Source organism: Toxotes jaculatrix, chromosome 3 (assembly GCF_017976425.1).
Source record: "Toxotes jaculatrix isolate fToxJac2 chromosome 3, fToxJac2.pri, whole genome shotgun sequence".
In the NCBI taxonomy this organism is placed as follows: Eukaryota; Metazoa; Chordata; class Actinopteri; family Toxotidae; genus Toxotes; species Toxotes jaculatrix.
In genome coordinates this window covers 2619063-2763241 of record NC_054396.1, presented here as the reverse complement: position 1 = coordinate 2763241, position 144179 = coordinate 2619063, and the positions used below count along the sequence as shown (strand labels likewise).

Genomic DNA, 144179 nt, shown 5'->3' with positions numbered 1-144179 from the left:
GGATAACTTACTTATCATATACTTGATATATGATTATAGTTTAGCAACCACTCAATTATGTTTCCATTTGTACTTGAGTTAATTTCATGCCCAATTTTGTCACACTTAATAAAAATAAACAGTAAGTACACGCATTTGCTCAGTTACTCATTACACTGTAAGCCCTGGCATTAATCTAGAGATACATTAGATCAAAATCAATACACTGTAGTTTCCAGTCACCATGACATACAGATTTATGACATGTTTTATAACATTGTGTCTCAAATGTTTTCAGTGTGTGTAAAACACTGAGCATCTACTTACAAAAATGACTTATCACAGTGAAGCCATTAATTCTCCCCCACTTGCCCTCAAAAGTGAAAACAAATGTCCTCATGCCAACTGCGCTCTGAAATATGAAGGAAGCTTCAGCACAGGGTTCCCTGTGATGTGGATGTAAACTCACAAACCACGTCCACACGCTGTTATAACATGAGCTGACATTAAAGGAGTCAGTGTCAGGATACAGACACAGCTCAGACAGACATGCACTGAGAGCTATGAAGGCTTTCATTTCATATTCCCAAATGCTAAAACTGTCTATAAGGCACTGAGTCATAATAATAGGAATACAAAATAAAAGTCACTTTTTGATAAATGGAGCAGTCATTAATTAAGTCATTAACACAATATAAACAAATCAGTTCACAGGGTTTAGAGCAATAGTTTTTCAGAAAGCCTTAGAAAGTTCTTCAGCCAAGCAGTGTTTGTTTTTACTTCATTTACTTAGTTAAAAGCAGCACTACCACAGCGTAGAAACTGTTAAAAGTCCTGCATCCAAAATTTAACAAAGTAAAAGTACAATACCATTAGCATTAATTATATACATAAAATATGCCAAAAGTGAAAACAGGTATTATTTATAATTACTGATAAATGAATGTGCACGTCTTCAGTGTTTCAGCTGGTAATGTTACATAGTTCATTTTATCTTATCTCTTTGAAAATTGAATCGAAGGCAACTGGACATATGTTTGTCTGGGAAGACGTTTCGCCTCTTATCCAAGGGGCTTCATCAGTTCATACGCATCGGTCTATCTAGTCCGCACTAGTCTGACGGTGCGGACTAGATAGACCGATGCATATGTCTTCCCAGACAAACATATGTCCAGTTGCCTTCGATTCAATTTTCAAAGAGAGAACTATGACCTGGATGAATGAGAACATTCACAGACATTTTATCTTATCTATCCTATAAAAATATATATTGATTTATAATAATCTTAAACTATAATAATACACCTTCATTTATTAGTTGATTGTATTTCTTGATAATCTGAATCTGCACCATAGCTAAAGTTATCAAATAAATGTCGTGGAGTACAAAGTACAAACTTACAAATACTAAAGTGCAACATACAGTACAGTGCGAGTGCAGCACTGTAGCAGTGATGTACTATTCTATCCACCACTACAGTCAAATATAGAGCACAGTATAGTAAAAAGTACTAAAGCTGTTCATGTCCAAACTGAATGTGACAGTAATAATCTCTCTCCAGTTTCATTTTTAACTCCAAAAATCAAACTGAATCAAACAAGCCACCCACTTACACCCCCTACTGCAAACCAGTCCAGACAACAACAACACATGCTCCGTGTCGTAGCTTTCCAGAATGACACAGATGAGCATTGTTTGTAAGTGCCTTTCAAAACTGTAACAAATGGCTGTGGTTCTTATGGTTTCCATATCCGCCACTATAGACACTGTGCTCCCAAAACAAGTGACAGCATTTTACTAAACACCCAAAAACAACATTTGTTTATGTACAGGTAACCAAAGCCCTCTAGTGGCTACAGGAATTACGACTAATGTCTGCCGACAGCAAAGTCGTTATTATAGAGAGACAAAGTCCACGAGGAGAAGGTTGGCGTGGATGGAAGGGCCTAAAAAAACATTAGACTTTAACACAGGAGACAGCTGTTTGTCTCCTGTTTCCTGCTGGGACAGCACACAACATGCATGTGTTTTTTTTTTGTTTTTTTTGTGACAATGACCATTGGGATCATTCCCTAACTTTAACCATGTGGTTAGTCTTGGCTATTATTGTAACCATGTTGGCAAAGCTGCCCTAATCTTAACGAAGGGGCAATTGTAGCCCAAACCACAATGTTTCTCTAACCTTAACGATGTACTTATTTTAACCCAAACCATAAACCTAAGTCGTTTTTGTATCTAAACACAGCCAAACCTTAACAGCTTTAGAAGGCACAGAGAAATGATGTCGTTCCTGCCGATACGGACATCAGATCACAAAACGCGTATTTTTCTGAGGGTCATATACAAAAAAAAGTATTGGGACATTTAATTTGGTCGAATTATTGCAGTATTTAGTTAATAATCCAGCATGAGTGTGAATTCCTTTGCTAAAGCTGAAACATTTTCACCTCAGTTTGCACCAGTTTGTGTCTGTTTGTGCTAACCAGGTCCTTTCACTGACTTTTTGGACACCTCGCCATGAATTCACTTTGAGTAAGAGCCACAGGTCCTGGACAGTTAACACATAAAACATAGGTCATTTTAGGCATTTGAACGATGGCATATATTTTAACTTGAGGACAGACTTGACCAGTTGTTCCAAGGCAGGAAACATGGATGAGACAATGTGTCCAGCAGTGCGGCACAGACAGCATGAAGTCCATTTCCATTTCATGGGAAAGTTCAACCATTCATTTCTCAGTGCAGGATGGAAATCAGTCTATACATTCAGAGTTGTACACACGCACCTTTATGAACTACTGGCAGTTAAAAAGGTTTTCTTTCAGTTGGCGAGTTTTGCTTGCATGACTTCACCAGCTGTCATCTCACAATCACAAAATGAATGCTCCTGTTATCTTGATATGAAAATGTAACGTATTTGACTAGACCACAGCTTTAATCCCAATGCTGCTGGCTGTTTGAGAGACAAGCGCAACAAGCCTGAAAATGGAGCCGAAGGCTGAACCAACTCAGGCACTGCCCTCACTAATACAGATGTTTTTCAAAGTGGATATGTGATGGAAGAGATAATGACTGAAGACAAAGTCTGACATGGGAAAACGTCTCACAAAGAGGTACCTAACCAGGTTTTATGAAAAACATTATTAATGCCTCGAGATAACAGTAATAACACTGAATGTATTCACAGCTGCACAAGCTGCCAAACATGAAGTGCTCTTCTTTGAGATCTATTACACTGCATACATACAGGTTTTGGTATGTTAATATAATGATGTGATCCTGTCTATACTTATATATATGTATATTACACTGGTCTTACAACACATAACATGTATATGTATATGTATCTATGTCAATATCAGCAGGTAAAAGTCTCTGTGTATGTTAAGTGTGTGGACTAATAGCTTAAAAATGTATCTTCTTCTTAATGATGATGGGGATTTTCCTACAGGAACAAGCCAAAGAAGCCACAAAAGCTCCTAACTGCACCTCTTCAATCAGAGCGTGGAGAGCACACACTACAGAAACTCCAGTCACGCTAAATTAACTAGCCTGACAATCACACAGCTTCATGTCTGCCTTAAAGCATCCACACGATTTCCAGTCAACTTTGAATTCAATTTAAAGGCAGAAAGATTGACACTGATAAGTCAGCGCATGTCAGATGAGAAAGCGGCTTGTCTGAAATCGTACGTCCAATACCTGAATTCAATTGTGTCTGAGGGTTCAGTGAGTAAGGCTGGGTGGAGTTTGAGCCTGAGTCTACCACGTTGCCAAGGCCTGATGAGACATTTGTTTGACTCTACATATTTTCAAAGTGATAACATTGTCTCAGTTTTATGTTGATGCTCGGTTTTTTGTTCCAAAAGTTTGCCGCATTCATCAAGGTTAAATTATGTCAGGTTATGTGCGCTTTTTTTTATTCTGTTTTTGTTAAATCACCATAGATCTGCTGGGCTGCCGTGTGCAGCTTACAGACATCACTTTACAGGGTTACCAACACGGGCTTTCACATCAGGAAACACAACACACAGAAACCTGTGTGTTGTGTTTAAAAAACTTTTCTGACAGGTTTAAGACATCCTGTACATAGCTGCTTTTAGCTTACAGTAAACAGCTGATTTAAAGGATTTCATTAAATTACTGTAAATAGAGACCTTCTGTAAGTGTCCTTTTGTTCTAGCACATTATCTATTTAACTGGCTAGACTTTCAGCTCTCATCAGTGGTAGCAACATAAATATATTATCAGCCCTACAGGCTGATTGTCAGACGATCTATCTGCCATGTGGACATTGTTAGCATTAGATTATAATAGACAATAAACACTGCATCTCCATCTCAAAAAAGAAAGAGCTCGACCTGGTCAACAACACCTGACCACACACTGGCCAGTTTTAGCTGACTGTCTATGAGGAGAGTTCAGATATAGGTGCGAGACCTGAGGAATTCTGGGAAGTTGAGTTCAGTTTAAATCACACAATGAAAGAATTCATCTGTGGAGTCCCAGGAGGCCCTACACAGGGTATCATTTTGAAAGGGATTTGATCAGATCTTTAAGGGATTAAACCGGATCTCTGAGGAGTTGGAACTGTAGAGGACTGTTCATCTCCACTGAGGCAGAGAGCAAGGGAGAAATGATTAAATCAGACCTCAGCCGTGCTCTTTTTCATAAAATAGAAATGTAAGGTTTCTGCTGATATCCAAACACCCACCCCTGAAACATGACATTGCTCTGTTAGCTATGGCCCACTAAGTAATCAGGTCAAGGATGGTTTTACACCATAGGAGGGGAGCGCAGGGTGAGTCATCAAAAATAGTTAATGGAAAAAATAAATAATGAAAGGAGAAAAGAAAAAGACCTTTACAGAGAGAGTATACACTACATTTTGTTTTATTTATTTATTTTACATATCTTCATTAAGAGATTAAGAACTTTTATATTTTACTGGGTCTTTCAAATTAGCCACACACACAACACCACAGGTATGTTTGTGCTGCCATACCCTCCTGAGGCCTTAATGGCACATCGAGTTATAGATAATACTAGATGTTGTCATTACCTGCTGTGTAAGTTCAAGGAAGAGATTTTTCAGCAACTGACCTCAATGCCAAACACAATGAAGCATTTTAGTAGCGGATCTGTGATTGAAATGTGATTATATCATCATTCATCACTGACACGAAAGGTTTAACCAAGGGGAGGACACGCCTTTTGAAAAAGTCCTATTCACAGGATTTGATTCAAAGACAGATAATACTCTGTCAGCTCAGGAATGATGGTGCTTGTGTGAAGCAAATGGCCTGTGGCGAAGTTCAAACACTGACGCTGGAATTAAACTAGTTTGTAAATGTGTCATTAATCTCAAAGACACCGTACGTGGTGACACTATATCCACATTTCCCACTTAGGAGTTCACTGCTGCTAAATAGCTGGTTACCATTCATCCTGTAAAGCAATTAGCTCGTTATTGGCTGTGTTTACAGGAGCTCTGGTGTGAGGGAATTCCCCTGGAAATGGTGATTACTGCACGATGTGGAAATCATTTGAAAAGGAACCAACACTTCGCCCTCATTCCTCTTAAGCTGTCCTATAATGTGATTTTGATTTTTCTTGCCTAAGTTGCCTTTTTGTGATTGTGGTATATGAAAAAGAAAAGAAACATTTCATATGTGGCTTCAGACTACACAGCATCCCACATGGAGAGCAGTACAAACAGAGCAATTACAACTGTTCTAGAGAATCAACATTACTGAAAAGAGCAGACTGTAGTCCCCCACCATGTAAGCAGTGCCAGAGGTTATTATGTTCCCAGGCTTAATTATCCAAGCCACGGCTAACCTAGGCTTTACAACATTTTGTCACTAAGATTTAAACTTTAAAAGAACCAACTATTTCTTTTGTGAACTATAAATCTGATTGTTGCCTCTGGTGTGTGTGTTTTTTTTTCTTATTACAATAACTCCTGCAAAGCTGAGTGGTGTAATATGAAAACAATGCAGCCCTGGCTTTTCCCTGAGGGTGCTCTACGGTTACAAACAGACCCTCTTTTGTAATTTCCCTAAATCATCAAATCGTATAACCACAGTTGGAAACGGAAGCTTTGTGCTGAGCCTTCTGAAAAGCATCTAATCATGTGTAGCTGTGAATAACTGCATCCATGTTATACCTGCAGTGATTTTCAAACCAATATTCTGTGGAGTTCTCCTGGAAAGGACAAATCCAGTCTGTCAAACATGAAGCTGAGTGAAGCTGTCACTGCTGGCCACTTATTAACATGCATCCAGCGAGCATCTTGCAGCGTGTTATTTTCGTGGTGGGTGGTCCCCTCTGTGCTAGATGTGGAAACTGAATTAGCGCCTGACCAATTTTGCCTGCGATCTGGAAACATTCTTTACCTTCCAGAAATGACCTTAATATAGAGCTGTAATAAAACACCTCCTGCCTCTGGCGTGTTGTTTTACCAAATAACATCTAACTGCCCATTACTCCCCATTAAGGCTAATGGTCACACTAATTAGGATAATTCCATAAAAGGCTCTGTGTTTAGACCAAACTGTGGACGAGCATTAACTTAATGACGAGACTGACCACTCTCACACATTGCCAGCGTGCACTTTTTTTTTTAAGCAGGCTATTAGTCTGCAGCCTTTTGGATATTGCAGTGTTGAGAAGTGCACTCTCAGCGGTATAACCTGCAGTTTAGCTGGATATGAGGCCGTGTTACGCTTCATTTCTCTTCATAATGGAACGCTCAATTAAATTACTTTCAAACGGTTATGATGTTCGTATAAACAGTGGGAACAGTTAATGTCATGACAGGATTTTATTTAAATGATGGACACAGGAGAACTGTTACTTCACCGCACCAGACTTCTTTAAAGCTGCTGCAATCAATATTTTCTAAATTAACAATGGGTCAAGTCAGCGTATGTAATGTGAGAGGTGTCGATTGTAGTGAGGCACCCATAGACAAATATCACCCAGCGCTGCAGTTCCCTTCATCCCTACAGAGAGTTTTAGCATCTTTCAGCTCATGGTTTTCAATTACGACCCACAACTTTCCTGTTTTGGTTCAGTCTCACCAATGTTTCCACCCTCATCAACTTTGTTCCCAGCAGCAGAGGGCTCTGTCTTTCTTTCTTTCTTTTTATCAGAGCAAAAAAAGATCTAATAAACCCACTGTTCACTACCTGCCCAGCACCAAAATGAGCAACTAGCTAGCTAACATCGACCTCGGAGGAAATAAGGTGATGTTAACACAGATCAACAAAAGGACAACAAAACATCATACCACCATAAGTGTAACCACATGTTTATTACTGTAACCATGATGATGAAGCTCCACTTCCCCTAACTTTAGCACAATAGTAATTTCAACCAAGACCACAATGTTTCCCCAAACCTAACCAAGTTGTTTGTATGCCTAATGGAGTGTCTACACAGGAGGCATTTCAGCTCCATTTCTCAGTTGTGTGTTTCACACGCCTCTTGACAGAACAGATATGCTTCTATTTTTCATCAATCCAGCTGTCTTTGCAGACTGTGCAACAGTTTGTGTTTTACTCACAGTATACACTTAAACGTGGCCCCAACAAAAGCACATTTTGCATATTCTATATCTACTGTCTCGCCAAAACACAGGTGACCTACACTCAATATTGTGCCTGAATGCATCCTGTGTAGACACAGGTGGAGTGCTGAAGCTGCAGATGCTGCTTTGCTAACCTGCTGCTCAAATTTACGCCTCCCGTGTAGACACAGTGTAAACCTAACCACAGCAGTGTCATCATCATCATAAAACTGATTTATTTTCCAACAGTGATTTGACACACACACACACACACACACACACACACACACACTGTGCTGATAGGGACGTCCAGACAACCAATTTTTTTGTTGTTCTCATACTATTCAGAAGACTTATTGGACATGGGTTAGGTGAGTAGGCTTTTGGTTTTCACTTCCAAATAAAATACTCAAATAAAATAATGATTCCTTCTGTCAGACTACTTTCAAATTAATTAATTTATATAGCCAAAAACCACAAATTACGCTCAAAGGGCCTGCTTCGTGGCAAGGTTAGTGTTTTCCTGAATCTCAGCATTTCCTCTGGTGAGTATGTTGTCATGACTGAAAAACTATGAAAATAAGTCATAAGTTAATAAACCAGAATTGTCCTTTAACTTGCTGCTAACATCTTCCTTGGCTGCTCAAAGTGACATGACCAGTCTACTCCACTCATATCTGAGCCCTTCAGGGAGAGAGAGAGACTCTGAGAAGCTGTCATCTGTCTTATTACTGATGGTCATGACCAGTCAGGGATACCTCTGCTTGAAATCCTCTCCAGCAATGTCGGCTGACACTGAATGAATTCCAGAGGACATGTTTTGTCTGACTGAAACAGAAGAAAATAATTGACTGCAGGGGAGCAAAGAATGCTTTTAAAGCTGCCTCGTTTTTTTTTTTTCCCTCTTTCATCCAGATTCTATGTAAAGTCTTTGAAATCCTTTTAGCAATCAAGAGGTTTTTCTCTGAATGTACCACACAACCTCTCCCAAATGTTTAGAGCACATTAACGCTGTAATTTTTTGTTTTCATAAGTGAGGCGGCATGGCTGTATAGAGAGCCAGCATACCGTATTAATTGTATTCTTGTGGGTACCGCTGATTGCCAGTCTGCATTGCTGCTGATTAACACCGGCTCTGGAACGGCCGCTGTTGTCCCAGGTGCTCTGTGTTTGGAGAGAGAAAGCTTCCAACATTAAATACTTCACAGAGGAAGTCTCTCCCAGGGCCAAGGCTACGCAGCCAGACCACATTGAAACACTTTCTGTGTGCTTTTACTTCCTCCGCTTTGTGTAGTTAAATGTTAGGATTTATGTAACAGTGATCATAGCAAGCAGCGAGCGGGGCTGAAGTCACAAAATGAATTTGCAGGCTGACTGAGAGCTGAAATCAACAGGCAAGTCAGAACAATTAGCACTGTTTTCTTTATCAGAGCATCCAGGGGTAGGCAAGGCAAAGCCTTCTCCAGACGTTTGTTTGGATCACTGCTGCATAGCTTTCAACATACAAGATTAACCTGAATTGTTGTCATCTGACTGAATGGAAATTGGAGGATTAGTGCCATGTTGTTTAGACTGGAATTGTCATATACAATAGACACAACAGCTGCTGCAGAATAACAGATCCAGGAGAATAATGTGGCATTTCCTCCTCCTGCAGCATTATCGCATTTTGTTCAGTTTTATCTTCCCTCTTTCGCTCCAGAAAGGAGCGGATGATTTGTACGAATCTTTAACAGCTTCACCACTTCCATGCTTGCATTCATTCAACATGGTCAAGACTGTTAAATGTTGCTGGCACCATTCCCCGCAGGCCTAATAAAATAAGCGTTATTTCTGACTGGACTTTTGAATAGTGACCTGAGTTCACAGCACCCAGCTTGTATGTGTGTGTGTTCAGTAGGCAGCGTGGCTCAGCCCCGTGCTGGCCTAGGAACTGCTAAACGGAGTTGATTAGTGCAATTGGAGTATTCAAGAACAGAGCAGCTGCTTTGATTCGGCCTGATTGCTGTTTGAAGGAAATGGCCGAGCGAGGCACTGTTCTGTCAGGAACTGTTTGGCAGACTCCAGATGCCCCTCCCCTACTCACTCCCACACACACACACATACACAAGGACACACAGACTACTAACAGACCTCCCACTCGCATATTTTCACTTTGTATTCCTCGGCCTGCTCATTTTAACTCCTGCCATCTGAATATTAGCCGTGTGTCAAACTAAGCATGAAATAATGAGAGTAATGCTCCTGACATTAGCTATATGACTCATGCTGGCTCAGAGCACTCAGCAACCAAAATGGCACCCAGAAAGTCGAACACGCAAGCGAGGCTTCTGGAGCCGAGATGTACTGGACTGTTAGGACTAAACCAAATTGTTTCCGTTTCAGATGGGAAAGGGGATACAAACATTTGGATGCTTGGCTTGGGGGCCTGGCAGTGACCGCTCGGTTCTCAGTGTGTTAATGACAGGCTTTGCGTTCTCATAAGCTCTCCGAGAGCGATGAGACGTCCACGGCGAGCTGCAGCACAATCAGCTGCCTGCAGCCAGAGCAGCTGGAATGAATACAGCAATGGCCCTCTCAGGGCTGCGTTTTCCACCCAGGACCCGAGCGGGTTCCTTTGCCAGAGAGGTTGAGTGATATCAGTCAGGGACTCTGGATAATGATAATGATCACCCTTCAGGTCTGCAGGGTCTCCGCTCACTGGAAAGCTAGTTTTTCCGCTTTCTCCCTGGTGCTAATTCTGAAGTGATGAATGCTATGTCCCTGATAAGCCTGTTCAAAAGAAATGATCCAAGGAGAAATCGAAACGGAGGGTGAAATGAATTCGATTTTGCTGGATTCAGGTGTGGCTGCTTCAATTTCCCTACTAACTGTTTGCTCAGTCTTTTAAAAACATGCCATCAAAGACACACAAATTCATATCCTGTGGTGATTTTGTCACACAAAACTGCTGCTCAGATGTTACAGCAAACAGCCACAGGCCTCCAGGACCTGCAGTTTAGCTACGGAGCCCAAGTACTGTATGTACTTTGTTCTGGCAGTCACTCACTGAGCTGAAACACATTATTTCTCCTCCCATGCCAAGTCTGCAGTAATGAATGTACATACATGCTGCTGTTTCCTCTGCCTCCCCCGCTGCTGTTGAAACATGAATGACTCAAAAGCAGTTCAGCACATATTTCACAAAACTGTCTTCTCCCCTCAGAACCACTCCATCAAATGCCATTTACGTCGAAGGGTAACAGATGGTAAGGTAAAGGCAGTGTTATTGTGTAATTTTGCCCACTTTTTATTTGGAAATTACTTTCCCACCGTCCAGTAAAGAAAATGTCAGGGGAGGAAACAGATTTTATACGACAGAATTGACACTAATTTGCACTTAATAACAAAATATCTATTATTTTTCTGTTTTTTTTTTACAAGGTCAAGTAAGAAAAGCCTTCTTGTTCATATAAATTCTTTGTGAAAGGAAAAATACACAAAGAGAAGTTTAAAGCGAAATGAATTCTTGGACTACTACCATTGTACAAGTAATAGGTCTTTCTACTTATTCACTTCTGCCAGGACTTCTATAAATATGAGCCCATTTCCAGCCCATTGCCAGCGACAGGCAGTATTGTTAGGTTAAATATGTCTTCCTGTGCACTCATTACATACATGTCAAGCACACAGGACCTCCCTCCAATTTACATCACGGGCCTGAAATTATTGCTTCCTTCAGTCATGGCGAGAATGCAATCTAGCAGCAAAAATGCAATTATCATGGCCAGAATGATTCCTAGTGGGGAGAGCGTTAGGCTATTGTGTCCTTTCCTGGAGTGCTGACAGGATTATTATTTTTTTTAAAACTTCTTCGAGCAGTAAATATTTCTGGAGCTAGGTAAAATAAAAATTTCTGACTGAAAAGGTGTGCGCGAAGACGGACCAGTAAGCGTGTCAACAGGAGTGCAAGGAGACGGACGAGGGCCACGGCATTGGGGGTAGTGAAAAAGTTTGGGGTTGTTTGGTGGGTGGCTGGGGGGGGGGGGGGCAATCGCACTGTGTGACAAAATGCAGACATAACAGTCTGCTCTGACACTTGTTACCAGTGCATAAACACTTGCCTCAGTGAGATCGAGGGCTATACTGGTGGAGGGCTTGTGTCGATCTGACATTTATCAGCCGCTAATTAACTGTTAATTTGCCAACCTTTGGGTTCAAGCATGCAGCCAATTTATCATGGCCTACAAACAGCATGTCCTGCCACTCCCGGGGGGTGGTCCCGCTGCCTGCTCTCAACATCCATCTGACGCCCTCGCCGAGCCCCGCTCTGACTGCATGAATCATCTGCTCCCTTTGTTCCATCGTGATCTTTCCAAAGATGGAGGTGACCCCTGTAACAGTCAGTTGTAAAGCCTGTTATTCTCCTGTTTGTTGATTGTTACTACTCAACACATTTAGGACACTGACATTTTTCTTCAAAGTATGAAGCATAGACTCTAACATAAAGTATATACATGAAGTTAGAATAATGAATCACTTTGCTGATATATAGCATAAACCTTATACAGCTTATACAGAATGGATTATTCATGCCAAGGGTTTTCTTTACAGCTACACCATCAACTAGTGTCTCTTAATACCATCTGGGCGGTGCCCTTGCAGGCATACAACACTTCAATAAAAAATATTCATTCATTCATTGACATCAAAATAAAATCTGAGAGGTCTTGTGCTTTAGATTAAACAGATATTTCTAGAACTCAGCCATATTAACATTTTTTGAAACTGTGGGTGGAGATGTTAAAAGAACTGTTATCCATAAACAAGAAAACCTATGGCTTTGTTAGCAGCTGAAATGCTAGACAGTTAATTTGTGCACTGTTATTATGCTAACAGTAAGCATGTTACTGTACATGTTTAATTAGTCTGTTAGCAATACTCATGTGAAATTGTGTACAGTTAACATTGTGTACTAAAATTTAGTATGTTAGTGTAACATACTAGTGTTAATGTTTACACAAAAATTCTCATATATACTTGATTTAAACATACTCAGTTTTTGTCTTGATGCTTTTATGGTTTGTTTTGGACTCTGGTTCTGAAGAAACATTTCATTTTAACTGCACTTACTGTAGCTGATAAGACAAACAATCAAATAAACTCTAAACTGGGACGTTGAACTGTGTTCGCACACTAATGTTCAGCATGTTTGCTGGCTATCTTTGCATTAACCTCTTATTGTCCTCTTATAGGAATTCAGTCATATTTTTCAGGAACAATTTCACACATTTCTGTCCAAAATCCAATGATGATCCATTCAGCTGTGGAGATTGTTGTTTGGATATGTTGGAACAAAGTGGGTCAGATCCCAAACCAGCTGACAGACACACCTGAAGCCACATTGCTAACATGGCTGTTTTAGTCATTTCCACCTGGTGAAGAACAGAATTATCAATAAAAAACTATATAATCGAATTTTTAAGATCTAAATGCTCATCTATAAAGACACTGAGAAATCAGTGTAAGATTCAGTAATCAGCGTAAGTAATTTCAGTCCAATAACACCGTGGCCTTCAAATAACTCCTTTCAGTGAAAGCCAAATGTACTGTGCATGGCAGCAAAGACAACACGTACTTACCACTTAATAGTGATACGTGATGAAAAATGTCTCAGACTTCAGAGCCAAGTCATTAAGTCATTCTGATGAAAAGCTGTCAGTGACTGAAATATTTCTAATCCACTCCATCCTGACTGATTTCTTGGCAGGAAACAGGGGTGTGTGTTGGGGATATCTGATAGTGGGTGTTCTCCTGTGTGAATGTGTGTGTGTGTGTGTGTGTGCGTGCGCCCTTGCAAGAGACTAAAACAAACACGAGTATGCCTGTGTGCTAACAGCAGAGGCTGTTAGCAGGCAGATGGAAGTGTCTACCACACTGAGGTGACAGCACATGTCAGAGCAGCGGAGGAAATGCCCCCATAAAGCATCGCTGTTGACAGCTACGGCTCAGTCTGCCTGACACCTGAAGTGAAGCTCTGCGCCTGGCCGGGTCACGTCTGCTGGTACACACACACACACACACAGAGACACACCTTACAGATCAAACTACTCCACTGACATGAGACATACTAACCGGGGACAGCTCAACAGTTTGCCTCTTCACAAGCCCAGTACCAACACAAAGGTTTAGCCTTCAGTGCGTGGAGTGTGGTTGGTATTAGATGCAGCACATACATCATACTTGACAGCAGGCCAATGGTAACATCCTCATTTTCTCCACTGACAACAACAAGAGGGAGATTACACTCTTGCTTGTTGTGCAAATAGCAAATAATTCCAATAATGAAACCAATTTTCCAGGCCAATCTGTTTGCCGTGCACGCTCCACTTGAGCACAATTACTCTGAAACCAAATGCGTGGGGCTAATCCATTTAAAACGAATCACAAATTCAATGATAAATCTCGAGCTAACGTAAATAGTGCAGTCCAATTAGGGCTATTTGAAATCCTAACTTCTCTGGCTAATCACCTCTCGGAGCAAACACAGGCCGGGTTTGATTTCACTCGCACTTGTTATTAGGGGAAGGTATGCCCAGAGATAGCAACCCCTCCCCATCTCTCCACCAATTGCGCTCACTCAAGCATACCAGTTGAAGTCTAGTGCCAAATGAGGTCGTTTTGCAGCAATTTGACTTCCTTGAGGAAATCTCTGAGGCACTTTTGAGAAAGGACAGACTGTTTACAAACAGTCTCTGATTGCATGTGTTAGTCTATGAGGGAGAGGAGCGGCACACCTGTCCAGCCGCACTCAGCAGCAGAGACGGATCTGGAATGATGCAGATTTGAATAAATTCCCCTTTATCATATGAACAACAGTAAATCTACCTGTGCGGCAGCAGCTAGAGAACTTCCGAAAAACGTAGGAGCTCATAAAGAGGCAACTTTATCCGCCCTGTCAGCTCCTAGATGAAGGCGCTAGGTCTTTTCCGCACCTTATTTTCTTCTGCCTCTCATTGCAATTTGATGATTAACGTCTGCATAAGTAATTAATCCCCGTTACATAGAATATTTGTGAAATAGGTAAATGAGGCCTCTTTTTCCAATTTGGCTAACATATTTATATTAGGATTTAAGCGGCAGCATTTAGCGGCTGCTGAAATACTGCCTCAGTGTGCTCTCCCTGCAGCTGTGTGTGCCAGAGCCGGGGCCTGCTCAGTCTAATGTGCTCTGATAGTCCCACCAGAGGATTTCCTTACACCAACTCCCGGCCGCTGCTCGCTTGATCAGGCCCAGGCCTCAGTGCACTCATTCATCCCGCGGCCCCCCGAGCATGTGTGTGTGTCAGTGTGTGTGTGTGTGTGGGTCAGCGTGTGAGAGCTCACCTCGGCGGTAATGACAGCCCACTGAAAGGAGACCTGTGGTGAGCCCGAGCAAGCCAGATCTTTTCAAGATGCCTGCAATCAGGCGCTCAGGACCGTGTCATTGCTCTGCCCCTCGCGCTTGCACACACACACACACACACACACACACACACACACACACTGGTTTGAGCCCGCAGATGAGCGAGGTTTCTTTAGAGTCCAACTGTGGCGCGGTGAAAATACATGAGAGTGTGTGGCCTCAGTGATCGGGATTCAAAGTGAAAATGTCCTTATTCTACTCCTGGATGCATTCTGGCCTCTTTGCAGAACTCCCACTTTGCATACTGGTCACATTCAGCTTACTCATAACTGAGAGCTGCTGGATATTGCTTCTTTCGAGTGTTCAAAGCTTCAAATGCTAACAGTGGTAAACATCAAACCCATTAAATCTGCTTTACATAATCCGACTCAGGGCAACAGTGAGGCGTACCTCTCTGAAGTTTATTTCCTGTAGCACATCATTTAGGACCAAGTGTTCCCAACAGGTCATTAAAATCCCTATAAAAGGATAAAACTGCAAATGTTTGTGTTACAGGCTGGAAAAACAGCATTCAATCAAAGCACTTTAATTTTAATCATTCTTGTTTCCTTTGCAGTTTGGTGGCCACGCTTTGAAACCGAAGAAACAAAAAATAAACACAGCACTCCTGGTAAAGAAAACACGGACGAATTTACCCCGCTTTGTCTTTCTGTCTGGGTTTGTCCCACGATTTCCCCCCGCAGAAACACGCCACTCACCCACATACACACACATACACACAAACACACACACAGGTCAGCCCAGTATGTATATTACTTACATGTGTTTTACAAAATGGACTTGTGTAGAAAACGTTACATAAAATTTGAAAAACATGAACAAAAACCTTATTTATATTTGTTAATCCTGTAAAACATAATATGTGCACCTCCCTCATGGGATCAGTAAAGTCTATCTATCCATCTATCTATCTGTTTTCTCTCCATGTTCGGGTCTGCCATGTGAGGTGTTGCTGTGAGACTCTGGCCATGTGTGGACACTGTGCAGACCAGTCTGCAGCCCAGCCACTCTGCAACCCTCTCTGTATTATTACAGCTGTAAGTGTGCCAGCCAGGGGAAATTTGTCTGTAATTCACCTGAATTAGAAGCGCTAACCCAGCTCTCCTGCGGCAAGGCGTAATGGTTTGTTTATTTTTGAGGTTTTGCTTTTAGCAAATCATTCCTTATCTGTCATTTGCTTATTGTCCCATTGAGTAGCTTCAAAAAGAGGGTTGTAGGGAGGAGGTCACTGCCACAAGGCCCTGGAAAGTCCCACTTTTACACTCTTTAGTTAAACAGTCCAGCTTTGTGCAGGTAACACATCCATCCAAGTGCCTGCATGATGTGTTCCCTGCTCCACTCACTTTGGCCTTTTGTTTATCTGTCTTGTTTAAAATTTCCAACGCAGAGAGACTCGGAATAAATGCCCCAGTTATTCTAAATGAAAGATGCAAAATGCTTAAAATAGCTGTTGATTATAAAGAGTTTCCCTCTGCTCACGCTGACTGAGGGACACATTGTTTTAGCAGCACAACTCACTCTGTAATCAGCGAGGCGGGATCTGCAAGTCCTCCTCAGTAAGCCACATGAATGAGGCCATCAAGATGTAAATTATCACATGATTGTCTATAAATCATGTCATATGGTGCACAAATATGGTAATGTGGTGAACATCTTGAGTCACCCAAATAATAAATTTGCTTCAGACTTCTCAAATAAGCACGGGATAAAGTTATGCTCATCAATTTTCCATTACGCGTTTTATTTCTTTTCGCGTCAGTCAGAATTTGCTTGTTTCTGTAAACAACTTTTAGAACAACTTTCAGCTTTGAGAAAAATTCAGAGGGTCAGCAGAAATGAGGACAAAGAAAACAAAGGCTGAAGATGTCTTACACCGCCCAATGGGGGAGAGGTAATTAACAGGCAAACAAATAGTCATTTGGAAGAAGTTTAACAGGAGTGGCACAGCGGCCAAGTGTTCCTTGACGTGCGGCTAAGTGTGTGTAATGGCCCTACAGATGTCTTTGGTGTTCTTCCTCATTGAGATGTGGTCAGTGTGGGCTGTGGAGTGGGCTTTTTTGTTGCTCGAGCTGAGGGTTTACACAGAGCCAGGCAGCCTTACTGTTCTAAATCAGCCCGTCACACACCACTGCCTCCCCGTCAGAGGCCTATCTGCTACCACTTACTCAGAAATGCAACAAATTTACTTATAATTACTTAGAATTTTGTCGTGCTTGTAAATACTTGTGCTCTGACAGTTCATTTATTTTGTTTGATTGCTGCCGACTATTTATAGTGGAGGGCGGCCTGCATGCAGATTCCATGTGTCATCTAGATGCTGCAATAAAGACAAAAGTGGCTGTGATGATTATCGACTGGTTTCAGGGTGTTTATTTACTCACTGAGGTCAAGAAGAATGTGGCTGCAACTGACATACATTCAATCTTAGGATGGCATTCCTCTGGCTCTGCATGGGAGAGTCCAGCAGCAGCAGCAGCGACGGCCCATTATCTAAGTAATCCCTGTTCTGTGCAGAATAATTGCTTCAAATCATTTTCGGTTGTAGTTTGATGTACGTGCACAAATTTGTGGGTGCTGGTGCGTAAACTCACACCAGACAGAATATGTGTCAACTATATAGTCAGGTATTGTCAGTGATTCTAATCAAGCACACTTTTTGTTAAATTGAGTGAATACCGCCTGATGGTCTACTAGTTATGTTTGATGTGCATGCTTCAAATAAATAAATAAATAAAAATCTGATGTTCTTACACAGCCCTGCCTACATATATGGGAAACAAACAAAAGAGCCACACAACTCTATTCCAGCAAAATGGGTTTGTTTGTGCTCATGCACAGCACAAGGGAAAGAAGAAGAGGGGAGATGGGGAAAAGGGGACCATGGGAGTGAGAGAAGACAGTAAATTTGGCACATGCTAACAGATAATGTTTAAGGATTACTGGGGGAAGGGGAAGGAGCAGTCTACCCTTTGCTGCCAGAACACACAGAGTTTTAAATGGGACTGTAGACGAGAGACCGACAGCGACATTAAGGCAAGTGCATCTACATCTACAGGCGGAGGCGTCATGGCGGCGTATACTCCACAACATAATCGCAATGTCAGAAAGGAGAGACGGCTGAGGAACAGCCAAAGAAGAGAAGGTCAGAAGAACAAATCTGATGCATTCCAACTTCCTGGTTAGCTTAGCTACAAACCTACGGTACTCTCTTCTATCACTGTAGTTTTGTAAAAACAACCAAAACAACCACCTCTCACTAGTATTTACTCCAGTGTTTTGGATTCTCTGTTTGAGCATGTTGGGTGTTGACATTTTATAATATATGGTTTGTTTTGCTTCAGCTACGAGAAAGAGTATCCACTTCTAAACCATATAACACGCGCTGGATTCTGCCATTCTGTCACTGCCTTGGTAATCCATGTTCATCCACTGATTCTTCAAGATGTAGAAAACTTTCCTCTGAGACTCTGCTCCATGTTGACATGATTCATCACATCATTTCAGCAGATTTATCAGCTGCACGTTCAAGTTGTCAATCTCCTGTTCTACCACATCTCAAAGGGGTTCTACTGGATTCAGGTCTGCAGACTGGGGAGGCCACTGAAGTTCACTGAACTCTCTGTCATGTTCATGAAACCAGTTTGAGCATTATCCTGCTGGAAGTAGCCATTAGAAGATGGTGAACTGTGGCCATGAAGGGATGAACATGGTCAGCAACAATACTCAGACAGACTGTGACATTCAGACCATGACTGATTGGTATTCAGGCCCAAAGTGTGAAAACATCCCCCACACCATCACACCACAACCACCAAAAAAGAGAACAAACTCTTTTCTTTCTGTCTGCCCTCCGCCACTTCTCACCAACTACCCGTACACCGGTAATGATAAATTACATCCTCATCCCTCACACCTCTGCTCCTCCAGCACATGGACAATTAAGCACAAAGGGCTGCTGTCCATCTCCTGAGAGCTTCCAGCATCTTCACGCTCCATTTCAGATCCACAAACACGCAGTGATGTTTTCCTGACTAAAGGCCTGATAGCGTGGCTGTGGATGAACAGCTGCTTGGCAGTTAAACAGAGTCACTGATACTGCTGGAGTCATGAAGCAAGATGAGGCCAAGATTGTTTCAACTAGATAACTTCCAAAGTGATTGCCACAAGCAAAAATATTAAAAGGTGATTCACTTATTGATTTCAAAGTCACAATTTTCTTTTAAAAGGCAAAGAGTCAAAGAGATTCAGCGCCAGCTAGCTGAAAGTTGTCATGAGTGATTGTGGTGCGTGCCACAGTTCGGATAATTTCTGCTCATGTCTCACATGGGACCAATACACAAGTGCCAAAAAATGGGCAATACAATACACAAAGTCAAACAAATCTGAAGAGAGAAAAAGTCTCACACCACAATCTAATCCTTTCCAGTTTCAAGGCAGTGGGTTCACGCAAGCTTTCTTTAAAAATCATTTGAATATTTTATCACTGATGATTGGGATTACTATCATGTGCAGAGGTTGCATGGTAAATGCTTCTTTCACCATGGCCTTTAAACTCCTCTCTGTCTTGTATTAAAGCCCAATGTCTGTAAGATAACTGCACAACATTCATCTTCATAATAAAGCCTGCTTGGATTTGTCCACCATAAGGAGCCCAACTTAGCTGGGTTAAAGGAAAGCATTACAGCCAGCAGGCATGTGACCGCATAATTTCAGCCAGAGAGGCCTACGCTTCCTCTGTTAGCTGTCATTATACCCTCAGTAAGCCACATAAAGGCCCAGCCATCCTGTGGAGATCACTGCACTCCTCGCCGCTCCGCCTGATTGGCTATTATCTAAATGAACCAATGTTCTATATCAGGCCTTTTGACTACATAACTACCCTGTTAATATTGGGAGGAAGTGCTGGAGGTCAGGGAGCTCTCAGCCGCTTGACCTCAGGGTCGCAGGAACCTGAGCCACAGAGTGGCACATGGCAATGAATGAGCCCTAATGATTTAGATGGTATCTGTTACACAGCCTGGAGAAAGCCAATCTCTCTGGGCAATCTGGCCGTGGAGAAAAAGCAGAGGTTCGAAAATAAACCCCACTTGTTTCGAGAGGGGTAATGCTGCCTCACCAGCGCAGCACGTCACTGGAATTCCCATCTAGGATGATGAATAATTACACACAGATGACCACACAGCAGCTTTGGACGCAATGCCGGTAGATGCATTGTGCGTGTACTTGTTTAGAGAAGTGAGTCCAGGAAATGCAGCGAATGATTTGAATTGTTTGTTTGTTTACTCAGTGTTTAAGTGACTTCAGCACCTTGTTAAAGAGGCCTCACACAGTCTTTGATGGCGGGGCTTTTCACGGGGGCCTCTTCAGAGGATTAGGTGAGCATTTGCTTTAGTTGGGCTAAAAACAGGCCCTTTGTGCAGCCGTTTAAGATGCTTGTTGATGCGTGGCGTGGCTCTGAGTTTCCTTAAAATACTTTGGTAAACATTGGGCTTATGCACAGCAGCAAAACCATGACCTTAAAGAGCGCTTTCAAAAGCAATTTTCCTGCCCTCGTACTGCATGTAAACAGAGTAATTGTACTGGGGAGACTCCCAGTGCCAGCTGAGTGTAATTTATTTCCACGTCATCCACAATAAAATCAGACCCAACTATATGATGCAAGCAATGTAAAGACACTTATCAATAATAATGCTTCTTATCCCTGCTACGACTATCACTGCTAATACTATTCTTACTACAGCTGACCGATACTGCATGCTTAAATTGCCCCCCGAGGACAAATAAATAGTTCTCTGAATGTTTGAGCCTGATAATATTTGAAAGGCTATAAAAATGAGATAATGATATATTTGGATCGCTTTCTATTAAAAAAATGAAAATAAACATTTTGAGGAACCCCTTAAATTTAGTAATTAGAGTTGATATTTTACTGTTGAAAAAGAGTAATTAATTTTGAATTGAAGTTATTCACACTGGAAATGTAATTAACAAGCAAACTATAAATAACACAAATCAAAAATAAACTAAATTTACTTTTCTAAAAGTTTGTTTTTCATTTGTCAGATCAGTTTATAAGAATATTTTTTCTAGTTTCCTATATGTGGAATGCATGCTTTTTAATGGAAAATGAAAAATTAGTTTAAAATTTCTGTTCATGCCTTGGGTTCTGTGAACAGGTAGGATCTAAATGCCTGTGCTGTCACACCTCCTTTCAAGGTTTACATCCAGACAGTCGAGAAAATTCTCCCACTTCTTAAGATAAATAAACAAATTAGAAACCTCTTGAATTGGCTGGAAAATGCATCGTAACAAAGCTGGAAACAGGACAGTTTGTCTTAGCTAATGATAAGTTGCTGCATGGTTCTGACACGACAGCACTTCTACAAAACATGATGAGCAATATGATGCAAAGGTATAGCTTAAGCTATCCAACAGTGTATAAAGCAATTAAAATCAGCGTAACCTTAAATAACTATAGCAATTAAATGCAGCATAAACATAAAATAATATATAAATAGTAAAACACTGACACGTCATTGTTCTGCCTTATGATTACTTTTGAAATGTGAATACGTCCTCCATCACTGCTTGCTACTAACACTCACCAAGAAGACTTATGGTCCAAACTGAATACTTGTAGTTATAGTTTTGTTTTCAAAATACAGTATAACTATAATCTTGTTTTGATGTTCTGTGAAGTAGCTGATTAAACTGTGTAAGGTTTTAAGGATGTAATGGTCAAAAATCAACCGCAATATCAGCACGGAGAAACACGCGTCTCCTGGGTCGGCCAGACGTGAGCTTCAAGAAGAAAAAGAAGCTAGAAATGCAGCTTTGGTTCAACAAATACAACCGATTTCAACACTATTCACCAAAAAACAGGAGGAACGTTATGATAGTTTAAATATTAGTAGCGGTGCTTTAGCCTCGCCTAATACCTGCACTGCCTCCTGCAGAGCCAGAGGTAGATGTTAATGCTAGCACTACGAGCTCAGGCTCAGACAGGGGATGGCTAAGCTTGTTCACATCGTGAGGAACAGGTTGAAAACTGTTACTCTTCTGTCTGGATGAATGAAAAGGCAGAAGAGAGAAAGACTGGAGGCATAATTTCCCTCTCTGCTGAAACAAAGGCTGCTCTCTTCCTAATACTCTAGTTTCATCTGATTCAGTCTACACAGATCTAAAATTTGAACTGATCAAAGTAGTCCCACAGATGTTCTGGCAATTGTTTTCAATAACTGTCTCATAAAAAAAGTCTAATAAATGGACCAAGGATGGATCATCTTTGCAACTGTGTGTGACTACAACACACTGATTTCCTGTCAGTCTGTGACTGAGGATGATGAGGGAATGTCCTGAGTTCAGATAGGAGGATTTGCAGGGGACAGCTGCACAGTCAGGAAGCAGGATGACCAAAACATCTGGATTTGGAAGGAGCAACATGAGAGGCATGAGGGGGCAAAAACAGATCTGGATTGAAAAAGCAAAGACCATACATCAGCCACTGGACTTGTATGACAAAAACATTTTATTAGACATTTATAGCATGAACAGTTTGTGTCTAGCACATGCTTGTAAAGTAATAATGTCAATAATCTGGATTGGGGGTTCTTCCTATTTTATTCTGGTGTGAGTGGCAGAACCTGCAACTGCTGACAACACTAACTCTCTCAGTCAATATGTGGAATATATAGATATAGATATAGAATCAGAATCAGAATCAGAATCAGAAAAACGTTATTGCCAGGTATGTTACACATACAAGGAATTTGACGTGGTGTTGTTGGTGCAAGTTTGAACAAGAAAAGAAAGTTTTAATACTAAAATAAGAGAAAGAGGAAGTACTAAGTGGAAGTCTGTACAAATAATAACAATAACAATAATAACAATATAATGTGCAATATAGATAGATATATAGATATAATATAGATAGATATATAGATATATAGATATATAGATAGATAGATAGATAGATATATAGATAGATAGATAGATAGATATATAGATATAGCTATAGATAGCTATATAACATATATAACATTCCCTCATCATCCTCAGTCAGAGACTGACAGGAAATCAGTGTGTTGTAGTCGCACACAGTTGCAAAGATGATCCATCCTTGGTCCATTTGTCAAGCTATATTCTACATGTCTGTTTGTTTACACACACAGTCTTTGTTCTGAGTTGGTCCCTATGCCACTCAGCCACATTAATAGCCTATGTTAGTGTCTATGGCTGTCAGGACACTGGAGCTGCCCAGCTGGCCAATCAGACGTGAGCTGAGCTGGGCACTTAGATGCCACCCTCTCACTCAAACCAAGGCATGAGCAGAAATAAAGCACTCCTATTTTCTAATTTTCCATTTTTCTTTCCAACATTTGATAGATGGAAATTTTTAAAAAGGATACTGATTACCACTATCACCTTTGTTGTTAACTCTGCTAGTGCTACGAGTCAATCTACAACTAAGGACAATAATAATGCCAGTACCAGTCTACTGTATTCTGCTAGAGTGGGTTCTTCTAAACAAAAATCCTGCAGAAATAACTGCTCAGCTATGCTAACAGATGCTTGCATTTGTGTGTTGCAGGGCTAAATATGTTACATCTGTTGTTTGGCTTCTCTGTTTACAGAGATCTATCACAAAGTGCACATCATAGATGTTTATGTCAGGAGGCCTTTGTGCAATGACAGTGTTAAATACTTCACTCACTTATTTTCTCTTCCCCTGAGTAATACACGCTCTGTAAAAAACCGTGTTCAACTCTGAAATTATTGCATTTATTTTCCATGTGCAGCTACATGTGTCCTGAGTTTGAGCCAGCGGCTGGATACTAAACTACAATTGAATTGAAAATGATGCAGGAGGTTTGTTAATTAGAAAGGGAAAGGAAATGAAAGAGTCATTTCATTCAAGGTTCTGTGGAAAGATGTTAATAAGCTGCAGCTATAAAAATATGTATTACAAAACACACATGCTGAAGCAGGACAAACTGACTGTCTTATGCTACAATGTGCTCTGTCTGCCTTTCCTTTGCTTCTGAACAAGTCTGTTTCACAAAGTTCACACTGATTGTCTCTCTCACCATTTGTAATGTTAATTATAAATTATTCTTTAAGATTACAGATGTTAATTTGCATTTAAAATTTCATGAGTTAAAGCTAGCATGATTGAATTTATCCCCCACCTTTATATGGAATACCAGGCTGAATTATCAGAATGTTAATACACAGATATTAGAATTTTTTATATGACTGGAGCCACAAAAATACTATAAATAAATAAATAAATACATTAACCAGGACTGCCAACTTCTGGCTTCAGCTTGGAAGGAGGTATATTAAGCACCATTTAGCACATTACCACCACCTACAGTATACAATACATTCGATATAAGGGGTCTGGTTCTCTCTAACCTTGCTCCATTCATGCTCACTGGTTTTGTTGCTTGACCACAAATTCTTTGTGATTGGCTGCTCCACCAAAACGCACATCACAGACTTACTGTTAAAATCATTACTGTTCCTAAGCTTCAAAGCTATGTCCGTGATTGAGACACCCATCTGTCTGGGTATGTCAAAAACATAGATTTGAGCTGACAGTCTGAACAAAGCCTATGTCTCAGCCCTGTGATATACTGAGGACTTTTTTGTAACCTATGGACTTAAAGTAAGTCCAGCTTAATTTGTATTTTGCTTTAGTTCTGTCTCTATATCCCTGTTCGTCTCCTGAGATAAACTTAACAATAGTGTTGAAATGATTGCTTCTTTTCACCACTGAATCCGTGACTGCAGTTACATGGACACAACTGCTCCACAGGTAGGAAAACGCCTGTTTTTCATCAAACACAAAACAACTGAAAACAAGCTAAAACCAGCGAAATGTTGACCCAATCTCTTCTTCACCTGCTTTTGTCTCAACAAGATGCCTTGCTCATTTTTGATTTTGTCAACTGTTAAACGTACCATGGAAAAAATGGTGTTGATGCAGTAATTCATACACAAGATGCAGTTACCTGTGGTCCATTACTAAAATACTTGCACTTCCATGTACTCTACTAAATTCCACTGTAGCTCACATTCCACTTTCTCACCTGATCGTCTGTATCTCCAGATCATGTCCTTGTCTGACCAGAGCTTTCAGCAGGCCTCTTCCTCTTCCTGTCTCTCTGTGCTGCCTGCAATGTGACCAGATACCATTATTTTACCAGAGGAACAATGACTGACCTTGATTATCATTTTAATTGGATTGTTTTGCTTGTATTACTAGTTTTATTTACTCTGATGTCATTATGCTGTTTAACTAGACATACAGAAGATGTATAAACAACAGTGTACGATGTAGTCAGTATTAGTAGAAGTATTCAGATCCTGTACTTAAGTGAAAGTATGAATACAGCAAAGTAAAGCGAATACTCCATTACAGTAAAATTACTGCATGAAAACATCACAGAAGTATTAGCAACAAAATGTAGTTACAGTGTTAAAGTAAAAGCACTGATCCGGTCCTTCTAACTGATTTTATTACACATGACATGATTAGATGATTAACACTGAAGCTTCAGCGTGTCAGCAGCATGTTACTGTTGTAGCTGCTGCAGGTGGAGCTAGTTTGAACTACTTCATATACAGTTTTATAAACAGGGACAGAGGAAAGAAGAAAAAATAAAGTTTTAACTCACTGATCTGGTTTCAGTTTTTTCCACTTTTTCTCTAATCTTTGATTTGTGGTGAGATGTTGGATCCATTTGAACATTTACTGAAATGAAACCATGTGAGAAGTTTAGAGGGGGCAAAAAAATCACCATTTGGTGGAGCTGTTAACAACTCAAAGACATCTGAAATGTGACTCTGACTACACACTGCTGTTTGTAAGAAGACAAAAAGGTGGGAAATCTGGGAAACCACTGGTTTAATCTGGTTTAAAAACAAAATGTTGTATTTTAAAAGTTTGTTACATTATCCATTATGTAAAATCACCTTGTCTTAAAAGTAGCCAGTTACTAAAACTGTCAAATACATGTGGTGGAGTAGAAAGTACCAGATTTCCCCCTGAAATGTGGTGGAGCATAAGTATATAGCAACATAAAATGGAAATATTCAAGTACAAATACTTGAGTCCAGCCTTAAAAGAAATGTACTCAGTGAGCTTCCACCATTGACAGCAGAACAGTTAGCTACTGCCCTATATACTAAGCTAATATTAGCAATTCAGGTGTGTAGTTACTGACTGCTTACCTCCTGTCGGTCCTTCCTTCTCCTTTTAATAGCCGTTATTTTCTCCATTTGTTCAACTCCGCTGACTGGGCGAATTTAACGACTCGTCAAATTTACACCACGAAACAAAACGACGCGCTAAACCACAAAACCGAGTCGTGTGTGCTAGCTCACCATGCTTGCTAAACCATGGGCGAAACCAAGTGTACTATTGGGTCGGGGGGGAGTTACAAACGTCTGTTTTACTCATACGGTCTATGGTTTTTCTTAGAAAACGGAAATTAATTGAAGACAAATAGGAAATGAGCCCTTCAGAATAAAAGGAATAGCTATTAGGATTGATATAGCTAGTTAAGGCCATGTATGTGGTGTATGTTAAAGTCTAGCAGTGGGTGTAGCCATCAGTGAAAGTGGGAATTACTGGAGGTTTTACCATTCTGCCAACATCACATGAATACACCATTACAAATCCAGAAATCAGTAGTTTTATTTTTTATTGCAGTTCAGTTTTTCATGGAAATTATACACTCCTATGATATAATAATGTGTTTTATATGGTAAAACTTATGTCAAAAATATGAGCAAAAAATGTATTGTGTTTTTAGCATTTTAGGGCCCAGAAGTGTTTTTCATGGTCAACAGTTTTAGTAAATACAAAACATTTTGGTTTGCTATTGATAAATGGAGCATAAAATCAAATGAAAGGAAAGTGAACACTGTTATGACTGCCACTGATACTGCATCTGTTCCTGCGAGCAGGTAGTGAATGGCCTTGATCACACTCACATTAATATTACTCTCGTTTGGGTGGGCTCTCACTTCACTTGTGACAGTCGTTTCCTTGATGGGTGTCAAAAATTAACGATGAAGTGTTGTTTTCCAGTTCCAAAATTTTAAGCCTGTCAGAGGTTAAGGAAACACAGCACTGTAAAACAGAGCCTCTGTGTTTGTCTTGAAACCGGGCAGCGTTTTCTTACACTTCAACTCTAGAACTGTCAGACCTTCATTTTTATGCTGAGGTAACCTTTGTCTGACAACTGTTTTTAAGTTTGAGCTTCTTCTCACTTCATTGCTGAAAGATCTGTAAGCCCTCAAAGAGAGAACATTCAGAATATCAACACTTTATACACTTGCAGCAGCAGCATGGCCTGGAAGTTAAACAGATTGCAGCCAAAATGACTCAATGACTAAATCCTGTTAACTCAATTGCAAATATGCACCATGATAATAACACTAATAAAAATATTAAGAACAAAAAACGAAATCCTTTTAACAGTAATTACATTACTTTTTTTTTTTGGGAAGCAAACCAAAACACTCAGGAACATGTATGTATGCGTGTCTGTTTGTGTGTCGGCGGAGGCCAAATGTCTCTCTGCACTTCTGAGTTTCCGTGAAACACCAGCAGAGGAGTTCCTGTTGGCTGACAGAGCAGTTAATCCATGCAATGGGGAGCAACTCCAAACTGCAGAGAAACACAAGCTTCAAGTCTGCCACTTTTCATCACCGCCACAAAAACAGGCAACCTAAGACTCTTTGTGGAGAGATTGCTCCGGGGCTGGTACACAGTTGCAGCTCTCTATAGCTTTACCAATCTGTTGGCAGAGGAATCACTGCGTATGATTACTAATGACAGCCCTGAACTCGGTGGAATGGGAAGAATAAAAGGCAGAGTAATGGGGGGAGCAAAAAAAAAAAATCTTTTAGCAACTTGCATCATTGCACAGCCACACAAAGGCAAAGCTTAACCTGACATTCCTGTGTAATTAAGACATCTCTCACATGGCACGTTTCTCTTGACCACTTGGGACTCCCATACAGAACTGGAGGGTTTTCAAAGCAACCAAGGGCAGCCTCATTCACATCTGTGAACACTAAGTGTGCGCAGCATGGCCATGAATGCAGTTAGACTGTAACACTCTGCAGGCATTGTTTTTAATACACTGACATTTAAATTGTGATCCCACTTGCCCTTTTGCGGGGACCAACTGCACCGGTGAAACTGACAAAGAAATGAGGGATGAGGAGAGAAAGTGCTCAGGGAGTAAACCTGATAAGGAAAGAGGATTATGTAGTGCATTTTTCTACATTCTCAATTTTATATTTATTTTCTGTTTTAAGGCAGCTACACAGCAACCGTCTAATAAAGGGAAAAACAAGTGCAGTGTGAATATTTTAACCTGTTTCCAACTCCAAATCAACTTGTTTCAGGTATTTTTTGAAATCAGAATAACTTTTCTTAAGTCTACTGCAGCAGTGTGATTCATTTCTAGGAAATTCTTTGTACAGATTAATTTGCATTGAAAAGGAATTGCATATTCTTATTTACATAGGAAAAATCCTACACCACCCACACGGTTCACTTGTTTTAAGAAAATATTTTTTTGGAAGAGTTGGAGATTTTTTTTGCACTAAATTGACCTTGAGTTTACTTTTGTATGTCACGCTCACATTTTGTCCAAATAATCTTAACAACTGCCTGTATTAGGAAGAAAAATATACACAAAGCACAAGAGGTTAAAAACACTATTTTAAATGTCAATTAAATTGTATTTTTATTTTTTAAACTGTTTTTGCCTTTGATTTAGCTTCAACTTTTAACTTCCAGTTTTAAACTTTAATTCCACTGAGAACGGTCTCAGAGTAAATCCATCGAGCTCAGTGTTTTTTTCTCACTTTCATCCCACTGTGAACTTGCTTTCGTGTCAGTGTGTGAAAATGATCCTGAGTGGACAAATTATGTGATTGTTTTATTCGCTGATGTCGGCACACTTCACGTTCTTGTGTTAACAATTAGCTAACAATAACAACTCACTTTGATGCTCACCAGGGTGGAAACAGGGTCACGACCTTTAACAGCCACGCGGGTTCAACACACACACACACACACACACACACACACACCCTCCGGATCTCATTCACACACACAGACCTGATTGAGAAATGAAATAAAGCATCAGTGCAGGGAAATGCAGATTCCCATGAAGATCAGTGCACGTGTTTTAATTTTGTGAAATCACTTGTGTCCAGATGTGTTATTAGGCCAGGATTAAAACAATGGGAAACAAGCAGGATAATTTATGAAGGGATCACATGCTTTCTGTATTTATGTAATCCGTCTTTAATTGAACAAAGTAAGACTTATTTTTGTTGGAGACACTGATTTTAACCGAAACTAATTTTCGTACAATCTCCTCATTGAAGTTCAGATTCATTCTTCAAACTAGTTCTCTTTTCTTTTCTGTAATTATGCGAATAGAAAAACTCAGCATCAACATATAAATGAAAAGCTTACTGAGAAATAAAGAGGCTAAAAATGCAGCTCACGTTAGAACAGAACGGCTCCACAGCAGCTGAATCCTGGATTTGTGGTCTACTTGAACATTATTGCATTAAGTTGATTTAAAAACATTATCACCATTTGCCATTCATACATTTTTTGACTCCATCTAGTGGCATAGACTCGCTGTTGCTTAAAAGTGTGACTAACACTGGTTGTTTGAGCACAGATTTAAGAACACAATCAAATCTTTTAAGGGAGTAAACATAAACTTGGGGATTTTTTTTTTTTTTTTTTTTGACTGAGCAGATCCTGTATGAATTTCTGCGTCTGTTATATTGAAACTGGACGGTTAAAGAGGGCATCCTTGAATAAAAAGAGTCTGACTACTTGAGAGCACTTTTACGTTAATACAGTTTTAATGGTGTTGACTTTGGCTTGGTTTTAATTAATGACTTGGCTAAAGGAGCTGCTAAAGCTCTGGGAGTCCAGAGGCCGTAGCTCGGGCTGATTCTCTGTTAAAAAAGAAAAAAAAAAAAACTGAGCAATATCAGTCTGTGATCAGTGTGGTGCTGGATATGATGCAGTTTCAAAGTATGACAATGTGAAGCAGGAAAAAAAAACAATTTTTAGTCGTCACCACAGAAGCTGTCACATTGCAAGTGGGAGAGGAACACATTACAAAGTAGGTTTTCCACAGTAACTGTATTGCAAAAGTAAACAAGGCGGACAATCATATCATTCAACAACAATATGTTTGCTCCTCGGAATTTGCCATTTCTCTATGTCTTAAAAAAGTGAGCCATGATCTCAAACAGAATTGTCTAAATACAGAAAAATATAGATTCAGGTCAAAAAGGATTGTAAATACTTACTAGTACTGTAAATAACAGTAAGGGAAGACAGCTACAACAGGTATCATTCACTGTCCTGGCACAGTGGATGCATTTAATAGATTGGACATACAAAAATAAACCACAACAAAGCAACACACATATTGTACAAATAAAAACCTGAAAATATGTCACACCGGCAGAGTTTGATCGGAGCGTATCTCATTTCTGAGAAGTGGACGCATGGTTTACATCTGTGACTAAAACACTGCTGCTATAGAGTATAGCACATTAGACCATGTTCAGAATGTCCTGACCCAAAATAAAACAGCGTGAGGGAGGCATGGACACATCTGCTTATAACTATAATATTAACAATAATAACATGTCACATTGGAAATGTTTACCATCATGTCATGATAACATTGACACTGAGTGAAGACAGGATGGAGATGAGAAAAAAAAAATGTTTTGCTAATGTAGATTCTAGTGTGTAAAATGTTTATGATGCCCCCCCCCAAAACACACACACACGCACACACACACACACACACACACACACACACACACACACACACACACACACACACACACACACACACATCCAAAAAAATAAAAACTAAACCAAAAAATAAAAAACTAAAAAAGAAAAAGAAAAACAAAAATTGTCTGCTAAGGGAAATCTCACAAGTTGATGAAATATTCAAAACAAAAACTCTTAGGAATTGTACAAGTATAAAAAAGCTACAAACATTAATAAATTACATCACTGACACATAAACACTTCACAAGGTGCTAGTAAAATAATTCCGAAACCCTTCAGGATACTAGAACTCGAACAAGAGGCTGGTCATAGAAACTTTAAGTGTGGTTTTGTTTTTTTTTTCCTTTTTTCCTTTTTATATAATTTTTCCTCAAAGCTTCGTCTCTTGTTCAAACAGAATCACAATACAATTAGCTTTGTGTATGTAAGGCCATATGACAATAAAATGTATTATTTCTTCAATTGTTTTCCAGGCAACACCTTTACACCTAAGGGGGAAAAAAAAAAAGTTACAAATGAATCTCTGCTATTAAAAAAAGAAAAAACAAAATAAAAGTTCAAATATTAGGACTATACTGTATATCCATATATATATATTTTTTTATTCATTTATTCATAATTAGCAAAAACCGGTAAAAATGTAGAATTAAGCCTTAAGGAGAAAAGATACAAAAAGTAGTAATTTAAAAGGCTATGTACAAGCTACATTCTATATGTACTGTGTGATGCCGTAAAAACGCAGAGATGAGCCTAAGTTGTCGGTGCTGCCTGCAAAAGCAAAAGAAGAGAGAAAGTATCCCCATGCAACTGCAGACCTGACATGGATGAGGCTTATCATTAGCTACAGGTCCCACGTAGTGTAAGAAATCCTATGTCCAAACACACCAAATCCTGTTCAGCAGGCCTCCGTCACCATTTAGTCTCATGTTATCCTGTGTTGAATTGCAACAAATATCCGGACGCTGCTGCTGCTGCTGCTGTTTAACACACAGCATTACTCATGATTCACTTTGTGCTTTACAGTTGTTCCGTGAACTCTCGTTTCCTATCTATGACTCGACACGAATAAATAAATATCAGCGTTGATAGTGCTCTGCAAACGTTAAGTGTTAACATAAAGGGATAAATGCTCAAGTTGACTCCAATCAAAACTGTTGCTCTACAATACACAGAGAATCTTGGCTGGGAAGGCAGGAAGGACGTGATTTTTTCCATTTCAACTCGTCCATCATCAGTGTTGCAATGATAAGCTGCATCCATATAGTAGGAATTAACGTGTAAAATCCCCAAACCCTGACCAAAGCGCACATGCAACTGAATACATGCAAGGGATACTTTCAAAAATCTTGGAATGACTGCAATGTACTTCTACTTCATGTTTTAGCAACCCCTGATAAACTGACAGCTGTAGTAAAATGAGACATGTTCTCTTAAAAAATATTTATAGTAGGTTCTGTACACTTTAATATCTGAAAGTTATAAAGTATAAGTAGAGGCAAAAACCTATTTGAGTGATGTTCTTCTTAGAAATTGAAAAATGCATGATTTTCTTCTTCTCCCATCTTGTTTCAGTTTTTTTTTCTCTCATTGTTGGCTTTAATCAGTGAACAGAGGGTGAGGTTGGGATGGGACCCAGCTCATGAATTCCCAGTCCTACAACAGTCCGCTGCATACTACAGGAGGAGCTTTCCATTTCGATGGATCTTTAAAATCTTTCCAAGTCTTTGTTTGGCTGTTGCCATGCCTTTCTTTAGCCGCTTAGCTGGAAAAAGACCAAGAAAAGACAGGAGATAAGACAGGACATCCAGCCAGAAGAACGCAAAATAACACGACTGAAACAAGCTTTGTTTACATCCATGTTTGCTTGCTAGGAGTCTTCTTCCCCACCGTAATGATGGAGCATTGATGTTTTCCTTCTTATTAGCAGGGAGACCCATTCATAAAAACACTGTTCCATAGCACCTCTAGTGGTCACAACTCCAAAGGGTACCTTTAATCTAAAACACCATAACAGGAATTTGCTATGTATTTCCTCTCTGTTGCTGGCAGAGGACAAATCATTTTCATCGACTGATCAATAATCCTTAAAAGAGAATAGGAAGAATAATTTTAAAGCACTGCTTTTGTTTCTGACTGATAACAAATGAGCACACAAAATGTAAATGAATGCAGTTGTTCATATCAAGAGAAGCTGGACAAACATACCAGCGTATTAATTAGAATGAGCTTAACCTGGTCCCCCCCGAGAACCTTCAAATTAAGACGAGGGTGTAAGAGTGTTTCATTTATCTGAGGAGGTCAGTCATCTGTCATCACTATATTAATTCACTTTGCATGCTTAAAGAGCAGCAACTGCTAAATCAAACTCTTATTCGCTAATTGGTAATTATCACTAATTCTGCTGTAGCTTCACTTTAAGTGAAAAATTTATGAAAAAAAAGAAAAAATTAAAGAAGAGGTGGACTGAAAAGAACAATGTAATCTAATACAAACTGCAGAGAAAACATGAACTTCCTTAAAAACCTGCTCTAATTAATGAAATATTCATTATTTACCACATCATTACTGAAAACTTTATTCAACCTGTTTTGTCTGTGCACAGATTGTTCAGCTGATTTGCTGAAAACTGACTAAATGACTCTCTATGTAAAGCCAGGAAATGAAATTTGTCCATTTTTCCTATAATTATGATGATGATGAAAATTATGCTGTAAATGCTGTAATGCTGATGCTGCAACGCTGTGTAATGCATGATGAATCTGGACCTGATTTATCTTCTGCACAAAGAATCAGCCTCACGCTGCTTTCTTTACATCTCACCTTTGGCGTCTGCTGACCCCACACGATCCCCCTTTGCCACGCTGCTGCTGTTGGTGCTAGTGGAGTTGGTGCTGTTGTTGGGAGAAGACATGGATGGTCGCCTCTGGCTGAGGAAGACCCCCGGTGCCATGGGCTGCGGCCCTCCCAGCGACTTGACTGTTCCAGTGTTGAACTCGTGGTCTGTCAGGTTGCCATCTTGGGAGTCCAGATTGTGCTCTGGCGAGCTACTGTCCTGAGAGATTTTTGGGGGCTCCTCGATTACTATTGCCTTCTTTTTGGTGCTTTTCTTCTTCTTCTTGGTTTTCTGTTGCTCCTCCTAATGACACATTTTTTTTTTTTTTGGTTTGGAGATTTACAGACACACTTAAAGTTTTATGTAAAAATATTGTTAATTGTCGTACCTGATGAGAAAGCTTCGCTGCAGCTGCGGCCAGTCCCGTTTCTATAGAGGCCACTCGGGCTCCATCTCTCGCCGGCCGCTCTTGTCGAGGAACTGAGGGTCCTACTCGGGCTGTGATAAGGTGGATATTAAGGTTTAGAATGCATTTAATTTACAAAACTGTAAAGTGAACAACTTGAATGGGTAAAGTAAGTGTTTACCTGTCGGGCTGTATGGAGTGTCATCACTGCTTTTCCGTTTTTTCGATCTAGATTTGAAAACAGGATTATCCTCTTCGGACTCCAACGAGGGGTAAACTAAAATCAAAAGATTTTCAAAGAGAGGATGTACACAAACATTACAGGCCAATTACTGTCGTACATATAAAACATAGTATGTGATTTAATTGCACTTATTTCTGCTTTCTGTCCATCGAAAATGGTGGAAATTTCCAGTGACAGCATGCAGGACAGCTGCGAGACAGCTGTTGAACGTCTTCTTCCCTCTGCCTGCTCACAGCACATCCATTGCAATCTAGACGTTTTAATATCTGATAATTGGATGATCAAGGTAAAAAAATCGCCTGTTTACAAAAGAAGAAACGAGCGCCGGTGTGTGAGAAAAGCTTCACGCTGGCCTGAGGATTTCAGAGCGAGAATGTTCCGTGCTACGAACAACTAATTAGATCCTAATTAGAAGTTCAAAAAGCATGTAAAACAACAGTTCGGAACCCGTGTTAATGGCTTATTAACAAGCTGGGAGGGTCCAAAAAGCTGTGTTTGGACAGGATTCACAAAGAAAAAGTTTCAGAGGAAAAAAGATCCCAATTTGCAGCAACACGAAAAGGCGGATTTGGAAAGAATTCATGAAAAATAAACATAAACTCTATCATCCACTACTAAGGAAAAGTCACAGGCCAGATTGTAGAGTTAAAGACCCACATGTTGATCTAGTGGGCTCAATGTGTTTTTGACAGCACCTGTTAGCAACAGTGAGAATCACGGTAGATAATTATTTTATCATTCATTTGCTCAAAAAATAACCCCATGCCACTGGCCCCCGACCCCAATTCAAATAAAACAGGAGGAATAAGAGGGGGTGGGGAGGGGGGGGGTTAGCTTTGCACTCACCGTAATCTGAGTCCTTGAAACATGCATCCATGTGATCCTGGTCGTCATCGTAATCCAGACTCTCAATGCTGCTGCTTTTCCTGGGTTTCTTGGGAAGCCTCTTGGTGGGCCGCTTGCTGTTGTTGCCGCCACCGCCGGAGCTGGCTCTCCCGCTGCCCTTCTTGCCGGCCTGCGTGCCGTGCGAGTTGCTCTTCAGCTGGCTATTGTTCTTGGACTGGCTGTTGCTCCACGGCTGCTGCAAGCTGTCTGAAGACGACAGGTTGGCCATGGACAGCATGCCCTGAATGGCCTCCTGTGTGCTGGGAGATGCAGGTGGCTGACTGTAAGTACGTCAATAAGAAATACACAACAACACAGCCATTACACAGCAGTCAACATGCTGGCAGAGGAGAAGAGCGACTGAGAAAATTCATTGTCAAAGGCTTTGAAGTGGAGGTAAATGTCATCAGTTGTGCTATTAAGCGTCATTATCATTTGACATCTGCAAAATGTGGAAAAATTGCTCCGGATCTGGAAGAGCAAAGTAAAACTGTCAAATCTAAATACTCTCCACAGACCTGTGACTGCTTAAAGACGAAGAAATATCGCCACACGCCTATTAAGGTATGAGCTGCTGAGGTGCAGCAAAGAGCAAACGTAACTATCCAACTGCTGTAATGAACTGTGGTCGCTTCACTCCCTGCTTTCACAAAGTTCCCTCTTCAAAGCGCCCAAACAATTTGAGAAATTAACATATTTGGGCCAATGTTTTGCTCATTTGTAGCTTTCAGTGTGGTGGAAATAGACCATCAAGAGCTGAACAAAACAGCAAAAGGCAAACGGAAGAGCCTGGAGCCACGCAGCATTTGATAGATTATCACAGGATGAAACAAACATTGACTTAACACGTACTGCTGACAGAATATGCGTAAATTGTTGCTCCAGTCGCTAGTTGATTTTTCAGCTCGAAGCGAAGTCATAAAATTCAGCTTTTTCATGCGGTTATATCATTGCTGAGTGGGCCATTTGTTTGGCAGTGCGTCAGCCCATTAACGAGCGTAAGACCTAAATTTCATTTACTGGGAGGAAAAATGGTCCAGCGGGAGCCATTTTAGAGAGTAATGCTGTGCACGTCCCGCAACCCCAAGTGTGTTTAGATGTGAAAGTTCCATTGGTGTTGAAGGAAATGGAGTGAAGAGGGAGAAAGTAAAGACGTCGGTGGGGTGGGGGGGGTCAGTCTACCTGTTGGCGCTGTAGTCAATCCCACCCACTTGCTTGCTCGCCTGCAGCAGGTCAAGAATACCCGCAGCGCTGCCGCCCTTCTTCTTCACCTTAGAGTTGCGACTTTTGACCTCAGGCTTGGCCTCTGTGTCTATGTGCAGAGTCTCTTCATCTGAGGAGTCCACACTCTGATTTTGGAGGAAGTGGACAGAGTAGAAATAGACATGAGAGACACAGCAACAGAGGAATATGGTGTTGTTTCAAAGTTCAGACAGTCTGTAGCCCATTCTCTTGTTTTGAATATTTTGATTTATATGGATTGGAACTATTTATTTCCCTGTGTATGAACTTTTTATTTCTAATCACGGTTTCATTGCCGTTACATTGGCCAGAATAACACACTAGGGGACGCTGCACAATATGAGCTTTGGGCTCCTACTAACCCTTTTTTTCTGGGGTTATTTAGTTTCAAACTAATTTATTCCGATATATGCACCATAGTCTTTTTGACACAAGTAGAACAAATGGGTAATAACACAGAACCTGCCTCAGAGCCTTGGTCATTTCATTTCTGTTCGTGCTTTGGAGCATATTCCTAAAGTAATTTACGTTTACTAAAATTACCACAAACTAAGAAACACATAATAAATCTGGGGCTTCTCCGGCCCCTGAGGATCATGATCCCGGGGCCAGTTTCCTGATTTACCCATTTGGTAATAGAGCCTTGGATCTGGATGAAGTTAGTTCTAGGACTCCAGCTTGGTTGGAAGTGGAGCTGAAGCTCAGTGAGAATAGCCAGTGAAACAGCAGATCAAGGTTATGATATGGTTTCCAGTGACCTCTCATTAGTAAACATATGAGCATCTGGTATTAGTCTGTTTCTTCCTCTGTGGTGGTTCACAGCTTAAGGAGCTTCCTCCTCTGATTTACCCAAAATGCATTTTTTTTTAAAATATCTTTTTGAAGTCTGAGCTTTAAAGGAACATTGCAACATGTTCTGACGCGTGAATTTTCAGTGTACAATGTTTGAAGAACTAGGGATCAAAACAGGATGTAACTGTCTGGGTGAGTCCAGCATTTCATCACCCATCAGTCACTGAGCTCTGTGACTGTACAGAGCATAGAATGATGCGTTTGGTCAAATAATAGCCCCTTAGGAGACGTGTTGTCTGTGACATTACTCAACACTGATACCTACCTTGGTCACCATGGGCTGGAACTTTGGTTTTTTGGCTGGCTGGATGGGTTCTCTGATGTCTGACAGAACTGGGAAAAAAATGATTCATCACTGAGCAACAGTGCAAACACAGGTTGTTAATCTGAATACGTTGATGCTGTTGACAGAAGGGCTGGGTATCGATCACTGAACAAATGGGAGATGTGAGTTGAAGGACTGAACCAAGGCTACGTTCAGTCCTTCTTTATGTACCACCATGTGCCAAACTGCTTCATGCATCAGTACAAAAAAAAAAAACAAAAACCAAAAAAACTTTACCTAAATAAAAAAATATCCTAAAGCTAAATGGTTTCCCTGATTTAGACCAGGAAATATCCCATCAATGAAAAAGAAACCTACAACAATTTAATGCCAATTCTGGCACTTTGTGCTACTCAATGCTGCCATATTTAAGCTGATACTCTAGACGTGTTGAGGTCTGATACTCAGCCCTAGTTTAAATAAACTGAAACACTTTATGAAATAAGTCCAAAATACTCACAGGAAAGATCTCTCTTGACGGTGTTCTTTTTCCGTCTGATGGGGAATTCGTCAATCTTCAGCTCCCCCTCATCTGAGACATACTCATACTCGTCTCTCACTGGCTTGGTTTTGTCCTCTTTTAGGTTTTGTAATGAACCAAAAACACTTGAGTTGGTCTGAGGTTTCAGCGTCTTGGAGCTGGAGAGGAAACCACAGGACAATAAGGGAGTGATGCGAGGCTCAGTCAGGCACTCACACTGAGAAGTCCTTGAATTAGCTCTAATGGATATGGTGCTGATAGGCGCATAGCTCGATAAACGCTGTAATGCACCACATGAGAAGGTTAACTTTTTTTTTTTTATAGAGCTTAACTGACAATCACAGCCATTCCACACATACCCGAGCATTTTCTTGTGAGACACAGAGAAGCTGAATTTGTCTTTATTGCTTGACAGTGGTGTTCTGTCAAATTTGCACTCCTCCTCCATTTTGAGCAGAGAATCTGGTTTACTGTTCTGTAAAGATAAGAAGGAAATAAAGTCAAACAAGAGCAGAGCCCGACTCAATGAAATCACTATGATTTATAAAAAAAAAAAAAAAACAGATACAATAACCAGGCTGATAGTGTTTACTGTAGATTATCATTGATGTATTAGTGTCTGCATTTTAAGTGACAACAAAAAAAGGACCCAAGTATAAAAACTCATTTACAGCTAATCAATATCCTCCAAATTAAAAATGGTCCAAATGATTAAGTGTAATGTAAAAAGTAGTGAATGCAGTGATGAACCACAGAGAATTATGGTCCCACTCTGCAGGTCCCTGCAAAGCAGTTCAGCTTCTTTCATCGTTTTGTCTTTCCAGTCAGCTGATAAACCCACTGGACATCACCAGACCAGGAGCAAACAGCAGGCAGACAAAGCAGGCAACGAGCTGTTGCACACAGGGGAGCACTGAGAAGCTAAAGAGACAGACGTTTGTCTCAGGAACTGGTGGAGACCAAAACAGAGCTGGAAGCAGATTAAGCATTTAGCTTCTGTTTGTCAGGTGACTTCAGTTTGTCACATGACTTCAAATCAGGGCTAATGTTGCTCTGTGTCTACTGGATGTGCAAACAAATGGTGACATGTCAATTCAAAATCAGTTGTTATAATAATAATAATAATAATAATAATACAGATTACACATTAATTTGTGTTCATTATAACTCTATTAATTTTATTTAATTATTAGGTTTACAAAGTTTATAGAGTTACTAGTTTAGCTTTCTTTCCACTTTTCATGCATCTGTCATATATATTTTGTTGTGTTTGAGTTTAGAGTTGACTTAGAGTTTTCATAAATACTCAATTTCCAGTGAAGATAACCTTTTAAAATGTTCTGTTTCATGTTTGCTATTAGTGTTTTTGACAAGTCGATGTGTCTGTAAAACGTCTTGCTCAGCACGTGTCTGGGTCACAACAATTTACAACAACTAATTTAACCCATACTGGATCACATTTTTCAGTCTCTTGTAATAATACTGGTAATGACCTGATATGTCTGAAATCTTCTGGGCACTAATAAGACGAACACTTTTACAATGTGTTGTTTACTATCTTCTACATTGGAAAATGTTTTTTGTTCTAAATGTATAATCTCTTTCCTGTCATCACTGCATCTAAATTATTCACTTTTCACTTTTTCAATCCATGTAAACTTAACTAACAGCAGCTTTAGAGTCAGATTACATGACATATTAATAAATAATCAAGATAAGACAAGATAAAAATTGAGCATGTTTCCACTTGTTTGAGTATGTTGACTTTATCTTGTACTTTAATTAAACCAGTGTGTCACCTCTCCAACATTATCCTAATCCCTTTAACGTGTACAACTGCAGCAGGCCTAATTAAACCACATAAAAACCTCAACTCGGAATGAGGAAAAATACTGTTATCAAATGTCTATCAGTATTAAAATAAATGTGTGGACAGCGACATAAGTGAGTAAGTTAAGTGACTAAAAAATGAAATGGCCAAATATATATATATATATATGTTTAGCATTTGTTTTTAAAACAGGAAAAAAAATCTGACTTTAGTAGAATAAAAAAGGCAGAAGGTCATTTGGTGAAAAAACTACTGTTAAAAAGACTGAAATCATCATGATGTTAATCTCCACAGATCATATTCACTGATGACGTTTAGTGACCCAGTTTAAACTAAACTAAATCCACAGAGAGGAACGGCAAACGGCTGCCATGAAAATCACCACTGAGCAGACAGTGTAATTAGCTGAAATCCAAGAATATACATTTTCAAATATTCACTCCTCAACAATTCTGTCTCCTAAATTAAAGGCACGTGGCAACGCAGTGTAACCCAACACTGAAATCTCACAATGTCTCATTCATTTTTTAAAACTGACTCTAACATTACAGTGAAGGCAAAAAGTGCAAGAATCCACTGCGATGATGAGTAGAAGATGAGGTCTGCAGTGGCCTTGGTAAACATCTAACAGGGTCTCTGCTCCATCTGCAAATGTTTGGCCCCGATGTGACGGAGCCGCTGAATGGAGACCCTCGGAGGGGACTGCAAACGTTCAACATAAGTTTGACATGGAATTTTCCATGAAACTAAAACCCTTTTAATGTCTTCCGTTCAACCAAACTCCACTTTTGCTCTGAAAAATCCTTCCCCATGTTGTTCTGTGATAATAATAATAAAAAACTCTGAAAAGTTGGGGGCATGTGTAAATACTTGGATGTGGACATGGAGTCATTTCATTAGGTAAACTCTGGGACGGTGGATGTTTCTGGAGCAGCTCTGATGAGCTGCAGGCCTAAAATGTGTGACTTAGGCCACATCATTATTTTTGCTGATTGCTTTGAAGTGAAGTGTCCAAATCACTTCTGAACGATGCTGCATTTTTCTCTTTTCAGCTGCTCAGCTTGTAACTTTCAGAAGTGCCTGAGTCTTCTTTTCTAACACCAAACCTTCAGTTTGTTTTAACTTTTAACAGATTGTGATACTATTTACTTTGGCCTGTAACAAGAAGCCATTATTTTTACATAATGACAAAACCCGTCAGCTGAAACGATCTTACCTTATACTTCCATTTTGCTTCAGTCTTGTTTTTATTCTGCTCTCTGATTTCAAACTTCTCCACGTTGTTCTGCTTTGATATTTCCTTCTCTGACATGCTCAGAACGTTCTTAACCGCCTGAGAAATGGAAATATTTGAAGGTACACACGATTATTAACAGAAAAACTCATGCACAGTATTAAGACTTGCTGTGGGTTGCAGGCCTTCTGCAGGAAATGATTCAAAATAGCTCACATTAAGTGAAAACTAAGGACACAAATAATAATTTCACAACATTACAGCTACGTTCACTTTACGCTGATGTTACCATCTGCTCACCTTCATCTTTTTGGGCTGATCCATTTTACTCAAGATGTCCTTTGCGTGGGACTCGAGAGCTGCGAAGCTGGAGGGTTTAGGAGGTGGCGACGACTCTTTCGCCTTCTTCGCTTTCTTCTTTCCTCCTTCCTTGACCTTCGGCACCTTTGGAGGTTTGGGGGCCTTGGGCATCTTTGGGGGTTTGGGAGGCTTCGGGGGTTTGGGAGCTTTCTTTCTAGCTTTCTCTCTGCTGGGTGAGGGGACACGGGCTGGGGAAATAGGCTCTTCAGGGTCGGAGTGGGTGGATGGCGGTTCTTCCACTGGCACCTTAATGCTCGGCTCACTCTTAATGGCTTTAGTTGCGTTCTAGAGGTAAAGGCAGGAAACTGTGAAGCGTGCTGTCGTTTTGAAATCAGTAATTAATCGCCATCCTGACGAGTAGTAAAGCTGCACTGAACATGAACTGAAGAGATTCAACATTTTTAAAAATCAATGATAATAAATGATAAACGAGTAATTACACAGTTCATTTATGAAGTGCTCTTACAGACTGGTTATTCATATTATTTTCTAAACTTCAATCCAAAATACCTCTGACAGTCTGATCTCTTTGGCAAGATCCTTAATGAGCTGTGATGGTTTCATGTTCTCTGGAAGCTCATCTTCATGTTCCAAGAGGGCCTGTCAGGACGAAAACACACTGAGCCATCATTACCTTTGTAACCTTAGAGATGGACAGCTGACACTAAATCTATGTCCTCATGTGTCCATACCTGTTTTTTAGTCCAAGCTCTGAAGGCTCCGTTGATGATTTTGGCACCATGTATCAGGTACGGAGCTGGTTGCTTATTTGCTTTATGTAAACCTACAGAAGAAGAAACGCAAACGTTATCACTGAATGAATTGTGACCTTTAACTTTGGAGACATCAGGGCCATTAATCTAAAAAAAGGAAAAACTCCAACTACAGTGTACGTGTTCAGTACAGCTCAGATTTACAGGATGTAAGTGAATCAGCGTCTCACAAACAGAAGAGATGAGCTGACACTTCAGTCCGTCTTGTTATAGACACTATGTGAAGTTAGTGCACTCATCGGTGAACAGGAGGACTCTGTCAACAGTGTGACTGTGTGTTTAGATAAACTGTCCTGTTACCTAAATGTACCAGGGCTGAGTCCCAACACAGCCAAGTGACCAGTTTGAGTTCTCAAGGAACACAATCAACATTCTCCTGCCTGTTTCAGCTGCACAATGAAATAAAGTGTATTTAATAGACAGTACCATGTATGCTATATACAGCTACTAATCTTTAGCCTATTTACTACATTGACTGTTTACTTACAGTAAATCATTTGTAAACCATGCAAATGTGTGTCGTAAATGTTTTCTAATTCTTTCTGTTCCTTTTCAGATTTGGTCCAACTTAAAATATCTTTATGAGGTAAAGCAGTGCAGACATCTGCAGTCATCATCGCCCATACCTTACCACGCAATGAACATGTAACTGTTCACATTCGGTGTGATGTGTGGCAAAGTTTGAGCTGGTTTCAAGAGTCCACCATAAGACTTCTGTAAGACTGCTGTACAAAAATGAATGGAATCCAAGGGCTGCCTGAAAACGTAGCAAAAACTGAGACACTTTGTGTCTCTGACTGTTCTCTGTACTGATTTGGTCTCAGTGTTTGTGATATGTTGTATGTGTGATGCATTTGAACCTTAGAACCTGCAAAATGAACTGCATTTCCCATGTGTACTTGCAGTGTAAGAGGTTTGGTTTCAGTCTTTTAAGGCGTCTTTCAAAGAGAATATTACAGTGTAAAAATACACTGTATGAAAATGTGCTGTGGAGTAACTGAATTTTCAAACATAAAAAACTAAGCTGGTGCAACCATATGATAAAATAAATGAGCGTGACTCAGATGAGTGTATCAGGTTAGGTCACTACTGTCTGGCCTTATCGTGTTACCGTGATTCGTTTTTCTTTCATATTTCATATTTTGCGTATTTTACTATGTTCTTGTGCATATGACGATTTATTATTAGTCTTGTGTTGAATGTTGTCCTGTCTGACCTGCTGCAGTGTGAGCTCACAAAGGCAAATTTCTAATAATGTTTGTTGTAATAAAATCAAATGAACTCAGCTCAGCTTTGTGTCATGGGAGCAGAAATGTTGTCAAAAGATAAAATGCTGCTGGCATTTATCAAAAATACAAAGAAAACATCATTTATAGTTAAAAAGAGCCAACATTCACCTTTAACTGAACAAACTGTCAGTGCTCTCTGTTGGACAATCTATGTAACGGCTCCAACATTTCTCTGTGAGCTCAGACATTTCTGTCTGCACTGACACTTGTTAGCTGATGTGTGTGCAGATACCGATACTTCTCCACTAAGCCTGTATTGGCCCAGCTGTTTCACACACACACACACACACACACACACACACACACTGATATGTGTAAATAAACCAAAAACAAAGTGATTGATATGGTGTCAGTAATATTCGGGGGTTAAACCTTCATCTCTTGATGACTTCCTCCGCCCCAACTACTTTTGTTAAGTCAGACTCATAACTTGATTTATGTGAAATTATGCAAACTCCATTTTAATATGTTTTCCTCTTTGATTGAAGTTTAACGGCAGAAAACAACTGTCTAAATATCTCAGTAGCTCTTTGAAGTGAAGCGGATTTACAATCAAAAGGGGAAATTATTAATAAGATCAAGACAAAATAGCAGCAGCAGTGAACTGAGCCTCTTTCCTGCACTGAAATAGCTGACCTTGAAGTTAAAAAGAATAATGGTATATTAATGGCAAGGCCTTTTGGGTTAGAAGCAGTGCACACACAATAGCAACCTGGTTTTAGCACACACACACACACATTCAAAGAAAATGGTGGAAACATAAACAATTGGCCCAAGCCAGCTGAGGGGAGTTTAAACACAGGCTTGTAATGGAGCAAATGATTCTAGCTGGGCCAAATCTTTTGAAGCTAATCATCTGTGAACTCAGCGATTCACCGATTTAATGACTGAAATAATATTAGAGCATCCAGCTCCTCATCTGTGCAGCAGACACGCAGCCGTACGCCCGTGCGGCTTGGAAAAAGACATTTCTGACAGTGTTTGTGTTTTCTCTGCTTTCATGCATTCTTCTGGAGAGATGGCGAAATAAACGAGGATGTACGTTTACGTTAAAATACCACACATTAGAGCAAAAGTTCTATCTGTGAATACATGAAACTGATTTAAGGGTTCACCTTTGAATCGCTCGAGGAGATGTCGTCCCACATACCAGCACGCCGTCTCAAAGTTGGGGAAGGGGGTGAGAGTTTTGACCTTGAGCCGCTTCTCGATTTCATACGCTCTGAGGAGAATAAACCACGATCTCTCAGCTAAACACTGTCATGTATTACCAACAGGTTTATTGCAACAAACTATGCAATTCACAAGGTATTTCCAAATGTGGAGAATTCATAAACAGATCGGTGGAATTTGGAGCTAAAAACAAGTCCTGAATGAGAACCCAGTGGAAACTACTGAGGAAGATCAGCCAAGGCATTAAAAGTCAGACTAAATCCCCCCAAGTTAGGACATGACTGTCTGCAGGAGGCATGGTGGACCACAGCAGTGAAAACAACAACAACAACAACAACAAAACAGTTACTAAACACAACTACAACAGAGCAGCATAAAAGATGGATGTGTGTGTAGGAAGACATTCGTCCAAACCTCATCTGCATCTCCACACTCAAGTTGTGGACGAAGTGTCCGGAGAAGGCCAGGCAGTCGACTGGGGTCAGTATTGCATTGATCCAACCTGAGGAGACATCACATGGCACGTAAGGAAGAAAAGCCAGTGATTATAAATATCACAAGATATTCATTAATTCAAAATTTACAATGAGAAACAAAAGAAACTATTGTCCATATACATTATTTAATTTTTTCCCTTTTTTTTTTTTTTTTTTTTTTTGATTGATTGGTTTATTTATCCTGCAGCACACAGGACATTATCTTCACCAACTTCTTTTGTGAGACCATATAAATTTCTTTACCATCAAAGATTCTACACCATCTAAGCTGTGGTAGATTTCCCATTAATAGCTATGGGCGTATTAGGCCATTAATGTTAATCAATCCAGTATTTTGATATTATTTTGAATCAGTGTAATGAATTACTTTGGTTTCTAAAGTATTCAGTGTTAATTCTCGGTGGGAATAAGAAAAATACAGTATCAAACTACAAGATATAAAGTTAGGAAATAAACTTTTTTTTTTTTTTAATTAATCCATTAATCATTTAGTTTTGTCAAAAAAGTACATGTTCCTAGAGTCCATGGTGATGTCTTCAAATGAATTATTCTGTCCAAACAAAAGTCAAAAACCCACAGATATTTAATTTAACTCAAAAAGCTGGAACCACAAAATGTTTAAACTTTTTGTTGGGAAAAATCCCCACCTCATCCCATCCCCACACACACACACACACACACACACACGATTACATCATCTGCTACACTGATGGCCTGCCTGTAGCTCTGACCTGACGGGATGAACAGAGTCTGGCCTTGCTTCAGAGTGCATTTGTAACACTTGTCCACTTGGTCAGCGAAGAACATTTCGCTGTGATTGGATGATGATCTCCAGCGCTCGTACAGAGACAGGTTGGCGGACGTGGGCTTGATGAGGAAGAAGATCTTTTCTCCCTGCAAACACAAATGCAATCAGATTTTCTGGCATCATCATCATCATCATCATCATCATGTGAGAGATGCAGTGTATTCCACATTCCCTCTGGGAGGCCTCCTAACAATGAATTCAGAATACAGGAAAATCAGCGCAGTATAAACACGTATCGTATTAGCTGCAGATGACACTGACGGTCTGATAATTCTTTTTATTACAAGGTCATTTCTGGTTCAACACGCTGGTCTAACCAGAGGTGTGACAGACCTTCAGGACGTGGTACCAGACGGAGGCACCACCACATTCGATGTGAAAGTCTGTGTAACTGTCTTTGACACAGATGAGACAGTATTTGGTGACTTTTGGCTTCCCGAGCAGAGCATCATCAGGCCAGTAGTTCTCTACCCAAGACAACCGCCGCACAATTTGTGGACTCTCCACTATATTGTTCATCCTGTCCCAGAAAAAACAGAAAAAGAAATTAGAACCACGAGTTTTCCAGACTGGCATCTTTACCAAAAAAATAAATAAATAAAAAAAGGAAAGCCACATCTCATTTTAATAACCATCATTTCAAACTCCACCATCAGACACAGATACAGATGCACACAGTGTGTACCTCGTGTCAGAGAACTCCAGGTTGATGACGTTCAGCACTTTCTTTCTGTTTGTGCTGTAGTAATAATCCACAAACTCTTTGAGCTTCATCTTGCTGTCGGTCTGTTTGGTGACGTCGACGACATCCACACCGACATCAGGACCTGAGGCGGAGACGCGGGACACGGAAGACACAATAAAACAAGCTGGAGAAAAACGAACCACCTACAGGCAAAACATTTTCTCTAGGCTGGAAAGTGTTTAACAAAATATGTCTGTTGCAGTGCACTGGTGATATCTAACAGAAGAGCTCATCACAATAAAGAACAGGAGCGCCCCCTACTGAAAAGGAAATGGTGCATTTAGCTTGTGATTCTTGAGAGGGTGGAAATTAAGTGACTTGCAGGTTACCAACTCCAATACACATATTAAATACAGTATTATGTAACTGCATAGCCATTATCTTTAATAAAGACAGTCAGGATGTGTATACAAAGCATCAGCTTTTTTGCATTATCCCTAGTTGATTGTTCCCTCTTGCATTGCTTGAGCCCTTATTCTGAAAGCACAGTCAAATTTAGCTTTAATGAAGAATTGTGAGTTGTGTATTTATAGCAGCAATAGTTGCACTAGAGTCCTCTACGTGGGTGAAAGCAGCAATACCACACTGTAAAAATACTTTATAGGTAAACAAGTTAAAATAATATTACAGGGAAAAAAAACCCTGCATTGAAACGTACTCGTGTTGTAAATGTGTACTTTGATATACTGTGGATTATTTACCATTAGATTATTATTTCTTATTCCTTTATCTGTACCCAGCATGTTGCTGCTGGTCAGCGGCTCTAACTTTAACTGCTTTGCATCTTGTTAGGAAGTTCAGTACCTGTAACAATGCATCAGCTGTTTTGTGTATAAAATCTTAATTTGAACAGTAAATAGTGACGACAGCTGTTGTACAAATACGCGGTAAAAAGTATAATTTTTTTCTTCTGAGTTGCAGAGTGTGTAGAGGTGAAGTGTAAAGTGGCATTAAATGGAAATACTTAAGTAGTACTAAGTACTAAGGCAAATGTACTTGGTTACATTTCACCACTGCTGCAGAACCAGTAAAAGTAGAACACATTAATGCAGTAATACTATATTGCACCTAATACTATTGGTGCAATAACAGTAGCTATAGTCACAGAAACGGCAACAGTACTATTGTATAGTGGTAGTAGTAATTTCACAGTAAGAGTGATAGTTTTTAGCCAAAACTAATTCCACTAACATCCACAGCAGGTGCAGCATATATATAATATAAGAAAAATAAATACTACAGTTGGTCTGTAAAATTACTAATACAGTAACAGCAGTAATAGTAAGCACTGCAGTGATTACAGTAATAATAGTAACCGCAGGCAGTGGTGTAAGAGCAACAGTAGCAGTAATTGTACTAATAGTAACAGTAACAGCACTAGTAGCAGTCACAATCGTAGTAATAACAGTCGCAGTAGCAGCAGTGGCACTGGTTATACTGGTAAAACTAGTAGCAACAGTTGCAGTAGTAGTTAATTGTAGTACAAACAGCAGTAGTAAGTCAAATAACAGCAGTGGTGACATCACAGCTTTATACTGTAGCAGTACCAGTGGTAACAGTAGTTCTAGTACTAACGGGAGCATTTGGACCAGCAGCTCTAGAAGTAGCAGCATTAGCAGCAGCAGTAGTAGGAGAAGTAACAGTATCGCTTCCTTACCGACGTAGTTCTCCACATCACTGATGTAGAAGGTGGGGGCCGGCATGGACATGCCTAGACCGTCTTTCTTCTGAACCAGGATTGGTTCATTGAAGCCGTTCTCCTCCAGGTAATCCATGGACAGCTGACCTCCGCTCAGTTTCACCACCACATCATCAGCACTGCAGACCACACACACATACACACACACACACACAGCCACAGTGAACCAGGGAACAACGTGATCCATGTATCCTGAAGTACTCAACCAGTTTTCATGACATGAAGAAATTAAATGAGGATGATTACTATGGAAACATCATGTGAAACTATCTGAGAGCCGTTCTTGAAAAGTTATAAGACAGTGCCCCCTATTGGGATAATTAATGAAGTGACAGGAGGACAATATTTAAATTAATGACATTTCAAGAGGGCTGATCAGCATTAATCATTCATCATCATTTCATTGAATCATAACTGAATTTATTAAACGTGATCCCAGTTAGAGAGCGTTAAGTCTGACTGTTTCAGTGATGTAATGGGTTTGGTTGTCACCACATTACCTCACATTATTACCCAGTTTGTGGTGTTGACAGTTGTACAGTTGGACAATGAACGAATCTAAAATGTGTCTGCGTGTCTTCGACGTCTTTACCTCGGAAACGTCCTGCTGCGGAGCTCCTTAATGAAAACCTGACTGCCGTTCTGAACAGCTTTGATATCTGTGCTTTGCCCTGTGTCATGTTTGCTCCAGTTCTTTTTCTTTTTCACTGAAGAGCAGAAGAAAACACACACACAAAGGAATGACCAACGTTTCGAACAAAGTACCACACGGCATGAAATTAGTCAGTTTAACACAAAGCTGACAAGAAGTGAAACTGTCCCTTCAGAGAGGAGGCGGTTTCTCTTTTTCTCAACCCTTCAGTAAGCACCAGTTGATACAGCTCCCTCTGAAGGCTGCTACTTACACGTGGACTTCCCATGGGTCTTTTCGCAGTTTGGACAGTGATATATGTCAATATCTGGAGCGTCATCTTCGTCCACCCCAACACAGCTGAAACAAGAATAAAAGGCTTTTTAATGACCAGTTAATTTGACTTGAAAAGACCAATTTTCCAATGCATGTAGACGTTTATTAGGTTTTTAAATGTGTTTTTCTTAGTATCAGCACAGAACTCGTCCAAAAGAGAATTGAAACCTGGTTTGAGTTTCAGACAGTGACATCATGTCTGCTTTCACTTTTGTCATTTCCTTTAACAGCAGTGCTGCATGTAATGATTGTTTTAGTCATCAGTTAATGTGACATTTATTGTCTTGATTCATATATTAAATGCTTGGTGAATTTCAGAAAATAGCAGAAAGAAGAAAGATGTCCTTTAGGATGATTCCTGCTCACGGGGGGAGGCAGCTGAAGGGCATCATATACAGCACCGTGCAGGACAAAGAGGCAGGACAACATGTAGATCAGCTAACAGGCTGTAAACATCCATGAACACGCTACATATGCATCAGCATGCTATATTTTTAACAGCGTGGTTTGTAGCACTGCTGCTGTGAAAAAGGAAGTGAAGGCTGAATTAGCATGAGCCGCCTTGCCTCAGTTTGCCTTTCATGCTGTAATCATTTCTATATGTTACAGCTGACACATGAAATGAGAAACATTCTCAAAAAAAAAAAGTTTTACCGCTGTTTATTTCTCATAAAACTTTTTTTATGATGTGTGTGTAAGCCTCACTTATAAAAAATGCCTGAGAGATATAAACTAAGACCAGAGGACACAGAGTGAGGAGAAAGAATGAATTTATGACTGTAATATAACACAAACGGAGTTAGTTGGGAGGTAAAGTTGCAATAACATCCAAAGGCTTCAGCGGTGACACACACACACACACGCACAAAAGAAAACACAGCCTCATTGTAGACAAGCTGTAAGAACATGAAAAACATCCAGTTGATTGATTTTGATTGATTTGAAAACAATGCGTTGGTCCTGTTTGACATGAGGACAGTGAATGCCCACCATGTCTTCCCACTCTTTCCAGCAGCAGCTGTTTTTGGTCTCTTGCACAAGCAAATTCCTCCCATTTGGAGCCGCTGCTCCCAAACTCAGTGAACTGGGAGTTTCCCAGAATGTTTTTCATTTTTTTCCCCAGGGAACTCCACGGCTTTACTACACTGCATGCTCGCTTTCACTGAAGGCGAACACACGAGTGGGTGAGTGTGTGTGAGTGTGTGTGTGGACGTAGTGGAAATGCCTGTTCATGACATCCTTAGCTTGGTGGCTTGGAGGAAAACTCCTAAACTCTGTCCATAAGCATGAGATGTACAAGCAAACGCAGATGTTGAGACACTCTTACTGACAGCTTTTTTTGTTGTATCCAAGAGTTTATAAAGAATCCAGTCAGTGCAGCAGTGTGCTGCCTGCAGTGTGAGAGTTATAGAAATATGTCACCCTGACTACAGTGAAGCTGTGGCACAGGTTTCCGTCTGAGAAAACTTCATGCTCATCGTGGGATCAGATTAACTCAACTTCTCCACATTGTCGCCGTCTTGGTTTCAGAATTGATTTTTTTGAGAACAGGATTTAATTTTTGAACCTAGGCCAGGTCTAAACCACATCTGAGCTCTTTCATGGCTTAATATGCAGCAGTGCAGCGTTTTGTCTTTGAACAGTTCTGAAAACGCCTTTGACCTTTGACCTTCCTGTGGGGGCACAGGAGACATGACTGCTCCTCTACAAGGACAAAATATCATATGATCCCTGGAATGTTTTTGAACATCTGCTCTACTTGAACAAATTCAAACTAACACACAGTTCATTCAAACTGACTTGAGCGTGCCCATAGAGGCAGTGTCTTCAGAGCTATTCATTCAACCAGCCTGGTCACTCACATTCCTGCCTCAGCAACACAATGGATGTGTAACTAACTCTGCTGGTTATTAGCCATGATAGGCTAATAACCTAGTCTAGCTCAGAATGGACGTGGTGAACACTCAGTGTCTGCCAGTGATACTAACTGACCTATGAGACCTTCATTACCAGTTAGTCCATGTTACTATCTAATATCTGTCTACTATCAATTGTCTAATAAATCACAGATGCCAAATCCAACAAAAGATAAAGACAACATCACACACCTGAGCATCTCACTGAATTCTTGTCTTGGATGAAAACATTTAAGAAACAACACTAAAGCATGATGCCACTGATGAACACCTGAGAGGCAAAAACAGGAAGTGTTTTTGATCTGAGAGACTTGTTTTACTCAAAAGCTTCAACCACATATCAGTGGATTAATGAGGTCGCAAACACAAACTGTGCTCCACGTGTACACGACGTACTTGTTCTGTGTTTTGACTATGCAGTGTGTTTCTACTTTAAAAAACACCAGCAATCTAAAATAAAATGAAAAAGATGTTCCCAGCTGTTAGAACAGTGGTGTGAACGTATGAGCTTTGGTGTGTTTAGACCTTTGTTTAGGTTTACATGGGTGTGAATGTTCTACTGTATCTCAAAGTGAATGAGCCGCTGTTTTAAAATGTATAATCACTTAAGCCTCTTTAAAGAGGAGTCATTCAGTAGAGCTAACAATGGGGAAGTTAATTCATTAGCAAGCAAATGTCTTATATTAGAGTAATAAGCTGCCAGTTGAGACACAGCAGAGACACACACACATTGACTGTTTAACATGGAACAAGAAATAGTCTGAAGATAAAATCAATCAGGCCTGACTGGGAAATGATTTGCCACTCATCAAAACAACACACTGGACACACAGGGCTAGGATCAATGCTGTTAAGACAGCTGATATGTTCAATACTCAGCTGTTCGAAGTCCTTGTTGTCACGTCCTGTGAGGATTTCTACTGAAAGTCGTTACAAAGAACACACACACACATGAACACTTTCTGAAACACAGTGAGTGAAAACAGTGAGGTGTCAGTGTGGAGAAGGAGCAGAGCTGATCCACTGATGGTCAGACTGTGTCAACGTCAAATCAAGTCCAGACAGATTTATAAGCACTTTGGACAAATAGGGAAGTTACAGAAGGACAGGGTGCCCAGAGTGGAGACTGATTTCATCAACAAAAATTATAACTGAGGTGAAACTAAACTGTGTTTCAATTTATGGCACATTTTATAACTTTAGAAAATGACGCTCTGTGTCAAGTGACAATTCAACTCTAATAAAAAAATCTGACATCATCCTTAGCGAGAACAGTGTCTCCATTGACCGTTAGAAGTGAACGGTCAAGATCTTGGTTTCTCTCCTCACCTGAAGGCAGAATCTGTATCCATAGGAAGCCATGTTTGTATTTACACTTCTTCATGATGGCTTTTTGTGTTTCCATGCTAACTGAGGCTTAGTATTACAGTTGTGAAAACTCTTGTGTAACTCTGTCTTGTATAACATCAGGCAAGCTTTGTATACATAGGGACATCATCATCATCATTATTATTATTATTATTATTATTATTATTATTATTATTTTAATTGGTATCCACCAATGTGTCACTGGTCCTCTGTGAAGATTTATTTGGACTCAATGTTGATATGCTGATCTAATGTTGATATTAGAGTTATGTGTTACCATAGGTCAGGTAGGAAGTATTTTTGGTGGGGTCCCAAACAAAGCTGATGGCTTTACTTGAGCAGAAACCGAGCTATGCAGACATCATGGTGGACCAGCTGAGTCACTGTATGTTCAAGCAGTTAACCACAAAGATGGTGCAAAATGTGCTTTGTCACTTTTCAGTAGTTTTGTATAACCTATATCACTTTAACAGCTGTTCTTTGTCTTTCTACCCTGTCCCTGTATTCCGTCACTGTTTCTTCACCAGCTCCTCTGTCCTCTGCAGCCAGAGCTGCAACCTCTGCACACTTTTTTTCCAATGAACTACCAGAAGGCTTTTATTGTGAAGCAGCTGCAAGAAGTGTAAGGCTTATTTTATGCTGTAAATTCTGCTGTAAAGTCCTGCATTCAAAATATACTTCAGTAAAAGTAAAAGTAAAGTAAAAGTACTGAACTATTATCAGCTAAATGTAAGCAGTATGCAGATGTTACTGTTATATTATTATTATATTACTGAAACATTACTGCATGTCTTGTTGCATTAACTTTTAAGCAGTACTTAATGTAATGTAGTTGATTTGTTTTAAATGTTTAATATATGTTAAGGTAGCTTAATCTACAGACAGAAATGAATGTAAAAGGAGTATTCATCCATTAAAATGAAGAGTACTCATCAAACTTTGCAGTTGGACAGAGATGTTTAGCCTTTTTTAGCTCATTGTTTTTATTTTACTGTTCATCAGCCTTGACTTCAGCAGAAGGCAACTCTAAGCTCTGGTAAACCTGCTGCACTCAACCAGTCCTGCACCTCGTGTGGTCAGAGTGGGCTTCCCCCTGTGGCCAATGTGAGAAAAACACCTAACCCTAACTCTGCAGCTGTGGTTCCACAGCACAAGAGTGGCTGCAGTCAGTGTTTTTACTTGATCAGCCACAGGAGGCATTGACGAGTCCATTCTAATGAAGAAATGCCGCTCTACAAAACATACTTGGACAAGCATGGACAAGAGATTCATGCATTTCTAAACAGTATGTGTGACTTTTACAGGAGAAGAAGACTTCAGGTAAACTTCCACACCTCCAATCAAGAGCACAGCAGAGCTTTGGAAAACTTTACAATAGGATGCATCTGAGACAGTGTCCCACACCATGGACATTCCCCAGTGAGGTTACTGGAGACCATAACAGAGATAAAAAGATCATAAAGAAATATGAATATGGACGTCAGTGGGATGATAAACCTGCTTAATGTCTGCTGGGTGAGAAAGTAGGCAACTCATTTGCTAACACATAATGATAATAATATAATATAATATTACAATATACAGAGCTAAGTGCTGACATCACATTAGCTGCTGCGCCACTGCTACTGTTCTGTGAATATTAGGAGGCAGCTACATTGAGATAACAGTTGGTGGTAAACATCTTCCTGGTGTTTACTATCCATATTCTGAATGTCTACTGTAGCACGTTACTTGAATTTCAGCCCATCGTAATTTAACAAACTTAAACAATGATTGGTTAGCATTCAGAAAGCTACACTTTCCATGAAACATCCCCAACAAAGTACAACATCATATATCATCAGGACTATTTCATCCATTTGTAGCTTGTGCTCTCTGCTGGCAGGACAAACGCCTCTCATTTCTATAAGCCACAGTGAACGCTGTCTGACAGAGAGCAGACTGCTGCAGAGCAGGTAAGATATCTAAGTAAGACAAATCTGAAAGTCAGGGGTGAGATCTGCTTTCACTCCTGGGACGGTTCTCTCTCTGGCAAAACGCATTTAAAAAATAAGTCATTTAAAAGAATATGGCTTTGAAGGGAACTGGTGGTTTGTGAAACGTCAGGTGTGTCACGTAGTTGAATGCAGTTGATTTGTCAAATTTAAAATTGGATAATTATTTTGATATAAAGCTGCAAAATGCACAGACATCATTGAAGGTGCACTGTAATGAACACAGCATAGCAGTGCTCACTGAGTGGATATGTCTGAATTATAACATTCACAGACAGACTGAGCAGTAACTGACCTTGTTGCAGCGACTGACTTTGTTTTGCGGTAACAAAAAAAAAGACACGACTCAAACAGTCGTGAAGTTTAACAGCTATAAGCAAAAAAATAATGACATTAAGAAACGAAGACCGCAAAATCAAACAATGACACATTGTGGTTTCACTACAAAATGTGTTGAGGCCTGATGAGAAGAGACACTGCAGCACTGTGAATTTACCATTGTTATTTCCAATGTTGAGAGCTTCAGGTCACTGATGGTTACTAGAATGTGGAGTTATTGTAAAGCTGTAATGTGTTACTGTTATCACCCCACTGGAGTCATGTTTCTGACAAGTGCAGAACACATCGAGTTCAAAAGATACTGACCTTCTGAAGCAACAGTGAAATTGATATTTATGTAAACACACCTGATGACAATGCATCAGCCAGTGTTCATCTATTCATTTAAATGCTAACATAAATCCTCCATTCTGAAGAATTGCACAGAGTGGTACAATTTATAGTTGGGAAAAAAAAAACCCTTATAGCTACAAATTGTTTGATGCTAACTGCACTGTGGGTTTATCTGAGTGTTTACTGAAAACAGCTGATCGCTGCTTCTGATCGATGAGAGCCCAGAGACTGAACCTGGCAGTAAACCGGCAGCCACGAAGAAAAACAGAAAAAAAAAGGATAAAAAGCACAGTGAAGCTGCAGAGTTGGACAGTAAGTTGGACCCTATTACATTCGTTTAATACAATATGAATATTAAAAAATACAGCAGGTATTTTTAATATTCTAAAACTGCCTCGTGCATATTGAGCCACATTCACTCAACATGGGATAAACAGAGATGTACAGTCAAAACAAGACATTGTGGTTTTAGGAGCAGTTATTCAGTCAGTGTTTGAACTATTTCCTGATCAACAACAGCTGGACGCAATAACTGCAAGCAGCATCTAAAAAGCCCTCCGCTGAACACTGTCGTGACTCAACCGGACAAAACCAAGGTGACTGCTGGATATAAATAAGCTAAAAAGTTGTTTTTTTTTTTCAGGTTTGATGGAGCTGGGCTTACATGCTCCTCCTGCTGTGGGTCTTTGTGAAGTCCAACTAAACACAGCTCAAACCTGTGTCTGTGCTGGATGCACAGAGAAACTGACCCCAGTCCTCATATCTGACTCTATGACAGCAAATAAGCATATTTCCTTTGATATCTGATTTTTACAGTATCTGTAGTACTGAATTAACACGACATTCTCACTACTGAATACCTGAGCTCTTACTCTTGTTATTATACTTTGTTACAATTAGTGTCATCATATTTCCACACTACACCAGCTATCAGTGTTGTGGTTTTACAGCTTGACGATGTAATTATCAGTAATTACTTCCTGTTGCCACATGAACGTGAATTACATCCCAGATAACAGCGCACAATAAACTGCAACCTTTTGCCACCTCCGAGGTAAATACACTGTATCGGAAGCTCATCGCAAACAGACCCTTTAAACGGCCGAGCTGCGGTGCACCATACCACACGTGGGATTCCCCAGGGTTCAATTACTGGTTCACTGCTTTTCATTTTGCTCATGCTGCCAATACACTACACTATCCAGTGATAGCAGGCATCAAGATTATGGTAATAACGCACAGGACAAATAATACGATAACATACTCTAAGGCAAACACATCTCAGAAATGAGTACCAAACATCCACTTCTTCTAAGAACACAACGTAACGCAGGTACATTAAAACATAACTGCTGTTCCCTCTAAACACACACAGCTTTTATAATTCTGTTATCTATCAGCTCCATATTTAGCTTATTTTCACAAAGAGTTTCACAGCGAGTCACACGCCGAACTTGATCCTGTAATTAGGAAAAATTATGGTTTTGAGATTTGTAATTAGAGTTAAACAACACTGTTTATCCCTTAATTGAGGTCCAACTCAGCAGCCTGAGTGACTGGGTTTTGCTCTGGGATGAACAGTGTGGGCAGATCCACTTTATCACATGTTGTGTTTACAAAATACAGTTTCTTCCTCTTTAACAGAGGACATAAACCTATAAGATGTAAAGAGAATTCCCAAAGTAAAGGCAGCATCAATCTGATTATGTCAATATGAGAACATACAGAGTATAAATGTAATACTTTTCTGGAAAAACAAAAAAAAATAACATTTTTTTTTTTTTTTTGCATGTACTGGTGGTTGTTTGGCTTCTGCTGAAAAAGTGACAGGGGGTCATGGCTTATCCCCAGCATTTAATTCACTACCACATAATGTGATAAAGCTACATGCAGCCAGGGGGAGCATTAAAGGGTTAACGTTCAGGCGCGTAAATACTGTTCATTGCTCTGAAAGGCTTGTTCACCCAACGAAACACGATTAACAAACGATCTGTTCCCCAAAAAGACACCCGGGGAGCAGCCGAACAGCTTGAAACACGCCAAAAAGAAAGACGAGTGCAGGGGACGCACTCGTCTGACAACACGTACAACAACAGGAGGGAAATATAACATGATGATAACAGGGATTTGGCTCAGATCGTCTCAGCTCATGTACGGCGGCGGGGAAAGTGATGAGCCGCTGCGTACGCTACGTCTCCGTTTAATCACAGTCAAACAAAACAGCAGTTACCCTCAGCTCAGAGTACTGACTAACCAGCTCACTGAATGCTCCCGTGTTTTTCCATTTTCCCCCCGCTAAAGCTTTAAGGACATCAACACGGGCTATTGTCAGCCATAGCCGCCGCCTGGCAGGAAGGCTGAGCGGGGCTGAGCTCAGGCTCGGGTCGTGATTTTTTTTCCCCCTCTCTCTCTCTCGGTAAAATTAAAAAAACCACCCGGTCAAAGCGGGGAACACGGTGACAGTGAGACAACATTTACAGACGATATAAGCGAACTATCGGCCCGAAGGCGGCTACAAAGAGGGGAAATGGGAGACAAATGCGGAGCGAGTCAGCCGAGGCTTCCCCCCGCTGCCGTCCGCTCATTACAGCGGGGACGGCTCAAGCTCGGGGCTGAGCGCGGTGTGTTAAAATACCCGCTGAGTGTGACCAAACAGACGGATCCCACACCGAAACCACTCTATAAAGCACTGTATTATTTTAATAATTGGAATCTGCTTTGTGTTATTCACGAAAAAATGTCACAACCCTGCTCGGCTATATTTAACTCCGCCTTCTTCTTCTCCGAGCGGCCTCTCTTCAGATGTAGACGGGCGACTCAGAGCCACAAAGCTGTCAAACGCACCGAGACCTCGCCATTTTTGTTTGTTTTCCACAAATGCAAACCGCCTCAAAAAACACACCACGGTGAACAATCTGGCCTTACCTGCCGTGGAACCAGTCCTTGCAAGCATCGCACTCGATCATAAACTGGGTCACGTCGTAAGGTAATCTGCAGATGCAATATACTGGTACAGTCGCCATGTTCAATTCACAACTACGTCGGGATAGACTGGGGGGGCTGCAGGAGGAACAACGTCCTGCAAACAATATGATCCAATATGATCTTCCCCAGAAAAAAAAGCCAGGGGCAGTCCCGCCGGACACATGAACCTAAGCGCACATCTCCATCACACCACGGCCGCGTTTGCGTTCGCACGGAGCGGTGGAAACGATGGAGCCTCGTCGTAGCGAGCTTTCCTGAAATGCATTATTATTATTATTACTATGTGCATGCCCCCTGGTGACTGTACGGCACCGAGGCTGTCATGTAAGGAGCCGGGAGAAAACGTAGGCTCGATGTCGGTGGGAAATAAAGAAATAAATAAATAAATAAACGTGAAAAGTTACGTCAGGGAGCAGGTTAATGAGCAGAGCTCAAATCAGATGAATGAACGTCCGGATCAATCAACATTGCCAGCGATCTGGACTGAGGTTTTCTCTCAGCGGGTTTAAACGCGGCCGCCTGCGATGGAAGCGTTTAATAGATGAGGCTCAGACTGCTCACGGTGGGCCGAGGAGAGAAAAGTCACACACCACCGTCTTTACCAACACTAACTCAAGGTGCAACTCTTTGGCTGTTGCATAATTCTTTACAGGCGAGACGAGGAGTCACCTAAAAAAAAAAAAAAATTGAGATCATATTTAAAAAGAAATGTGTTTAATATTCACAATTAAATATTATGACCTGGTGAAATATTTGAACGTTTCGTATTTATTTATTTACATCTTATCTTATTTTATTTTATTTTATTTATTTATTTATTTAGTCCTATTTTTATAGGCCCAGGGTCTGAGGTACAAGTATGGCTCAGTGATATTAATCACACTTATACATGTGTTTACCAGCATGATTCTGAGGCTGATTTTACACAAAATTTAAAAAAAAAAAAAAAAAAGTACCTGCTTGTAGGGGAAAAAAACAAAACATTTTAATACATAAGATGTAGTATTCTCCACTTAAATGACAAACAGAAAAACAGCAAATTATACATATATACAGTACATATACAGAATATATAGCTTATATTGATATAGTTACACAGTTAAATTAATAACTAAAATGTAGTGTTGTTTAAATAAATAAATAATATGTACAAATATGATTTGGTCTTTAATAAGCACTATAATGTTTATTAAATCTATCGATTTTTTAAAAAAAAAATCCTTCAGAATGACTGCATTCATTTGTAGAAGAACTGATTTTTCAGTTTATTAATTGAAGAAATCAGAGAAAGCTTTTGACTAGTCCTGTCCTGTCCTGTTCTCTCCTCTCCTGTCCCAGAAATATTAAACTTCAGTGTGTGGAGAGTTAAAAAGCATCAGTCAGTGTCTGCATGAAAATGAAATAAGAGTTTAAACTGGTGATCAGTCTCAGTGATGCTGCAGGTCAAAGTCAGTCCATCAGTTGCATTATCATTATGATTATATTAGTCATATACATAGTTACCATGGTGTACGGTCGATTGTGTCATATTTGTCAAAAAGATTATTACCTTTACTTCTGATCACATTAACTCATAAGATGGTAAATTATTTTCCCTTTAATAACATGGAATTTAATTTGATGTTACATACACACCACTGCCGAATCTAAATGAAGTGTGTGACAGCTTTATATCGAACATCAAACTTCATTTTTGACCACTTCTGCTTACTGGCATTTTTCAGAGCTTTCAGTTGTATCGCATGGTCCTCATCAGCAGATTGACTTTAATCAGATGTCATGGAGATAGAGCTGTAAATAAGTAATCTAAGTAAACTTGTGTTATTATTGTTATTATTTTTTTAGAGATCAGAGGTTGCTAACATGGATCACTTTACTACCTTGATTGAAATATGCATAAAGTCAGTGAGCAGGAAAACGGTTAAACCAGTATGATGATTGATAAATAAACAAACAAATGTCAGCTTGTACTAAAAGAATATAGTTTTATTAAGCATTGTAGCTAAGTTTCCTTCAAATACACCATTCCACAATCCATCAACATTCAATCAAACCCAACAGCAGTTCATTCTTTTACAATCCATGAGTTAGGAACAAACTCTGATCAACTTACATAGAAGGTAACCTATTTAGCTTCTTGCGGGGGGACTGGGGGAATACAGTACACCATTTCTCTGATCACTAATGAAAGATGAAAAGCTTCAGGAGAATTAAGTGGAAATGTTAAATGACGATTCTGGTGTAGAAGTAAATATGAGTGTGAAAACAACACTAAAGTAAATCTCCAAACTGATTACTGGCTGATGGCTAAAGTCTTAATTAGAAAGAGCGTGTTTGCTTTGAGCTACAAAGGGGTGATTCTGATCAAAGCTTTTAATGTGACTTTTTTTTTTTCTTCAGATATTTGACTAATGCGAGAAAACAGCAACAGAGAACAATATAGTATGAATACACTATTTTAAAGTAGCTATATAACTCCCTTGTTTTTTTTTTTTTTTTTAATAAATGCAACAAAGGTCAATATCACAAAAAAATTCAAGGTCGGAACAAATCTGTTACTAACAATTAACATCGTTTATGGGCTATCGCTGATCTTAGCCTGTTCTTTAATTTGCAGATGGGCACAGTACTTGTAAAAGATGGAAGAAAAAGGACAACATGCATAATAACTACACACCTGTTAAACTGCCAACCATGCAGAAGGTTTTGTAACGCTACAGCTCTACGTCTGAGGAAACCAGGCTGAGTATCAAGACTTGGACGAGATCTTTTGCGTCTGAAGTTAGAGCCGTTTCTTGAAATGTTCCAGCTAAACGACTGAAAGTGCGTGGAGCTCTTCTGAACTAATGTACAGAGGTACTTAAACGTGAACCAAACCGAAAGGGGATGACCGAAGGTGGACATGTTGCATTTTGCTTTTTCTGTTTATACGTTTGGTTTTCATCAAGCAGCTACCATGACAACACAAAACTGATAACCGTACTATGGCGAGTACACGGTGCCAACGTACTGGAAGAGTATCAACCTAGAAGAACTAAAATATTCCCAAATCAAAGCTTCTTAAAGCTTTAATATTCTAACGGAAAGGAAAAAGCATCCTCCTCCTAAACATGTAGAAACCTCGGCGATGTGTGAGTGTCTCCAGGGACCCTTAACTAGCAAAGTGTCATAGATTTTGTGTTTACTGAGAGGGATCCGAATTTCATCTCTGTTCTCTGAGAGGAAAAATGTACATTGACTGTAGGCCTTCCAGATTTTCAAATATTCCTAACCCTGCTCCACCTTTCATCCTTCACCCTCTCTAGAAAAATAAGCTTACACTTCTTTTTTCAAGACAGCGGCGTCCAGACCTTCATCTCTATGGCAGCCGCTGTCTACATTTAGTGCATTTAAGTGAGGATTAGTATTGCACGTCTTGGAGTCACTGCTAAAGGCACTTTCAGGTTGGATGAGAGCCCTGCATTCCTCTTTATCGCCATTCAGCTGGTCTTGCTCTTTGTCCTCCACACCGTTCTCCGTGGCTGAGCCGTCGCACGGTGCAGGGGAGGTTATCTGCTCCTCTGGCTTGGGCTTCTTTTTCTCCTTCACTGCATCATGTCCAGATGTATGAGCAGGCTTATGAACAGGCTTACTCTGGTATAAAGAACAGACATAAAGGATGTTAAAGAGACACTGCAGCGCGTCTGTTACACTGCAACAGAGGCTGCGAGGATCATGGAATGGTTCATGACTGCATCTTGCACAGTTGTGATGCTATCGTGGTGAGAACATGTGTCCACAGACACACAGGCAGACAGATAGACACCTGCCAAAGTTCTCCAAACCACCTCTGAGGTAGCTCCCACCATAGTAGGTGTTTCCAGGACCACATTTTGCCATGACGACACACACACACACACACACACACACACAAGGTGAAAACAATACCAGCCACGCTGCTGCAGCTGGTAATTAACAGTAAAATAAAGGGGTTTTAAACAGGACAAAGACCTGCTGAAAGGCTGTTCAGTTCTCACACATCCCAATGCTTTAAGTTCACACAATGGTTGTGTACTCTGTTGTTGCACTGCAATTAAGCAGTGAAAAGAGCAACAGCTGTATTTTGATCTTTGTGAAGCACATGGTGCAGCCTGACAACAACTGATGGGATTATCCCACATTCCTATAAAAGGGAAACCACAGGTTGTTCTTCCCCTTTCTGAGGAATCCATATTTAACCTACAGCACCCTGACCTCTTACGTCTGTTGACTAGGTGCATTAAATTTTAACATAATGGACGTGTTGTCATTCATCCCTTCAGGGCAGCAGGGCCTGTCTGCCCTTCAAACTAATTTGCTCCAGTAGCTAGACTCCCATGAAATGTGCTGTGAATATTCCTGGTGTGTAACGCTGAATGATTTTTTTTTTTTTTGATCCTCCTAACCTTTCCTCTTGCACCACCGTCAGGACAGAATTTCCACTTTTACACTGGAAAATGTCAAAGTCTAATTGGCAGACTGTCTTTACAAAGGCTCACCACATCCATGAGCTTTTCATTCATAACACTGCAGCATCTATGGGCTGCTACAGTAGTGCTTCACAATGACCTAGATATTACAAATGCAACTGAGATGTCAAATTGTTTTATAAGCCCATTTCACACAGGGAATCTGGATCATTTCCACATTCATCTGTGGGTTAGAGTGATGGTGTTCATGTCATTCAGACACGGGACATGACAGGACGGTTACAGAGAGAGCCACTGCGCTCAACGGACATTCAGTCTACCAGCACAGAATGACATGACGTTAAGTTGGGACCTCCCCTGCTGTGCGGAGAGCACTGTGCCGGATAGTCAGATTTCATCGATGCAGCTGTCATGAATGGAAACTGAAATGTAAGGACGTGAAGTGCTAATCTGATGATTACTGTGGTTAAATCACCTCTATACACTGATCACACACGAGGAGAAACACTTTAAACTCAGCTCACTCAGAGTGTTTCCCGGTTTATTAAACAGATTAACTAATGCCAGTAATGTAATGGGATGCATGTCTTCATTTAGGACCTACTGGAAAATCTACAACAAGTGCTGCTGATTCACTGACACATACAGCTGACTCTGTCTGATTAGATGATGGCACTAAGAAAAGAGGCAACATTTTTTAACCATAAAAGAAAGAAAGAAAAAAAAAGCACTGAATGACAAGCTGCTACACAAAGTGCTATTTTGAACAGTGACACCAAAACAAAGGTCATTAAACAACCTGCACTCCAACTCTGACTTTTACTCTCAGACTGAAAGTCGTGATAATGACATTTACTCTCATATCAATATCAAAGGAGAGCTTACACTTTCAGTATAAGTAAGGGGGCATATTACTTATACTGTCATTTTAGTATTAAATTCTCTCTTTGTGTGTCCTTGTTGAGCTGCAGAGGAAGGACAGTCACAAAAAGAGGACATTTCATACTAAAGGAAGATGCGCACTTGACAGCCAGCAAACCTGTGCCAGTGGACAAATGGGAACCTGACTATCGTTTCAAGACAAATTGTGAAACTGTCCTTTAATAAAACTGAGGCAAACATGGGGACTTATCTGCTTCTGTAGTGTTTTAATGTGAGGCAGATTTCTTAACATGAAACCACAGGGAGAAGTTACCCTCCCAGGCTGTGTGTAGTCAACTGTAACTGCACGTACTGATAATTATAGGTGTGAATAATGATTCATCACTGACTTACCAGGTGCGCTCCCTGACTCTGGAAGGCTCGAGTGTAGTACCTGCCTCCTCGACCAAACGCCCTTATGACAGGTGTGGAAATCACTCCTCTCAGACGACTTCAGAGGAGAGACATGATCCACAAATAAATGACAACACATCCAACTGATGATAAAATACACAAGGCGTCTTATCTGCTGTCTGTTCTCACCCTCTGTTTGGTCCACCAACAGACACCACCTGCACAGGGAAGCCTCCTCGTCCTCTGCTGCGTCGAGTTCCAGCCCACTGACCCACCACAGTGCCAGCGATCTCCAGCTTCCCACCCTGTGATGAGATTGCTTGAAGTCCTGATGAGAAGAGGAAAGTAAATGGTGCTAAGCCGGACATGTGCATCCACAGCACATCTCAAATTCAAAATCTCTGACAACGATTTAGACCAAACACTGTTACCATTTGTGGCTGTACTCACCAGGCATCCCCCTCCCTCTCCCCTGAGGAGGCATCATGGGGGGTGGGGGGTAGAAGGAACTGGCAGGGGGGTAGAAAGGCATCCCGTGAGGAGGAGGTGGAGGTGGTGGTGGTGGGGGGAACGGAGGAAGATGAGGTGGACGAGTGAAGCTGAGACCTTCCAGGACACTCTGACGCATCCTCTCCACCTTGGCAGCCAGTTCAGACTGAAGACAGAAAAATAAATTCATCAACACCCGCTCACTGTTTCTACAGTTAGCACGTACACTATCACCAGAGTCCCAACCAAAAACCAAAATAACTAACAACAGGACAAACGGGTTCAGGCTGCAGGGTTTCACTTTAAGATTACTTTGGATTTATTCACACTATAACTGGTATGTAAGGGGGAGTACAGCAGCCCCACCCCCCTCTCCTGTACGTGACTCATGTTTAACCTAAAGACTCATGTTTCAATGTCTTTGTTCATCATTATGTGAACACATCAGATCTCCACACAGTAAAAGCTGAAGTATATTTACTAAAACCTTTTGCTTAGTGCTGCTTTAAACTATCATTTTTTTCCTCATCTTAGAAACAAATTGATGCACAACTGTCTGTGGTATTTTATTTCTGACTACCACTCACTCTTCTTTTGATAAAAGTGGAAAAATGAATTTAATTCACTTTATTAATATTGATTCAAATAAAAAAAAAAACTAACTCTTACCAGTGAAGTCAGTGCAGTTATCAGCCTCTCACATGTGTCTAATCAATATCAGATTCCTGTCAGAGTTGAACTGATATGTAACAGACTGCTGCATGAGCTCAAGCTGCTGTGCCGCAAGGAAATAAAAGGAAATGTTCCAGCACAATAATCAAAGCTCTTTGATGTACTTATTACTGAGTTACACCACTATTTACCTAGTGATAGTTAAACTACTGGTGAAAAGATGAGTTCTTAGCTCTGAGATACAGGACACGAACAAATGCAAATGAAGGCAAAATGTATTATCTTATGGTTTTATGTTCCACTGCTACTTTGATATTTGATAAATACCCCATTTCCACTTTGTATTAACATGTATATGAATGTTACTGCAGATGTGAACGCACAGGCAACACAACTGCATTCAGATCAGCCAGACCACATCTGGACGATCTCAGATCCTCATGTTAAATCAAACCGAGTGATTACTGATCGGTATCGTCCACACCGAGCGCTACACAGCTGTGACTGCTCACCATTGTAATGTAAATTAGGGATTAAACTAATGCATATTTTAACTGTTGATTCATTTATAGCTTCCAGCTAATTTTAATGAATTGAATGATTGTTTGTTTTGTCTTTCAGTAAAAAGCTCTCAGTCAAAGATATACACCTCTGAATGTCCTGGAACAGACCGACAATCTGAAACCCAAAGATATTTCACTAACAAAACAAAGAGGAGGAGAAAATCCAACAATCCAAGAAGCTAGAATCAACTGGTTTTTTTTTTTTTTTTTTAGCATTTTTACTTAACAGTTAATTATCAAAGTATCTGATGATTAAGTCAGTTAATCATCAGATCATGTCAGTGCTCATGTAAATCACTGACAGTTGCACGTTGGAGGGTTGGAAAGAATTAAAGATATGAATGAAATCAGGCTAAAAAGCCTCTTAACGCTCAGGTGTTAAACAGCTTTCTGTGGAAACTAAATCTGATCTGATCTAATCTGATCACTGCCTGTGTGTGCCTCAAACAGTCAGCCACTGAAACCCTGTGTGTTTGATCATTTTTATAACAGCTGGCCAGATGTGCAGAGGGGTTTGAATCTCTCTTCACTTCTCCACAGAACTTCTTCCATTGCTTCTGCGCAACACCACGAGGAGCAACAGTCTGAAAGTGTACACTATCACCTCCACCTGTGAGATTCATCTAGTCTACAAAGACACGCAAAGGAGGCACATAGGCAGGAAGAGGTTTAACATCCCCGCCTTCAACGCCATTCAGAGCAAGTATAAACACTTTTAGGTTTAGATGTGGTTGGATGGTGTGTCGCACAAACTAGTTTGTATCACACCGTGGCCTTTAGTTGGAGCGAGTTTTGCTGGTTTTGTGGGTGGTGTGGATCAAGCTACCTGACCATCACAGAGGTCAATGAGCTGGGCCTTCTCCCTGTTGGCCTTGATGAGTTTACTCTGAAGCAGTTTGCCGTCAAAGTACATCCACGGACAGCAGTGCTCCCAGGGAACAGGCTGTCCGCACGCATCGTTGGCAAACAGAGCCATGTCCACTCCGCTCATGAACAGAGCGGCCAGCTGTACTCCTCGAGGGTCCAGGTTGTCGATCTGTGGAAGAGAAACATCAACACTTTTATATGTGTCCAAATGAAACGGAAAGACTGCATGTCTGCCCCCCCCCCCACCCCACCCCTCCTCCCACCCCCGAGCATTCAGATTTTCAAAGCAAAGCACAGCACAGCAAGCGTAAGCAGCCCCACTCACTCCCAGCTGCCAGAATACAGCAGTGGACCACCTAATCCAGCCACCAACAACAAAAAGCCAGCAGACACAACCTACATGTTCTGACACAGCAGAGAACTGACAGAGCTAACACACAGACAGACCACAAGGACCAAAGTGCACAGCTCGTGTGGATGGCTTACGTTCACAAAGGCCAAATGAGAGCAGAGCTCCAGCTTCTTCACGGCTCGGCGTGAGACACGGAGTTGATAAACCATCCACACATGACACGAGAACGCTTCAAAGCTCTACAAATACATCTTTTAGTGCAAAGCTAAGGCTTTCAGGAACAACATGCTTGTACGAAACGGGGTTTCACACAAGCATGTTGCTTTGTCTGCAAGAATATGAGGAGTACCTCGAGAAACAAAACAGCAGAGTGTCTAACAGAAGTCAGCCAATTCTCTCAGCACTCTGTGGCTTCCAGAGCGGTTAGGTGCGTAGAAAGCATGTGAGTGATTGACAGTCGGTCAATTCGTGACTTGCGTGTGTTTCTCGGACACTCCTCATATAATAAACACTACAAAGTCACCTTCAGTTCCTGCAGCTGGTCAGGCTCATAAAGTTTAGGAGAAAGTGCTTGGGCTAGGAAAGCGTCAAGTTCGTTACGACGCAAAATTCTTACTCCTGGCCAATGTAACATAAACCTGAAGCAAAACACAGAAGGTTAACAGTGTTACAAACACCGGGAACTGATCAGCACTGTCTTAATAAATCCTCTCCCCCTTTCCGTTCACGTCACACTGGACTCTCTTCTGACAGAGACAGTGAAATTGACATACTGTATGTGTGTGTAAAGCCACAGTCTGCGCTGGACTTTAGCCGCCGTCGACTCACCGCAACACACAGCAGAGCACCAAGAGGGGCGTGGGGATGTTGGCAGGGTTCAGCATAGCGGGAGTGTCGGAGCGCAAGCAGGCCAGGAAGGCCCTCATCCTGCGGTTCTTGTCCTCCACGGCCTTCCCCAGCCACAGCTTCTTCAGGTTGGGACAGGTCCACTCCCTGAAGGGCAGAGCCTCCACCAGCTCTGGAGTGTGGGGAGACTTGCCTTTGTAGGCGGCCCACTCTTTGACCATGACATGTGTATCTGGGGGAAGGAAAACAGGTTTTAAAGAGAGTTTGTCCTGCTCAAGTGTCTTAGAATCACGTTTAAAATTAACCAACAACTTACTGCAGGTAAATCTGTGTCTGTGATCCGTGGCTTCATAAAGTATTGAGATCCCTTCACTTTTATTGGATTGTAGATTTAATTTTAAATGGATGAAATTTGGGTCCATCACACTACACTCAATAACCCATCATGACAACATGCTCAGTCATTTTTGTCTAATTCAGTTTATTAAAAATCTAATTAATTTCAAAAGTATTCAGACTCTTTGCTGTGTCATCCTGTTTGCTTTAATTATCCATGAGATGTGTGACTGGAGTTCACCTGTGGCAAACTGACTGGACATAATGTCCCACAGTTCACACGTGCACGTCAGGACAAAAACAAAGCCATTAAGTCCGAGGAACTCTCTGTGGACCTCTGCAATAAAAATGTGGTGAGGCACAGATCGGGGCATAAAACTATTTGTAAAGCTTTAAGCGTACCCAGGAGAACAATGACAATTGTGAAATAGAAATTTGGAACCACATGTTCTTAGAGTTGGTCAAGAGGGAGGTGACCAAGAGCTCAAGCCATCCCTACAGTGAAGCATGGTGGAGGCAGCATCAGCTTCACCTTTCAGAACAACAGGGACAGCCAAGACACACTGGAGTGGCTTCAGGACGAGTCTCTGACTGTCCAGACATAAACCCCACAGAACATCTGTGCAGAGACCTGAAGATAGAAGTTCACAGACTCTTCCCATCCAGTCTGATGGAGCTTGAGATAAACTGCCCAAATCCAGGTGAGCGAAGCTTTAGAGACTGACCAAGAAGAATCTGAGGTTTTTTCAAAGGTTGTGATTTTTAGTAAATTTGCAAAAATGTTTAAAAACATGTTTTCACTTTGTCATTTTGGCTTACTGAGTGTAGACTGATGGACAAAAATTTACAATTACATTTACAACACCAAGGGGACTGAAGTGTGTGAGGTCACTGTCAGGACTCACATTCGGGGAGGCAGTTCTTCCTCATGGCGAGTCTCTCAGCCTTCTTCCTGGCCTCTGCCAGGCTGAAGAGCACTCCGTAAACATACTGACGGATCGGCCGAAACAGCTGCACTGCTGTGGGCAGGTCTTTGTTAGCTTCATCTTCAATGGTGACAGATAGTTTGATCTCTCCCTGCAAAGACACACTGTTACCTAAAAGCTACACAATGACACAAACAACTCAAAACAGGTACTTCAGATTCCTCCCACAGTTATGGTGTGTGCGTGTGCCTCAGTTTCTTTGGATGAACAAATGTTGGATGAACATTTCTTTGGATTAACATTTTCTTTTGTTTTAGCCTACACAACCCAGACCTCCTGACCTTGGTGAGAACATGGTAGATGTAAGGGTACATAAGGCCCTTCTTGTGTCTGTGCTCGGCCACCCGCAGGACCTCGGGGGCCACCGTAGGGAGAGGTGGGATGGTTATGTCCATGTGGTTCCTGGTGGGCATGGAGAGCAGGGAGGGGATCTGGGCATTCAGGCTGTGGAGACCTGCAGCCTGCAACGCCGGGCTCACAGCAGAGGTCACGCAGAGGTCCACCTGAGGACAGATGGGACGCGAGTTTGACTTTAGTTACCTGGTGAGATTTCCCCCTCAGGTCCAATGTGTTGTATTCCTCATGCTGAACTCACTTTTGTTTGGTCTCCCAGCTCTCCATCCGCTGTGTTTTCAGAGTGAGGAGTATGTCCATTTTTCTCCCATCCTCCCTTATGGTCATTAACATGACTAAACAAAACAAAAGACAGCGTATGTCGTGTATGAATCATGTAGCAGTGAAAAGATAAACATCTGAACATTTGGCTGACAGTGTGCCATAACTGAAACATGCAACAGCCCTTTGACGGTCTGAGAACATGTCATTTTCTGCTTCATTTGAAAGTACTGAGTGTGCTGCTGGACTTTGGCAGCTGTCCTCTCTGTAGCTGTCCTCGGCAGGTTTTTGACCATTTGGTCCCAAATCTCCAAACAGAGGAAGCAAGGAAATTAAAAATGAAGAGAGAAGTTTCCTAAAAAGAAGTGAGCGAGCACTCGTCCAAGAAAAAGTTGGACTCACCACTGCATCACACTGTAAACGGTAGATGTGGGGCAGCAACGATTATCTTTGATTAATCTGCCAGTTATTTTCTTGACTGATCATTTGGTTGACAAAATCTCAGGACAGTCGTCAGTGCCACCTCTATTTTCCAGAGCCAAGGATGAAGTCATCTAATTGCTTGTTTTCCCTGAATAATGGTTTAACTTTGTAGAAGCAGGAGTGTGTTCGGCTGCTGGATGAGTCAAAAATTTACATTCAATTTAGTTTAACAAGAGGATTCCATGATTCCTTGTTTTTAAAATCTCTAATTGTTTATTTGTTCTGTGCTTTAACTTCAGAAAGAGGGAGAGCAGACTGTGGGACAATATACAAGACAGACTGATGATCTCTAACAGCGTGAGAACAGAAACTACCTTCTCTATGAATGGAGACAGTAGCAGAGAGAACTGGCTGTGTTGGACTCACTTGGCAGTTGAGCCTGAGCTCTCATCATTCTCCGAGGAGGAGGAAGTGGAGGAGGCATTGAAGAAAGCAGCCTCTGTGTGGTTGGGGCTCCCGGCCTGGCCCAGGTTGATGGGAGAGGACCTCTCATACAGCGGTGTGTGCTTCCCTTCATGAGGAATGTTGCTGAAGCTGTTCTGCTCTGGGAGGCCCTTGTCCACCGTGTCCAGAGCCAGGCTGCGCTCCACCAGCGGGTCTGGGTACGAGTGCTGGACCTGAAGACAGAGAGGAAAAACATTAACACGTCAAGTCTCATGACCCGGGGGGCCACCTGTGGTACTTCACTGTAGTAATCAGTGTATCTGACGTCTCACCCCAGGCTTTCCAGGCAGCGGCACCTGTGGAATGTTGAGCATTTTTGAAGATGGCACTGCAGCAGGCACTCCCATGTGTTTTGGTCTGACTGTGGAACAGACACAAAAAGCTTCAGAAAAGAATCATAATAAAAACAGAACAAAACTAAGAGAATAAAACAAAGATGAATAAAAGTACGTTATAAAACACAAAAATGAAAAAATGACTAAATCCTATAAAATTAAATCACCGAAAAACAATTTCAAAGACGTGGGATTTTAAAAGATGAGACCGTTTGCTGCCCTCACAGGTGTCTCTCATAACATGAATGAAGGCCCTGACACACCTAAATGTAAAGCAGCCACAATGTATATGATTAATTACACCTGTGTCTGTCAAAACATCTTTAATAAGAAAGTTTGTATGTTTTGTATGAGCAGTTCACTGGAATGCGCTGGAGGATCTGACGCTCATACAGTGATCAGCTCTGAGTCTGCCTCTGCTGATGTTCATCCACTGGACCTGACACGCAGAGCTGCTGACGATCAGACAGACGGAAACTCACCTAACTGTGGGGGGAAGTAAGGGGGTTTGCTGGCCAGTGAGTAGTACTCCACTGCCTTCTTGAAGCGTATGACTTTGTCATCGGTGCACGACTGAAAGAGAAACATGACATTATCAAACACTGTACACAAGCAAAGGAAAAAAATACTTTTGGTAAAAGATGCTACATGTGATGGATAGTTTTTACCACTTCACTTTTCCTGAGTTTATAAAAAGTTGTTTTTTTGTCTGCCTTAAATGGTATAATGCTAAACATGCAGCCACGTTTCCTGCTTATGGGGAGACACGTAATGGTGGTTAGACAAGTATCTTTCAAACAATGCTTCTGACAAAGTATGTGCAAGTATAAAACCTTTTCCGTTCAGTAGACGTCTGATGATCCTTCACTTTACAGCCATTATTCTTTCTATTGCAGTGTACTCTGTCTGCACATCCTCACTGTGCTGTTATTTTTTTTTTTTTGACTGAGAAAAATAAACATACAGATATTTTAGGTGGTAATAAAATTCAAATGAGAAGAGCCAATGGTGACTGTGGTATAATACATGATTACACTCAGAGCAGTGTTATTAGGTCACATTATCAGCTTTTCCTCTTTTCAGAGCAGCACATTTATGACTTATTATCCTACATTTCAGTCTGTGGGAATAGATCTTTCACTTCCCACAATGCATTTGTGTAATTGAGACTGTGACTATATATTTGATATTGCCACCAAATGGACTGAAGCAGCAAAAATATAGTTATAAATAAACATGTAAAAAAAAAATAAAAAATAAAAAACAACTTCCAATTTCCACATGCAGCTGGTGTGATGGCTGAATTTCTGTTTCATACCAAAGTGAACACATCATAAAGGTTATGAAGCCTCCAGCTCAGGTCTGGGTCAGGACTCACACTTGATAGCTTTGAAATGTACATGTTTATATCTACAGCATGTTCTGCATTATCCTGTTAAATACAGCAAAGTTCAATACAATGAGGTTCTTTCACAGCGTTGAATCTAATATTGCAGATGGACTCTGCTCAGTGCTTTGTGCTGCTCGAGACAAAGCGTTTACCAAAGGTCGTTTTTCAATGTAAGTCGCCTTCAGAAAATTCACAAATCCCAATATATTTTAAATAAAGATCATTGATTTTCTTTATTTTTTTCAAGCTCTAGTCTCAAGTGGAGTCTAGCCTTTATTTTACTGCTGCATCACTCTAATACATTACTTAAAATCATTATAATTTATGGAAATGCTCAGATGTACAGATATATAGATGGATAGATCTACCTCAGTCTGAAAACTGCCACACACAACCAGTCCAGACTGGGATTCATGTGATCAAAACTATCTGCATCATGTCCATCATCTCTCATGGAGACAAGCGTCTGACTGGTTTTTCCTGAGAGCCACTGCCATCTTGATACATCAATCACCATTCCCACCTGTGAATGCTTGAAGATGTCCTTGGCGATGGCCTCCAGGTCAGTGATGTCCGGGATATCGCGGATGTAGTCGGCCACGGCCTTGATTACGACATCGCAGGGTGGGAGCACAAGCTGGTGGGCACGCACCTGAGGAACGACACAACAGGTGAGCCAATCACATCTGAGGGAACCTTTCAGTCGCATTTGATCCTCTCCACTTTGCTGCTTTTGTGTAAACTGATCTCTCAACTGCTGCTGCACAGTTAGTTTGAGCCAAGTGATGCTGTTACACTCTTGTTTTAAAAGAGGTGTCATCTAACAACTGCTTAACCTGTCAGACCCACGCTAACACGTACACACCTACAAATTTACCAAACAGCTGTACTTTCCCCCCGCCGACTTATTTTTCTTCACCCTCCAGCAGCTATCTTCCCATCTGCTTCCTGCACTTCTTTTGTGGAGGACGTGATAATCATGAATATACCTGTCTGTCACAACAATGAAGATTTTTCTTTTTAAAACAGCACAAATCAATAATACGTTTCAACAGAAATATGCGATTAATAGTGCCGCAGCTCTTTCTAAATCCCTGTCGATCTTCCCTGAACATTGAATGACCCTTGCAGAACATATATAACCTTGATTCAATACATATGTAAACAGTTCACTCATACAAGTCAATAGTGTGATACCTCTGTAATGTTACAATTCTAATCACCTTTCGTTCTCATAGATTAAAACAAGCACCAGTCTTCAGGGACGACACCAGAGTCCAGAATCTTGTTGAGCAAAGAACCATTTAGGGGCAGAAAAATAAAATCAGAGCTTTTACTGTACTCGTTCAAAAGCTGATCTATTCCAGCTGCTTTCCCAGAGCTCGGTTTCAGAATGAAGCAGTCGTCTTCAGATCGCTCATTCATCGGCCCGTCCCATTCAGACAGATTTTTTAAATGCTCATAAAAGCCTGTGAGCGGAATTAGACTGTACTGATTATCTTTACCAAAGTTGTTCAACATCTTCCAGTAAAGCTTAAGGTCCTTCTAACCAATACTCAGCCCTTCACTGTACTTAGCAATACAGAAACCTTTACACGTATTGACCACATTTCCATATTATGAATTTTCTCATCTCTTAAATAAGCTTGTATTTTTTTCCTATTTATTATTAAAATACCTTTTTTTCCCAAGGTGTCTCTGCTTTTCCTGCTTTTTGGGAAATGTAACTAACATTGTACTGTATTTACTAATTCGTCTCTGTTTTTCATTGTCTGTGCTTATGTGGTTAAACGGATCTGTTGTTAAATTATCCACCCAGTAATCATCCCTTCCAGGTTAAAACACCGACAGCACAATACTCATCAGAGGACAAAGACTCAAACTCATGTACATAGAAATGTTGTTTTGCCATTTAAATTATGTCCCTCTCATATGATCACGCTGTTATCAACTGTAGTTTCCTTCACAGCATATCTTTCATCACCACATCTGCCGTTCAATATAGAGAATGAAATCTTTCTGGACATGTCTAACGATGTATCACCATAACGGCCGACATCTCTGTGTACATCAGTCGATTTTCTCTTCAGTAGAATATCGAACATTTCTAATTTCCCTCCGGTGCACATGTTTTCTCCAGAGTTTTAATCTTCTCCCAGTATATCAGAGAAACATCATCTCTTTGTGTGTGTGACTGTGTTCATATTATCAGCAAATTGTTCAAAACCAATGTCCAGAACGATCTGTGTTAGTTCATCAAACTAACGTCACATCTGGTTTTATAAGGTGGGATGTAAACACACAGAGAGGCCCATAAGATTTATTACATTTCAGTTGATGCCTTTTTTTTAAAAAAATGTGTCACTGCATATTATTTTTCACACACAGTGACTGGTGATATTGATCCTCGGTGCAGTCATCACGCCACCTGAACACCAGTGTGTAATGTTGGCTGTTAAACATTTGAAAACTCATCATTTAAAAATGATTCAGAGGTATTTTACGCTCATTAAAACACAGCTCATCGTGTGTTTCACCTCTGTCGGTGCAGACAGAGATCTCTATGTTACGTCGTACTCCTCACACAGAGACAGAGTAAAGAGCTGCATCCCTGTCCCTGGGATGAACACTGGGAACTTCACCTCCTGAGCCACAGTCACTCAGCTGTGGAACAAACTGCAAACATCACTGTTGCTGTTTCAACAAGAAACTCCATCAGGCACAGTCTAAGTAAATTTAGCATGGCTTCATCTTTAGTAATGCAGTGTATTTGTGAGAGGGGTTTAAACTCAAATCCTTGAGATCTGATTGGCTCACTCAAAAGTGGGTGTGGAGGAAGAAGACAGAGAGACGATAATAAATCAGAGCACAATCACGCTCTTTCAGAAACGAGCTGTCTAAAACATTTTAACATTGTTTTAGAGGAAGAAATTAAAGAGATTTTGCTTTGTCATAGAAGTGACTGCTTTGTGTGTCTTTAAGTGTTCTGGCCACACTTCTGCCAGTGAGCCTCAATTTCCAATGAGCTTGCATTTCTTTTCTCTGTGGCTCTTTGGTTTCTTTCAGACCCTCTTGTTACTTTCCAGATATTACTGAGTCTCCTAATCAAAGCTAGATTTGCTGTGTGGCTCGCTAAATGACAGAGAATAAACAACAATAAATCAACTGCCTCAGCTCTTACTCACTGAGACAGATTAACAGGGAAATAACTGTGTAAGTGACGGCAGCTGCAGAAGCAGGCAGAATGAGCAGAGAACCTTTAAATATAAACACTAGCATTAGCTTGAACACACAATTTTGTGGTCACATTTTAAGTATTAACATAAAGTATAGTGTAGCTTCAGTTAATATTTTTCTTTGTTGAGATTTTTAACCCAATGCAGAGAAATATGTGACTGACTGGGAGGCACTGATAGGAGCAAACAAAAGCCTAAACAGACCAGGCACTAGAAACCAGTCAAGACATTTGAGTGGTCAGTGTGTGAGCTTTGGTGAGTGTCATTCAGCAGTGAATGTAATGTGTGAGCGTGCACATGTGAACCAGATGGCTTTCTGTGTAATCACAGCTCGTCATTTAAAAACTAACAGCTGAATCATTTGCACACTGTGCCCTAAAACTGTCTGGCACTGCTGTCGTGCAACTGTTTGACTCAACCATTCACCAAACCAATATCCTATTTCTGTAAGCTGCGCAGGCCATTACCATTTATCCAGATCCACCACATCCAGCTTGGTGGCAGCTGGTGGTTAAGCTCACAGCCTTCTCCTCCTTGGTCATTCAGTGGCACTTCAGCCTCCCATTCCACAAAGATCCTCGAAACAGTTTCACATCAGTCCGTTGTCCAACTAGGATTTTTATTTTTTTTTTAGCATTTTAGCCATTAATTATCAAGCAGTGATGTTCTCAAGTTTCTCCCAAAGCTGAAATAGTTTTGGTTGTTCTGCAGGAGAGATTTCTGCGTTTGTGTTTTTCTCTGTGCTGCGCTCACCCGTTTGAAGTAAACGCCGCTCAGTTTAAAATGTCTGTGTACATCCATGCACCAGTCAGGATTTATTAATACCTGAATCAAAACGTGATGACAGTGTGTGCATGAGGAACTGAACTGATCCAGGTTGTGCCCTGCCTGATGATATCTGGTCTTCTGGGGAAGCCGAGGATCAAATCGCCTACCCAGGGATCACTGGCCAACCTGCTCCATCACCTGAGCCAGGCCCCTACTGATCCCATAACAAGTACTGTGTGTGTGTGTGTCCAAAAGCCTGATCTTACTCCTATGCCCCTGTTGTCCCAAGTCTATTAAAAACACATCAGTGAGCCTCACAGTTGCACGGGGCAACATGTTCCTTCATTATCATGAATACACACACAACATATCTCACACACACTGTCCTGTTAGCAGAAATACTCACTAGAGAACCAACATCCATGGGAGGATCAACATCCAAAATCCCTGGATCCTACATTTCCCATAATGCAACACAACAGCATCTTGAGGGGTTATGTTCTCAGAGTCTACAAAGTTCCACCAGAGCCATAACGGACTTAATGCAACTATTTTCACAGTTGTATAATTCCTGACAAGTTGTGTGTAGAAATTAAATTCAGCTCCCGACTAAAAACAATTAAAACCTATTTTATACTTTGGGTTGAGAAAGACAGTGATTTTAGAGAAACTACTTTAACACAGTAGACTCAGTTCTCCAGTGCGCTCCAGTGCACTATAACAACAATATTCAAGCACAGTAACTGCTGACCCACAGTCCTTCAGTCATTCATTAACAAGACTCACTACTTCCTATTATTACACTGGATAAACAGCCTAGTGATTGTAAGACAATAAACAAAAAGCAGTTTACCTTCAGAGATGCTAATGGATGCTCTGGACCGAGTAAGCTCCAGTGAAAGGCAGCCAAGTCTTCATCAGGCAGTATGTGATTTCCTGTTAAACACATCAAAGCACAGTGAATGTTACTCGGCCTCATCTGAACCGTCAGTTTCATCTGTGTCCGGCAGAGTCGTGACAAACCTAAAAGTGATGCGAAAATGACAAAACGATTTGGGTTGAGATCAAGCTGCCGTGCCACTTCGTGCATCAGGTACTGGCTGGTGGTGAGGCTTTTGCCGTTGCGGCTCAGTTTGAGGGCGTGGGCGCTGAAGTAGTATGGGATATTGCACAGAGCGTAGTCGGAGTCATAGGCCACCAGGCCGTGGAAGCCGTTCTCCCGGCATAAGGCTATCACTTCCAGGTGGTGGTCCTCGATGGTCTGGACAACCTGAGGAGTGGCCAAGACAAGAATTAAGCTTTAGACGGGACAGCCTCAAAATAAACCTCTTACACAGACATGGTGTGTTAGGCACTCAACTAAAGGCTGTAAAAACAGGATTACAGACCAGGTGCAGATTTAAAGGAGCTACTCTTAGTGTGTAAGCCCTACTCAGCTGATTGGTTACTCAAAGAAAGAGACACATATAATAGGCTGCATATTTAAAATGAGTTCAAGAGGTGGCTAATAAGGTCATGACCCAGGCTGAAGGAGGTGAGTTACACAGCTCTCTCTACATGCGCGTGCCTTCGTACAGTCGTCCACTACCACGGTCTCAATGGCTTATCAGCCAATCAGGTCCTGACTTGACAGTAACGATGGCATCACAGTCGCTGCTGTGGACCACTAACAAGGGATCCATATGCCCCACAACTGCTGGACTAGGTGTGTAACTAAGTTGCAAACTAGGTTTTCTGACTCCTTCAACCTTAAGCCAAAAACGTATCAATCGCCCCTCGCATATGTCAAAAGAACTGCTCTGAAAATAGCTCTGACTGCACTGTCATGATAACACCTGGTTCACAGCTGTCTAAGGATGCACCAATCCAACTTTATCTCTCAGCTCAGGGAGTCTGCTGATCCTGTTCTGACTCCCAAATTCAAAATCTATGTACCACACTGCATGGACCTCATTAGGCTCATTATTATACTGGGTAAGATGACAAGATGACAACAGCCTGCCTGAACCTAATGGATTTAACTGACAGCAGAAACACAACATTTAAAAGAAACTGACACATTAACTATATTTACTGTGGATCAGCCCATACCCATTTGTTGGATTGGGGATCTGCCCAATACCCACTTCCACTCTAGTATGGACTCCAGGACTAATGCAGCAGATCAAAGAACCCCTGATTTATTCATGCATATTGTGAAAAAAATGTAAACGAATCATTGCTCTGTAAACCAGTTCAAATCTGTGATAATAGCTTTGGAGTGCTGCATACGAGAGAAGAAAAAACTGAGATGCATAATTGCTATTTGTGCATCATTGAGCATAGATGTTCAGGTGAAATGTGTATAAATCTCTGCATTTGCAGTGTTGCTGCTTAGGTAATATCTCAGGCTGCAACTCACACTTACTGTCATGAACATTTTCAAATGATCATTTTGGTGTAGAAAATTTGAGCTAAAGGTGACGCCTTGCTTTGTCTGACCAACAGAACATGTGACAGACTGAAAGCACTTATTGTTGAAAAATTCTACATGATTCATCAGTTTTCTGTCAATCAACACATTAGGCCCACTCTAGTAAAATGATGTGTGTGATCCAGGGTGACTGGTTTCTGCACTCAGCCTCTCCTCCTGGCCCTCTATGTCCCTCTGATCAGTGAGACAGTTGTTTTTGCACTGACAGGACTAAGCAAACATCTGGCCTTTTATTATTAACGATCAAACCCCATGACAACGTTGATCACATGCATTCACACCCTGAGGTAGAGTGAGTTAAGTGGTAAAGAGCAGGCCTTAGCTAACACTGAGAGGCACACTGATTAAACTTGGCAGAGAATGGACACAGCTTTTGTCATGGGTGAAGTTGGCAGTGATGACATGGTGGGCAGGCTAGCAGGCTAACCACAGAGCCTGCTAATGTTTGCCGGCGGTAGTCCACAGCGGCTCTGCTCAACAGGCATTGCCAGGCCGAGTTTTCACTCACTCCGACGCGGAACCTGAGGAGCGCCAGTCGGATGCAGTGGGCCATGCACACGGGAGGAAGGAACCAGACTTTGGGCGGAGGGGTGCCCTTGTTCTGGACGTGGCTGATGATCTGCTGGGCGGTCTGCCTCTCGTTCACCTGCCGTTTGACCCACTCGTGAAGACGGCCTTTCTCCAGGGCGCCATTGAAGCAAACCAAGAGCTCAATGTTGCCGTTGAAGCAGGCCTTAGAGAGGGCAGCCAGGTAGCCCAGCATGTGGTTCCACTGGCCCCCGCTGACCCAGTCGGTGTAGAAGCCTCCGTAGAGCCGGTGGAGGCAGTTCTCGGCGTCCACCAGCAGTCTCAGCGGACTCTGAGGGGGTCTCTGCCGGCCACCTCCAACCATACTCCCTCGGGCCAGCTTCTGGAGCTCCACCGGCACCACAGCGCTTGGGCAATGCTTTTCAATGTACTCTTGGAAACCTTGAACGCCCATGTTGAGCTTCTGTTAGACAAGACGGAAACTTAAAAGTTATCTGTAAAAACGCGAAATATCAGAGGAAATTAAACCGGCGGAGGTTGCTGTGCGCCTCTGCCCCGGACAGTGACTGACAACCGGTCGGTAGCTGTGGATATTGCGGGAGTTGGAATAATTTCGAAAGAAACGAAATGAGGCTGAGGTTTAAGCATCGTCAGTTTTTGGTGAGTTGTTTTGGTTCATGGCTGATAGCTGCCATGTGTCGCTTCACGGAGCCATGTCTGAGGTTGTGAGTCTGTCCGGAGTGAGAGGGAGCGAGAGGGGAGCGTGTGACGCAATGACGCACAGGCGCGTGCAGCGGCAGTGGCAGGAAGCAAGAGAGTTCACTGCTGCTCCCCGCTGCGATTGACTCAGTTCACACGGCTAAAGCCAAAACCTCGACCTGGAGAGACGATAACTCAGTTATCTAGACAAGAATAAAGTATGTCATTAGTATCAGTGTGTATGTTCTTGTGAAAAGAGTAACTGTGTGATGTTTTTCTGTGATCTATACAACTGAATTTCGCACACAACTTTAGCTAGCACAGCTTTTTGTTTATGACCAAATGACTGTGTACACTTTAACAAGGACAACAAACGTACAACAGACAAGTGCAATGCTCGGGTCTTTAACGTGTGGGTTTGAAAAGCCGTTGCGTTTAGTGCGTGAACTATCTTGACAGCTTTGACTCTTTGTGTTTGAGGGTTTTGTTTCCTGATTTGTGGTGAGGTCAAAGTGCGTTCACACTTTTAACGTCAGACTTTCAGAGCCAACCAACCAGTGAGGGAGAGTGTAGTTTTCCCGTTTGATGTGGCAAAAGAGCTTGAAATAAAATGTAATGTCACCTAACAGCAGACCTAAAAATGGCATTTTGCATATTCAACATTTCACCGTACCTCAGAGTACTAATGAGTCCTACCCAACCACTGCAACAGCACTGCAGTGTGGCTGCTGTGGATCAGAATCAGAATCAGATCCACAGATTAGTAGTAGGCCTATCAGAGCCTTCTCAATGGGCTATGAATCCTCTCTGTATAAGAGTAAATAAAAGATTGTGTTTACTGTCTCCAGAGAATGTTTTGTTTTCTAACTTGTATACTGTTAAATAACATCAATAAGATGTTAAAGAATATATACACAAATATACTTCACTGTAAGTGAATTCCAGATGTCCCGTGTACATACACAGAATTTTCTTCAGCCTCTATAAGCAACAAAAATGTGAATGAAGTAATGTCAGTTCAGTACTCCTAGAGGGCAGCATACAATTAGGAACTGTGTGTGTGCACAGTAGTCATTCAGGAGTTCTTTCTTACTTACTTACTTACTTACTTATTTATTTTTAAAAAAGGAGCCTAAGGAATTAGGCTCCAAACCCTGAAGACGAGTGCCCAGCCCTGTAAGTGTCTAAAATGTGTATTATTTGCTATTAAACAACTGAAAACATTTGTGACTCATCGATTCATAAAATTGTTTTTTTCATCCCCGCTCTTCAAAATGCACGATCAAAGCTGGGTCACTAAGTGTGCAAAATGTGCCCCTAAAAGCCCCAGGTTCACTGTGTGCAAAGTAACATTATAATATATGGCTTTGATCTACATAGAACTTCTGAATGTTAACTGACATTGGAAAGGCCATTTTGTAGGTCCTGCTTTATTGCCTTCTGCTGTGCACACACACTCACATAGCTCTTCTTCAGATTCATTCATAGAATGGCTGATTTTTGCTTTATAAAATGCATACATTCATACATTGGTATACATCATAATGTAATAATGTATATGATATTTTAAAGAGCCAGTGGAAATTACTATTTTACAGCTGGGTCACTGTCCTACTCACTTTCTCAAGGCATAGTATAAATTAGGTTTCTTTCATGGCCAAATTAACCTGGCTGGGGGCTCTTGGGAAAAAATAAGTTAATGGGCCTGAATTGACCCCTTATATAATTGTATACAAAATAATCAATATGCACAATGTCAGCTAAAATAATGAATGTCCTAAAACTAGTTTTTGAAACAGGACCCTCTTAATCAGGCAATAAAGCAGGACCTGCCTGAAGGCATTTATCATGTCAGCTGATAATCAGCAGCATTATAAAAATGAAAACAATAGTCAGTTACTTTGCACAGGTCCCAACCACCCTGTTAGTGATCCAGCTGTGGATCCTTGCACCCACAGAAAAAGTCCTTCTGTTCATTTAGTGTTAATATTAGTAGATTTGTTTGCAAAACACGAATCCTCCTAAACAACTCACATGGTATTTTGATATTTAACACAGTTCCTTTTTGTTAAGTTCTGGTCACACTTGTTCGACCAGATTTGTAATCAAAGGGACAAATCACCTGGACTGTTTGATTATAGTTAGACTTAAATTGAACCTGCAAGACAGTAAAAGTTTTGGGTGCCAAACAATGACAAAAGTGCTTGTTTACAACACAATTTATACAATAAATATACAATAAATCATAACCATCCATAACAGAATCTGAATCAATGGGTCAAAATAGAAAAGTTGATTACTGGAACATTGTCCAAGAGTCACTGATTTTTTTTTTTTTCAAAGATGAAATCCACTAAACGGCAATAACAGTGTAATAAGTCCTTGGAAACTATATTTCCAAGGACTTATTACACTGTTAGACTGCCAGTCTGCTTTGAACCTGGGAAGTAACCATGTTTATAAAAGGTTCACTGTGCACTCTGATGTTATATTTTCATTGTTTTTCAATTGAATCTAATCTTAAATCTTTATTGGTTTTCAGTGGTCTAACAGTCTTAAAGTGAAAGCTAAACCTGGCTGCAACCCATGGGCAGGACCATGTGTGGCAGAAGGTCAACTGCAAATGAAGCTGTCAGCAGTGAAAGGTTTAGCATGACACTGAAGTGCCACCAGTGGTTCCTGTTCTGTATTGACTGGAAAGATCATTTCCACTGACGTGAGTGATAAAACTCCAGTGAAGGTTCTAAGAAGAATGGTCAAAACCAAAGAAGCAGATGCAGCATCTTTCTGTTAAACCTTCCCTGCTTGGTAAATATATATATATATATATATATATATATATATATATATATATATATATATATATATATATATATATATATATATAGCCTTTAAATGTATGTTGTTTTCCATATATGGCCTAAATAAACATCCTTAGAGGTCACTATATGTTCTTTATGTATGCTTCAGGTAGACATTAACAAAACAACACAAATAGTTTCAGTCATTTTTTAATTTTAAGATCAATAAAAAAAAGCAACAGAAAACTTTGGGAATGCACATTTTTTTAGAATATTTACATCAATATTCACAAAAAGTATAGACTGTGTCAAACTGCTACCCTGGAGAACGATCCTTTTACACAATAAAGTAATAAAATACTTAAAACATCCACATAAACAATATTCAAAGAATATAAAATAATTGAGAATTATATGACACAAATTATATTTCATACTTAATATTTAAAATGTATGTTAAAATAGGCTTGAATACAGTATTGTAAATGTGCAATTCATTTTGGAACTCCACTACGTAAAAGTCTTTTATTTTAGTATAAATACAGCCCCATGTTTGAATTGTTCCACTTGCTCCTGCCACTTTTTCTAACAGCATTAGCATGTTAACCTGCAGCTGCATTCGTTATGATGACAACATTCCGCTAAAAGCAATGACCTTTTTGGTTAGTGAACTTCATAGCAGTTGAATATGAAATGAATGAACAAAGAAATAGAAAGCTAACTGACTGATGAATAAACCAGCATCTTAGAGGTCAAGCGATTTCCGAAAGTGCTGCGCTCTTTGGGCCAGTTCTTTAGCAAACTCTTCAGCCTCGTGCAGAGCTTTCTTGTCTGGGAAGTGCACCGCCGCCTTCTTGGTGGCCACAGCCAGCTGCTTCAAGAGAGCACACAGGTGGTTGCTCTTACACAGGAGGCTCTGACTGGACTCTTGATGCTGGGCAGCCCTGCACAGGCTGTCCACCAGTCTCTGGCCCACCATGATCACCAACTTACTTTGTGAGATGAATTTTTCTGGTGGCTGGCCATCCTGAAGGCTGCCCACAAATCCCCCAATGGCCTTCTGGAGTGCGCCAAAGTAAAGTCGACAATGCTCTGACCGGGGGGATGGTCGATGTTCTTCTGAGCCACTGCTGGACTCAGAGGAATGACGCTTGTTTTCAGCCTGTGGAGAAATGGAGCAGAGAAGGTGAAGATGGCATCATATCATGTCTTATACTGACTGTACTGATTGCCAGGAAAGTCTTTAACCCGGGGAAGCTAAAATCTAAATTTCCAAGAGGCAAAATCCATGTGTGAACAGCTGATACTCACCTGTGCTTTGTCAGAGACTGGTGTGACATTTTCTTTTGGTTCCCTCTGCATTTTATTTTGTTGCTTTTCAAATTCATTCTTAGTCTAAGGAAAAGAAAAAAGCAAAAAGTAATAAATGTGCTTTGGTTTGTGTTAAAAGCTCAGCCAGTTGCTATAGTAACTCATGATGCATAAGATCAAAAGCATTTACCTGTAGCTCAACATAGTCATTGTCATCCTCCACTGAGCCCCCTCCTTCGCTCCCGTTAGGATTTTTCTTTATCTCCGGCCGACCTGTGGTGTTGGGAGGCTGTGGCTCTTTTGGAGAAGCTTTGAACAGAAGTTTGCCATTGGCAATGATGATGGACACCAGGCGCTTAACATCCTCTGGAATGGTTCGTGCCACCATAACGAAGCGTTCTAGTTGGTCAGGAGTCTGGACCTGCCCTGGGTCCTGGCACAGTGTGTTGAGGGGCCAGCCCGCCATGTTCAGAGCACTTATTGTTTGTTGTAGGATCACACCTGAGTCTTCTATGATGGACAGCTGTTTACAGAGCCTTGTCTGAAGGTTGGCATCAGTCAAACGCCGGGCATTACCCTTAACGTCCAGGGCAAAGTTTAGGAAGCATGTCAGAGAGCATACAATCCCTTCTGCTGCTTCTTTGATCTCCTCCAGGTGTTTCTGCAGATGCTGTTTGCTCCTCCAGTGACTGCTGACAAAATCCATGAGCTGGGGCACGGCCCTGCAAATGGACTCCTGCAGTTCCAGAAGTTTGCGGCAGGCCTCGTCTTGGCTGAGCGTGACCTCTCGCAAAGGTTCTGGAGAGGAGGAGCTCAGGGCTAGAGAGTCACAGGAGCTGGTGGAAGAGCTGGAGGCCGTGCTGATTCTTTGACTGTCTGCTGCTGAGAGATGTGGGATACCTCTCTTGTTGTCCTCCTGCACCAGTGACTCCACATTCCCTGGAAGATCCTGGAAAGAGGTACGGGCCAGAAAGTTCCTCATCCGGTGCAGGCATGCCTTGTTGAGTTCATGAACATTGCTTGAGTCACCTCTGCACTCTAGGGGTATATGGTCACTGGGGGGATCACTGAGAACTCGGCTGAAGGGTTCCTCTTGAGATGGGACAGCATATCCTGACTCCTCTGTAAGCATCTGAGTTGGGGGCTTGTCATAAATCGGGACCACTTTAGGTGGACTGGATTTTGGTATATCATAAACTGAGGGAGTTGGACTGCCTGTTGGCATGGGCCACACACGTGCTGGAAGAGTGTCATAGAGCTGCCTAGAAAAATTTTTGTTGGACATGGTGTCACAGGAGCCTTGAGGTGGACTTGGTTTCTCAGGACCCACAGGCACATCATAGATCCACTCAGGCTTGCGAGGGTTGGGAAGGGTGCTGTATCCACCAGTCTGTTTGGCCTCTGTGGCTGAGGGAACAGGGATATCATAGTTTGGGTCCTGAGGCAATGGTGGTGGAACTGCATACACCTGTGCACAAGAACAAGGTTGTCAATATCACAGTTCTGCAGAATGAAGAGGCCTTGAATGAAGGACCATTGAAACAGGTTAAAACACTTGCGTTTAGACATGGTCAGGCGATGGGAGGAGGCATTTCAGCCATGTCTTTCATATCTGATCGAAAAAGACACACTTCTTTTTTAATTACTCCAGCTGTCTACAGAGGCCATGCAATGGCTCATGATTTACTCACGCTATATGCACATAAATGCGACCTGAAGCATATTTTTACTCTTCAGTAAGTCAGCTACAGTGATTGTAACTCGGGCTCTGAGTGCTGCCTGAATGCACGACACAGGCAGAAGACTGAAGCTGCTGCTGATGCTCTGCTAACCTGTTGCTTTCACTACTCAGTCTGTGAAGACATGTTGTTCATTTGCTTCAAGCATACTGAACCCATGACAAAACGAAATACATAACAATGTGTAAAAAATGTTGAAATAAAGACGGCGTTTCAACGTGAGCACATCATAGGTTCCTTGTTTCATTAATGCCCCTAAATGTCTGAAACTTACATAAGCGTCTCCTGGAGTGCAACACCGTAAACTGTCCAGAGAGTCAAGTCTCTTCTCCAACTTGCAACTTGCAATCAGCGAGTGTTTTCGAGACACTTGTCTAGGAGTTGTTGATGCCTGGAAATAGAACATCACAATAACAGTGAAGATATCAAACCAAAACCCACTCAAGTGGCAGTATATTTACAAATTGTCTCTACTTTTGATCTTTTGTTGTTGTTGTGTATATTTTCAGGGGCTCACAGTGAAAAGAGAAGCTCGTCTTGATTGGCTCGGGACATCGTAGACTTCCCCTTTTGGACTGGACGCAATATTGAAGGATGAAGGCTGTAGACAAAACAGACAGACTGTAACATGTGGGAATGACTGGCAACCCTCACACTGCTTTGATCAAAGCAGCATCTACCTCATTGACCTCTGCATCAATGCCTTTATGGGGACAGTGTTTGCTCTGAAGCCTGGTGAGAGTGCCAGAGAACCCCATTATGCATGCACTTTGCCAATTAACGCAGCTCCGTAATAGAAACCATGCTGCTCACTGAATATTAGGTGGCTACTGCAGAAGGAAACAGGAGCCCCCTGGAGCAGGAGAGAAAAATGGTGAACATCTGTGTGTATTTCTCCCCACTCTCAGCTGCATAGGCACTCGTACAGACACTTCTGTATTTCTGGGGTCTCTGGTGGCACGGGCTGCTGTTTGCAGTTAAAAGTGTCTGAAGTCTGTGTCTGTTTGTCTTTTACAGGCCCATAAAGACCCTAGTGCTGCATGCCTGTCCCCATGGAGAGGCCCCCGGTCCCCATCTGTAAGCTCTTTTGCCAGCAGGGGTTTCACAGCATTGCATTTCTGCAGCAGTCTCCCTCTCTAATCATGAGAGCTAACATTTCCGAGGAAGAGAACCAACTTTGACCTTGGAGCAATAGACTGACTAACATCTACACTCAGATTTTTTTTTCTTTTCTACATAAACACAGACTCATGTTTGTAGAAAAAAAAACATTTTGTACCTTGTCTCCATCAAGTTTTTCTGGGCTGTGCTGAAGTGCTGACATTGGACTTTTTGAAGTAGCTGAAGGAGTGGACGGGACCTTGTATATCATGTCCATGCGTTCATAAGCTGCATTGCTGGGGGGCCTTGGGATCTGGTAGATATTTTGCATACTGTTATCAGTTTTAGCATCAGCTAAATTGGGGTTTTGTGCGACATGGCATAAGGAGCCTGCAGTGGTTCCAGTCTGTGGTAAGAGCTGCAGTCTGTTTGCAGGGGCCAGGCCATGTCGTCCATACAAAGAGCACATCCACCAGCCGCTGGTGCCGGCCACGTGTTGATCCATCACCATTACAATGTCACCTTTTCTGAAGGCCAGCTCGTCTGCGCACTCTGCGGTGTTGTCGTACAGAGCTTTGGCAAGTTTGCTCTAAAATAAAGAACAAAGAAAATGGACATAAAGATTAAGAGGCAAATCATGCACATAGGCAGGTACTGTGTGTCACTCTTACATGTACATGTAGACATGTTTGTCTACATGTACAAGTAAGATACGTGTACATGTAGACAAACTCCAGGAATCCTCAAATGCAACACTTTTCATTTTGTAATTTGCACATTTAGAAGGATGTTTTTACTTGAAACATTTTTTGATATGTGATACAATGTACGTCACAGCTGGCGTAGGCTTAGTGACATTTCCTCTTGCAAAATGTTGCTACAAGTTAGTCAGACACACAGACAGACGCAAGGCACAAAGTCATTTTAAAAAAATAATATTTAACACAACCAGTTGACACAAAGTCCCTGCGTCCCCTGTAAAAGTGTTGGAGTGTCTGTGAAACAAACAAAACACAGCTGAGCAGAACACTTTTTTTTTTGTTTTGAATGACATCTTCCTTTGCTCTTTATTTTCACTTCCTATTTGTGCTTCCTACTGAGAGATAAATGGAAGAACAAGTTTCTTCAAAGCTTCCTCTTGCAGGCTTGCGGGCATTCTATCTCATGACTCTAAAAATACATTGACTTGTGCTTATGAAACCTCTCACTTTACACATTTTGAATTTGTACTCTGCAGTCAAATGGAATGACAACTGTTCTATCTATCACATGTATATAAAACTCTCCACTGTCACTAATTAAACAGCTAGTAAATTACCCTGCTCTCGTCTGTATGTGACAAATCAAATGGGGCTAAGTGCATTGACCACAAACACTAATGTGTGGAAATATTATTTACTTTGCAGTGGTGGTGTGTGTTGTGCAGGTTCTCATAATGAGAAATCAGCTGTGGATAATGAACCATACCTTGACGCCAAAACCACTTACAGGAGTTGAGTTCACAGCCAGCAACGTGTGGTTTGACTTACTTTGCAGCCACACACATGCACACACCAAAAAAGCTTTCACGCTTATCTCATCGATTTAACTTTGTCTAATTCCTGTGAGAACCATGCAGTATTTTAAAACCACTGACAAATGAACCAAACCTAACTGTGTTGTTACTGTGCCATGATGTTATCACTCTTCCAAAAGCTGCTGTCCATCAGAAAATAAAAAGGTGACCAACAAAGGTGCAACATAACAGCTAGCTGCCAGTTCAGTGAGATGCATGACGCAGGTGTCACACTTTTCAAGGGGAGATGTGATAAAATTAGAAGGCAAACAATCTACGAACAGAGAGTTTTCTTTATGAAGTATATATGTGTGTTTTCATCTAAAAATTACAACTCAATCCCACAGAGCACCATCAAGCTCAATGGTGCCGCTATCAATAAACACTCTTGGATTTAAATAGTACTCGATGTAAGGCGTAGTTGCCTGACAATGAACGGCCATGCCACACAAACACACAACCTATGATTCAGTTTCCTGGTCCAGGGACCTGTGTTTCGTGACATGCCCCTGTTTCTCAGCCTACATTTCCTGTTTCTATCTTCACTATTAATAATAATGATTTAAAAAAAAAACTTCCCTCATTTTAAATACCATATATATTTCAAGATCTGAAACAAGATGACCTAACATCTTATTTTACAAATATATCTGGCTGCTACAGAAACAAACAACATGAAAAATGTTTCCAGTATAATTGTGTCATTTGGATTTAATGTTAGTGAGCAGTGCTAATAAAGACAATGCATATCGACACATACAGAAACATTATATACTGACTTGTACTGTACTTTAACTTTGTTGAGTCTTAGAAGGCATCGTTTTACAGTGATGATTACACTCTATTGTCAAAAGTAAAATGGACAATCCTCTTTTCAAACCAAGCCTTGTCACCCAAAATTCGTTTAGGCATCATATTAATGTTGCTGCTATAATCACACGTGGGTGGAATGTTGGGGTGTCCACATACTTTGGGCCATACCTTACAGTAAATTATTTGCACACCTCTGTGAAGGGAAGACCTACAGCACTTCAAGCTAACGCAAAAAATGAAGAAATGACACTGCAGCAACAAGCGCACCCCACACACCCTCACACACACACACACACACAACCCACAGCTGATAAGCCTGTGTGGTGGCTCTGCCTTCTCTCTGAGGGCGAATGCTCTGCAACAAAGAGCCCATTCACCATCAGAGCCCAACATGCTCAGCACCTGTTGGGATGCAGGCCTGTGGAGCACACTGACTGCAGCAGACCTTACCCCCCCCCCCCCCCCCCCCGCCCCTCCTCCCCCACCCAACACTCTCTCTCTCTCACACACACACACACACGCACACCAAGCCTCAGCAAACTCCCTGCCTAATCCTCTGGGTCATGCTACAGACATGCAGGCAAAATATGTCGGGTCAGATGACCGTCAGCCACCACACCACCCAGATTTACATTGTTGTACTTTCTCCTAGGAGTCGTCAGAATACGCTGTCCGTCATATCTATCTTAATTTGACTGATTGGTTTCAGGATCATCTCTACAAACTCTGCATTGTCTCCATCCAGCTTCCATGAAGAGGTGCATGTAAAACGCCTGCAGCGTTTTTAGTGCCTGTAATTGCTTTGGGCCACAAATGCCATTCAGACCAGAGCCTGCCGTGTGACCTGATTACTGGTGGCATGTCATTTTTTCAAACTTTACATTCACCTTCTGTTTAAACCACAGTTTCACCCATGATCTGAATTCAGGTCACTTGCCCTGAGAACAATTCTCCACCTCGCCTCATGCCGTTTACTCGTGTCCCTGGTTCTGTGTCTGTGTTGATCACCAAGTACAGTAACAAAGTCAGATTCAGCTGTGACTCTTTCGGATTCCTGCACACGCCTGCTTGTGCTGATCAGCCCCTCTGACAGCTGGCCTTCAGCACTTTAACCGCACAGCTGCCTCTGCCTCTCCCTCGCCTCCCCTGTCTCTCTGCTCCATCCTGTTCGCAAATTAACATCGGCCCACCAGACACAATGCAAGAAACGCTTTTTAAAAGCAGGAGCTTCTGTTCAGGCAATAAGCCACACCAAGCTGAATGAAGCTAAGTGGAGTCTATTGTGTTTGTGACACACGAACAATGAAAACCATGGATGCCCCTCGGGAGGTATGACTGATCAGAGCATGTTAGATGTGATGTGAGATGTGATTATTTTGCTCCATGATGCGTGTAGCAACAAAAAAACTGACAAGGGAAACATCATATACTGTCGTAGAAGGCATTGTTTTATAGAGATGATTACACTTTTTTTGCCAATAGTATATGGACAGGCCTGTCCACAGCCAAGCCTTATCACCCAACATCAGTGCTGGACCTCAACAATGCTCTGGTAGCTGGAAATCTGCAAGAAGAAGAGTGAAACTGTGTATTCAAGCACTGTATAACTCATCTAATCAGGTAACTGTTCTGCAGCCACTGACGTGCATTCATCAGGTATTTCAGTCCCCATTTTGCTGATGGGTAAACACAGTCCTTTCCCCATATTATCAGAGATCACCTGCAGAGACACACTATTAAGTCAACATAATAAGAGCGTCTAATCCCAGAGAGCCACTGGAACAGGAACCAGTCCAGGAAGAGGTTCAAAGTGTGGGAATGACACCATCTTGGTTCACTCAGACCTTTTGCCCCTTGACAGCCAAGGGTGGACCCTGGGGTCAGGTCAGCACCTCATCCATTAAACGTTCAGACAAATGCCAGGCCCAGCACAACACTCATGGTGGCGGTGAACAAATCTCTGTCACACATGTCTGAAAGAACATTTTCGAAAAAGAACTCATTTTCCCAGACAGAGTGGAAGGAGCAGGGTGTTTAAGATAAGCACATAGTTGAGATAATCTCTTCTCTTGAATTTGGACAGGAAGTCATCCTGTAAATATGACATATTAGACTTTCCCACAGTATCTTAGATACAAAGACGGGGGCAGCGGGGGAGACGAGGAGGAGAGACAGGGACAGACAGACAAGCAGAAGGGAAAAACAATGAATGAGACATTTGGTATTCCAGTAAATTCTTTTTCGACAAGTTGGGAATTTGTTCCTGGTTGATCAATTGGATCATCTTTAAATGATCCTCAGATGTGCTGATGTGGAAAATCACCTTTGTCAACCTTCTTTCCAAGCTAAATCAATTCAAGAAGAGGCCGTGGAGACTAATTCAAGCTCTGTGGCAGTGACACTGACTCGCTTCTGCTGCCCTGGTATTTCCTGTATTGGAACTGGTGAGAACTATGTCAAAATCTCATACACAAACACACACACACACACACACACACAACTGATGGAAACTTTCTGGGACCTTTCAGTGGACAATCAGCATTCCACGTAGGCAACTAATCTCACAGCAATAATAAGACAACAGAAAGAAAACAGAATGAGTTTCAAAACAAAACATAAAATAGTATGGCTATAAAAGGTCGTTGAAGTGATGATCTCTAAAAAAAAACAATTCCGTTCCTTTATGAAAGCAGATCTCAATCAACTCAGTTTACACCTTGTATGTGCTAAAATAACTGAACTGTCAGTTATTAGAAGACACTTTGGCTTTAAAGGAAGTGAATATGTAGGGCATAGGAGATGAGCTAGGGGAATTTTTACAGTACGAAGGGCAGAATGAGTTTTGAGGAGAAACTGTTAGAGCAGGACATCTGCTTGGTCTGCTTGTTTGACGAATATGGTTTGACCTTTCAAGCAAATCTCTGAAACTTCTGAAAGAACAAACCACAAAATTGTCCAAATACAAATGAAAAGGTGAATTCATAAGCAACAAGAGGCACCATTTGTCAATTCTCTCAGTGCTTTCTCTGCTACGTGACATCTTTACTTACCAGGGTGAGAGTGAGGGTCATATTTTCAGATTTGCAGCGTCAGATTAATCAGAGGTATCCTGAGGAGAGTTCTGACCACTGCATACATGTACGTTACTGGAAACGGCACAGTTTCCTACCAATGCCTTCACACCTATTCTACTGAGCAATATGTAGTGGTGGTAACATATGAAGAAACATATAGCAACATGGCAGCAATGGAACATGATGACTACTGAACTATGTCCGTCACACCTGCGCAAAAACTGCAGGTAATGATGAAAGCCCCAGTTCTGTCAGACGACCGTTTGCTAAATCGAGAACGAACTCTCAAAGACTGGTATGTAGCAAACATGGACGTAAAAACCGTAGGTTTCAAAATATCGACATTCGACATGTGTGTTCGACCTGGAGGACACAGTTTGGTAAGAAATTCTGAAAGGTAGCATGACCATTTATGTACAGAAAAAAAAAGAAAACTTGACAGGGTTCTTTTAAAATCCCAAACAGAGATGACAGCCTAAAAGCATAGGCCTTATGGGTCTGTACTGTAAGGATCACTGGCACAAACAATACGTATGTGCACGGTATTGGCAGTAGTATAAGTTATTTATTATTTTTTAACCATCTATTTCTGGCCACTTGAAGGGCAGCAAAACAAGCTGTGAACACAACATTTACATATTGTTACTATAAAAAAAAAATCCTTACAAAAATAGCTACTGAATACCTGCTGTTTGCTAACTTTGTCTTTCTGCTGTTTGGTGCATGGTGGGTAACGCAGAGTGGGTTTACTAGAGCGTTTATTCACTGCAAGCAACTGTGGGTGCTGGAAACAATGCTGATCAGAGTGGTGAGACCGAACAAAAACATTAAAGTTGTGGGTCGTAAAAACCAAATGAGCTGAAAGACATTAAAATGGTCTGCGGCGCAGAGGGAAAAGCATGGTTGGTGCTGAGTTTTACTTCTCTGTGGCTTTGAAACGACGAGCGACAATTATCACATCACACAAAGCAATTTTATGTGTTGTCAGACTGGCAGACTGATAAGCACCTGAGACATCCTTTTTCAGATAAACTTCCCACTAAAACCAAAGCTTAGGTCTCTGTCTGCTACATGAGACTTCACAGAAAAGGTGGTGGAAAGCCCCTTCTGTGTTGCAAGCCATTATTACCTAATGAAAATGATTAATCCTTTTATTTTTACCCAGCAAACTGAACCCATGCCTCAGTCCTACTGGCTATCGACTCAAGAAATTTGGTTTTCATCCTCTCTTTAGTCCATTGAGGATCTTCTTGCCCAGTTGGCCTGTATCCTCCACATATTTGGCAACAAAATGAACAAACAGAGCCTCTCACTCCTGAGGTAGATTAATGATCCTCAGCAGCTAAGCACATGGACTGACAAAACAAAAAAAGGACAGAGGGTGAATTAGACCCCCCCCCAAAAAAAAAAATGATTTCAGCTTCCTTCCTGAACAGGATGCTGCCATTTCTCCATGCCAGCCTCCTGCTGTGTAAGTCCTCATGACTGTCTACTGACTCCTGCTCTCAGATGATAAAAACAGACAGCACACGAGGCATCCCAAAATAGCTCTCTGTGAGCTAGAAAGGAAAGATATTCCAATACAAAATTTCAGGGTGAGATTGCTTAAGCCGACCGTTAGTCATCAAGCAAATCAGTCTTTTTTTTTTTTTTTTTTTTTTTTTTTTTTTTTGAAAGAAATAAGATGAGCTCAGTCACACGGTTGCTTTGTATGGGAAAATGTCGGGATGATGCATTTCCTTTCCCTCTGCTGTGACACACAGATAGGTCCTGGGAAGAGGATGCTTTACGTTACAGTAATTACATCAATGCCTTTTGAAACTTTTCCACACAAAGACCCACAAACCATATACTGACTGCTCTGAGAGAAATAACTAGACTAAGGTTAAAAAAAAAAAAAAAAAAAAAAAAAAAGGTTCTCTCGTTGCACTAACTTTAATGTTTCCCCCCCGCTGCTCTTGGCAAATGTGCACTTCTATTTATTCAGTCTGTGGACTGTAGAGGTGAAATGATGCAGGTAAATCCCGCTGATAATTTCTTGATCAAGCTGCAGACAGACACAGAAGTGCACCGGCATTGAGTAAACAGACTCAATACAACTTTTGCATCATCCAGCCAAGTTGGCCAGCTGAGGTCAAAGAGGCAGCGAGATGGAGAGACGGCGTGAAGGTTCAACAGACGAGGAACCAGACCAGCCACTGAAGGCTCCCTCAGCATATTCTTCAAACACAAGCTATGCACACAGATAAAAGCAACACGTGTGTGCAAGGTTTTAAAGATCATTTAAAAAAAAAAAAAAAAAACATGGGGGAAATTTGCTGTCATGTTTTAATGTTAAGGTCTTTTTAAGATGTGTGAACGAGACATTAATTGATTTTATCATTTGTAACTCAGTGTAAAATGAATCTAAATATTACAGATGCAGACGTTTACATGCAGAGTGCAACATTAAGGATCTTAAACTCTCGCCTAACGTCCCAATTATTTGTTTGTGAGCAGACTGAGTCGATAATCTCACTTCTAAAGGCTTGTGAGTTAATGAGGCTCGTAAAGTTTGACTCTCAGCTCGGTGTGAGGATCAGCCCTCTCAGGTTACAGCCTACAGTGGAGCAGGTCAGAGGGGCTGTGTGTAGAAATAGGTGGTAGCTGACACCGCAAGTTAAAGTGAAATCCAAGCAGGTGGTCTACAAGGACATTCCTCTGGATGAGCAACAGTAGACCACTGAGCAGATACGAAAGACATCACAGCACAAATTCAAAAGTTGTGTTTGAAATGATTCACAACACAATCTGAGCTGTGAAACAATTTGAAGTCTTAGCTAATGGAGCAGCTGCAGTACTCACCATGTTTGAGAAGCGGGTTGTGTTTAGTTTCCACACAGAGAAATAAGTCTGTCCACAGAGGGTCAGTTTTCAGTGAACCATCTCCACCATGAGTGTGTGTGAAGAAGACTCTTGGGGATTTACTCCTCTAGTGTGTTTCACACGCATATTGTCTGAGCTGTCACTGAGAAGCAGACTGTTTTACACCGTGGGTGGGGAAACCAAGCTTTCCTGCAGCCCCATTGGTCAGAGACCCCCCCCCCCCCCCCCCCCCTCCCCTTCTCTGTAGCTGCCCCACCCCGACAATGTTTCTTTTTTTTTTTTTACTCAATTTCATGCCACTCTGTTTCCCCTCTATCTTTCTGATAAAAGGGAAGTGCATCTCCAAGTATACCATTAGTTTACCTTTTAAAATAACTAAGGGAATTTTTGGTACACTATTTTATTTTGCTTCCTCTTTTCTTAGAAATTTGACACAATCCTCTGTATAAGTGACGGATTTATGAGGCAGGTTTGGGAGGGAGGGAAAGGTTTGTTTGAAACACAAATTCTTGTGGGTTTCCTCATTGTCGTCTGGGCAACTCAGACAGCAGCGTCTGGGAGAGCTGGGTTGGGGGTCGGGGGAATGCGGAGGGGGGTGATGGGGCAGGGCGGACGGTCGGAGGACGCGGGTCACAGAGGACAAGGAAAATCAGGAACTTTGAAAGGTTTTTCTGTTTAGTTTTTCTTTCCTCTTTCTGATGGTTTGAGGTTTTTCTGACTCTCTGAGGTAAACTAAAAAAAAAAATCTTTGCCAAACTTTGCAGGTTTGGGATTTCTCTGGACAGAAGTCTTAAGTAGAACTGGCTTACAAGTTTATTCAACGGAAACCAATACGACAATAAGCGATGCCTACAGCGGTATGTATGAGTTATCTGCAGGTTGTTCACTTTTTGCAGCGACAGCTGTGGTCTACAGGATATGACCACAGTCGAGGTTTAGCTGTGTGATTACTGAGGGGGCTTTTCACCATCCTATTCATCGAAGAGGCTTCATCCTTTTAATTCTTTAATAAAAAAATCTCACTTACAACAAAGGACTTGCACAAAGTATAAAAGTGGGAACGACAACAACCCGACTCTGTGGTCAATTACGACATTAAACAGAAATTTGAGATCCGAGTAGCTGTAAAAGGAGTTTTAAAGGTCAGACTTACAGTTAAATCAGAGAAAAGTTCAGTGTACCATTCACAAAGTGTGGCTGCTTTCATTCATTTTTTTCCGACTCTAACATAAAACAACAGTCAAGGCTCCAAACAGACACTTAAATGGGTTTTGTTTGCAGTAATCATTCATTCAACTAATCAAAACAGGAAGATATTCACTGAAGTTAAAGTCTTTTTTAGTAAAGAATTCCCTCAATCGAACCCAAATCCTAATGCACAGCTTCGAATTAAATAAAAATGAAAGATGCCACAGATCAGAAGAAAGATCAGTGAGGTCGTGGAGTCCAGCAGAAGAGTCGGACAGTCTCAGAGACAGAAGAGTCCAGCATTCAGTGGGGGTCTCCGCCAGAGGGGGGTGGGGGGGTGAGGGGAGTGAGATGGAAAAGGAGAGTGCTAGAGTGGAAACATGGAACCAGGATGTGTCTCAGTCTGTGGTGGTGCGGCGGTACCAGAAGCGGGCCCTGAAGTCGTCGCTACAGGTCATGAAGCCGGGATTGGTGGGCGAGTGGACGATGCAGCGGACGATGTTGTTGTGTCCCAGAGACAGCAGGTTTTTCCTCTCGGCCGTGCGAGAGTCCCAGCAGCACAGGCTGATGGTGCGCTCGTCAGGCAGCAGCACGTAGTCCTCTGTGTGGTTGAACACGCCTTGCGTGCGATGCATCTGACGGCCGCTCAAACCAGCACCTGTAACAGGAAACAGAGAACATGTCACCACTAAGACCACGCATGTGAAATCACATCAGAGCCTCAGCCCTTCTTGGTTATTACTGCTACACTCGTCTAACTTTCCATTTATGCACGTATCCTGTTTACCCTGATGATGGTGGAACATTTACCACTTCATTTACCACTGAAATTCATCATTTCATCATTTTTCCCCAAACAGTGGGTCCTTGATTTCAGACACAGATGTCAAAAGAAAGCTGCTCATTTTTAGTCTGCTGATTCAGTGACAACTTAATGTCAGTGGCAGGTTTTAGCAGCTGTAAGCGAGCTAATGTTAGTGTTACACAACAGACATTTATTAAATCTTAAATCTGTTTTCGTTGAGTCTCTTTGTTGGTTTGTATTCTACACATTGTCTGAATTGAATCTTGTTTGTGTTTTTGCTCTGTATCTTTAGTTTGGATGTGTGACTTCCTTTGAATGTGCTTGTGCTGACTTACCTGTGTACACTGTTTTTGTTGCATACAGGAAACAAAACCCTTGGTGCTAGAACCTCACAGCCACACCAGACTGTGTGTACGTACTCGTAGCAGATCATTACTAAACCATTACCTTTGCAGGCTGTTCAGCGGTAAGACCGCGTGTTTGTGTTTCTTCCTTGAGAGAATGTTTCCTAACTGTTATCTCCTGTGCTCCAGGATCACACTCACCTGTCTACCTGCTCCACGCTTCTGTCAGACTGCTCCCTGCCTCTGACTCACCTGTGCCTTCTTACCTGCAAGACTCACTCCTCCCTGGACCCTCCACAGTCACACTGCCCTGCCACACATGGTCTACCAAACCCTCAGTCCTCTGAAGCCTGCTGCCTTCCAGTCTCCATCAGCCTCTTTAACAATAAACACTGTTCTAATTGTCTGCAGGTGTGAGAGTTCTGTTCTTTGAGTCCACAAGAAAAACACACCAGTTGTTACAGAACATTCTGGCCAACAATGGGTCCAGCAGAACCTCCCCCTCCTCTTCAGGAGAATGACACTGCACTGCTCTCAGCCCAGGCTCACCTGTTGCTCCGGATCTTGATTAAACCTGTAAGCACCAGTCCCAGCAGGCAATGGCCCTATGGGGCAGCTTCTTACTTGCGAGTGACTATATGACAGAGACGGTGCCGTAAAAAAAACAGGAAGAGGGGAACGACAGAGCTGGGGAGCAAGAGCTACACTCTGGCCTGAGATGAATGTGAGGACCAGCTATATTTACCTAAAAGCTGATTAAATATGTATACAACTAATTGACAGCTGTAGGCTAATAAATTTGACACGCTCGCATCGTGATCCAAATCCTGAAGGTTCCTGATTCAAAACTGTAATTGAGTGACTGTGGAATAACCTGCTGCTGAAAGTGTTCATCATTTTAACCCACAAAGGTGATGGTTTAAAAATAAGACACTACCTGGTTTCATATAATAGTCTTTGCTAATGAGAAAGAAGAAACAGGTGTTTTAGAGCTGGAGTTAAATCCCTGCATCAACCTCTGACTCAAAACTCAACATCACTCACACACCAGCGTGCACAAATACATTCACACACACACACTAATTTTCACAGGTATGTGAATGACATGCTGCTCTGTGGAGCCCGCCTGTGGCAGAGGAAAGCAGCACTGGAATATTTACAAGCTGCGGTGGACAAAACACAGAAAGGACTAGAATTTGATCAGTTATACATTTGCAGTTATTTACTGTTACTGCCCTGTCTATTAAAAAGGCACCAGTTTCTATACTGTTCATCTAATTCAATCTAAAGCTGAGAGTCAGCACTTTAACCTCAGACTGACTGTTTCACTACAAAGCCAACACGCTTGAGTACAGAACCAACACAACAGAAATGTGTAACTAACCTCATACACTGCTAGCTATTGACAACTGTTGCTGAATGCTGTGATTAAGCAACTACGCTGAGCTAAACGACGCTTAGCAAAAAGTTTCCACCGTAACAGATCAATATCTCATCAGTGTTTCTTACGAAAGTCTGCACCCAGATTACATGGTAAAGCTTGCATCATCTCTGCTGTATGAACGCTGGAGTCGCTCACACACAAGGAGGGAAATAAACGTCTTGTCACTACAATAAATGACTGCAGACACCGAGGAAGATGACATCACCCCTCACTGCTCTGGGGGTTTTCTCAGCCGTCATTAGGAGAATAAAAGCTGAAGCTGAGACACTCTGCATTGCTGACAGCGTAAAGTGTGAAGTAACTGTTCCTTCGTAGTGTGTTGTAAAATTGGTGGCGTGCATCACATCCCTGCATGTTCAAATGAAAACTGAAAGAGATTGTTTTTATAGGAAAATGTTGACACTTTTTCTGCACTGTACATTTTTTCCTGCTCATGCTGGTATTTCACTATTTATATTATATATGATATATTTACCTCCCTGATATCAATACAGAATTTCTAGCTAAAGAATAACTCCATTTCATTCCTGTTTCACTACACAAGTCAATCCTGACCTAACTGCTTTACAACCGTTGAAATGAAAACATTTCTTTACTGCCTGGCTAGGGGGCACTGCTGGCAAACAAACATCCACAACATCAACTCTTAAATGCCCCCAGTGAATGTTAATCTGGTGAGGACTGGTCAGTACAATGGAAACTGGTAAAATTATTAGGTTAAGCAAAACTAATTCTTTATATCACATTGAGCTCATTCCTGCCTGATCAGTATTCAGTTGTTGGATTTTTAAAAAATGAGGTAATATATATTTTTTCATAACTTTTATTGAGTTCACATAATTGTTATGTGAAGTGAATTGAAGTTAAATGGAAAAAGACTGAAGCTTTAAATCCTCAGTAATAAAAATGTAATTGTTTTGCACTGGATCATGAACAATGTCCTGACATTTATTGAATCATTGCATTTACTAATCATGGTTAGATGTATGGATAGAATCAAAGTGTGAAAGAACGCTGTAGTCCTTTCACATAAACAAAATTCATCTTCACCTGTGTACTTGACCAGCGTCCGGCCCGTAGAGATCTCCCACAGTTTCACCACGGAGTCTTTGCCGCTGGACAGGATGTACTTGGAGTTCTTAGAGAAGATGGCGGAGCAGACCTCTGCGCCATCGTGGGCCTTCTCGAAGGTGGTCACACAGCGGTTGGAGACACCATCCCACAGCTTGATGCTGCCATCCTTGCTGCAGGTGACGTAGCTGTTGGCGGAGGGGTTGTAGCTGACGCCGCTAATGGTGTCTGTGTGCTGGTCCAGCGGGTTGCAGGACACAAAGCACTGGAAGGTGTTGACGTCGTAGAGGCGGAGGGTGGGGTGCTGCGTTCCCACCAGCAGGAAGTCACCTGATGGGTGGAAGGATATTGAACGCAACATTTCTGCTTCCTACAGGGACACAGATGAAGACAGGATTAGACTGAAATGTAATTCTAGTGAAAGAAAACAAATAGGTTGAATTCCACAACCAAAATTATTTTTATCAGAATGGTTTTAGATTGCTAGTTAAGAAAATGATAAAACAGAGAAATTCTGCCCACAAAATCTGACCTGTATATATTTAAATGCTCTTTTTGCAGAGGGCTTTGAGTAGTCAAACAGTTTAAGGGTGTAATCTCTCGAGCCAGACGCTAGAATCTGTTCAGTCGGATGGAAGGCAAGACAGGTGACTTCATCGACGTGGTCGTACAGTGTCCGGATCACAGGGTGATTCTCCATGTTTTGCTGTGCTGTCTCATTCATCATCACCTGTCATATACAGAAACAGAGAGAAAAGTAACTATGAGCCCGCTGACTTGAGAACATCCAGTGTACCCGCATGCTCCAGCCTGCCTCACCTCGATGGGCATGGCACTCTTGGCCAGCATGCGCTCAGTATCTAGGATCTTGATGGAGGCATCAGCGGACCCGGTGGCAATCAGCTGACCATCTCGACTGTATGTGGCGACACGGCACGGACCCTTATGAGATGTAACATAGCAGGTCTCATACTCCGATGCCTCCGGAGACATGGTCTGGACGTCGGCGTCAAATTCCAGATCGATACCCACTCCAGGTGCCACTGTATCTGAGCGCCCGATGGCATACTGAACTGCACTGTCATCATTCTCCATCCCTGAAAGAGTTTGGCAATTGTGCACTTAGAGCCACGTAAAGACACACACACACACACACACACACACACACACACACACAGAGTACAAACAGGGAGAGGTGGACCAAAGACACCTTACCTATCTTTGCCAGCTGCATCAGCTGCTCAGAGGGCGACACTACGCTCTGTGGTTTGACCTCGTTGATGAGACTGTTGGCGATGTTGGTGTATCCATCATAAAGCAGCTGGCTTATGATGAGCTTGTACAGGTGCTGCCGGTCCTTCAGAGTTGGTTTGGGGCGATACATGTTGGGTCAGATTGACCAGAACCTGACCGTCAATGCTGACAACTTAGCGGCTGTAACAAAAGACACCATGTCAACAATTAATCTTCCAACTATCTTCACTGCTGTTACGTATCCAAGTTTCTCAAGACATCAGTGTTAGCTAGAGTAAATGCTGTATTGCGGCACACTGCTAGTTCGCTACCACATCTAACATAACTTCCAAACACACGCCATTAGCTGTGGCTACACTAATGTTTTGGGCAGCAACAGGGAATGAATGGAACTTGTGCTTAGCAGTTCGGCTAACAACGCTAGCTTTGTTGCTAGAGTTACGGCAGAGCAAAAACATCTCTGTGTTAAGCGAAGGTAAAACCCTGAACTGATGGAGTGTGTGCGCTCTGCAAAACCAGCATTATGTGCTGCTTGAAGGCGGTAGGTGAAATGTTAATCTTGGAATCAAAACAGAAATATCTACCCCTCTCCAAAGTTCCAATGGCGCTCCTCGACAAAACGTGCGTTACGCTCGCTGTACGTAATTTGCGTCCTACGTCATAACACTGACAGACTATTTCCTCAGGGTAAATAACATTTCCATGTTTCGTTCACCACACGGTTCAAAATTAAACAGCACTGTAATACTTGCTTTACAATATTTTGCTGTCACATCCAAGGGAAAATGACACGTTTACTGGAAGAAAATGAGCTGAGCAATGACCAAATAAATCAATAAATACAAAAATTACATTAAACATGATCAGATTAGTCCTTTTTGCATTCGCTGGGGCACAAAGAGGCTATGTTTCTGAAACAAAGTGCAGACAAAGGAAATACCCTGGTGTTACAGCGGTCTTTTTGTCATTAAGCTGGAGAAAAAACAGCTAATGGTGCATTCACAAGGGATATGAGGACATGTCATTAGTGAAGACCTAAACATTTTCTTTCTTTCCCTGTACATGCAAAGACTATGGCTGCAATAAACTTGGCCTATGATTATTGCTAGTAAAGATCAATAAAAAATAATCAAGGGTTCTGATAAGTGATTCGTTGTTCAAGCAGGCTGATTTTTTTTTTTTAACAAAATGCTAAACATTTTATGTCTCTAGGTTCTAAATTGTGAGGATTTGCTACTCCTCTCCCTTTTTATATATATTTTTTAAAAAGCAATATGAAAAAGTCACATTGAGATCTTGGAATTTATCTCTTGTTTCTAACATTTCATCAACTAAATTTTTAATAAATAAACAACAACAAAACAACAGATTCATGGCCCAGCTTTGTTGATATTGTTGATGTTTTTTTTTTTTTAACATGTCACACCATCTGCAGTTCTACTACATAAATAATTTCTGTGTACGCTGTATGTGAATAAAACTCATTTTATTCCTGATGTGAAGGCCTACAGCCATGACCCAGTAGAGGGTGCACAAGTACAGCATCTCAAACACACAAGGAAAAAGAAAAAAAACAGCTGTCAGCCTCTGCTCGGTTTTGATCTCAGTGTTGTTGATGTAATGCAGTCTTAGCTTTGCAGTTGTAAGTTTAAAAATGACTTTCACTGAGTTACACAGACTACAGCAGCTATGACTGTGTTATAGAGTAAAACAGAGATGACAATCATGGTAACACTGACAGGAAAATGCACTGTGTTTGGAAGTTGCTAGAAATGTTGTGAGTGGTAGTGGTACTGAAAACAAAAGTGGGGCATGAGACTGCTATTCTTTAGCCACCAAAAAGGCATAAGTGAACATGTAAGTGGATATAGGCCTCCAGCAATTCAGCACCCGCCCACACACAATCTCTCAGTTGTCACTTCCTGCAATGTGGCCAAAAAAGACAGAAATGTAGTGTAATACATGCAGATGGATGATGGTAGCTTGGCCTGTTAGAGAGATGAGCCTATTCAAATGATACATCTGTCATTTTTCATTACATGTGCAAAAATATAGCAAGCGACACATTCAGACACTAATGAAGTCTGCTGGATATTTCCCTTGGGCACCTTCAATCTAGAGTCATAACTTGAGCTTGTTTATTGCAGTGTGAAGAGGAAGGTAACTTTATAGTCCTCAGTGTGAAGTGAGGAACTACTTCATGTCTCGAGTGATTGAAGGCTTTTTTTTAGTTGTAGTTCTTGCATGATGACTTTATATTTAGAGATATAAGAGATGTTTGTGATGACTGAGCTCATGTTAGCTTTAGTGTGTGTAGCTCAACATGTATCTGTCAGTCCCACTCAGTGGCTAAAAACACGTGTACAGCTGCACCCACATGGATCATTGTCTAAATAACAGCAACAAAACTGTTCAGTTACTTAAATAATACAAAGGTTCAGTGACTGTGAGACCAGGATGAGCAGGAGAACACATTTTCTTTGTCTTTTGTCCCTGCTGACCATCATCTGTAAAACTTGTATCCTAGTAACCTGAGTAACATGAGCAAAATATCATCTATCAACAACATTAAACCCCTGCTGACTGTTTCAGAGAAGGCATTTGAAGAATTTGCCACAGACTACACATGCTCTACAATCTGAAAACATTTCATCTGACTCTTTCTTTGAAAATATCTGAACATGCCTGAAACTATGCTTCCACCCTGCAGGACTGCGAGCTATGTAGAGACGGTAGAAATCATGCGTGGTAGGAGGTGTCTTGTTACCATGTCAACACAAACCATGCTCTCAGAGGACCAGCCTGCAGTTGCCTTGGAGACCAGCGAGAGTCTGTAGCAGTGAAGTGATATAAAAACTATTTGTTTTCTCTCAGCAGATGTCATCTGATAATTGCATGGTCAATCCCACATGATGACATATTGTTCAAAAAGCCAGAGCTTTGAAAAAATCAATCACTTACACCAAGCAGCACTGACAGTAGAAACATTTTTTTAAGTCGTTCATTTGACTTTATTTACATGGAAAAATAAAAACTTAAAGCCACTATAGTTGATAATTTTATTAATAATGTAGTGTAACATTAAATTTGTTGCTTGTAGCGACAAACCAACTGAGAATTATCAACTGACTGAAGCAATTTAGGTTCTTTCAGCTCGTTGTTGTGCTTTTACTGGATGCAAGTTTGGTGTTTATTTCAGTCTCACCACACTCACGAGAGATCAGAGTTAAAACAAAGAAGTTTTTGTTGTTAAAGAAAGATACTTTTCTCCGTGGTCAGTTGGTGGAGACCAAAAGAGAGCTACAACAAAAGTGGATATTCATCTCACAATTTTTCCAGGTGGCCAGAAACACTATTGCAAATGAAAGCTAATGTCACTCGGTATCTGCTGGATATATGAAATGGTAGTTGTTTGCTAACACCTTAGCTTTGTAAACTTCATTAGGTAAACATGGGGCCAAAATACCAATCAATTCAGGTGAAAATGTAAATCCAGTGCATCCATGGTGTAGTTACGCCCACAACATCATTTTTTTTAATGAATTATCTTTGAAGCCACCTGCGGTCTGTGAGGTACCACATAGACACTGTGCACTCTGGAGCTGTCCAGAAACTTACATAGTCGAATGTGTCGTTGGTGCTGTCATTTAATGGTGAGGCTGTGTGGACAGATGTAGAAAAACTATGTGTTACTTTGTCTTTCTGTGCTGCCATGAACTAAAAAAAAACACACAGGATCTGTTTATGGACAATTAAGTCAAACAAATAAACGGGAAGCTGTAAGATTAGGTATTACTTCATGCACACTGAAAATTTTTATTTTACTGTGTTTTTTAAAAGAAACTGATCATGTGCACATAAATGTCCTCGCTATTTTTCATATTTTTGGGTCTCAAACAGATCAGTACAGAATGTATTCTCTTTCCTAAATCCTAAACCTAAAAACAGATTTGCTCATCAGAACCAGCAATAGTAAATGCAGAAAAAAGAAAAAGCAAAAAAAAAAAAAAAAAAAAAATGTGAATACAAATGAGTCATTATGATTTACAAAAAAAAGGCAACTATTGCTTTAAGCATGTGCAGTGTGAACTGGTGTACCCCTGCAAAATGATACATACTGTAATGGGGGCTGTCGTTGGAGGTGGGAAATTCATTCCAGCCACTCACAACTCATCCATTTGTTCTCTGCCTGAGAGAGTGAGAGCAGTGCACGTGCAGCCAAGCGGCCACATCAACATTTGCTTTGCTGCGCCCTTGTCCATGTGGGTGTATGAAATACAGCGTGTGGGAGGAAAAAGGTAGGTGGGGGAGCAAGTATTTAAGAGAGCCAGAAGTCACGTACTGCCTCAAACTGTTGATGGTAAAGTCAGTAATTCAGCCAGCGTGACTGTTGAAGGTAAGCTTGCCTCTGTCACTGCACTTCCTCTTCTTCTGCACAACACTTTGTATTAGCCTTAAATTCTTCCATCTGTGCTCAGGGCCTCTGTGCTCTTCCACTCCTGTTAATCACTTTGTGAAATCTATGTTTTCAACTTGTCCCCCGGAAGTCTTTGTTTAACAGCCACACCCCCCACCCTCCCCAGCCCTTCTCTTTCCTTCACTCTGCTTCTCTCTGCCTCTCCACTTTCATAGTGCATCTTCTCTCTCATTTGCATTTGTTCCGCTTCCTTGTGACAAGAAACACTTCATGTCAAAGAGCTGTGAGAGAAAATCAGATCGGAGAGGACCACACAGCCTGGATGGCAAAACAGACTGAAAGGAGCAGGTACACTGAGGATGGGGCTGTTCAGTGTAGAAGACTGTCTAAGCTGGATAATTGTTACTGATTCAAGCACAGAACAAGACCGTAAGTAACTTGACTGTTTTTTTGTTTTTTTTAATCGTTTGTTTTTCTTAACTGTTGCCCTCGAGTTTCGGCCTAGTTATGGCATGTTCCAGTTTCTTGCAATGTTGTTCTTACCTACACTGTGTGATGGCAACACCATCAGATAGTTCCTCTTTTCAAACATGCCCTTTACAAAGTCTCTGCAATTGTTAGAAATGGGATTAACAGAGGAGATAAGATCTAAAAAAAAAAAAAAAATTCATTTCTCAGAACGTTACCAGAAATCTGAAAAATCCAGAAAGTCTTCCTTTTTGTTTACATTTTGATGCTAGTCACTTTTACTAATGTTTGTTCTTCCTACAAGCAGTAACTGTTTTTCAGCACAGTTTGACCTCTTTTTAAACCCATTCCACCCAGGACACACTTGAATGCAATTTTAAACTGGCAGCAAGTGCTAGAAGAAGAAAACGCCTCTTAATAATTCAAAGGTCCACGCTGTAGTTATATTTTTGCATGGAGTTCCAGCATGCATAACAATATGACATATTTACATAGCTGTAAGGAAGTGAAAGCACATTACAGTTAGAGAATATAGATCTAAGTTTCCAAGTAAATTATGTTTTTAAAAAATTAAAATATACTCACAGTGCCTCTCCTTTTTATCAGAACTTGCTTGAATACAAACAGAAAGAAACTTTATCGGTCATAACAGCACCACAAAAAGTATCTAACGTGGGCGTTCTCATGCTGCACAACTAACAAAGAGTATGCTCCATGCCAGCTGCAGTTCTGTGGGTGAATTATGCAAAATCATCATACATGTAGAAGCAGCATCACAGCAACAGGAAATGAAATTTGCTTGCCCTAATACAAAGCCATTTATCTTTTCATGTAGGTGGTTCACGCTTTGATTAGATTACCGCACAAATATGACAGTCTGTCATGAGACAAAGCTGCCACATGCTACTGTGGAAATCAGGGGTATGCCATTTAATTGGTGCAGACTGGTGACAGAAGCAGCAGCTAATGTCAGCAGACACGTTTCATTTGGGGAGATAAAAGCCTCTGATGTACTGTATGAGTATCTGATCTCACTCTCTCACCCCTCTGCTGATGTGAGTCACTCTCCTACATCATCCCCTGCTTCTCTCTACTGTATGTATACATTTCTCTCCATGTTTTTGTCTCATACATTTCCACTGCCTGCGCACAAAACATACCTTAAGAGTTGTTTTCTTACACCACCTGATCTCGAAATCAAACAGTAGCGAATCAAATGCCTTTACTTTTCTCTGTGCTCTGTAGCCATGGGTATTATTACTCATCACAGTAATATCACTCAGATCTGGCTGTGTTTTTGCTTTGCTGTTGTAGAATTGTGGACATCATTTCAAAACACACCTCCCTGGATTTTATCACCCTGCAAAATCCAGACTGGATTAATTGCTTCAATAGCCATCTGTCCTTAAGGGTACTGCATATCTGTCATCATTAACTGCTTTAGTGCATTTATTAATTGCTATGCTCATTTTCTCTCTTCCACTGGTGAGAATAAAGTCTCATTCTCTTCTGTTAAAGCAAGGCCTGAAAACATCCCAGCTCAAATAGATAGATCTGCCCCGTGCGATCTAAGGCAAAGCAGAGGTCTAATGCAAACTGTTCTTATCTTACAGGTAATTAGAGACCTGGCACTAGTACATCACGACAGCAGCAGTGTTACCATGGAGACTAGCAAGCCAGGATTGGCGAGTGCTCCAGTGCACATCAGCTCTGTTGCAGCACAGACAGAGAAAAGGATGGACATCCAGGCCCCGCTGACGGCTGTTTACATCCACACAGTTCCTGCTCTACCAGCGCAACCTTACCCGCAGCTTCCTGCTGCTGACCGGGAACCAGCCACACTCCATCTGGCCATGCCGCCGCTTTACTCCAAAGAGACGCTTCCTTTTCTGACATATTTTCATATTGCTGGTGGGCTGCAGTCTCCGCCGGGAATGGGTCTGGCAGCTGCTGCTCCTACAGCCAGACCGAAATCGGCTGGAAAACATGTGTGTCCTCACTGTGGACGGGACTGCATGAAACCCAGCGTGCTGGAGAAGCATCTCCGCTGCCACACAGGGGAGCGGCCTTACCCCTGCACCACTTGTGGAGTTTCTTTTAAGACTCAGAGCAACCTCTACAAACATAAGCGTACTCAGGCTCATGCCCGCCTTTCATCTGAATCAGAGCAGAGCAGCCTGGGCAGCCTAGACAGTGTGTCTAGCTCCAGAGAGACTCATGCCTCCAGTTCGTCTCTGGATGAACGCAGTGAGGACTTGGGCAGCATGGAGAAGGATGCCACACTACCTGCTGCTGAGATTACCTGTCCAGACAATACTGCAAAGATCTGCTCTGTAAAGACACAAGGGTCTGTGAGTGAACAGAATGAGCTGACCCCTATAGGTCATGAGACAAAACCAAAAGAATGTGCAAAGGTAAGAAAAGAGGAGGAAAAACTCAGGGTGGAAAATGAAAAACCTCCCTTGACTGTTAGTCGACATCTTCCCCTTCAGAGACAGGAAGCCACTCTGTTCTCCAAGCAGTGGGAGAGCTCTGTGTCCAGAGGAAAATCACAGAACCACGAGAGCACGGACTCAGGCTTCAGTGAGAGCACGGACCACTACTCAAGCCCTGGCAGTGTTTTACGTGACCACAGTATGGATTCCCTTGCCGAATCCAGCAAAGAGGATCTGGAAGAAACCACCAACACGCACACACCTTCAGAACCTGGCCAAGGTGCACAGGAGCCCAAAGACATTGCAAGAGAGCAGGAGCAGAAGACACTGGAGGAGCGCATATCTAAGCTGATTTCTGAGAATACGGCTGTTGTGGAGGACAAACAGCTGGAGAACGTAAGACCACGGAAGACAGTTCTGTCAAAGCAGGGCAGCATTGACCTTCCCATGCCGTACACATACAAGGACTCCTTTCACTTTGACATGAGGATCAGTAAGACTCCAAACGTTGGGTTACAAAGAAACATTAAGCCTGGATTGTACAGCTCCGTGCCCACTCAGCACTCCACCACCATGGAGCATGCCCCCTTAACCCGCAGCAACTCCCTCCCATTCAGCGTTACCCTCCTGCAGCCTGAGAAGAGCAGCCCAACCTTCTCCTATCAGAGCGATTATGTAACACTCGTTCGCAGGGGAAGCTCTGGACAGATCAATCCAACAGGTTTTGCGATCAAGCCTGTGAACCAGCAGTCATCCACCCACCGCCCACTAGTCCGGCAGACAGCCGTAGACTGCAACCACGCAACAGACGGTCTCTCCATGAATTCATCTGTGGAGGAGGCATGCACCGGCAGTCTCAGCTGCGATGGGGATGGCGGTGACATTTGCGGAGAGCCAAGCAACAGAAAGTTCCGGAGGAAGAAAGCACAGAAGTTTGCCTACAACAAGTGGTACATGTACGGGGGTGGCACATTTAAGAAGCTCTACAATGCTGAGAAAGCTGTTGATAACAGTGTTATCAAAAGCAGGAAAAGTATGAACCCAGAGCATGAGGTTGTTCAGGGCCCACAAAAGAGGTTGTCAGCAGCCCATAACGAGACCATAACAACAACAACAGGCTCAGTGATAAACACCACAAATAGCGGTGCAACACTGTGCCATCCAGGCTGCCCTCCTGCCAGGGTATGCCCCGTCTCTGCCGTGGATTTTAATCTAAGCACTAGCCGTCTTCATTCGTCATGCAGCTCTCTCAAGACTCCACTCCGGAGAAATCTATCTTTGTCAGTACTGCCATTACCTTCGATTGGATCATTGGTTAACCACAAAACAAACAGCATGAGCAGCACAGAGGCAGGGAGATTGATTAATGAAGAAAAACATAATGATTCCACCTCTCAGCTCTGCGGAGCCCACGTTCCCTCAGACAGGAAAAAGCAGAGAACTGATGACAAAATAATTTGCCCGCTTCAGATGGAGACTGACCCAAACACACTGATTCATCCCCCTCCCTCTGTCACTGGCAGTGCGCCTCAGCAGGATACAAATCTCAGTTATATCAGCCTTCAAACAAATCAAAAACACACTCAGCTCAAAGGAGCTCTCTTCTCGCCATGCATAATCAATGCAAATGCACCGTCTGTTGGCACCTTGCAAGCCACTTCCATCCCCTCTGCTGCCAAGACCAGCTTCCTGCCGAAGTACCAGCTCAAGTTACCTAATGCTGCTGAACCTGATTCGAATACTTCACCGCATGTTGTGGATAAACCGTCAGAAACTGATGGCTGCACTTTCACCCCTGCTCTGTCATCTACTCAAACTGAGCAAACCTCACCTGCGGTCACAACCTCTGAAAAGAAATGCAGTGGTCCTGTCACCTCGCCGTTGATGCAGAGGAGTGAAATCAAAAACACAAATATTTTCAATTCCACACAAGCACAGCTCCTCTTGCCTTGCACAGCCACAACCTTTTGTCAAGCTGAAGCATCAAGATTCAATGAAAAGGCGACAACTAGTCTACCCGTAGTGCACAGGCAATTTGCAGCAACCACAATAACCACAACCTGCCTACATGATTATCAGGCAAGATTATGCAGCGCTTTGACACCGCCCTCGAACTCTGCAGCAGGCTCAGTGTCTATGCAGTTACCCAGACTTGTTGCACCTGTGGTTGCAAACTTTCCTGCCGCCACTGCAAAAAATCCGACATCTGCTGCTGCCATTACAGCTTTCTCACAAGATCAACTTCACTCTAAGCCTCCTCTGTCACACTCACAAGTCTCACCAGCATCAGACCAGTTGAACCCTGTAAATACTGCATACGCTGGCCCAAATAACCCAAACGTACCTTGTCACATTGTACCATTTGACCAGGGGCAACCAGCTGCTCAGAATGTGTTTCATGTTCACACAGCAGACCTCCAGATTTGCCTTCAGATCATATCTGACGAGCAGCTGGCTCTCATTGAACCACAGATAGAGCGGCAAGCAGGTACCAGCGTGCCACAGAGACGTGACATGGAAACAATGGCCCCAGAAGTGATCCAGAATAAAACTCAAAGCTCTGTCACCGTAGAAAGCAATGAGGGAAAAGACCATCACCAGCCAGCACATCAAAAGGAACTGGACCAAAGAGAATCTTTATCCATACTCAACACAGAGAGCATAAAACCTCCACTGTCTGACCACTTTGCAAAGGCACAGCCAAATATCTACACAACTGAACACAGTAATTCCAGTCAGGCTACAGTATCCGCTGAATCTAAGCCTCCTGAAACTCTAGGCTTGATGCTACACCCACACAAATACAGTCATGTAAACACGGCCACAGAGACTCTGAGCTCTGCAGGCGATGTTATGTCAACTGCTGCTTCACTCGAAGGTGTACAGTCAGGAAGGAGCCAAACTACAGGGGAAGAACATGCCCTCTCTCTGAACCATTGCACTGAGGAGCAACCTTTGCAGGACAGGAGGGTCAGCCAAGGTGGATTGGTCTCGCAAACATTCTCTGGCCAACACATGCTCAGCGTGAACTGTCTTTCTCCCAGCGCTGTAAATCAGAAAAGCACAAGAAGTGAACCACAAGGCAAAGAAAGCCAACAAAAACTTAAAAATCAAGCAGCCTCATGTAATGCTGCCATATTGAAAACCAAGTGTGAAACCTCTGCCTACAAAAGCAGCAAGTTAGAAAGTGGAGAAACCCACACCTCTCTGCAGGTTATGTTCAGTAAGGCCTCCGGTGGAGCATGTGGTGCTGATGAGCTCTCTGGATCAGTTTCTCCATTTGCCATTAGTAAATGCAAAGCTCCAAGACAGTCGGTCCCACAGTCATCCATCTACTGCTGTAATCCTTCAGAACCCAGGTTATCAGAGACTCTGAATGCATCTAAACATGCAATCAAAAGCTGTGACAAGGTGGGACCTCTGGACAATTCAGCAAATCTCAGCAAATCACAGGATGTGATCGGCTCTGTCCACTCAGAAAGACAACTGGATCAGTTTACTTCAGTGTCCTCTAACATCCAGGTGGAAAGACCCAAAGACATCCCAGCTGTGCTTACAAGTATTCAGAGCCCAACTGCAGGTATTTATTATTATTTTAATTATTTGAATCATTCATATTGCATAGGATCTGTATGTAATTTCTGATTTGAGTTCGCACCTCTGCATTTTACATTTAAACTTAAACAGTAACTTTGAAGGTGAAGAGCTGCTTTTAAAGGTGTTTGATGGTGATCACATCTGTACTGGTGTGGATTGCAGTTTTATATGGTCCCCTGATTTTAGGATAATACGGTGATGACCCTATACATACAGTACAGGCATTGGCATGGCAGCTACAGGTTTTTTTTTTTAAGGAGATGAGAGGCCAAGTCATTCAACTGACCTCTCTCCAACTGATCGTGTATGTCATGGTTTGGGACGAGAATTAAGGTAAAACCCCCTCAAAATACAAATTGTGCCTGAATGCACATGCTGCACTGTATTTGCTTTCACTGAGAAATTTCAGTCGGAGCAAATTTCAAGACAGAAACACGTTTTTACCACAAGATGGCAGTAAGTGATTACAGGTTTGCAGAGTGAAGCCCTGAACCTGTTTTTGAGAGCTACAGAATCACCAAAACCCACAGCTGAGGAGGAGGTCTTTGTGAAAGAAATGAAAATTGGGAAATTGTTTAAAATCTCTTTGTGGGGAAATAACAGCCTTTCTAAAGGTCTAAAGGTCCATGTGGCTTTAATTATTACCATTGTGACATGCAAGTTGCCCCTTAAACCCTCAAAGAAAACTGAAGTGTCCCGCAGTATTTGAAAGTGTCATTTGATCCCCATCACAGCACAAAACACCAACTCACCCACTCTTTAATTTAAAGAAGTTGAGCATTACAGACAATAGCAAAGTTAAATCCACCCTGGGGAACACAGGATAAACACAAAGACTGCCCCTTACAGACCTCCACCCATTGCCTCCTGGCTAAACTGAAACAACAAACAAACTGAGTTTCTGGTTGTCCTGGAAGGACTTGTGACTGACACTGGAGTTCAGGCACATGGTAGCCATGGAGATTTGTTCACTGTAAGTTTCATTTTCCTGCAGATTAATACTATGAAGTCTTGCCACTAGTCTGTTATTTTTTGTTTTAAAGACAGTTTCTCTAATATCTTATGTTGTTCCATGTAATCACCCTTTTTGATGTCTATATCATGAGACAAAAGGCCACATATTTCCTTTAATTTGGCTGATGAGCTGGTAGTATGCCATTGATCTAGCATGAATACCACATGCATTTTTAGAATCATGTTGCTCTTTTATCCAAAAGAAAATGTAAGTACCAGTTGAGGTTTCTACATCCAGGCTTTTACATCATTTTTGTGTTCCCCACCTTAGTTTTCAGGTGACTGATAAGATTGTAGATTCACCATCCTAAAGAAAACAGCTGCTTTTCATTTGTTTTTCTTCCCCTAGGACTTATAGAGGCAGCCTCCCTGGCGAGATGTGCAGCCCCGAAGGAGCCACAGACATGGGGGCATGGGAGTACCCCTGGGAATTCAGACAACACAGTCTGCAGGCCAAAGCAGAGCCAAGAGGCTAGAGAGTCAAACCATCGAGGAATGGACGAGCAGGGCGGTGGAGGAGTGATGAGAAAGGATAAGAACGAAGGAATCAAGACAGACCAGGTGCCAGGACAGCGGGGCAAAGGCGAGACTAACTGCAGACACACGGTTTTACCACCTGTGACAAAGCTAGAGGTGAGACAGAATGAACTTATTCACTGCTCACTGGTTGCGTGTTTTTTTTTTTGCTGTTTTGGTGTTAAAGTCTAACTGCACCCTTAAATTCAGCCTCAACACATTTATAAAACTGAAACAAAGGAGTGAGGACATAATGACTGTAGGTGGAGTAATCTCATGGCTAAGTAGTGTGTGACATGGAGGGTCACGGGACATGGGGAACACTGACTGATCACCACTGGTGTCAGTGCCAGTCATGACAAGTTAGTGTTGGAATTCCCCTGATGGACAGGGAGGGAGTGTGGCGGAGCTTTGACAGTAGTCGCTTGTGGCTCTGCGGGGGTTGATGTACAAAACAGACCTGACCCCACAGATGTGAGTCACGGTTAGGAAGGGTCCAGGTCTGGCTGTTTGTATTTGTGTCACTTGAACCCTGAATTCAAATGACTTAAAATCATATATCGTACTGTTGAGAATAAACTGTTGGATGCCAGGCCAGTGAGAGCTCTGTAAACTCACAGAAACTCACACTATTACTTATAACTGGATAAGTAATAGTGTGATTTGTTAACTATCGCTTCATGAGTTTCACTGAGAACTGGCAGGTTGTTATACAGTTAGTGTGGTCGATCTTTTACCCGTATGGGGAAAAGTAGAATAATTGGATCATTCATTCATTCATTCATCTTCTATACCGCTTGGCCTGTCAAGCTCACCGGGGAGCTGGAGCCTATCCCAGCTGACTACGGGCAAGAGGCGGGGTACACCCTGGACTGGTCGCCAGTCAATCACAGGGCTGACACACACTCACACCTAGAGGAAATGTAGAGCAGCCAGTTGACTTAATGTGCATGTTTTTGGGATTGTGGGAGGAAGCCGGAGTACCCGGAGAAAACCCACTCAGGCACAGGGAGAACATGCAAACTCCACCCGGGGTTCAAACCCTCTTGCTGTGAGGCAACCGTGCTAACCACTGCACCACTGTGCCGCCCATAATTGGATCATTTACTCCTTATATTCCAGGCCCATAGACAAACCCAGTACCAAGCAGAGGCCATGACCAGGGGGGAGACCATTTTTTTCATGCACAGTTTTTATTGGTTTACATTGCATTTTATTCTTTCCATCTTTAAACGTACACATGGAACCGCCAAGCTAAATTCCTTGTATGTGCATATATACAGTACTTGCCCAATAAAAGTATTCTGGTTCAGAACGATGTGTTCCTCACTGATGTTCTGAAGTGTAAACTTAGGTAACACTTTCCGTTACAGTCATTTTTTTGGTAGGTTTAAATTGCTGGGTTCAATGTGACCACGAACATATAGTAAAAGATATTTATTTTAACAGCTGGCTTCATTTGGGCTTTGACAAGAGAGGATACAACAGACGTGTTCGGGGTCACCGTCTTTCATCAGTAGCTCACAGGCTGTTTCAATTCGGCATAGCTTATTCACATTATTCAATAAGTTATTATAAGAAATTGTTTCATAAATAAAAGAATTGGTGACTTTTTAAAGACTTCTTGAATTAACTTTAATTAATAGCACACTTCATTTAAAGGACCAACTTCCTGACAGCAGAAGTACCTCTTACAGAGGTCTGCCATTTTGTCTATATTTTTGTCTAACACTAATGACAATCCTGAAAGTTTCATTATAAAATGATGCTCTTTAAAAGTTAATATCAAAATCACTGTAATATGCCAACAACAGTCTCCTCAATGAGCTAGTTTGGTGTTTGAATGACATTTAGAGCAAAAACTGTACAGGACTAGATGTGTGACAAAAATATGCCACACAATACTACTACTACTAATAATAATAACATAATTAGACCCACAGGGAGGTATTACAAGGGGCCAAGTCCCTGAGAAATTTCCATCTATCAGCCCTTCCAGGCAAAGCAAGTCAGACTTGCAGGCCTACGGGCGCGATTCAAGTCTCCAGTAGAGAGCATCACAGAGTTTGGAAAACATTCCACCCAGGCTGGAATATTTCTAAGGGGTATTCCACTGGGGCATTCAAGAAAGTGTGGTTAACCTAGCCTGGCATGAACCCTGGAATTAGAATTTTACGAGAGTTGTAGAGAACATGTATTTGTCTGAGGCAAAGACTGAACCCTGCACCTTCTGCTTATAAAGCTGCACTTCTTACAACTGAGCCAACCCAACCTGCTGACAAAAACAAACAAACACACACAAACACACACAAACACACACACACACACACACACACACACAAACACACACAAACACACACAAACACACACACACACACAAACAGCAAACTCAAGTTGACATTTTAAAGAGAAGTGTAATTGGCCATAAAGTAAAGCTGTTAGCTGTGTCAGCAGGAGCAGTTGAGCGTGAGAGTACATTGTTTGGTCAGACCATGTTAAAATTAAATGGGAATAAGTTTTAAGAACAGGAAACTTGAAGAAGATTTATGTCGTCTGTTTTTATGTTTGTACTTAAGATGAAGAGGTTTACTGAGGATATCCACCTCTCCTCAAACATGTACTGAAACACTGCATTTACATCCATGTGTAGTAATCACAAAACATAACAATGACATAACAAAACAGATTTCAAATGAATAAAATCATTTTCAAATCTAAAGTGCATATCTTTAAAGAACGGCCCCTGTAAAGAAGTGTTTACGAATAATAATGCATATACACCAGTCTTTAATAGTACTGTGGAGATCCAACAGAAAAACTGTAGAGGCACTGTCTTTGCAGTGAAATCCAACAGTCTGAGACCACCCTCCCACACATACTTTGTGCCCATGGTCTCAGACTTTTGGTCCACACTGTATGTCTATACATTGTCAGGAACTGCATAAAAACAAACATATCAGCTTACTTGTGGACTCCTGTCCCAGTGCTCACATAATTATGAGAATTTATGAGCCTTTTTCCAATGTTAAAGACATCAGCAATCCATCAAAACACCACCAGAACCAGGCAATTGACTGTAATTACGCTAATGAAGTCTGTTTCTGTGGTAGGATTTCTTCAACTTCAAGATGTATAGTGAACAGCTGTAACAACTGAACAGCTGTAACAACTGCATGCTCTGCCAGTTTGTTTCTTGTCTCCTTGTCATAATGCATAACTTACTGGACATATTGAGCTTTGTGGTATTTGAGCAATGCAGGAAGCCACTGAGAAGGCTCAGTGGAGGCAGGACTGTGACTGAATTATCGTGACATGTGATGGTAATTTTGCCCCTTATGTTCTTTAATTAACAGGGAGAAGACAGACAGGTCAAGGAGGATTCCTTTAAAAACTCTTGGCTATCTGAGCAGCATCTTTCCCAGATGCTCTCAGGAATGTCTGAGTACCCTCCACAGAGTCCTCAGCAAGCTCCAAGCATGTCCAATAACCTTAATTTACCAGCCGCCAGCAGCCAGACTTGCCTTTTCAATTCTCCTCAGCCAACCCTGGAAATGAACAATTTTTATTTCTCACAACAACACTGGGAGAGCAGCAGCATCCACAACCAACAAACACAGATCTTGTGTGAATCAAATTCAAGTCAACATATGAAAACACAGGCCCAGATAACGGAAACACAAAACGCTTTTTCACAAATTCAGTCCAGCCCACAGAAAACTACAATTTCACACCAGGACCAAAAGCAAGGCCAAAAGCAGACCCAGTGTGCCCAGCAAGGAAACGCCACTGAAGGTAACAACAGCACAGCAGTAAGCTGTTGCACTAAGTTGACATTAGGAAGTCACAGAAGCCCAAGTCCCTCTCCTGACGTCAAAACATCATCCACCACAAACCACTGCCAAGTTTCTCATTCTCTTCAAGTCAGTAGACCTGCTGCTGGATGGACAGGAAACACCCAAACGTCAAACAGCAACATGCTGGATAATAATACTGGGCTTCTATCAAAGCCCTTTACATACCCAGAACCTGCACAGGAAACCAAGGATCGGACACCAGATGATTACACAACGCAGAGCAGTAACTCTGGGAGACCTGACGTCACCAACAAATACCAGTCTTTTTTCTTTACTGGTCATCTTCATGGCTACCACACAGCCGAGAGTCTCACCAGTGGAGTGAGGCCTGTGCAAAGCTGCCAGGACTACTCAGAAGACACCAGCAGCAGTGACGATGAGGGAAAGCTTATCATTGAGCTTTAGGGGAAATGTGCACATACACAGATGCCATATGAAGTTTGATTTGCTGTATATTTTTCAGAGGTAAACTTGCTCTGGAGGTAGAAATAATATCAGTGCCTGACGAACCGCATGTGTAAACTAAATAAAACAAGTCAAAAAACAAATGAAAAAATAGCTGTCACTGACTTCTTTATATTTTACTATTACAAATAATATATTTGCAGTGGAAAAAAACCCAAGCAATGAGATTACTTCTACCCCTCAGAAATGTTGTGTGACCTCCGTTCTGCTTACACATGCTCACACACACATATTTTGCCATAATTCGTGCCTACCTTTCCACACTCACTCACTCTCTCATAAATTGCAGTCTGCAACACTCTCTAACCTTCCCTGACAACAGCTGTGTGTGTGAATCATGTACGTACGCTGCCAAATACCCATTAAATTGATCTCTGCTGCCAATCAGATCACCCAGGCAGTGACTGGAGGGCCATGACCCTTTTCCCAGTCTGGGCTTTGTAGTGAGTCAGCAGCTATGCTTAGGCTCTGGAGCTCGACGGGAACAGGAAGTGGGCGGATGTGAATGTTTCTGTACAAAAACCCACAGCTATAGCTCACACTAACTTGCTTGTCAATCCTCAGCCCATTAGTGGTCATAAAATGTTTTGGACTTGACAGGTGTATGTGTGCAGTAGTGCTGAATGAGCTTTATCTGCAGAGAATCTGTTCAGGCCTGTTTAGTTTGACACAGTGGATGTGTTTATAGTGCTGTTTGACACAGAGGAAAGCCAAGGGCACAAAAATGTGAAGCTGTTTACAGTTACAATTACAAGCAGATTTATTATTATGTTTTACAATTTTTTTTTTTCATTTTCTAATTTTTTTTTCTTGTTACAGATTGCAAATGTAAACATAACTGACCAAACAAATGAATTCATCTCAATTTCTTTTGCACATCATTGTGGTGGAAAAAAACTTTCCTCCTGATGATTGTGTTTTCATCCATTTTAAGAACAGAAGAGGTAAATTAAACTGTTCTCAGAACCATTTTTTATTGGTCTGACTGTGTGGGTCTCTTCTTCAGTTAACCCTCCAAGTTGACCTAAGGTGGCTTTTAGATGCTCCCCTTTTTCTTTTTCTTTTTCTTTTCTTTTCTTCTTTTTTTTTTTGCTTGACCTCACCAGCTTTGGCTGCTGTTTCTATGAAAACCAAGCCGTCAGGTGCTTAGATCAGAGCTGTGGCTAATTGAAAACACTTTGTTGTTGCTGAATTCATCCAAAAATGTCTTGTATTTGCTATTAGTGGTGCATGTAAGAGAAGTTCAAGTTCAGTGATTGGATGACAAAATGTGAGTCACAGTTAACATTTAGGTTTATGAGTTTAACCTGTTCAAATAACCATAGATTTTCTAAGGTAGCTGTTCATCACCTGCACTGATGATTCAATCTGGTCATGTTGATCCAAGCTGTCGAAGTGCTCCAGCTGTGAGTCATGCAACACTGTCTGTGGGAAAAATGAAGGGGACTTCAACTTCCAGAACCTGGTGCGTGTGAAACTGCTCCTTCCACCTGGAAGGAAAAAAAAATTTAATTTGTAAATTTAAAAACACATTCACTCTCCTTTTAACTCAGTTTCGGTCTCCTCCTCCCATGAAAAATATCTGTGTTTTTAGTTGCACTTCTTCAGTTTGGTACTGGACAGTTAGTGTACAGTGGGTTTAGATGAGGCCTGATTAGAGCAGTGAGACACAACCAAAACAGTAAATGTGTTGTAAAGAAGCTTAAATATCTCAAGAGTTTCATAAAGCTGCAGAGTTCAGTGAAAAATCTATGTGGGCTCTTATCTGTGAGAGACATCTTTTACATTACACAAGGAATCAATTTGTTGTTAAAAAATATATTAAGCCGTGCCGCTTTAAGTTTAGCGGCAAATATTTTCCTTTAGCTCAGCTGTATCCAGCCATGAAAAGACAAATTTGTAGAAGGTGCACAGTGGGTTCCAGAACTCTCTCAGACCACTTTTCTGTTTAAGTGGGAAAGAGATATTTAAACATGCAGAGGTGAACTATTTGACCTCTGTTGTCATATTCATATTGTTATTTTTCAACCCTACTTGCTTTAATCCAAGCCGTAAATAGCAACAATTTAAAATCAGAGAGACAGTCGATAGTCCTTGGCCTTAAGGGCTTCACGAGGAAGTTTTCTACCACTCTGTGATTTGGGTTCGGTTACACTGTGCTGGCCCCAATCCTGTCCTACAACACAGATCAAGGCCCAGAGATTTGTGTGAATTGTGGAAAGCAAATGGTTTAACTGAAGACATATGTCAAAGAAAGAAAGAAAGAAAGAAAAGACATCAGGCTTTGATTTGTGTCAGTATATACTTGGAGCTTTTTCTTCACTCTTGTTACCATCTTTAATCTGATCAGCTCAGTGAGACTACACTGAACATGAAGAGACTACTATGAACACATCCCAGTGTGAGTATCACCTTACTGCTATTTGAGGCTTTTAAGATGGATAATAGCAAAAACACATTCTGGACGAGCCAAAGTTACTTAAGCTGACTGAGCTGAATAAAGATGCAGAGACATATGTGCTGGCAGAGAGGTGCTCAGAAAACAAACTATATATCACAGTGTTATTTCATCATGGTCATTTCCTGCTTCCTGCTGCTGCTGCTGTCTGAGAATGAGTCTGGCTTCAATCTTCTGATAACCTGTGGAATCTCACCGAGTGTGTGGATTTGTTACTGCTCTGTTAAAGGATCAGAGTAAGGCAGTGTTTTATCTTTTATTATTAATTTGCCTGAAGAGATTGAAAAGCAGCAATGATTTTATACTAACAAGTGTAGTCAAAGCCTTGTGCCTTACATGTTACATCTTTCTCAAAGCTGCAGTAACTAAACCTTTTGGCCAGTTACAGCCAAAGGCTGTAAACACAACACTGGCATATTATCAGCTTATTAAGCTGATGTGATGAACGTACTGGCAAACGGTTGCCTAGTTACACATCCAGCAGACACAGAGCATCATTAGCAGTTATTTGGAGTCGTGTCTCTGTCCATTTGATGAATGCGTTGTGTTTGTTTTTGTCCACTCTCCTGTGTATTATATTACTGGATGACACTTGTTGTTTAATTCATGCATACAACACTGTCGTTCTGCAGCTGGCAAAGGTGGGGCCAGTTGTAATTCCTTGGTTTACTGCTGGGAGGCTTGTGAATTTCTTTGCAACGATCAACAAAGTCTGGACCTGTAATAATACCTCATAACTTATTTGCTGATTTTGGATTCTTAATCCAACTATGCAAAGTAACTAGAAACTATATTTATCAAATACATGTAAAGGAGTGGAGTAAAAAGTACATGACATGTCTCTGAATTGTTGTAGAATAGAGGTATAAAACACCAGAAAATGGAAATAATCAAAGTACAACTACATTTTTTTCTGAAATCAGCTTCCTCCTGTAGCTGGAAAAGAGTGGGCGAGGGAAGTTAGCTATTAACTACACTAGCTTCTGTGCACCAGCTCAGTAACCACAAGTCCAACACAGAGAGACTCAGAAAAAGCTTTTTTTCCTCACAAGATCACTGCCCCTGCCCTGACGATGTCCAGGGGACATCAGTTGGCTTGGCGTGTGAGACCAGGTCTTTAACATGAGCAAGTGACACAGGCTCTAAACCAACTCAGGACAGCAGATCAAGGAGAGATGGACAGTGGGGTCATAGGCGGGAGGTGAAATAGCAGATCGTCTTACTGCAAGTGGCTGTGGTCAGCAGAGGGCAGGCAGAAGCAGCAGGGTTAAGGACTGTAACTGTCTCAAACAGTACTTTGGGAAAGAACTGTTGATAACTTAGAAGCCAAAGTCTTTTTTTTTCCATATTAGTTTTTTATATATCAGGTAGTTTCTGTCTGTGTGACTTCAAGTTCACATCTCACAATTTATTTGTCTTAAGCATGTGAACATGAAATGGGCAGAGTCAAAAGAAATGTTTAAGGTGCAGCAACATTGCGTCAAGCAGCTGGAAATGTGCAAAAACTGCAATATGTTAACTGCAGAGAAATACAAGCATCAGTCTCCAATATGGCATTGTTTTTAGTATCAGTTCTTCTCCCACAGTACATTGCTATGATACTTTCTAATGAGTTCTGTTCTTCAGACGTTTTTCAGCACTCCTCAGCTCAACAAGGGAGTTTGTCTCATCCAAAACCTTTCTATGGAGACTGAATGTGTATTATGTGACTTACAGTACATCAGCTCCTACATTCCTGCAGCACATGTCGTTCAGCTAGTAGCTCACATAATGTTGGAGCTGGAAAGATGCAAAACCAATCTTGTGTTGCAGAAATAGCTGGAATTTGAAAGGGGCACATTGTGGCTGCATTATTGCACTAGTGGGCCTCAGGGAAAAAAAAGAGCTGCGGGGCCCTGGTGTTCCTGTCAACCATAAATGGCTCAGGTATACGCAGGAGCTTTCCTGCATATATGTACTAAATTCCCAAACAAATTTGCAAAACAGTTGGCAGACAGAGGACCTAGGGTCTTTGTGCCCCCTTTAGATTGAGGTTTGTTTCCGATTCAGATTTCACTCAGAAATTACTGTCCTGACATGAAACAGCTGTTTATATTTCTGTGTGTAGATTATTCACAAAGCTCAGACTTTTCTTCTTTGTTTGTTCATAAAAAGTGTCATGTCCTCACATGAGATACAGACTGAACAGGATTATGTCTCTCATGTTTCTGCAAAAAGCAAAATACTAGTAACTACTTTACCATGGAGGGCATTTATTTGCTATTTTATCATCTAATCTTTACTCTTTTATGACTTCAGGTTTTTTGCCAGCAGTAGAAGGGTCATACAACATGCTACATACTTAAGCAAGGTGCGCCAGCCTGCATTCACACTGATGGTGACACTGAATACTGATGATGTTAGCAGATGCTCAGACTGATATGTAACATTAGCTGCTTGTTTTGAAAAAACATTTACTGTTCATGTGGCACATGAGAAAAGGAGTGAACTCCTGCTGACACAACACTCCAGGGGTAACAGTATGTTACAGGACGATTTCAGATTTTAGAGTAAAGAGATCGTTGCTGTTGAAAATAGTCGTCAATCTAATGCTGATGTATTAAAGCCACGGGGCGTTTCAGCAGACTGAGCAGCCTGAACACCTGGCTGTCCTCTGCTTGTGATGCTCTTGGTGAACTTTTTATTGATGGTTGTAATGTTGTCTGGGATCAGGGGGAACATTTTGGTCTCCACCCAAACAAATCTAGAGTTTGGCTGCTATCCCCCAGTTTAGCATATGGAGTCCTCCATCCTTCTCACAGAAACCAACCCTGCCACCCACACCATCCGGGTCCATCAGAGACTCATGTTGCCCCGGGTCCCAGTCCCTGTCTTGTTTGGTTCCACATTAGACATCTGGAACTTTTTGATCGTCCTTGTGATCCTCACTTATAGATACCCTGTGAAATTCGCAGTCAAACAACCTGGTGCATGTCCCAGGAACCTCATCACTGTCAAGGCTCAGCCTCAAAATCACCAGAAACCAGCTCCTTTGACTCTGAAACCGGCACACACCGGCAATACACAGCCTGTTAAGTCATAACAAATCTGATCTCTTATATCTCAAACAGTCCAGATAAACTCAAGATACAGTGATTTTAACAGAGACTTTGCCAAAAAGGTGATGTGGCTATGTATGTAAAATCATCTCTGTCTGTACTTGAGTTCACTTCAGTCTCAATGCGTAAATATCCTTGGAAATCCCAGTTTAGAGTGGCCCACCTCAGCATCTGATAATATTAAAAAAAAAAAAACTTTTTATAATAATCCTACACAGCTCATTTCACATTCCACTCACACCAGCCTGAAGGAGTCCTCCATCAACAACAATATTAACGGAGAAATATCCTGCCTGTGGTGTTTGTGACCCTGGTGTTAGTGATCACTGACAGAACTGTGAAACAGAAGAAAACCTAATTCACACTTAAAGGTCAGAAGAAACCTAAAACCCTATACAGCTCTGCTTTCTTGGAATGTTTTCAGCCATGGTACCTGTTCACCTATATTACTCAGTCTGCAGGGGTCAAAAATTCATGCAGAGCTGTCAAGCCCTCAAGACAGGCAGAAAGGTAGAACTAAAAGTCTTTTCATTAACCAAAAATCACTGGAAGACCCCAGGGCCAAGAATCAAAACTCAAATAACCAAAAAATACAAAAGTCCTTACTTGAAAACAGGAAACCAATGTAAGTCCATGAGGTGGGGAAAAATGCAAGGCACAGGTACGGGATCAGACACGGGGAAGACACAGACTCAGGTACAGACTTGGGTATCGACACAGGCATGGAAACAGGCATGGAACACAGACGAACCAACCCGAACACAGGGAAATAACGAGACTTAAATACACCAGGCAATGGACAACAGGTGAAACCAATTAGGGCGGGGCAGACAATCACAAAAGGAGGGAAACAAGACAAAGACAGGAAGTAGAACAAGACAAGATATAAAAGGGCTATGATTTCAAAATAAAACAGGAACAGTAGACAAAACTTAACAAACTAAACAAGAATCTGAAAAGGTCCAAATGTCCACAAAAGAGATCCAAACAAAACAAAAGGGTTCACAAAAATAAACCCCCTTAGGGGCTAGTCATGATATGGGGGACCTTCCTGCCGATGGCCGGGCTGGGTGAAAGGAGGAAAAGGAGGAAGATAGGACAGCTAGGAATGGAGGAGAGGAGGAGAAGGACATGCAGCATATAAAATGTGAAACAAACAGGGTTAGCAGTGAACAATGTTAGAGGGCCAGCATTCAGATTACAGAACAGTTAGTGGATACTGTGTGCTCAGCAGATTACAGTTATGATAGGAGACAGAGCACAGGAGCAAAAAGCTGTCATGATTGGTAATTATTTACATTACAGTCTGCATAGAATATTAATCCAAAATGTATCTGTAGCAGAGTGGAACATTAAGCATTGTACATATAACCCATATGTTAGAAATGGATTCAGTTGATTGAAACTGTCATTGCTTTTATTTATTTGTCTTTTTTGTCATTTTTCTTGTTGTTCTTACTGTTTTATTTTGAATGTATTTATTTGTCTCACCCTACACTTTTTGACATTGTCATTTTACCTTGTTTTAATCGATATTGCCATTTATTCTTCATTCATTACTATTTGATTTTCATTGTGTCTGCAGTCATTGGATGTTTGCCCCTTGGCACCACTGAAAACGAGGGGTCTCTGTGTGTCTCGAGGTTTTAAATGAAACATACAAAACATATCTGATTTGTAAGTGGGTGGCACAGTGGCTCAGTGGTTAGTGCAGTTGCCGCATAGGAAGACCAGTCTGGGACTGGATCTGTGTGTTGCTGCTCCAGGTTCCTCCCACAGACACACATGTTGCTTGAAAACTCCACATTGCCTGTAGGTGTGAGTGCAAAGTTGTTTGTCGCTCTGTTTGTGTTAACAATCTGTCCCGTGTGAAAGCTGCCTCTTGCTCAATGCATGCTGGGACAGGCTCCAGCCCTCTGTGACCCTGAATGGCATAAACAAAAGTAAAAAGAATGGCTAATTTACAAGTCAAACACTCTGAATTGCGATGGAGGGGTGCTCACATCTCATTCCCACACAGCTAAATTATTTTAGACCACTTCTAGGTCACAGATTGTGTTTCCTATAGCGCAATACACACCTGGGTGCTCACCTTGAGTATGATTTACACACTGCACATTGTGGGCTGTTAAATCAAAGACACATGAGCTTGAACAGGCCCTCTGTGTTTTAGACAAAAGTAAACACTCCAGTAGTACCACTGTAGTGGCCCACGTGCTGTGAAGTAGTAGCTCTGGTAGCTGGGCTGGCTCTGGTTCAGAAGCTGAATGCTAACTCCCAAGCCAGAACCACACTCTGCACGAAGGGTGGCCAAGTTACAACATCTCCCCTCATACTGGCACAGGCACTATGGAATTCAGTTATACTGTGAAAAGTATTTCCATAACTAACAAAAAAGGATTAAAGGATAATCTGTGGGCAAGAAAATATTTTTATGTATTTTGGTACTTTTAGTTCCCGTACCCACCTTTCTTATGATAGTTTGGGCTGAGAGCAGGAAAAACCCAATTGTAACTATTAACATTAGGTCTGTATTAATTAATCTAATAATTATTGCCACTTGGCAGCAGCCCCGACCTTGTCGTCTAACTCTCATTGAGGAGAAGAAGCACATTTTAGTAAATGCCTAGCTATTCCTTTAATTTTGAGCCAATCTAGCAGAAACAAACAAACAAAGGAACATATAGAGTCATACTACTTCCGTTTTACCAAACATGGTTAACACAGACATGTCAGCAAAGCAGTTCTGACTCTAACACTAACTCTGACTCATCACACATGGATCGAAGCTGAGTCCCTGGAATCAAACTTCTACTAAACAGTTGCTGACTGTGGCCTGAAATCACAGAGTGATTAATGTCTCTGTTGCAAACATTTCATTCCTTATACTGACTAAGCACTGTCTGCTGCTCAGCAGAATTAAGACAGTTAAAATAACTTTAATGTTATTCATCACACCCTGAGTTGAATGAAGGCAGGATCTGACTCAGGTGGAGGTCCAATTAAAAAAAAAAAAAAAAAAAAAGGAAAAGAAAGAGACACCAAATGATGATGTGGTTGGAACTCACTCCGACAGTGCAGTGAAGGGTCGGCAAGGTGAAGAGGGGTGGGCCAGTGGTGGTCCAGGTTCCATTGCCTATCCCAACTGACTACGGTCTTCCAGTGAGAAAGTCCAGGATCCAGTTGCAGAGAGGTGTGCTGAAGCCCAGTGTGCTCAGCTTCCCCCTCAGCTGTTGTGGTTTGATGGTGCTGAAAGCTGAGCTGATGTCTATTCTGACGTGAGTGCCATTGTTTTCCAGGTGGGTTGGGGCCAGGTGTAGGACAGAGCACACTGCGCTACACCTGGACTGGTTGCTCCGACATGCAGATTGGTGCAGGTCTAAGGTTGGGGAAGGATGGATCTGATGTGCTGCATGTCCACATGTCCAGCCTCTCAAAACACTTTACAGTTGTTATCAGTGCAACATGGCAGTCTTTGACCGTGCGTCCGAGTAGGTTGTCCAGTCCTGCAGCTTACAGGGGTCAGTCCTGGACAGGGTTCTCTTTATACTGACTGAAGTGAAACACAGAGCCTGCTCGCTGGGCTGTGGTGGGGCTGTCAGGGCAGGTATCAGTTAGCTGGTTGATCTTCAGGGTGTAGTGACGTTTTCCTCCTATGATTGCATGGGACAGATTAATCCCTGCTTTGCCACCTTCGCTTAAATCATCATATTGTGTCCTCAGCAGGGAACAGAGCTCCCTCTTGTCATCCATGGTTTGTGGTTGGACCACACAATGATTGTCTTGATATCTGTTACATCCTTACTGCACTTGTTGATTTGATCTGTCACAGACTCTGCGTGCTGTTGTAGGTCAGTATGGTGGTTGTAGGTTTCATGTGCAGTGGTCTGTGCTCTCACAGCAGTCTTGTAATGATGAGCTGCTCCCCTCGGGCCACACACTGTAATTTGTTTCAGACAGACAGTATTTCATCCCCAGCTTGGACCATAAAGCTGTTGAGTTTTCCCTCAGTGATTTCAGGCTAACAGCCAACATGAACACAGCTCTGCGTTTACTTTACTACATTTGATACTGATATTTGAAAATAGAATTTTGTTGATGTTAGAAATTATTATTATTTTTTTTTTTGTGGATCATTGAAAAAACTGTGCCAGAGATTGAGACATCAAAATTTTAAAAACAAGTTTTCATTCATTGGGAATACTGCACCACCTGAACATGATTTAATGCAAAGCAAACTTTGTTCCCCTTTGACATAACCTCACACAAATTACACTTCTGTCACGTGAAGGAAATTCATAATTCTTCCACCTCCCTTTCGTTGGCCCTATTTTTCATTTGGAGACTCATGAGACACTCAGTGAAGAGACATACAGTAAGTATAGGGGAAATTCAGCACTGGACATATGGAATATATTGACAGCTTGGACTCATACAGTATGTAGGAACAGTACATGTGTTTTCTTCAGGCTCATTTGATTTCCTGTGTTCATTTTTGGTAGGTCAACACACACAATCTGTGTCTTGATTTCTTTGTCTCTACAGCAGGGCACAATTTCTTTCCTCACGGAGTAACCACTGTTTTTGGGGCCTCCTCTGAACCTTGTGGTTTACAACATGTATTGTTTAACATCAAGGTCCCATGTGCATCTTTTATCCATTAATCCAAACTTCTGATGTTTGTCTCATTTTTATTCATTTAAAGAAATTTGCTCAACATTTTGGAAACGTATCAGTTTTTTTGCTCAGTTTGTAGATAATATTATAAAGAGCACGGTCTAGACCTGATGTATATGGAGAGTACCTTGAGATAACTTTTTTGTTATGATTCGGAGCTATATAAATAAAATTGAATTGAATTGAATTGACTAATTGACAAATAGAATAAGTAAGAGCGTCAAGCTGTGGTTTAATGTGTGCTAACATGCGAACCATCCCAGGATGAACAACAGTGTGGCGTGTTGATTGTCATCCAGTGGAGACGTTCCATAGGACAGACACGTGTTACTGGGCAGAGGGAGATACAGATGGGTGAGAAATTAAAGGAAAAGCCAACATGAAATGTCTCAGTAAGGTGTTGGGCCATCATGTGCCACCAGAACAGCTTCATTATGTCTCTATACTGATTCTTCAAGTCTCTGGACTCTAATGGAGGGATGAACACCAACCATCAAAGATATTCCCTTATTTAATGTTGATGATGGTGGTGGAGAGCGCTGTCTAACACGTCAGTCCATGTAGTGTCTCTGTAGGTCATAGCACAGTGACTATGGATGGGGGAATTGTCATCCTGGAAGAGACAGACAGACAGACAGACAGGCAGGCAGACAGACAGACAGGCAGGCAGACAGACAGACAGACAGACAGACAGGCAGATGTGTGGTCATACAAGTACATACTCACACACACAGACACAGACTCACAAAGTGAGAAAAAATAGCATCTGGTAAAGATAATATGTAGGATCAGTTCCACAAACAATCAGAAACACTCTCAGAAACACTTTATTGCCAGGTATGTTACACATACAAGGAATTTGGCCTGATGGACCGCAGCCTCCTGCTAGAGGGAAGTGTCTCAAAGAGTTTGTATCCAGGGTGGGAGGGATCAGCTGCAATCTTACCTGCACGCCTCAGGGTCCTGGAGACGTACAGGTCCTGGAGACGTACAGGTCCTAGAGAGATGGCAGATTGTAGCCAATCACCTTCTCAGCAGAGTGGATGATACGCTGCAGCTGCATGCAATACGGTGCTACAATTTGGGTGATCACAGACCAAATGACTCAGTACCCCTGAGACCTCTTGGTCCCCCCCCAAAGGTCTGGGGCCCCCGGGGGCAGTTGTCTGCCTTCGCCTTCGTTGGTATTCCAACCTTGAAAACATCTGTCCGTCAAAGCTTTTTCTAAATAACCCCATATCTGGCAGGTCCAGACATGGGGTTTGTCTAACTTCAAATGGATGGAACAACAATGATGTTGGCCTGTTTGTCATTTGATTGCGGTTCCTAGGCATCTCCCTTCTGGGCACCCTGCAGATCCCTGAACCACGGCTTTGGAACCACTGTGACCGACTGCATCTTGTAAAAGAGGGGCTGACCTCAGCCCTCTGGCATCACTGAAACACAGCATCCAGCCAGTGGTGCTCTGCAGGCTCAGTGGCTTCAAACCACCACAAGTACAAATAACCAGAGCAAATTTGGAAGTGAAATGATTTTGCTTTCAAAATAAAAGCAAAAGATAAAAGACAGAAGCAAAGAAGTAAAACTACCATTGACTTATGAAAAACAGATCATTCTTGGACATAAGTGTTGGAATGGGCACAGAATGAAAACTGGAATTCAATGCAGAAAAGTCACCATTTTGCACTGGATGCTATTTCAAATGTATTTCAATTGTATTAATGTCTGAAATATAAAAACATTATTTCATTATTAATGTAGAAACTTGAGGGATGAGACAGTCAACAGTCTGATAATTTGGATGAATGGAGAAAGTAAAAATGATGTTTATCCTCCCTGAGCTGTGTTGTAGTAAAATTTTGTGTCTGTAATTTGTGAGTGAACTGTAGCTAAACTTGTCAATTTCAAACTTTTGAACCAACATTTGAGGACTTGGACAATAAAACTAAATATCTTATGCTAATCTACATTTTATGAGGCTGAGCTTGTACATAGTTGACTTTGAGATTGTGGTAACTGCAAACTTTCATGATGGTGAGGGGGGGGGGGGGCGGGGGGATTCTTATGAAATACAAACTTTCCGGAAGTAGTCTACTTTTCAAAATACTGATGGCTTTGTTTTGTAATATTATTTTGGCATTGTTGGCATTGTTGTTATGCTGTTTTTGAATTTGAAATAAGAAAATGTAAGTTTAACATTCCAAAATGCCCCCAATTTGTAGGCCCATGTAAATTCAATAATTTAGGTACAGTTCGACAACTAATTCAGTTTTATTTGGTTAGTGGAACAAGTTACTCTCTCTCCACAAACGGCATCGATTCTCAGCGGGCAACAGTAGCATAAGAAGACTTTTATTGTGAAAACCGCGTCAGGAAGCATGCGTGATATTGCGGGCAGGCTTGTCCCTGAGCTGTCAGCTTATAATAAACCAGAGTTTGTGCGAGAGAGGCAAACGCAAGGTCCGAGCAGTGCAGCTCCACAGGCTCAGCAGCTGTCTCTCAAACACGATACAGATGTTTTAACAAACTCCACAGAGAAACTAACCACCGGACACTTTGGACTTCTGAGGTTTTAATCATCCTGCGTGCACGGTTCAACAACTTCTTCTTCTTCTTTTTTTTTTTTTTTTTTTTCTAATTTTTAATTTTTAATTTTTAATTTCTAATGCTTCACGTGTGATGGCTAATGTGTCGTCGGTTGATGTGGGAGTTTTGTTTCTTATCGTGGTGACAGCATCTTTGGCCAACGGTGAGTAACACTGTGAGACAACAGGGTGGTCAGAAACACTGCTCTCTCTCTCTCACACACACACACACACACACACACACACACACACACACACACACACACACACACACATTTTCATTATTTTCATTATACATTAATCCAGCTGTTGTTTTTTTTTTCTTTTTCAAATTAATTAATCACTGAGTCCAAACAATGTAAGGATAATGATAAATACTGATCTCAGGTAAGCAGAGTGCAGAGTGGTGTACTAGAACAGATCAAACACCCCGAGGTAACTAATTTACCATCACGTGCGACAGAGAACATAAACAGAGCATCACATTTGACCTGCAAATGTTTGGTATCTTTACTGTTTAAACTGCTGAAAATAGTGAATCCACACTTTCAACTGTCATCAGATAGTTGATTAATCAACTAAAGATCGTTGATTAATCAACTAATGACTTTGCTTGTAAGCAGAAGTGCAGCCAGTGTTGATATTACAGTCACTCAGGTTGGATCACCTCTGATAATTTTTATTTTATTTTATTTTATGTATATAGATTCATCTCATTATAATAAAGATTTGGTATTAACTAGAAAAGGGCAGGTCTCACTGATTGCTGTGATGCTGCAGGTTCATCTAACAGAGATGTGAGCCAGAGGAGGGAGGTGGAAGCGGTCAAAGTGAGCACGCTCCTGCCCGCTGGTGTGGACGACCTCGCCACTGTCGCTCCTCACAGTGAGGTGAAGGCGAAGCTGTGCTCTGCCTGTGATCCGCCAGTGGCCAGGAAGCGGGCGAAGAGATGCACGTGTTACACTTACAAAGACAAGGAGTGTGTGTATTACTGCCACCTGGACATCATCTGGATCAACACGCCAGAGTAAGAGTCATTCCCAAACATCCTCCATCTGCATCAGTTTTTAGATGACTACAGTACAGTATTACCTTACTGTGATCCTGCTATAGGGACTTACAGTGTGTCTGTGCTGCTCATGACTTTATAGTGACATCACTGTGGTATTACTGTATCACCCATGTACTTACACCAGTATTAATTTAAAGTTTAAAGCAGCTTTTATGGTGTCATAACATGATGTCTCAGTTGTTCACTGTAGTCGCACAGTCTTTAATCACAGACATCCGCACAGAGGCTCTTATTATTTGAACATTGTGTGTGCTGGTACATGCTCTGACCACATCAGTGCAGGTACACTGTAGGAGGCACAAATATGTCACTTATGCAGAAGAGAAATCCTGAAGAAGAATCGCTTCATTTTTTTTTAAGCTGTGAAAGGATTTGGGGAAAACTGAGCTGCAAAACAAACCAGGCTTTTTCCTCATACGTCAGTATTTCCTGTGTCTGGGTGAACTGTACAAATTAGATGAAATCTGAAGCAGTTTAGACCCTGAGCTCTCAGGTATTTTAATTCCACTTGAGGATTTCAGTGGCCAACAGGAAGCAGGGAGGGGGTCCACCTTTTGGCCATCTGAGAAGTTTCGGTTGTTACTGAGTAACCTGTGAAATTTAGATAGAAAGGACTCATGCACACTCAAGCACATTTACATAATTCACGTTTTTCTGCTGCCAATTTTAAATTTAAACACAAGTTCAAGTCCCTTTGAACCTTTTGATCTCTGTCATGAAAATGACAGCAATAATGAAAGAAGCACTGGTCGACACTGACTGAGCAGATGAGCAGACACTTTTATCCAAACAATGGTTCTCAGGGTGGCTCTGCTCTACGTTATTGGAAAAACCTGGAAACTAAGCGCAGGGCACAACCCGCACACCTTATACCGTTTGACCAACAGAAGACGTTAGCATGATGAGATCAAAGACCTGAGAGAACAGTAACACCTTACAGATGAAGCTGAAAATTGGCTAGGTGCAAACCGAACAGATTTATCTTCCTTTTGTACCCAGTGGTTATAACATGTGGGCTGAATCAAGCTGCAGCCGGAAGGTCTCTCCTCTGAAGTCGTTTGGTGTGGAAATGTATTGCAGATATGAATTGCTAACAGCTCCTGCTCAGACTCAGCACGAAACCAAATGAGTAAATTTTTTTTTCTCTTCACCTTTCTGAAAAGTTCAGAGTCCGCGTGTTTGCACAGGGGGATGCTGTCCACCGCAGGCAGGACAGCACAGTCCACACACGCTCTGCACCTGTTCCTGGTCACTTTTGAACTGATTTGAATGCTCAGCTCATCAGTCATCCTGTTAAATGAGGATTTAGGCTTTATTTTCAACTATTATCATTTACAATTGTCTACAAAACAGCTGTAGCTAGTGATTCAGAGTTCACCCAGAAGCGTGTGTGAAAAGATGAAAACATTTGGGAAGACTGGTTTTACGCTTCTTAGGGGACAGCTTCTAACATACCTGCATTTGTTGCAGTAATTCAACCTTTTGACTTTACTCCTCTGACTTGCTCACGGTTGTTTTAAAAAAGAAAACTTGTTTCTGTTCTCTGTCACAGTACATCAACACTGGTCTCAGTGACAGATTCATTTGAAAGAAGTTAAACAGGGTGTGTTGCTGGGTGTTTTAGGGCGTGTTACAGTAAGGAATTTAGATTTTTGTCACAATTTCATTTGTATCTATTTTAATTACTGTCAGAGAAAAATCTGTACTGTGAGAAATCAAGAAAATGATGCAAGTTCTTCACATTCTTCTCAGCCCAAAGTCATGACAGATACAGTATGAACCTCCATCCCAAGCTGAAAGGTAAAGATCAGATGTAAGGGTCAGATGCAGACATCTTTTCAGATGTGTATTGATTGATGCTATTGTTAGTAAAGGATGAACTGGGGAAAAAAAAACAAGATTTGCTATGTTCTAGGTAACCTAAATAAATAACAATAAAAAGCAGGTGGTTTCAGGATTTCACTCTCAGAGAATATCTTACCCTGTCTCATCCCCTCATGTGCAGAAATATCTTGTCTGAAAAGTCTCTGGTGTAGATGGTTGTATTTGAAAAGTGAACCTGAAACCATTTAGTGTTTAGTACAAATACAGGATGAAAAAACGGCTTGACCCTGCACCTTGTGAATGGTACTTGAAGGACTGTCAGTGGAAGATAAGTCATTTCTATGAGAGAGAGAGATATACGAGGACTTTATGGAACAATTGGTAAAGTGTTGACCTGACTTGATTATTTCCAAAGAAAATCCTCCTGTGCCAGTGCAGGGTTAAAGCTGCACTTGGCAAGATTTTAACATACAAATCCCCATCTGTCATAGCAGACTACTGTTAGTTATGAAGTGGAGCTGCAACAGATGTAAAGCATCTCGTTCTCCTTAAAGGCACCGTGTGGATGTGGATTATTTGCTCAGTAGTTGTGCTTTGAAACTTTGTTTTTAGAAGTGGGTTGTTGTTGGTATCATGCAGCAGGACATACTGTCCCAGCACATGTAGGTGCACAAACTCACTGGGAAACTCTACAACTACATTTCCTGTAGTCCACTGATTGACATCCAACATAGGGAGTAAACAAGATGTCCGCTAACAAGTGAAAATGGATGTAAACAATGTATGATTTAACATATCAGGCTTTTCATTTGTTTTATGAGTAAGGAAATCAATTTCAGTGAGAAACACTGAATGTAAACTTGAAAACTCAACAGGGCACCTTAATGGTTACCCTACCCTACCTCTTTGGTCAAGTGAAATTCTAGTCATGAGTAAAGACTCTGACATCAAGGAATTTCAGCTAAAGTGACCAGAACAACAAATGCCCTCTTGGAAATCAAGAGGAGGAAGAACAGAGGATGCAGAGGAGGAATGAAGAGATGAGAGAAGAGAGCTGGGTCCAGACAGGAGAGACTGATGGAGGAGAGCGAATCTCTCTTTGATCATCATGGGTAACATGAGAACGCTGGAATATAAAGATGAATGCTGGAGATGGACGAGCAAGTGGCCCTGGTGAGGAATTGGAGGGATTTTTGTGAGCGTAGCGTTTCAGAGAAAGATGGCGACAGGAAGATGTTCTGGATCCCATTATTGCTATTGACAGATTTCAGATGGTTCGGGCAGGCAAGAATAAAGCGGCTTGCTGCTTTTATTAACAACAGATGGCGCCACCCTGGTCATATTACTGTGAAGGAACATTTCTGCTGTCCAGATATTTAAATGTTAGCCGTGGGGCTATGTCCATACAACATTCCCAGGGAGTTCTCACACACCATCTTGGTTGTCGTTAACATCCTCCCTCCGCTAACCTGGCAACCACGTGTGACATCTTCTCTCTCTTACTGCGAGGCTCCACACTCTGCAACCCAGCGCTCCTTCATAGTCTCCGGTGACTTCAACTGGACAAGACTCCTCTTTCATTCAGCTTGTGTAAAACCAAAACAATGAGCTGAAAGATACTTGAACACACCATAGAGCTGAGAAAATGTGGGCAGATCAGAATTAGGAAAAGGAAACTGAACAAAGAGGGATTTGGAGCAATATGGCCTCCACCCACACCTCCATCACCTGCATTGTTACATCAGGAGGGAGAGGGTTAGGGAGAAACTGATAACGTAGACCTCAACCACCTTCTTTTGTCAACTGATGTCAGCATCAGGGCTATGAGACTTTAGAAAGCTCATCCAGAGCCACAAGCCCCAACAGTTTTCCCAGGCTGAGTAGCACTAACTGTGATGAGTGAACCAGCCTTAATGTGTAAAATGGTAAAAACATATGATGTGTGCAAGCCAACTGCTTGGTCAGAGCGTTGGAGTTCAGCAGGATCATCTGCCATGTTAACACAGATCCTGACAAAACACAGCACAGCCAGATCCTTTTTGAATATTCGTTACAATCCTCTCTTCAAAGGAGAGCACTTTTCTTTTTTTGCAGTGTGCTTACAGAGAGCCAGCTGTAAGAGGAGCACATGGCATTGTTTCTTCTGAATTCAGCTGGGTCCTCAGGGGCTTGTGGCACAATAATCTGATATATCTATCCATTCTCGATTACAGCTAAGTTGACACTTGCCTCACTACACAAACTAATACACTTCTGGACAGCTCTGCAGTGGGTTAGAGAAGTTTATTGAGTTTCTGTTGTATTTCTTGATGCAGATTTCTTGCCTTGCAAGTGTGGAGAACATCTGGGATTATCATACTTGACCTTGAGAAGATTAATAGGTGGTGCGTTGGAAAGAAAACTGACACTCACCTCCTCAGGAAGTCTGGGTTCAGAGGATCAGAGATTTGAAAACAGAAAGGGTCACCACCTTGCTGGGCCTGTGGTGGAGGAGGTGAGGTTACGTTCCTTGGTATTCAGGGTCAGGCTGAAGATCCCCCAACATGATCAAGGTCTTATGTTGTTGAAGGAAAAGGTGGTACTAAATGGTTTTTCATTCATGGTGAAGCTCTGTAATGTCTTTTTGGCTTATTCTTCATAGACATTTACAGCCATGTGGGGAGGAGAAGATAAGACCGGAGGGCAGGGTCAGTGTGGTCAGCTCACGATGTGGATGCTCTGAGAGCAGTGAAGCACACAAGCTGCTTGTCTGAAATTAAAGGAAAAATCAGATTTATTACAACTTAGGCTTTATTTTTGTGGTTTTGGCCCATCGTTTCTTCCAGTAATAATAAGAACTGCACTCACCAAGTTTATTGCTGAGATCTGGGAACACGGAAACATCACAACGTAGCCCAACAAGGCAAGAGACACAAGCAGTCAGACGATCCAAAAGGTTGCGAACAAAATCACAAGGTTCATTAAAAGTATCTGAAAGAGAAAATGTCAGCAAATGGTAAAACTATTTCCCAGACTGTCTGTTGTTTAATCTGCTTAAAAACATCAGTCACCCTGCTCATTACTAACATTATTACCTCCATGTTTTTCCTGACCTTGATATGCCCTTTGGTTTGGTATTTCACATCCTGGATAGCGTGCATTGGTGTAGAACTGACTTACCAGTCTAATAGGTATACGTGTTCAATCTATTGACTCCAAATTAGTTGTGTAATAAGTGTGGAGCTCATGTTAAACTGTTGCTGACGCTGTTTTCAGAGAGGTTAAATATGGTCATTTTGGAGGCTGCAGCCTTTGATGGTGTGTTACTGGACTGTGTTATTCTGAAATGTGTTTCCTATAGCCTTTCACCATCTTGTATCCAAATGGTGGAGAAGAAAATATTAGAAACATCTGTCAGTATAATGCAGTCCAGTATAACACCACTATCTTATAAGACACAAAGACTACAAAGGTAGAATGGATTCCTCTGCGTACGCCACATTGCTACGGCACAGAACTGCATTAGTGTGCCTTGAAAACTGGTAGGTCAGTCTAATGCACAGGGCTTCCTGTCTGCCTTTGTCACTCACCACATTGTATATGTGTGTGTCATATTTTAGGCATACTGTACCATATGGTATGTCCAGTTACCAGGGTTCCCTGCGAATGAGACGCTCTGCTGGGACTGAGAACCAGGGGAGGGGGGCAGAAGCCCAGCGCTGTGTGTGTGCACTGCAGACTGACTCTGACTGCAGCAGCTTCTGCATGCACAGGTAAGTGTGGCACAGGAGAAGAACAGATGCAGTCTTCATCTACAGTTTCCACAAGTACATGTAAGAAATATTAGAGATAAGAGACAGCAACAGAAAACAACATTTCTTCAACCATATCATCGTACTAAAATACACACATGGAAATGGTGGACAGGTGTCCATGTCCAACAAATCAGACACTTAGGCCACTGTCCTGTTTCAGTCCACAGGATGTACTGACCTGTGGTAACCATAGCAGCAATGCTTATTCTTGACGCTACATTACAAGTTTAACATCAGCTCATAAAATGTACCTACCTACTAAGTTAAATATATAAACACAGAGGATTTCAACATTGCCAGCCCTTACATCAGGTTAGTTACTATAGAGTACATACATCTTTCACCCAGTGCAGAAAATAGTGCCACTCTTCTGGTTCATGGTGGTCTTTGCCTTGTTGTGAATTCTGGGTAATTTAGCAACAACTGATTAGACGTGGCCCTACGTGTCTGTTTTTTTTTTTTTTACACAGCAGGCAGAGGAGGCCACCCCGAGACGAAGGATCAGCACCTCTGCTCAGTGGGCCTGCTATGAAATGAAGCCATCAGTGACATTCTCAGAATCTGGACATACATTGTCTTTTACATAAGGCATCCCCTTGTTTGAAGAGGTAACATGTAACTCTACGTTTCTGTAGACGGACATGTGTTTGTAGAGTGCGCTCAGTGCCTTGTCATCAGACTGATGGATGAATATCTGCAAAGCTGGTTTGCACAAAAACTGAAAGTGGGGGATACGGAGTGCGTGCCCCCACCCCCGACTTTCTGCCAGTGTCTGTTTGGCAGGTGTGGACAATGTTTTTCATAATCCTGTCACAACTTAGGATGGTTTACATGATCAGTTTGTGTTGAAAGACTTTGGAAGAGAGTGCTGCTCACACATGTCCGTGCCACGTGATGCGGAGGCCACTTCAAGAGCTGCTGACATCCGACTCCACCACCTCAACCCATGTCATTGAAACATCAACCGCAAGAAATGTAATGTAAAGGCCGCGTTTCCTCAACAGGGACAACATTTAACCTTCCTGTCTGCATCAGCGTTCGGTCACGGCCTGTAACTCTGTGTTATTTTTAAAAATTCAGAATTCATGAAAGATTTGGTTTTGGGGTTTTAGGTCGTTACCTTATGAATGGAGTTCATCAGTAACTCTTGAAAACACGCAGATCACAACATGTCAGTGAATTACTGAAACAACAATAAGCAAAACTCTGTGTACAGTATTTACTCTATTAAGCTGAATCCATTGCAAAGTCTTGTGTATATGAAATGTGTTTCAGTATATATAGGCTATAAATTATATTTTCGTACAATACCCACATGTACAATAAAGGTATATAATGAGATGTATATAAAATTATATATGTGATCATGCTAATCAGCAGTCCTCTGTGGTAAAGAACCCAGTCAAGTAAAAAATAACCGTACAGCAAATGTATATTGTATTTATCTTCTGTCTTTTAATGATTTAGTTTCCGTCTCTGACAAAAGGAAGAGATGGATTCCTTGCTATATGTTAGAAAGAGCCTGATGTTGGTTTTATTTAAGCGTATTTAAAATTTATCGGAGTCCCTTTACATTCATACTTAATTCATCTATCAAGAGACTCTGAATTAGTCTAGCCTATATCTGTCCTGACTGATGCCAGCATGTCAGCACTCCATGTGTGTTGCATTGCACACTTTGTCCACAGTGTCCTCCTACATTTCACTAACTGACATATATTGTATCTGCTAATGGATTTGTGTCTCTATACTATACAAAGATAAAACCATATAGTAAAACTGCACTTTTAAGTAGTGTGCCCTTCGTGAAGCGAGGCAGAAAGTAAGCTGTGGTGGGGGACTGTTTAACACATCTAACTTCCCTGCAGAAGACTGAAGAAGATGTTTGTGTCCTGTCCCAGTGAAACAATGCTCACTTCTTTCCTCTAACCATAAGAGAACTCTGTGTGTAGAGGTCAGGGTGGTAAATGGGTGTATAACACATCTTTGTTGAAGGAAACCGGAGTTTGTGTCCCGTCACAATCCAAATTAATGTTTGGTTTTTAACCATAACCACAATCTTTCCCTAACCTCAGCCAAGTGTTTACTTGCCCAACCTTAATTATGGTGTATTTGCCATAACCACAGTCTTAGCCATACTGTGGGTGCCATGCACTGATCCTGAAGAAAGAATAAAAAAAAAAAAAAAAAAGTTTTAAACAAGTTGGCAAAAGCATTGTCAATTAACGTAATCCAGAATATTCTGTCTGGCAAAGGTGCCGATCTAAGGTTTGCTGTTCTCATCATGGCAGAGGATAGTTTCTTGAAGAAATATCAGATAGTTCACTCTAATTTTCTGTCAGCGATCGTTCTGGGACTGTTGCCAGCAAAACAGATTCAAGAATGTTCCACATAAATACTCAAGTACCCACTTTGCCCACAAGTGGTTGTAATGACAGACCGCAAATGTTCGAGTAGCAGTGATAAATAAAATCATTACGTGAATTTAAAAAAAAAAAAAAAAAAAAAAAAAAACCTCCAACAACAATTCTATTCTTTGTGGCTGTTGCTGATATCCACTGAGGAGCATCTTAAACCAAATAATATGTTCTATGAAAATGCTGGAGTCAGTCGTGGATAAAATTTAATCCAGTTGAGAATCCTTGAGCTTTTTCATTATTTTTTTTCATCTTTCTAATAACGCTTGGTATGAGTCTTGCTTTTGAAGGTATAATGAAAGTAGGATTGTTTGTTGTGAGGAATGTGCTGGAAAAAAAAAAACCTCCACGGTACAAACACAGAGGCTCTTCGGTAAAACTGCACAGACAACTGCACTGGAAATAGAACCTTTATGATTTCATAGTACAGACCAGTTTCTGTTTATAAATAATTATACCACAAAAAGTCACAGCTGGCATTTAACAGATTCATCAGATATTGTTCTAAATAATAATTTTGTGGATTTATTAAGTATATGTGCAAAATGTGGTTGTTCTTAAAACAGAAAGTTTTCATAGAAAAATGAGTTTTGAATGATACCCAGCCCTAACTGATTCTGAGCAAACTTCCTTTAGTTTGCAGGTGTATGAAGTGGCCTCTACCATCATCTGTCAGTGCTGTTGATTTTGGCAGGAGAGAAATTTTCTATTATGAGAGCGGTGGATAATTGAAAGTAGGTGCTGACTGATTTTAGCTGTACACTCTGTCAGAGCTGTAGGAAGAAAGTGCCCCACCTGAATTAAACTTACATTATTCTATGTTCAAGAACATACAAGTATTTTATAATTGACATGTCAGTGATATTACGTATGCCAAGAAATGCAGATCGTTACTTCATTTGTTATTCTTTCCTTTTGTTTCCTGTCAGACAAGAACATTGACAACAGAAGCCTTTACCATTAAGAACAGACCTCAAACAACATATTGCTCCATAGTATGACCGCATTATATGAGATCCATGTGCGCGGATGTAAAGGAGCCACATAGGCAGCTCACACAGATGTGCACACATGTTATTTGTGCAAATAATTTACAGCACACACAGAAAATCTCAGCTCTCATGAGCAATATTGTGGCCTTCGAGGAGAAACCCACTGGAGCATGTGCAGAATCTGAAGCAGCGTGTGACTGTTATTCCTGAGCACAAAACTACTCTCACTGATCTCTTGATCACAAAACTTTCACCTGCTCACTCTTGATTTTCCTTTTGGGAACAAGTGGGCAGACCCAATCACCACCGTTTCCCTAAATATGATTGGTTGTGTGGGTCCACTATCTTGGACAGTTAAGTACAGCAGCAACAGTTTAACAAAGCACATAGACCATGAAAAGTGGCCTGAGATAACAAATCCTTCATTCATGGGCAATGACACCTAGTATAATATTTTGAATGGTATAATAACTCTCATTATTGTTTGCATGACCTAACTGTTGGTAACCTGTAACTGTTGCTTTGTTATCCAAACTTAGACTGAAGGTTCATATTATTGGGTATCAGTCTCTGTTTAAGTTGAAAAAAAGAAAAGAAAAATAAAGGTAAAGGTAATATAAGTTTTAGGTAAATGTTTTTTTTTCTCAGTCAGTCCAACATATGTGAAGATATATTGCGTTAAAAAGAAAAGTCAGTACATTGAAAATTTAATTCTTTGAAAATATTTTTTAGAAGTTTTTAACTTCTTTTTTTTTCCCACAGAGGGAAAAAAATGAAAGAATAAATATTTTGGTTAGTTTAACCAGTGTATATAATCAAAAAGAAATTTCTCACATGCTCTTGTTCTTTTGCTGCAGGTTCCAGGCCACGTGTTTTAAAAACATATCACTTCCCAGAGGGATGAAATGAACTCTGTCATGCTGTTTTAGTTTTTAATAACTTTCTGGCTACAGTCTGCTCTATGAATGTATAATGGATGTTAAAAACTTCACTTAGTTATATCATTCTCCAATGAAAAGTAAGTCTCATACTGACATCACATTCAGTAAGATCTGATTCCCATGGCTGATTCCCAGATTTTCCAATGATGTATACTTACTGTGAGCCTCTGTGGAGGATGTCCCACTGGTTGATGGTCTTTGTTTGTCTGAAATGAAGATAGCAAAAATAAAAGAATGACAAACCATCCATTCAAATATATTAACTCTACATGAGAAAAACAGAAGTGTGTTGCATTGCTAATTACCAGTTGCTAACATACTGATTGCATGTACCTAACTAGCTAAAGCACAGACTGTATGAGCTGAAGACAGGTGGTGTGACTGTGATAGTTATGGTTAATTTAAATAATAATCAAAAAGTACTTTCAATAGGACTTTGTGGTTAGTCATACTTACCTTATGGTGACAAGCAACAGGACAGGTTGGTTGAAATTGTTTTGAGAGGTCGTTTTCAGTACGTTGGTGGGTGTCTGCCCATCTGTCTCTCTGTCCACCTGTCTCACTGCAATAATATCACAACTGTGTAAGATACAGGTGTGTAGTTGAGATGAAAATACATTCTATACATTCTATAACGTCTTAATGAGTACTGTAATAATATAGTAATTCCTTATGAGGGCTCATGGGTGGGACTGTCAACATGTTGACAGACGTCATGGCTGGTGTGATCCCGCTGCAAGATGGTCTCTAGGGAACATCAGTGTACAGAAGATTATGAGTAAAACTCAGCTCCCAGTTTCCACACTGTGACGCTGAAGTTATGAGGACAAATTCGGACTCTGTCTCCAATCACAGAACAGCGTCCAATCAGAGCAGATGCTGAAGGAGTGGAAGATTTTCAAGATGCACAACAGCTCTGGCTTTTCTGTGACCTAGGTGGGTTCACACACATAGACAGGACATTAAATTTTTACCATAGTCAGACATAATTAATCCCATGTGGAAAAGCCTGCTTTGTTCAGACACAACGGTGCCTGCTCTTTATCATCACACGTTTACTAAAGCCCTATTTATTTATTTTTTTAGTGTCTTTGTGTAACCTCACCACTGATCGTTCACAGACTGTATTCAGTCCCTCTCTCTCTTTTTTTTTTAATTTTTACATTATTAATACAGATCTTTACTACTGGGCAGTGCAGTGGAGCAGTGGCTGGCACTGTTCTGTGTGGAGTGTGCATGTTCTCCCTGTGTAGACGGATGCGTCAGGCTGAACAGACTGAACAGCCTGAAAGTGGAACAACAACAACAGATGTTGACTAAACATCTACAAATTTAGATTTATTTATTTTACAAACTTAAGAAATATCTGTCAACATCACTTTACAAGCTCAAAACCTAATTGGCTGTAATTTGTGCCCATCATTTTTTTGTGTTACATCATTTTTCTGAGATTTCTAAGAAGATTTATTTATTTATTTGAGATGGACATAGACACTGTCTCAGGGATATCCTCCAGAAGTATCAGTCACATGGAACGATTTCATTGTATGTTTTGTGTGTGCGTTAAGGTTTGGTGGACTTACGACTCTGATAAGGAGGACGTTTTTTGACTCTTCTCTTCTGGCTTTGTCCTGTGGAATGTCAACGTCTAGTACAGACCACATCCTGTAATTTCCTCATGGTTAAAACGCCTTTCAGGAATGATGAGTTACAGATGAGTTATGAGGAGCGCAGTGAATATTTCACTCTTCGCTTTGTCTCGTTAAAGTTAATTTAGATATTTACGTTAATTTTCTCTCTGTGAGTGTAGTGGAGTTGTCCTTTTGTTTATGTATTTATTATTGTAATTATAAACTTATCTATTTACATAATCATAATTATAAACTTCTCCTACAACAATGGATAAGCTTCTTGAAAATAAGGTAAGAATACAGTA

The 144179-nt window shown here is 41.4% G+C and overlaps 6 protein-coding genes and 1 long non-coding RNA gene across 9 annotated transcripts; 3 read left to right on the top strand and 4 right to left on the bottom strand.

Annotated features, from left to right (window-relative positions):
• Positions 1-31125: 31125 nt before the first annotated feature.
• Positions 31126-58702, bottom strand: phf2 (PHD finger protein 2). 2 transcript variants are annotated; one of them, XM_041033995.1, is made up of 22 exons: positions 58390-58702; positions 49453-49538; positions 49140-49254; positions 48506-48666; positions 46789-46930; positions 46437-46623; positions 46027-46189; positions 45213-45300; positions 44741-44847; positions 42256-42347; positions 42074-42163; positions 41504-41848; positions 41186-41302; positions 38498-38613; positions 38118-38296; positions 37598-37665; positions 36421-36587; positions 35200-35519; positions 34291-34386; positions 34092-34201; positions 33691-34006; positions 31126-32632 (listed from the first exon to the last, which is right to left on the bottom strand). In XM_041033995.1, exons 1-22 carry the CDS (start codon positions 58485-58487, stop codon positions 32544-32546), a joined length of 3252 nt encoding a protein of 1083 aa, XP_040889929.1. In that variant the 5' UTR covers positions 58488-58702; the 3' UTR covers positions 31126-32543. The 2 variants fall into 2 exon arrangements, with proteins under 2 accessions (XP_040889929.1, XP_040889930.1); XM_041033996.1 differs by having other exon boundaries at positions 35200-35498.
• Positions 58703-60759: 2057 nt separating this feature from the next.
• LOC121179570 (constitutive coactivator of PPAR-gamma-like protein 1 homolog) lies at positions 60760-80286 on the bottom strand. Its single transcript, XM_041034477.1, has 17 exons — positions 79536-80286; positions 77578-77824; positions 77408-77490; positions 73074-73202; positions 71643-71733; positions 71098-71186; positions 70748-70998; positions 69879-69972; positions 69565-69786; positions 69203-69374; positions 67944-68193; positions 67639-67753; positions 66723-66932; positions 64623-64827; positions 64362-64500; positions 64173-64269; positions 60760-62082 (listed from the first exon to the last, which is right to left on the bottom strand). The coding sequence occupies exons 1-17, from the start codon at positions 80007-80009 to the stop codon at positions 61765-61767; spliced, it is 3186 nt and encodes a 1061-aa protein (XP_040890411.1). The 5' UTR covers positions 80010-80286; the 3' UTR covers positions 60760-61764.
• Positions 80287-83258: 2972 nt separating this feature from the next.
• Positions 83259-95632, bottom strand: cass4 (Cas scaffold protein family member 4). Its single transcript, XM_041035087.1, has 7 exons — positions 95493-95632; positions 87385-87795; positions 86623-86706; positions 86380-86496; positions 84557-85834; positions 84367-84450; positions 83259-84217 (listed from the first exon to the last, which is right to left on the bottom strand). The coding sequence occupies exons 1-7, from the start codon at positions 95493-95495 to the stop codon at positions 83801-83803; spliced, it is 2394 nt and encodes a 797-aa protein (XP_040891021.1). The 5' UTR covers positions 95496-95632; the 3' UTR covers positions 83259-83800.
• A 425-nt stretch (positions 95633-96057) lies between these two features.
• On the top strand, positions 96058-98575 carry LOC121179076. The gene is made up of 4 exons (XR_005893848.1): positions 96058-96178; positions 96278-96370; positions 97870-97917; positions 98040-98575. It is a non-coding gene; the product is annotated as an uncharacterized LOC121179076 (long non-coding RNA).
• Positions 96506-107218, bottom strand: cstf1 (cleavage stimulation factor, 3' pre-RNA, subunit 1). Of its 2 annotated transcripts, none has more exons than XM_041033680.1 (6): positions 107090-107218; positions 101581-101799; positions 101185-101462; positions 100898-101095; positions 100345-100735; positions 96506-97359 (listed from the first exon to the last, which is right to left on the bottom strand). In XM_041033680.1, the coding sequence occupies exons 2-6, from the start codon at positions 101747-101749 to the stop codon at positions 97100-97102; spliced, it is 1296 nt and encodes a 431-aa protein (XP_040889614.1). In that variant the 5' UTR covers positions 101750-101799; positions 107090-107218; the 3' UTR covers positions 96506-97099. The 2 variants fall into 2 exon arrangements, with proteins under 2 accessions (XP_040889614.1, XP_040889613.1); XM_041033679.1 differs by lacking the exon at positions 107090-107218 and adding an exon at positions 102204-102263.
• Positions 106263-119222, top strand: znf831 (zinc finger protein 831). Its single transcript, XM_041033677.1, has 4 exons — positions 106263-106465; positions 108118-112519; positions 113900-114183; positions 117420-119222. Exons 2-4 carry the CDS (start codon positions 108166-108168, stop codon positions 118323-118325), a joined length of 5544 nt encoding a protein of 1847 aa, XP_040889611.1. The 5' UTR covers positions 106263-106465; positions 108118-108165; the 3' UTR covers positions 118326-119222.
• Positions 119223-131297: 12075 nt separating this feature from the next.
• LOC121179679 (endothelin-2) lies at positions 131298-138458 on the top strand. The gene is made up of 4 exons (XM_041034632.1): positions 131298-131367; positions 131984-132230; positions 137699-137851; positions 138364-138458. The coding sequence occupies exons 1-4, from the start codon at positions 131298-131300 to the stop codon at positions 138428-138430; spliced, it is 537 nt and encodes a 178-aa protein (XP_040890566.1). The 3' UTR covers positions 138431-138458.
• Positions 138459-144179: the final 5721 nt, after the last annotated feature.

Coding starts and splice junctions, on each gene's coding strand:
- LOC121179679 (XM_041034632.1), top strand. CDS start 131,298: ATGGCTAATGTGTCGTCGGTTGATGTGGGAGTTTTGTTTCTTATCGTG. Junction 131,368..131,983: donor GACAGCATCTTTGGCCAACG/GTGAGTAACACT, acceptor GTGATGCTGCAG/GTTCATCTAACAGAGATGTG. Junction 137,852..138,363: donor AGCAGCTTCTGCATGCACAG/GTAAGTGTGGCA, acceptor TTTTTTACACAG/CAGGCAGAGGAGGCCACCCC.
- LOC121179570 (XM_041034477.1), bottom strand. CDS start 80,009: ATGGGCGTTCAAGGTTTCCAAGAGTACATTGAAAAGCATTGCCCAAGC. Junction 69,787..69,878: donor AGCTGGGAGACCAAACAAAA/GTGAGTTCAGCA, acceptor ATCTGTCCTCAG/GTGGACCTCTGCGTGACCTC. Junction 64,501..64,622: donor GAGAGGGAGGGGGATGCCTG/GTGAGTACAGCC, acceptor TCTTCTCATCAG/GACTTCAAGCAATCTCATCA.
- cass4 (XM_041035087.1), bottom strand. Junction 84,451..84,556: donor ATGACTATGTTGAGCTACAG/GTAAATGCTTTT, acceptor TCTTTTCCTTAG/ACTAAGAATGAATTTGAAAA. Junction 84,218..84,366: donor CAGTCTCTGACAAAGCACAG/GTGAGTATCAGC, acceptor ATTTCTCCACAG/GCTGAAAACAAGCGTCATTC.
- cstf1 (XM_041033680.1), bottom strand. CDS start 101,749: ATGTATCGCCCCAAACCAACTCTGAAGGACCGGCAGCACCTGTACAAG. Junction 101,463..101,580: donor GATGCAGCTGGCAAAGATAG/GTAAGGTGTCTT, acceptor AAACTCTTTCAG/GGATGGAGAATGATGACAGT. Junction 101,096..101,184: donor AGAGTGCCATGCCCATCGAG/GTGAGGCAGGCT, acceptor TGTATATGACAG/GTGATGATGAATGAGACAGC.
- znf831 (XM_041033677.1), top strand. CDS start 108,166: ATGGAGACTAGCAAGCCAGGATTGGCGAGTGCTCCAGTGCACATCAGC. Junction 112,520..113,899: donor TATTCAGAGCCCAACTGCAG/GTATTTATTATT, acceptor TTCTTCCCCTAG/GACTTATAGAGGCAGCCTCC. Junction 114,184..117,419: donor CACCTGTGACAAAGCTAGAG/GTGAGACAGAAT, acceptor TTTAATTAACAG/GGAGAAGACAGACAGGTCAA.
- phf2 (XM_041033995.1), bottom strand. CDS start 58,487: ATGGCGACTGTACCAGTATATTGCATCTGCAGATTACCTTACGACGTG. Junction 42,164..42,255: donor GAGCTTGGACTAAAAAACAG/GTATGGACACAT, acceptor TCGTCCTGACAG/GCCCTCTTGGAACATGAAGA. Junction 41,303..41,503: donor ATCAGCCCAAAAAGATGAAG/GTGAGCAGATGG, acceptor TCCATTTCTCAG/GCGGTTAAGAACGTTCTGAG.